Source organism: Carassius auratus, chromosome 42 (assembly GCF_003368295.1).
Source record: "Carassius auratus strain Wakin chromosome 42, ASM336829v1, whole genome shotgun sequence".
NCBI lineage: Eukaryota > Metazoa > Chordata > Actinopteri > Cypriniformes > Cyprinidae > Carassius > Carassius auratus.
Genome location: NC_039284.1, coordinates 12,041,222 through 12,151,545, shown reverse-complemented (window position 1 = coordinate 12,151,545; position 110,324 = coordinate 12,041,222). Strand labels below are relative to the sequence as shown.

General features: G+C 35.8%; 4 protein-coding genes, 1 long non-coding RNA gene and 1 pseudogene across 7 annotated transcripts; 4 read left to right on the top strand and 2 right to left on the bottom strand.

Moving 5' to 3' along the window:
- The first annotated feature begins 433 nt into the window (after positions 1 to 433).
- Positions 434 to 10,690, top strand: LOC113060669 (nesprin-3-like). 2 transcript variants are annotated; one of them, XM_026229782.1, is made up of 5 exons: positions 434 to 540; positions 886 to 1,044; positions 2,567 to 2,740; positions 3,690 to 3,731; positions 8,148 to 10,690. In XM_026229782.1, the coding sequence occupies exons 1-5, from the start codon at positions 490 to 492 to the stop codon at positions 8,337 to 8,339; spliced, it is 618 nt and encodes a 205-aa protein (XP_026085567.1). In that variant the 5' UTR covers positions 434 to 489; the 3' UTR covers positions 8,340 to 10,690. The 2 variants fall into 2 exon arrangements, with proteins under 2 accessions (XP_026085567.1, XP_026085568.1); XM_026229783.1 differs by lacking the exon at positions 3,690 to 3,731.
- Positions 10,691 to 19,122: 8,432 nt separating this feature from the next.
- LOC113060668 (calmin-like) lies at positions 19,123 to 44,705 on the top strand. Its single transcript, XM_026229780.1, has 13 exons — positions 19,123 to 19,541; positions 31,942 to 32,003; positions 33,411 to 33,506; positions 33,595 to 33,678; positions 33,775 to 33,867; positions 34,276 to 34,469; positions 34,581 to 34,774; positions 36,551 to 36,633; positions 36,720 to 38,654; positions 40,397 to 40,560; positions 40,949 to 41,027; positions 41,788 to 41,846; positions 43,390 to 44,705. The coding sequence occupies exons 1-13, from the start codon at positions 19,457 to 19,459 to the stop codon at positions 43,544 to 43,546; spliced, it is 3,285 nt and encodes a 1,094-aa protein (XP_026085565.1). The 5' UTR covers positions 19,123 to 19,456; the 3' UTR covers positions 43,547 to 44,705.
- A 3,672-nt stretch (positions 44,706 to 48,377) lies between these two features.
- LOC113060300 (ensconsin-like) lies at positions 48,378 to 54,020 on the bottom strand (annotated as a pseudogene).
- An 8,896-nt stretch (positions 54,021 to 62,916) lies between these two features.
- LOC113060667 (zinc finger protein 395-like) lies at positions 62,917 to 69,965 on the top strand. Of its 2 annotated transcripts, none has more exons than XM_026229778.1 (10): positions 62,917 to 63,258; positions 65,544 to 65,770; positions 65,887 to 66,074; positions 66,151 to 66,257; positions 67,202 to 67,395; positions 67,500 to 67,600; positions 67,696 to 67,933; positions 68,100 to 68,198; positions 68,806 to 68,924; positions 69,596 to 69,965. In XM_026229778.1, exons 2-10 carry the CDS (start codon positions 65,627 to 65,629, stop codon positions 69,705 to 69,707), a joined length of 1,302 nt encoding a protein of 433 aa, XP_026085563.1. In that variant the 5' UTR covers positions 62,917 to 63,258; positions 65,544 to 65,626; the 3' UTR covers positions 69,708 to 69,965. The 2 variants fall into 2 exon arrangements, with proteins under 2 accessions (XP_026085563.1, XP_026085564.1); XM_026229779.1 differs by lacking the exon at positions 62,917 to 63,258 and adding an exon at positions 63,263 to 63,359.
- A 1,616-nt stretch (positions 69,966 to 71,581) lies between these two features.
- Positions 71,582 to 87,650, bottom strand: LOC113060665 (prepronociceptin-like). The gene is made up of 3 exons (XM_026229777.1): positions 87,533 to 87,650; positions 79,150 to 79,302; positions 71,582 to 73,011 (listed from the first exon to the last, which is right to left on the bottom strand). The coding sequence occupies exons 2-3, from the start codon at positions 79,270 to 79,272 to the stop codon at positions 72,421 to 72,423; spliced, it is 714 nt and encodes a 237-aa protein (XP_026085562.1). The 5' UTR covers positions 79,273 to 79,302; positions 87,533 to 87,650; the 3' UTR covers positions 71,582 to 72,420.
- Positions 77,765 to 103,890, top strand: LOC113060666 (uncharacterized). The gene is made up of 3 exons (XR_003278277.1): positions 77,765 to 77,840; positions 102,801 to 102,955; positions 103,733 to 103,890. It is a non-coding gene; the product is annotated as an uncharacterized LOC113060666 (long non-coding RNA).
- Positions 103,891 to 110,324: the final 6,434 nt, after the last annotated feature.

The window sequence follows — 110,324 nt, the reverse complement described above, 5'->3', positions numbered from 1 at the left end:
ATTTGACAACCTGTTTATTTCTTTAACCATAACTTACTAGGCTTCTGAATGGACATGGTGCCAGAGGTGACCAAGATCACCAATTCCAGAGAACTGAGTTGCTGGAGAGACGGGCAGAAGGGCATCATCTGGGAATGGATTCAGACTTTGAAGTTGGATTTGCCAAAGGAGATGCAGGAACAGGCCGGCATGAGAGATCCTACCACGGAACAAAATCAACAGGTCACCTAGAGCTGGAAGAAAACATGGAAGCAAAACCAGATCGACCACCAGGAGGTTCAGAGGCCTGGAGAAGAGGATGTAATAACCAAGACCAGTCCATAGATGATCAAGTGGATGCAGTCGTATCTGGAGGTGCCCGTAATATCAACAGGAAGAGGACTGGGATGGACGAAGGTGTCTTGCTCAGGAGCGGTGGTCAGACTGGGAAATGGGAACAACACATACATAGTTCTGGATTGAAGACCTTGATATAAAAAACTGACTCTGATGCACAGAAAAGGATGCAGCAGTCACAGATCCCCGCCTGATGACACTCAGGTTAGGATGATTAAAATATGATTCTTGCTATTTTGACAGCATTATATAGGCAATGAACCTTATATCAAAATATGAAAATTAGATAGTAAATATTCCAATAATATTTAGAGGTCTCTCCTTGTCTTGACTTAGTATATATCAGGGTCTTTGATTTAAATATAAATAGCAAAAATTATCAATAGTAGGTAGCCTGTTATAAATGCAAAGTTTTAAAACATAGATGTGCAATATTCATCAGAAGACTTGAAAAAAAAAAAAAAAGCTAGGTCATCCAGCCCTACAGCCACAATTATGGCAAGCAGTAACCTGAGGCTATAATCATGTCTCTGTTCATTTCTGCTGCAGATGGGCTCTCAGGGGCCCCAACATCAGGCTGATATGGAGGCCCAGAGGAAGGAGTTTGAAGCGTGGCTTCACATGGAAAATGACAAACTCACAGGAATTCTGAACAACCAAAGATCCCTGAGCGAAAAAGAACTGAGGATAAGACAGAATACACTCAAGGTTGGTGAGGTTTGTTAGTTTTTTTTGTTTTCTTTTTTATCTGTTTTTGATTAAAGTTTCATGAGGAGTCCAAAATATCAAAAAGTGTTGGAGAGTAAAAAACAATCTTTGATAGCTTTGATATCTTATTCAACAAAGCGCAGTGTGATGTTTTACTTAGGCCGCAAAGAACACGCTGGATAATTTCAATATGTAAAGCTACATGTCTGTGGAAGTCTGATGTGTTGTGTGCCGTGGGTACATTTACATCAGTCCCATTGTGGGTTGCAGATCTGTGATGCTTTGAAAAGGCTTCTGCTCAGGTTTTACCCCAGGCTTCAAACTTCACAACTACCTGGAAGCTTTCATATCTGATAATAGTTGGACTGACAACCACTGTGTCACGATTTACTTTTTATTCATAGCTCTGATTTGGAAAAGCTGTTGAATGGCACTTTATAGGTGGTCTTCCTGTTGAATATACCCTGAACTACTTCAATCATTTGCATATTGTGCTCTGTCAGTTAATTAAATCTCCCCCTCAGCTGACAAAGTGCCCAGATGCTTCAATGCTCAACCTGACTTATGTTAGCAGGAACTGCTTCCTTCTCCATTAATAACTGTTGCTAATTCCAGACACTTTTACTTATAGACTAACTTAGAGATTGTTAGTATAATGTGCTCATTAAAATATATTGAATATTAATTCTATGTGGATTAAAATTAAAATGTTATCTGCCATTTTTCTGTAAAGAAATTGTTAAATTACTCAGCTATGTCATTAAAAACTGAGATTTGCTTATCAATCAACTGGAAAGTGAAAATATAAAGCAGCACATATGTTTTCAGGGTTAATAAAGATAAGAAATGTTTCTTAAAGGAACACTCCACTTTTTTGAAAATAGGCTCCTTTTCCGACTCCTCTAGAGTTAAACAGGTTTGTGTTTTTACCATTTTCGAATCCATTCAGCGTATCTCTGGGTCTGACGGTAGCACTTTTAGCTTAGCATCTGTGCGTCAGAAACGGAAGTGCTAAAAATCGCTAAAAATGGGCTTCACCTGTCTCAATTGAGTTCCAATGGGGTCGCTGTGTCCATTTCTTTTACTGTCTATGCTTGCAACAGCGTTACAAGTGTGCCACAAGATCAACCAATCGATCATTGAATCTGATTAGACCTTTAGCATCTCGTTCAAAAATGACCAAAGAGTTTCTATATTTTTCCTATTTAAAACTTCTTTTTTTATAAAATTAAATCAGGTCAGGTGAGGCATTAGAGTCTTCTTCAAAACATAAAAAAATCTTAATTCCAAACCCCATCCTTTTGAATGGTTCTGTATTTGCATCACAAAAACTGCAAAAACTTGTTTTGTAATATTGTGGACATTGGATTGGTCTGGAATGTTTTTTTTAGGTTTGGGTTTAAAATAACTGGATCATGATGCACAAATCTTTGACTGCTACACATACACAAACCCCTCATTGTAAATTTATCTGAAAAAAAAAAAATATATATATATATATATAATTATTATTATTTTATAGGGTTTAAATGCCGGTGTAGCCTGGGGTCAGAGTCAGTTTCGGAAGTTGATGGCCGGTCAGCAGAACACATCAGAGGAGGAGGACGTGGAGCTAGAAGAGCTGCGTTACCGCTGGATGTTATACAAGTCCAAACTTAAAGAGGCTGGTGACCTCAGAGGTCTGCTGAAACACAAGGTACAAAGAGAATATCTCTCACAACTGTTTTTGTTTTATTACTTTATTAAGCCATAATTTTGACTCCCTTCATTTTTTTTAAAATGGGGAACAAAATTATTATATTATGAATACCAGGAAAGAGCCATATATCCAGGGGTTCACATAAGTGGTCCGCAGGTCCGCATGCATGACCAAAATAAAAAATGCGTTGCATAAATATGTTCTGACAGTGCATTTGCGTACCGATATGGTTGACAGCTGACATAATACACAATTACCATTTTAGATCACAAGCTGTACTATATAAGTTTTTCTATATAATTTTCAACATGAAAGCATACATCTAGGCTATGCAATGCCATTTTCAAAGCACAATGCAAAACTGTGACATGCATCCACTGACGCTCTTTAATCAGCAAATACGGAAGCGCGTATATTTATTTGCCGATAACCTGCCAAAATAAAAGCCTGCTAATTTTAAGTTTGAATATGATGAAAACGCATTTATTTATTTATTTTTTGACGCTTTTATCCAAAGTGACTTAAAATTGGGGAATAGATAAAGTGAGGCAAACAAAGAAAGTAGTAGTAAATATTAGCATTTTATTTTTAAGTTTACTATAAAATAAATGTATTCGCATTGACTGCCTTTTATTTTTAAAAGTATTATCACACACTGTTATTTAGTTATTTACTATTATTTTTTAATTTTTAAATGAAATAAAGTGCATTAACATTATAACTATTATTAGTTCATTTTTTATAGTTAATGCAGTGTGAGGGCCAAACCAAATCTCCAGGTTCTCTAATGAGAACTAGGCTGAACAAATGATGTGCACCTCTGCATATTATCATCTACTATCATTTCCAATGCAGATTTTGATGTAGTATCATATGTCCACCAGAAGGGGGTAGCAGATTATAGCCGGATGCAACTAACTAAACCTAATGTTTCTGTTTGTTTCAGGGTCTCGGTGGGCAAGGACAGGAGTATGTCCGAGCTGAAAAGGTAGTTTTTATTCTTTGAAAGTAGACCTTGATCTTGTGAGTGGGAAATTGTTTAAAGTGGGGTTCACAATCTCTCTGATCTGACAGGGGAGAATGTTTGAAGCCTTTTTGAATAGAAAGTATTCCCTTTTCGTGTCTAGTACACAATTGAAAGCAGAGTTTATTTACTGACACCAACTGAGGCTGGTAAACTTTGTTTCTGAGATGTAACAGTGGCATGTCATTAATAATTTTCAAAGGAGCTGCTCATTTAGCAGTTTGAATCGACTGCGTACTACATATTTCTTGTTAAATATTGTTTCACTCTTAAATAATTCAAATTATGGACGCAAAATGGTTTTTGAATGCTGTTTCATGTTGACTTTAAGAGTTTGTAAGCACTCTCAAGTGAAGTAAGTAAGATGCTGTTCAGCTGGATAGTAGGAGGGCTTTGAAATAGAGGCTCATAAATAGCACTTAGAAATCCTGAATCAGAGTACTGTCTTAGCCCCAAAAACAAATGCTATTTTTTTTGGCTCTGTGGGCCACTTAAAAACATCAAGAGGTTGCTACAGTGCATTTTTCTGCGGAGCGTGTTAATCTTTCTCAGTAATTTCTCAATTTTCTCAGCATTCACACCAATTTTATCACCTCTTTCACTCCTTCACTCTCTGGCCATCTGTTCATGAACAGTCATGTCTGCTTGAGAAGAGATGCAGGTGCACTGCTGACTGCATATAAAAGCTGCTCCGAGTTTGCCTGCATTATCTACATAAGCAGATATTAGTGGATGGAGATAGAAATGTTGATTTACACATGCAGCATTGCCCTCCAGTTAACAAGGCTATTCACAAATGCTTTGGTTGAGCTAGTTCTGCAAAATATGCGGGGAAAAAAAAACTATATTTGAAATTATTTTGAATTGGACATCCAAAATTAATTAGGAGTTTTTAAAATGTGCATATATATTAGGGGTGTCACCACACACGGTTCGGCATGCGCTGGGACCGCGGTTCAACTTAAATCTGACAAAGCATCTGTAATTTGGTTTGCTATAAATAACACGTAAAGCAAACTGGCTTCAGTTAATATATATTTCTGCTGATGGATGCGCATTCTGGGTACCCAGACATTACAACAACAGCGATTAGAAAAAAAAAAAAAAGATAAGAAAAAATGTTCGGAAAGGAAATTAAGTGTACTATGGAAACCCTAAAGGGAATAAATAGGCTATGAGATGGGAGGATAAAAAAAATGATTTTCTCCACTGTATATTGTCCTATTGTATGATTATCAAGCAAGAACGATTGTTGATGTGTATCGGTAAGAACAGTCTGTCGTTCTATAGCCTACATTACTCCAGGCCTGAGCACTGCTGTAATTACTTTTCAGTATAATTATATTGTCCTGTAAAGAGGCTGACAAAAGAAGAGTGTGGAGAGATATTCTGCTTTTCATCCACCCACATTTCCTCCTCCTCACTTTCTCGTACTTCTGTTCTGTCTCTCAAACACCCAGAGAGAAAGAGTTCCCATGTTCCTAAGCTTTGATACAGTTAAATAGAAAAGGTTGTATAAAGTTCGAGCTCAGAGCAATGGCGGTTGTTGAGCAGCTGTGGGTGGACATAAACTCCCACAGTACTACAGGAGCTTGGAAAAAACATCCTTATTTTTTATGTATTCATTCATATTTTTTTTGGTATCCATTGAGTCATGGAAAAATGACTCGATCATAGTGATGTTTTTTTTTGTTTTTTTTATTATTAGTAGAACAATGCTAATAAATGAGATGGGTCTTGTGTTGCTACATTAAGTCACAAGCCAGGATCTATATTCTTGTCAAAGAGTTTTCTTTTTTGCAATGTCATGATTTGGAGGAATTATATGAGATTTGTATGGAATTTTTCTGCCCTTTTATCATCCACTAGAAGAAAAGTTTAAGCTTAGAAAATATAAACATTTAAAATTACTCTTAAAATCCCTCTCTATACTCAGAATTTGAGCTTATTGTGTGTACATATTGTTTTTGTAATAAAATTAGTGAGTCATCTACCTTGGCAACAAAGACTTTAGAAATACTAAGACGGTTCACCCGTATAACCATGAGTGGGATAAATAGCGAAGCTTAATATTGTGGAATAAATCCGGTCTTCTAAATAAAAGAGCCATTCAACCATTGGAAAAGTCATTGCATTACTGCAGGTCCGGTCGTGTCCTGAGATGAGTGCTTAGGACTGCACATGCACACTGGCTGGGACGGTCAGAAATTTACGCATTTTAGTGCTATTTGATATGGAAGCGTATGGGTAGCAATATTCAATTTGGGATGTAATATGTAAAATGGCAATGCATTTCTGTATTTACATTTACATTTTCCAATACATTTGTGCAACGTTTGGTGCAAAATGAAAATGAAAATTAAATTACATCATTTTCATTTGCCGTTTCATACACCAGTTTTAATATGTAAAATGAAAACTAATTTTAACGCTTTATAAGTTGCAAAATTAAAATGAAAATGTATTACAGAAATGATTAGATATGTCTAACATGTTCAAGAAAAAAACTGTGGCAAAATTATGATTTAAATGCTATTTTTCTTAAATGCATTAACACTCTCAGTCAAGACACTTACGATTGCATTTTCATTCAATGTCCCACAATGAATGTAGCAAAAATCAATGTGCACATTGAAAATGCATTACGAGCCGACAAGAATTATGCACGAATTATGTGCCCAGCTACATCTGATTAAAATATTATGCTACAGTGAAGCATAATATTGAACAGTGAGCAGTGGTTTCAGACATTACAGTGCTTCACTCGCACTGACTCTTATTCTGCCTGAAAGAATGAAAAGACCGAGATGAAGGTGGAGCGATTCGACCAATCAGATGAAAGCAGCGCTTCAGCGCCGCCCATAAGTACAAATGAAATATTGAAGCCATAAACCGAAATTATCAAAACGTACACAGACCAACTGTCTTGTCCATGTTCTCTCACTTGAATCCTCTTCTTGTGATTTGAGTCTCTGACCTTCTGCAAGCCCCGTCTTGTTCACGCAGTGATTGACATGGTGCGAGGGGGTGGACACGTGATCGGCTCAGCTCGTGATGTGCACATTGAATTTTGCTACATTCATTTTGGGACATTGAATGCAATCGTAAGTGTCTTGACTGTGAGTGTTAATGCATTTAAGAAAAATAGCATTTAAATGATAATTTTGCCACAGTTTTTGCTTGAACATGTTATACATATCTAATCATTTCTGTAATACTTTTTCATTTTAAATTTGCAACTTATAAAGCGTTAAAATTAGTATTCATTTTACATATTAAAACTTGTGTATGAAATGGCAAATTACAATTATGTAATTTAATTTTCATTTTCATTTTGCACCAAACGTTGCACAAATGTATTGGAAAATGTAAATATAAATACAGAAATGCATTGCTATTTTACATATTGCATTGTCATTTTGCATATTACATTCCAAATTGAATATTGCTACCCATATGCTTCCATAATTTGAGGACAAGAAACAATATTAATGGATAGTTCCTGTCAGATTTTATTGCTGATTTTAAATATGTTATTTAAATATGTATGAGTTTGGCCAGCAGTTTTTGAGATTTCCCCACTCAAGTAGATAGGAGTTGACCTTGCATGCCCAAAAATAGCTGCTTGGATGCACTCCAAATATGTCCAAGTCAAGTGACTTTTCCTGAAGAGACTTTGACAACATTAGGCACATAAACGTTTTAAAACAACATTTCAAAAATCCTTTAGAATAAGATAAACCCAGAATGCACTGCAACAAGATCATTCAAGGTTTTGATCCAAGAAAGGAAAAAAGTCTATTTTAGTGATTTTATTCATAACGGAAATGCATCTGTAGAAAAATTCTGTGTAATAAAAATAATGTTTATGTTTTTTTGTTTGTTTGTTTTGATTTGATTTTTTTGCTGTTGAATCAAGGATTCCCAGACATTTTTGGTCAGTTGAACACCTTTGAGTTTTTTCTTGAAAGATTGTCAACATACTGTAGAGATAAGTTAATATTATACTGTATATATTTGCGTGTTGATTTTGTTTCAGTTTAAAATGATTGATTTTATTAATAAGCTTTTAATCAATCACTTGTTTCAGATCCAAAACAAGCCTGATGTTATTATATTTTAGGATGTTGCATTAAGGCTAATGCATACTGACAGTGATGAGCAATGACCAAAGTAATTTAGTTTCAGTTGGATTTAGTGATTTGCTGCAGCAAAGTTGAGCAGTGACTGCAGTGAAACTAGCGTGATTTAAACTGTTGGACACTTGTAGATGAGTAGAAACCCCTACAGTGTTAGCGTGCAACAGCACAACTATTCGGTGACCTCCAGAGTGAACGATCTTGTAGAAACTCAAGGTTTTTGTTGTTGTGTGTGTTGCAGGGGAACAGTGGTCTCAGCTTCCTGTATCGTGTCTGTCGCGTGGCTCTTCCTCTCCAGCTCCTGTTGTTGGCCCTGCTGCTGCTGGCCTTCATGCTGCCCTTGATGGATGAGGGCACCGGCTGTTCAGTATCCAACAACTTCGCCCGCTCCTTCAGCATCATGCTCCGCTACGACGGACCTCCGCCCACTTAAGCATCAACAGCAGCTTTTTAAAAAAATATGACCATCTGCGCTTGTGTTGCACATCAGAAAGCATGTGTGTATGAATGTGTATGTGCGTGTGTGTGAGAGAGAGTGAAAGTGTGGGTGGCATAGACATGGGTTCATTTTCTCTACAGGCGTTTGGATAAACCAATGGCACTTTAACAAAGATCAAAACTCCCATCTAGACATAAAGACATCTACTCAGGATCCGTAGCAAGTCGCTCATGTTTTTATGTTCGTTCTGTTGTTGCTACATACTAAAGGGATGTTCTGGCATCATTTACTCACCCTCATGTTGTTCCATACATGATTGATTCACTTTATTCTGTGAAAAAAAACTATTATTTTGTTCATACAATGAAAGTCAGTGGGGTCCTGTATTGTTTTTGACTCACTGGCATTCATAATATGATTTAAAACAATACAAATATCTTATTTGAAGACATGAGGGCGAGTAAATGATGACCGCGTTTTAATTTTTGGCTGTGCTATTCCTATAAATAATTTTAATACTGTAGTTTATCTTATGTTTAAATGCATTTGTGCATGTTTGGATTCATACCACTTGTTTAAAATCTTTTTTTTGCTGTTTTTCTCAGGTCACTCAAAAACTAAACTCCGTTTGATGATAGGTATCGATTCTGATGTCAAAGATAAGACTGTCATCTGAAAGTTTCGAAATTAAGTTCAGTTTAAAATTCACAGAAGTGGAAAAGGTCAAAATCAGCACAAACATTCCTGTATTACTTCATAGCAATGGTGCTGTGCACATGCGCTCATAGAAAAGAGAGTTTTCGTTCAATGTTTTTTGGAAGTATTGATTGCAGAATCACATGAGCTTTAAGACTCAGTTTTGGCATTGGTTTGCCTCTGATTGTTGTTATAGGGTATTGTAAGTGTTTTGCAGGCATAGATTATAGAGGAAATATATCCCTGTTTGGGGGGATTGTCCTTTTTTTAACTGAATGTTGGAACTCTGTGACCTTCTTGGTCTGTTTTTGATTTCTCCTCTTTTCTTTTTCTTTTTTGCAAGCAATGTATCAGTTGGAATTTCTAAGGGCCTAAGACCATCAGGGGTTGAGTTCAGTTATTCTTTCAGGTCTGCTTCTTTAAGTTCATGGTTCGATGAAAGAAATGACTTGATTTATTTTTGTCCAGAACAATGGCTTCACTCAAAAACAGTCTGTCTTTCAGAGCTGGCAAAAAGTCAAAACACTCTTGGAACGCATCCTTGAGCTTTTTGTTTGCAGTGCTACTCATTTTATTTAGAGGCATATTGCAAGGCTTTACAGATTTGAGTAGTATTTCACATACGCACACTGGACTTAAGTACTTTTATCCTGTAGCAAAATCTCCTTTTTAAAATTTTATTTGGACCTCTCTGTATATTATCTCCTATGACACATGATGAATTATCTCATGTTAAATGGCATGCATTAATAATAGTGCATGGTCAGAAAGAGACTTCACACAAAGTATGCTGCATATTTTTTTAAGAAACCGTAACGTTGAAGCTTGGCATATCAGGTTATTACACTGCTTTATTGTTTGTATGTGAAGGAAAAATTCACCCAGAAATGAATGTTTGCTGAAAATGTACTGCCCTTCAGGCCATCCAAGATGTAGAGGTGTTTGCTTCTTTATTGGAACAGATTTGGAGAAATTTTGCATTGCGTCACTTGCTCACCAGTTGATCCTCTGCAGTGAATGGGTGCCGTCAGAATGAGAGTCCAAACAGCTGATAAAAACATCACAATAATGTAATGCACACAACTTCAGTCCATCAAGTACGTTATTTCTCTAATTCTGTTCTGATGTAGAAACCTATCTGTATCTTGTCTGGCCTGAAAGTAAGTACATTTTCAGCAAATACATATCTTTGAGTGAACTCTTTCTCTAATCACTTTTTATGTCAGTGCAAACCCTTTAATTATCTGTACTGGTTTCATCAATGATACTGTAAATGTACAAAACTCAGTTATGTGGTTCAGCTGTGTTATAAGATTGCCATATAAGATAATTAAATGTATTCTGATAAAGCCAGTTTACAGCACTGTGTGCATGGGAGAGTTTCTCATCGGAGAGCTTTGATTTGGGAAGAAAATTCTGGGAATTATTTTCAAAGACAGCTTAAAATGAAATGAAAGCATTTAGGAAGGGTTGTAAGACAATGTATTAACAAAAAAAAAGGTTTAAAAAATAGATATATTTTATTACCATATTTTGGATGAAACTCTTATAATGTATCTGTAAACCGATAAATATATATATACTGTATGATGCATATTACCAGTATTTTTGTATTTTACTCCAGGCAATAAACATGCAGTGCATTTTCAGGACTGTTTGTGTTTCTTTTGTTGCTATGGACTTGAGATTGAATAGATAAATGTGTGACTCAATATCAAGATTCCCATTCTGAACGCCAGTGATACTCTTTTTGCAGGAAATGTATCTGTTTATCTGCATTCAGCATTAACCCAAAGCTGAACTGGTCTGACAAGATGTGCAATGACAATGAAACACAAAACCTGCAGGTGTGAATAGACATCACGCAGTGGAGCACAGCTATAGGTCTTCCCTATCAATAAGACCCTCATAAGGTCGGTCTGAGGTTACTCTGCAAATTATTTGATTTACTTCGTACAGTTGGAAAGGAGAATCCATAGGAGGGTTTTTACATTTTATCAGTTCACATGTAACTATGGTTAAGGAAATGTTTATTTGCATGTATTTGTAATTTCATTGTTGCCTTAGCAACAATGTGTGTGGTACTCTGTCACTTCAGATTTGTTTTTACATTTCATTTAGGTCACCAGCTAAAGGGAAACCAGATCTAATTGAAGGATACTGCACAGCACTGTCAGAACAGCTATTTGAGTTACTATCAGACTGCACAGATATGTTTTGGTTAAATATTGGTCATAGCGGAGTGCATTTATTGACTTATTCGCTGTGTAGTCATGTGGTTGTTTGTCTTCGAGGTGTGTATGTGAACTCTTGCCTATTTGGCACAAATATATGATGGCATACATATAACTTTAATGTAAAGCCCACTCACTGAAAGCACGCTAAATTATTCAAATGCAATTCCTGTGAGTGGGAAAGAGTTGGATCTTTCCTACACGCTCACCCACGTGCGCAGCGACAGATTTCACACTGCCGTTTCCTTCCTGCTTAGATATTTCTCTGGTGTGGAAATGCCATGTGTCATATCAATGCAATCCAAATCATGTTTGTTTGCTGATGCCTAAAATATTCTGGAGGAGAGATCCAAGTCGTGGTATGATGTACATTAGACATTCAGGTGAAAGTAATGGGGTTTGAATAATACAGGGATCATTAGCATTCATGTCCTTGTAGATCTCGTAGTTACAACTTGTGAACTGGGATGTTTTTGAGAGCTACAGCTTGTACCATCGTTGCACCTGACCACCTCACATTCATTATCTGCTATGTTTAGGCATTGATAGTGTGATAGTTCTGAGTCCAAGCATGTGAATGACCTAGTAGAACGCCACGTGTTTTCATCTCAAAATCATGGCATGAATACAGCGTTTTACCCATGTTAAACATCACCTTTACACACTGACACATCAGCTCAAAAAAGTAAATTAAAAAAGTAGCCTTTATCTGCAAAACAAGAGATGACTTTGCAGGTATGAAACGTTACACCAAAGGAATTTTCACCAATGTTATTACAGTTAACTAAAACCAGTTTTATTTTAGTATCAAGATACCATTAGTTTTTATTCATATTTTGAATTAGTTTTCATTTTTATATTTCATTTTTCCTTTTTAAGTTTTAGAATGTTGTATTATATATAGATAGATATATATATAGAGAGAGAGAGAGAGAGAGAGAGATTTTATTTAATTTCATTTGAGTTATTTCAGTACTAGTTCAGTACAAGAATTGTTGCTGGAAAATAATACATTTCTTTTTTCAGTTTAAGTTTATTTCATTTAAAGTATTGAACATGTTTTTAAAATGTTTAAGGTTTAAGGTTAGAAAACTTAAAATACAGACTAAAATGAGAACTAATGTTAAATAGTTGAAATAAAATATACATTCATATACATACATATACATATACAATATAAACATTCAAAAAGTTCTAAAACAAATATAATTATTGAAATATTACAAAATAACAAAGTGCATAACAAAATGACTAAAATTGTAACTAACTGAAGAAAAAAAAAACAACTGAAAAATCTAAGCAAAATATTTTAAAAAAATTGTAATAGTGTATAATCCTAAAATACCACTGCTTTACACAAATAACAATAAACCACCAATCTAGAGTTATAATTTATTGGAGTCAGTAATTCATAATCTGGACCCACAAATATTGACCAGGTTCACTGAATAAAGAAAGATGAACTCATCAACCTTGTGTAATGTGAATGGAAATCAGCATTTTTTTGCTAATAGAATTATCTTGGCAGAAGACATTTCTGAGATGAAGCTGTAATCACACTAGCCGGATGTACTCTAGCATGTGGTGCAATCACATTTAGCTGCTTAACTTTTAACTTGAGTACAAGTTACACATTTGCTGGCTTAAGTGGGATATGACAAACACACCAAGAGTTCCTGGTTACATGAGAAACTGCTGTTGTTAATGTGCCGGACATGACCCACATTGCTAAAGACTGACGTTTTCTCATTGGCTTAATAATGTGCCAAAGTCTGGACAATTTTTAACCTTGTGTGACTTACTAAGGAATGTTTTTGACTATTAAAAAGTCAAGCAGCAATATCACTTGAGCAAACTGGATGACTTTTCGTAGCCCTGTCATTGTTAATTAATCAGTAAGCATAACAAATGGGTTAATGTCATTGTGCACCTGGTCTGTTAAAACAGCAGCTGAAGGAATCTATGTTATACACTGGCTGGCCAGAACCACTGCAGTAAATATTTAATTTCGTGGCATGTTGCCATGGCAGCAAGGTTCCCATGTCAGGGGTGCTTTCCACTGGGAAAGTCTTGTGAATGCAATATAATAAAACAAAATCTCCTAAAAAAATAATAATAATATCTATCTATCGATTACTGTTTTTTTAATATTTTTGAAAGAAGTCTTTTATGCTCACCAAGGCTGCATTTATTTGATAAAAAATACAGTAAAAAACATTAATATTTAAAAAAAGTTATTACAGTTTTAAATAACAATTTTCTGTTTTAATATATTTAAAAAATAATAATTTATTCCTGTGATGGCCAAAGCTAAATTTTCAGCCGCCGTTATTCTAGTCTCACGTGATCCTTCAGAATTATAGTATTTTAACATTTCTTATTATTATCGGTGCTGAAAACAGTTTTGCTGCTTAGCATTTTTGTGGAAACTCTACTAAATTTCCCCCAGGATTCTTTGAGGAATCAAAAGAATAGCATTTATCTGAAATGGAAATCTTTTGTTGTTTTTGATCAATTTCATGCATCCTTGTTGAATAACCGCAATATTTCCTAACTTTATTTGTATTCAATATTTTAAAGAGTATTTTAATATTATGCATGCTAACATAAGACTTGTTAACATTATCTGTGAAAAACACGATCTGTTAAATCTTTTAGCTCCTGTCACAGCTATTTAAAGCCAGTAAACATGACCAGAAGGTCATGCACCTAGAACCATATCTCAAGTCTAAAATGGTGAAGGTTTAGTAAAACAGCTGTAATAAAAATATCACCTTAATGATTTTTATTGGCTTTTATAAAATGAGAGATGAGTCTAAATTACTTTCTGTCATTACTTTTAGGTTAATATATACTAGCTAAGCACCCTGTCATAATATAAAATTCCAGTTTTGTATGTGTTATTATAACAGCTGTAAAATATTGAGTTCACTGCAGGAATTAGATATGGCCAAGCTTGTGTGCATTATTTAGACATTATTAACCAAGGGAAGAACATGTGATAACATCTACTGTATCATAAACTGTTTATTGCAGCTATTGCAGTTGAATTTTCTATGTGCCAGCAATAGTGTGTCATGAGAATCTGTGTTCTTCAGAGCAGCGCAGGATGAGCTCATCTGTGGTGACTGCAAACGGTTCAGCTGACTGACCTGATACATGGAATGACCCTATTAATTAAAGCCTGTTAAAGCCAGAGTTTAATGATGCCTTTGTTGTGGTCAGTGTTTTGAAAACCACTAAGGTAAGGTTGGAACCACAAAACCTGGTTAAATGTTCCCACTGACCTTCAGCTTCGGATCAAAAGGCAGATAGTGATGTGATGTGATGTCACAGGATCATATGCGAAGTGTTGATATAATATCATCCGAATGTCATGATGAATGGATCGAGTATTGTGTTTCATTAGTGTTCATTTGCCCACCGCTCTTATATCGCTGTAGCTTCCTCCTCTATGTTTCTCAGAGGACAGATGGTTGGCACCAGTGTGTTGGCAGCATTAGCAGGGCACTTGTTCTGTAAAGCAGGGGAAAAAATCCAATCAGTGCTACTGCAGCAACTAGTGGCATCACATCAGTGCCTAGGGTCAATGCACAAGATACACAACAGCTGTGGCCTACATCAAAATAAGGTGAGTGTCAAATATAGAGGCAGAATTTCTGCCTAAATTAAATATAGATTCAGTTGGTGAAGTTTGATATTTATCAAAATCCAAGGATCAGTGACTACCTCGAGGTTTTAGAATGATTGTTTCCAATATTGATCAATAATGAATATTTTAATTTTGCAGTATTGACTGTGGAAATCCAAAGGCTGAAACAACACACTCTCATGGTAGTTCATGGTAGTTTTGGGGCAGCTGTGGCCTAATGGTTAGAGAGTTGGATTTGTAACCTGAAGGTCGCAGGTTTGAGTCTCGGTGCTGGCAGGAGTTGTGGGTGAATGAACAGCGCTCTTGAGCAAGGCACTGAACCCTCAGTTGCTCCCTGGATGCTGGATCTATAACTGCCCACTGCTCCGGGTGTGTGTTCACTGCTCACTGTTGTGTGTGTGCGCTTGGATGGGTTAAATGCAGAGCACCAATTGGGTTACCATACTTGGCAAAATGTCACGACTTTCACTCTCATAACTGTTTTATGTTTTGGCAAATTGGTGGCTAATTCGTATAATCCTATTTCCATCATGACAACTCTTGGAAATAGTTTATAAAACATTTTATTAATGTAAATGGAGATGTACTATGTTTGGTACTGGTGGACTAGATCTGCTATGCTGCTGCTGCAGCTGTGCAAATATGACTTGCTTTTGCAAAAAAACATAAATACAGACATGCTGCTGCAAGAAGAGAGAGAGGTAGATTCCCCACGCAGATCTAGGCAGGTGGTGCTGGGGAGGTGGTGGGCTAAAGAAAATCTCTCATAGGAACTTGTAATGAATGCATGATATTATGTACTTGCATGTGTACTGGCGGTTAAAAAAAATTAATAAAAAACTCAAGATGCGATAGTTACATTCACAACTTTAAAAAAAATAAAATATTCAGGTAAGTTATAATAATAATAACATGTAATAAACATACTGACTTAAGCTAATTTGCTCAACAGTTCAGAGATGTTCCTATAATAATGCAAACGTTAATCCTAAAATTTTGACAAACAGCACATTCTCACATTCATAACTATTTAATGTTTTTGTGAATTTGTGGCTAATTCATATCATCTCATTTGTAAAATTGACTCATGATGATGGTTAGCTCAGCAGTGGAAGCTTAATTTTCTTAAAAATCATGTTTTCGTACAAATCACAACTTACAAATTCATACAAAATCGACACACACACACATTGAGAAGTTTTTTGGTTTTTAACCAGGTAAGTTGATAAAATATTGTACTACACAAGATTCTCTTTATTCACTTTAATTGCTGCTTCATCATGAGTGTAGTTAACTAGAAATAGAAAACCAACCAAAAACTAGAGAAATTTCCACTGATGTCTGCTATAGTGCTCGCTGCAGCAATTTATGTGCCTGCTCTCCACTTAATGAAGTCAAGTTTGTGTAGTTTATTCCAGTCACATATATGAATAATTAAATTAAATAAATATACAAGTGAAATTAAACAATATATTTTTTTTAATACAACCACAGTGTTATTGTAAATCAAAGGATTGCTTCATGGCCTCAGATATTATTGGTTTTATGACCTGATAAGCATCATCTCCAGTGGTACATTTAAGTTAAAACAGCAACATACAAACACTGCTACTATTAGTATAGATTATAGACATGCATTTTAGCAAATTACCTTAAACAGATCAGTAATTTTCAGTAAGCATGCACAGTCCCGGATAGTGTTGTAAATTTAACCCAACAAATCTTAATCTTGCCCATTACTCAGCATTGCATTATAAGAGTAGAATGCTAAGGACAAAGACTTGGATGAAATATTTTGTTCTAGCTTCTGTTTGTGGGCGATTTTTACTTCTCATCTTCTTCCCTATTACACAACAGACGCCTCTGCCTGGAACAGAGGGTGGGTGAACGCTGGTGCTCATCAATCTTTATAAATATTCTGCATAACTGACCCTCGCAGACATGTTTTATCATAATCACTGCAATGCAAAAACAACAGCGCTGTTACAACTCTTGTTCTCTGTCACCTCTTGTTCTCACTGCTGTGTGTGCATGTGGATGTGCAAAATGCAGAGCAAAAATTCAGAGGATGGGACACCATTTTTGGGCTATAAGTCACATCATGATGTTAGCAGCACTGCATTGCTCCTCTACAGGAAAAATCCCTGTTAATAGGATATATTATAATGACTTGCTTTGGGACCAGATATCAGGATGTTGTAGTCAGCTCACCGTACACCATATCACTACTGTATATTTTTTAAAGGAAGCACTAAAATACTAAAAACACCAAGCACTTTATTTATTGGGCACTTGCTTTTACTTTGCTCTCCTATATTACTGAACTAAAGAAATTCATTGTGAAATATCAGGCCACCATGATTATGTATAATCATAATTGTAATGGATGTTAAGTTTTGCAAATGATAATTTTGTAAACTACACAGTGATGAGCAAAACCAATCTGATATTTTTTCCAAGGACTAGGCTACTGATAAAAGTTTGAAGGCTTGGGAGAATTTAAAAAGAAAATGTTTGCTGCTCTAGTCTAGTGAAGATATATCAGTAATCTCGTGTTCACTCATGTTCCTGGGTGATTCAATTCCATCAAGTGCAAAAACAGGCGGCTCAAGATAAAACCTACAGTAGTTTAAGCTACTGTGCTGCCTCTGCACTGGTTTACTACTATTGTTTAATCAATAACCTTTACCTTTGTTTCTTATCAGGTTGACTTATGCAGTGTTTGTTGGTTTCATTAGAAAAGCTCTGCAAGAGTGGTCACAAAAATAGATTGTTGTTCATTACAGCTCACTTTAAACGATCAATGGATATGTGTTTGCAGGATGGGGGTGGGTAGGTGATTTGGATATCACATGAAGCCGATATTGCTCGGTCATTGTGTATAACGCGCAGTGAAGCCACATATGAACAACTGTGTCTTTTTCATTTACACGGCACATACAGTATGCCGCATAACACCGCATACAGACGCGATTCTTTCAAGACGTATTTCGTCAAGTGATTAAGAGCGCGAGAGACCAGTTGTTTGAAAGTCTGATTCACTCAATAGTGAACCGTTCTGACGGTTCGTTCAAATGAATCGAATCGCATGGCTGATTCACCTGTTCCCTTTGAGTCTTCACTCAAAATAGCCTCAAAAAATCATGAAGGATTTGATTCTGTGAGTCACGATATTCAATCTTAACTCTGAATAAGCGATTCTCATAATGGCTTAGGGTCTTATAATAGGCTAATAAGATATTAATATGCATCTAACATATTTTACCTGTTTTGTTTTGTTAAGTTTTAGTATGTAGGAACTTTGAATATTTATCAATAGCCTAAGTTTAGGCTTCAGTTCCTTGGGTGCTGCTTTCTAGAAGTTTCTAAAAAGAAGACATGGAGCCAGTTAATGCTTATTATCAACAATGTCATGGATTTTTTTTTTTTTTACACCGAAATTTCCCTATACACTCATACATTTTGGATTATGAATTTACTAACATATTTATGTTCATAATGTTATTTTGTAAAGAAGAACACCTAGAAAATGGAAGCCCATATACAGCTGAAAATACTTATGACATACAAATACTACTATTAGCTCCAGGGTTATTATTATGAGACAATTTCTAAATTTCAAAAAGGCATCATGAGAATTATTATGCTAACTCATAATAACAAATAATAATAATAATAATAATAATAATAATAATAATAAAGAGATGTACTCATAAATACAAAAAAAGCTTTCTGTTATTATTAGATTCACAATATTATAAAATGTTAACTCCTAATTCCCCGTTTTCTCATTCAAAGCTTAAGTCTAGTCCCAGACTAAAATGCATGTCTGGGTTTTTTTTTTTTTTTTACTAAAAAATAAAAATAAATAATAATAAATCTTGTAGCCTACTGACATATCTTAAAATATGTCAGTGCCTTTGATTAGTCTAAGATGCACTTAGATGGTTTTTCTTCTAAGGCATGTTTATAAAAAATACTTAAATTAGCCTATCTATTTGAACTATGGCCTAATCGTGACTTAATCTAAACCCTGGTCTGTGAAATCCGGCCAATAAGACTTAATATATAATGCAATAACATTTAATGATTTAACCGGCTTCCATAAATCGCAACTGAGTTTGCCAAACGATTCGATTTAAAAAGAATCAGTTCAAATCAATGATTCGTTCACGAATCAAACGAGAAAGAGACAGTCCCGTCCTCAGAGTATCGGAGGTAAGTGTGGGTGTGCAGAGAATCCTGCAAACATTAACCAGGTGGTTTTTCCTCGCACATTTCCCTCTCATTTTCCTCCTCCAAGCTGCGTTGGACATACTTTACTGTGCGTCCCGAGGAATCAAAGTAACTTTACTGGAGCAATGCGGGAGCCGAACACCAGCATCTCCTCGGATCTATAACTCTGAAACCTCCACGAACTCCACTCATGGTCACCGCCTGGCCACACATAGAGCACTTTATAAGAGAGAAATCGACCGACATCACGGGACGGGAGCTTTATAAAACGAGCGACTCTCTGTTTGATCCAGATGGCGGGACACGAATGGGATGATTGGTTTGAACGGGAGGAATTGATCGGGCAGATCAGCGACATCCGAGTGCAGAATCTGCAAGGTAAGAGTGCTGGAGTCATCGGATGGGTAAAACACGATAAATATTCATGTGCAATAACATTGGTAGAGGAAGTAACTCGAGTAGATGCAATGTCTCCATTCAGGTTTCGCTATGAAAAAATACCCGTCACACAGTGTTGCGCTTTAGTGTTCCATGATGGCAAGCCATTTTAACATGCGTTCTTTTATTTTTTTTTGCTCGTACCTCTTTTCTAAGTAACAATAATGTATGCAATAGTGACTAGCATATATATATTATGGTATTACATTTGCTTAAATAAAAATGAACGTAACTTTATAAAACTGAACGTAACTTTTTCAGAAACTATCAAAAATATGCTATTACAAAAGAAGAAAAACACAATGAAAATGAAAAAAAAAATTTACACAGTTGCACAAATGTAACAGGCTCTTCAAATATGCATTTTTCCTAATGTTTTTCAAAGATTCGTTTTCGCTGATCATGGATTCTGAATGCATTGCCACAGATTTCGCGTTTGCTTCGCAGTTCGCAGGGGGGGGGGGGGGGTTGGAGTTAACAGTGATTTACTCTGATTGGATAGTGAGCTTTTGATGGACAGTGGCGCCCATATTGGAAAGCTCTCGCGGTGCTTTATATTACTAAATATGTAAATAATATTTGACCTTCGATCGTCTCAGTCTGTTAAGATGAGCTCTTGTCCTGCAGCTTGAAGTAAGCTTGTGTTACTGAATGACAATAACTACCCGCAACAACTGTTGCACACTGTAACATGAAAAACTTGAATCAGTGTTGTTGGTTACTTCAGTAACACAAGCTTACTTCAAGCTGCCTTGAAGGACAAGAGATTTAAATCTTTGTATAAACTTCTTTACAGGGTAGAACCTGTGTATGAGCTTAAAGTAAATTTCTTTCACTTTGTCTGAAAAATAATTTTTGCGGTAGAAACCAGATTTAATCACCATGAGAGCTTTCAATATGCGCGGCGCACGCCACTGAGTGACGTCTGTACTTCCTGGTCAGAGAGCACCTGTCCATCAAAAGCTCACTATCCAATCAGAGTATATCACTGTTAACCCCGCCCCCACAAGAGGTTTGTGTCAAAACACCACACGAAAAACTGCGAACCAAAAGCGAAATCTGTGGCAATGCTTTCAGAATCCACAATAAGTATGTTTATTTTGGGTTGTTTACATAGACAGCGATTTATATTTACATTCATTTTCAATGACAGCTGGTGAGTTCCAGTAACAGAGGTCATTGCCAATTCTACAGAGTTTACATGTTTAGGTTTTTTAAGCCTCTGACCATGAGTTTTGAGCTTTTGAGGTGACTTGTTATTATTTTAATATGCCGAAACCTATTTGACTTTGAATTAAGACAGATATTAGTCAATTTATGTTCAGGCAAACAATCATCTAGTCAGTATTTGAGCATAAGCTTTAGATGCTACTGGATAATTTACTATTAATAAATAAGTTTATACAATAAGTACAAATAACATAGATACTGGTTAGTTTTAAAGAATAAAGCTTGCCGTAAGTGGACTTTTATTCAGTACTTTGTATGATTATTAACTTAAGGCTGATGATTATAACCATATAATTTTGAGAGTTTGAATAACTGTTAAAAACCAAATTTGTATGTTGTGTTATGGACACGATGCAATACCAATGAGGCACTGGAATACCAGTCTTTTTAATTTTCATAGACAACTTTTTAGTGAAGGGAAGCAAGAGTTATCTGAATATAGTCTGCATGTATTCACCTGCAAAGCAGCATCTGGCCTGCGTGTTTGACGCATAAACAAGAATAAATCATTACCCTGGAAAGAATTGATTTAATGAGCAGGAGTTTTACACACCAGTGATTGTGCATGTTCTCAGCTTTGCCATCAATTACTTTAATGTTCACTGTTAATCACTGCTCAGTGTTGGCCGCTGGCATTTCAGGGCTGTTTTATGTGTTAAGTATTGCAGGTTGCATGACTAAAAACATGTCAAGTGGGGAGAGAATGAACATTCTTTCAGACTGGATGGAAGCCCTTCTGCTCCTGTGGCCTAGTGCTGTTCATTGCAATAAGGATTAGTTTGTAATGTGGCCTGTATAGGGCTTAGTGGTAGAGAAATTACTGTAGAATATAAAAGAAGCACTGCAGAAAACAGATTCTGGAAGCAGATTACATTAACATCTTCTCTTCATTAAAAGAGCAATGCCCTCTGCATTGGACCACTGGAATTTCAGTGCATTGTTCCCACAGTCAGGCCTTTCAGTGCTTTCCAGATAATTGGGATGCAGATTAATCTCAGTGCATGTCTGCCGTAGGTTTGTTTTGAAAAGGAGGCAAAATCCATATCTGTATTAAATGTGCATGTGTGCACACACATTCACACACACACGCTCCTTACCTCATGGTATTACCTCCTCTGCATATTAGAAGTGCACAAAATATCAGTGACTTATACATTATTCAGTGGTAACTTGTGAAATGAAATTATCATCATCAATAGAGATAGTAGAGTTAGAGCTGATAATTGAAGGATATTTGCTGTTTTTGCTAGAGGATTATTTTGAGATCTGTTCATCATGATATGCAAGTGAAACAAATATTCTTCCTTTATTATACTCATTAATACCTTTATCAACAATATAGGACACTTAAAACTAAATAGATATGTATAAAAAGATGTAAATAGAACATACAAACAGATAGGCTAAATATGCTTTTATAGATTACTGTTATGATTATTGGAATTATATTTAGCAAATAATGAAACTGAAACCAAACGCTGTGCTTCTAAGAAAGCATGTGTTTGTATTTCAGGGTTTGGATTTGGTTTGTAAGTGCCATGAAGCAAAATGCTGCTGATGATGGCAGTATTCAGTGCAAGAGTCACATCTGCGAAGTGTTGAACCAAAGCCAGTGTGGGCTATGGTTGAAAAAGTGCAATAAAGTAGAGATCAGTGCGACTATACTCACCTCTCTCTGGATGAAATGGTTTTGGAGTTGTCAAACAGGACAGCTTTTCATATGAAGTGTTGAATGAGAAATTACTGAAGTTCTCCCTCCTCTCCTGCTTCACATGCACACTTGCAGAGCAGGCACTTCTTTTTTGGAAAGCGCTGTTCTATATTAGAAAGCTTTTCAAGAAGAGTTGACCGTAGGGTAGAAGTCTTTGGTATGAGTTTGCAGAGACGTCTGGAAATCAGGACTTTATCTCCCTTTCTTTTCCGTTATTTTGGTTTTCATATCTAATTTTCCTTAGGCAGCTGCAGCAGCTCTGATAACTCACTTTAGCCTCACTTTAAAGTCATCCCTTCTGTTCCCTGTTTATGAATGAAGCATGCTGAAATGATGAAATCTAAGTAGTCCATCCTTGTTGTGTGGCATGTTGATTGGTTCAATGGATAGTTCACTCAAAAAGGAAAATTCAGTCATCATTAGCTCAGTATTTGTTGTCTAAATATCTCCTTTTAGTGTCCTACAGAGGGAAGTTGTACAGGGTTGGAATGACTTGAGGGTGAGTAAATGATGACAGACTTTTCATTTTTGGAAGAACTCAACTAACCCTTCAAAACCCAGCATTCATATGTATTGTCTGATTGGAATCCAATCCATACAATACAATGCACCAGTCTCTGTTCTTTTCAAAAGTGCTTTCCCTGTTGTTTAGCTTCAAACATAGTTCCATATTTTCTTTGTGTTACTTGAGGAGTCCCCTTGAAATATCACTACCATTTCCCACAATTCTCCTTTTTTAGATTTTAGGGATTCTGTTTGTCTCTGGACATCTAGAGCCGAATCATCAGTGAAGGAGAGCCATACTGTAGGTGTACCATTATCTATATTTAGCAGTACTTTCTCCAGCACGCCTGAGCGACTCGCCTGCCTGACACAGGCTGCATGTAAGGAGGATGCAGCTGAGTGCTACAAACCTCTGCAGCTGAGAAATTATGTAAACCTTGTTAACTCTATAGTTTCCAAGACAGTTACTGGCGAATCTCAAAATGGATAACTGCGGGATTGCTTTATTCATGCTTTGCTTATGGGATGTTATAGTCTGCATCAGTTTAGGCTAGGGGTGCTCCGATCACGATCGGCCGATCGTTATGCGCATCTCGTCAGTAAAGCCGGTTTTCTAATCAGCGGTTAATTCCATCAGGTGCATGATTTCACAAAGAGCAGCTGTTACTACACAGAGCCGTTGTTAATAGAGAAGATGCGCAAATCCACGTTCATTTTCAGCGTTTTTTGGTGGATCTTCTCAGTTAACAACGGCTCTGTGTAGTAACAGCTGCTCTATGTGAAATCATGCACCTGATGGAATTAACCGCTGTTAATTAAACGATACAGTTGGTTAAAATTTAATTTAATTTTAATGAATGACGTCGTTCATCATGAAAAGCACATCCATCCTTTACTCTTAAACGTTATATTGCTGGATCATCAACGAGTTGCATAAATGCTACGGGCCTCTGTTATGGTTTGGTCAAAGAGGTTTCTCCATGGCAGATTTGCAAAACTGTCAGTTTTACATTGTTCACTGCAAATTGCTTAGGGAGAGAATCAGGCTCTAATTGCTCTTGCATAAGAGTCTCTTGGTGTCAAGTAGAGTTGGGCTTTTGTGAAAGGCTTAATTAAACTCTTTGGGCTGACAGATAATAGCCATTGTCCAACAATAACACCTCTTCTGCTGATATTCTGAGCTAAGCACTACAGGGCTAAATGCTAACATTTTGTCTTATAAACATATATGCTGTGAGAATATCAGCCAACAGGTTTTTGAATATCTTTTGTAAATTTCTTCATTCACCCACCAACATTAATATGTCTGTTTATTAATTCTGCACATCTGTGATCAGAGGTGAGCTGTTTTCTCTTGACATTGCACAGCCTGAGTAGGTACCTCATTCCCAGTCTAGGGACAGACGTACGATTCATTTGATGTTTGAAGTGTCATTTCCACTCTGAAGTCCTTAAGCCTCTGAAACAAATATAGTTGTGACAATTTAATCCCATTTTTTAAGCATGTAAATGCTTCAGTGTTCACTTCTTTCATGCTGTGAAATGCTTCATATTTCAATTCACATTAGATTTTTATGGGTGAATCTCACAAAACCATTTATTCATTTATTGTTTTACATTTAACAAATTTCTACTACAGTAAAGATATTCTAATAACAATAATGTTTTCTAATGAGAAACACTTGTTTTATGAGCATTTTAATGAAAATTTGGGAGAACAATCTGTTTTAATTAAGAATGTTACAATGCAAAAACTCTATTATTTAGACTAAGGAAAACATTGACATGCTCACAATGGCTGCTTTCAGAGGTTCAGTTAAACTGTAGCATGACTCTGTGACGTTATCCTGTGTTCTATCTTTTAAATGAACACAGTAGAGTTTTTGACCATTTAACTTGTTAATGAAAAGCCCTAAATACATTTCAAAAGACCTTCTTTCGTGTAGCCCCTCTCGTTCCATACATGGGAAATGTTCCTGTTAAAATTCACAATGTCTCCTAAATGCAAGAATGGTTGGTTTTCTGCTGGATGATATCTCACTTGCCAAACCCATTCTTTGCATATTAAGCAAATGACAGTCACATGATTCTGAGTCTCTGTGGATTTATCAGGTGAAGACAGACTGGAAGTAAAGAGTCCTGAATGATAATGAATCTGGTCACTGAAACTTAAGTGATTTTGTTAGTTACTTTATCTGAAATGCTTGCATTTGATTCTCAAAATATTGTTATAAAAAATCATTGTAACATAAGCTATTTGTCCTATGAAGTGAACTTCTGTGGATCTCAAAATGCAAACTTTGGGCAAAATAAAAATGTGTCATGTAATTTTAAGAGATATGTGGGAACATGTATGAGCTATTCATTGGGAACTGAAAATGGAGTAGAGTTTACTTTGTTAAGCAAAATGATTGCAAATAAGCTAATACTTAAAACGTAAAGCATATTTCTAAAGCCGTCTTGTTATAAATTCACTCAGCCCTTGATATAATTCAATATTATTAATTACGGTTGGAACAACTAAATGGTTTGTAAAATACGATAATGAAAATGACTGTTTCATTATTGATTAGTCAGTTTATTCATTAATGATTTCATTATGATTAATTTTGTGTTTTCACAGTGCATAGAGAACCTCCATCCTGAAGTGCTGAAAAATGCATTCCTATGGAAAAAAAAACATTTACTTAATTTTTGCCTGTTAATTTTATACATTTTGGTCACAATTCTCCACAAAATTTTAAGAAAAATAAATATGGAATTTTTGCACAAAGAATTCTTTTTTTAATTACTTTGTTGCATTATGACATTATTTTCCTGACAGTTAAGAACAAACCAATATGTGAACATAATGAACATAATGTCACAATGCAAAATTCATTAGACATTATCATTAGAGCTCGACCGATATGGTTTTTTGGGGGACCAGTGCTGATACCGATATTAGGGAGTAAAAAAAGGCTTATATCAATATATCGGCCGCTATTCTTTATGTTCAGGCTATATTATAGTACAGTATAATTAAAAGTTTGTCCAAACGTGTCCAAACTTTTGACTGGTACTTTATATAGTATACAGTATATAGCCTGCATAAACCGAATATATATACAGTACATAAACCCTTTTTTTTTGCTCAAAAAGTTATAATGATGTGACAAACATAGGCCTAAGTAGTGGAGGCAGGGTATTTAACAATTTAACAATATCCATGAACATGCAGAACATTCAAATTTAAATAGTCTTTTTGCAGTTTTATATTCACAGACATCAAAAATAAGAAAAATGTTATGAAATTCTGCGTTATACAGTAAGTTCTGTTTTATGACTGGATTCTGCGATTCCATCCACATTTTATGCATCGCGGAAATCATAAGGCCCTACTAATGTAGTAAACAAATATCATAAGCTCATTGTGAGAGTAATAGATGGGGACATTGTTGTTTATTTATTTAGCATTGAGTCTCTCCAACCAGGTGATAACATAGCATTAAATCACCATCAGACTCAAGCCACCACTTCACTGCTGTCTATTGGACTGCAGAAAGATACTAACTTTTCAATCTGCTGCATTACTGACTGTACTGACAAACTATGCTGACATCGTGTCTGCACTTCAACAGTACGCAACAAAGCAGCCATTGAAAATCATTTAAATTTCTGTCAGCGCATCATAAATAGAACAAGGCATCAGTTTACTGCCTCCAGTTTAGACAACATCACTGATTATAATGGGTTCTGTTCTACACCAGATGCAAGTGGCGCAGCGCAACAAAATGCAAAATGATTATGTTTTATTTTATTTTGTCGCACCATGTGATGTGATATGACCGATATGATAAGCATGAGTTCTGGGCCGCGGTGTGGCCGGTATAAACACCAGCATCAACTGAGTGGCTGCGATCAGCTCCGGGCGCCTTAAGGCTTTATAGTGCCACAGACGCGTGCCATGATGCACAGATCAGCTCTAGTCTCTGACGTCACTGAATCTGCTGTTAAAAATTAACCATCCATTCATCATATCAACATGCAAAACTAAGAAGTAGAAACATTGCAATGAGACGATCAAATATATGTGCGGGTGAGTGGCGGACTGATAATTTGAAGCAGTGGACTCGGGTGAAGTTTAAAGAGCCACACAGATGGGAAATCAAAAATTACCTGTATTACAGTGTATGATGTAGCTGTCCATCAGTGTAAACAATGTGCAAAGTAATTAAACCAAAATTTATAAAGTTATTGGCTTCTAAAGTAAAGAGTCGACTCTGAATCGCTGAAACGAGTCGTTATAGATTTCAAATCTTTTGCCCATCTCTATGTACGTCACTAGGAACACTTTGCATAATAATCTCCGCCTACCGTGTTGGGAGAAACGGAACTCTGACCTGCCCCACCCCCCCACACACAGACGCTCTGGTTGGTGTGAGAGCATCATGTCGAGGAGACAGTGTGTTTTTAATTGTAAAGGCAAGTTTGTTTTATTTTCACTGCCAAAGAATGAAAATCAGAAGAACCAATGGCTAAAATTCATTTTTACCCCAAAACCAGAGCAGTACAACAAATCCCTTTTGTTGTGTTCACAACATTTCACTGATGACTGCTTTTCTAATCTCGGTGAGTACAGCGGGTTTTTCAAAGCATTTGGCCATAAAAGAGGGTTCATTACCAACTTTATTTAGAACAACGAGCATCTCCGAATCACAACGCGAAGTATGATTATGAAGTTATGTGTTTGTTTTCTCCCGAGCGTCTTATCAGTATGTGTGCTGTCTGCTGCCTTTGTTTGTGCTGATCTTCATTTACAAACATTAAAATGAACTGTAACTCCGTGAATACTCAACGAAGAGACATGAGAGAGATATCTATAGAAAGCTTGACATGTCTACTTTAAAACTAAAGAAGTGCTGCCGAAAACAGATATTCTGTGATAAAGTAATCCATATGAAAACAACGCGATGTCTGTTTTTCACGTCTCCCTTCACTATATCTAATGTGACCACGCCCCCGTGCTGAACGCGCTATTCAGATTCAAACTGAAGCATGCGGCTTGAATACACCCACACAGAAGAAAAAGCAGCGAGACTGTTCAAGTTTTTCATTTTACTGTTTGCTTCGCGGTGAGAGGAATAAGACATAATTCACCCAAAACAGATGCTAATGCATAGTTTACCGTGGAGGTGTGTGCGGAACAACCAATCAAACCTGACTATGTTAGTTGACCAATCAGAACACAGTATGCTACCGAAAGGTGGGGTTTAAGGAAATTGAATCTTTTGGACAGCTTTGTGCGAACCATTTGGGGATCTCTGAGAATTGAGGTAATTTTAAAATGATATTTTGACAAAATGACAATGTTTTTTAACCTTGGATGGATTAAAACCTAATGTACAGGACTTATAAACAGTGATAGGAAACTTAGAATTTTCATCTTACTGGCTCTTTAAGTTCATCTGTGCATCTCTACACTACACTCGCCAATAGCAAACAATGGACAAACTAAAACAATTCAGGAGCATTTCATCTGCGTTATATGTTCTGTAAAAAAATCTGTGGGAAATTCACTGGTACCGATATATCGGGCGACAGGCTGATATTGGCCGATAATATCGACTGGACTATATATTGGTTGGGCTGTAATTAACATAATGCAAATAACTACTTTTTTAATTTAATTTTTTAACACTAGAAATTGCTGCTACAGTAATGATAATTGCTGAAAAATAAAGAGCAGCTTCTTTTAATATCTGATGGAATATTCAGTCAATCAAAGAAAAAATCTGCTATGGTCATACATTTGTTATATGAACAGAATCACAAACAGAACTGCTGGTCACAGCAAAACAAAATAGCTGTGCTAACAAAGATATTTTCATGAAAAGCCACAGCTTTGCTCATGTTGAACCCTCAGATAGTCAGAGTTCAGGCCCGTCTGTCACTCTTGAGTACTCAAAGCTGTCCCACACAACCAGGCAGTGGCCTTTTGTGTTTATGAGTGCTGGCTCTTTGGAGCTGGAAGGTGGCCCCCTCATTAAACAGACACGTCTGTGCAGAAAGATGGAGAGGCCTGTGTTCTTGGCTGGGGCCCCTGGCCTGAAATGCTGGATAGCTCCTTTGGCAAGAAAAAAGAAGTGAAGGCCGTCGTGTTAATGTTCTTTGTGATTTCTACAAAGGGATTGCTTTTGCAGTTTCGAAAAATTGATATTGCTTCACCGAACATCAAAGTCATTATTTAGTTTCATATCTTTTGTATGATTTTATGTAGAACACAAAAGTGTATCGCCTTCTGATATGACAGGAAGTGTTCTTGTGTTCAGAAACTGCTAGATGAGAAATCTAAGGAACATGGTACCATATTTATTTTTTTTTATTTATAAGTATCAGTGGATATTGTATATTTAATGTGTGCATGTGCATTTTTCCTAAATTTTTACATTTAGATTAACTTTACCCTCATCAAACACTTTATCTTTAAAAACACAAATTTTTAGTAAAACTTAATTTAATAATATTTTTTCATACTGTACATTGTAATGTTATCATACTTAAATTATTTTGTAGCTTTTAAACTATATATTTTTTTATGTTTTATTATTTATTAAGTAGTGCAGCAATTTAATTTAAACCATTTTGCAATTATTGATTCACGATTTGGTACATAAACACTAAAACATGTTCAGATGATGCACATGTACATATGTTGGATTAACATAGTATTGTGAAAGGACTCCATTTGTTTTTGGACTTGACAAAACATCTTAAGCACTGTAGGTGATCAAAACTGTTAGTCATGCTGGATCTGGTAATGCAAGAGCAGCCAATAGTAACCAGAATCCTTTGCAAGAATTAACTGTTTATTAGGGCCGACCAGAAAGAACCAGTTCTTGGAAGCCAGGAAATGACAAAACACTGTGTTGTTTCATTAAACATTGCATTAGGCCTGCGTATTTGAATTCGGTAGCCCCCATGTTTCTAGTGAATATAGAAGACGGTTATGAAGTCACATGGAAAACGTAGATAAACATGTAAAATAAAGAAGTGGCCAAGTCGAAACCATTTTTTTTTTTTTTTGTGACAACGTGTAATAACACCATAAATACCTCACAGTAGAGTGCTTTCTTAATAGAAATGATTTTGGCAGATAATTCATTATTCAGAACCCAAGCCAGTGTTTAGATAATGTGACCCCTATAAAATGTCTCCTTAAATTCAGCTAGTGCTAAATTGTGTCAACAAAAATTCAATGTGCACTATTGTGCTGTTGAGTTCTGTATGTATGTGGCAATATGCCTAGACTTCCTGTTAGACTTTTCGTTCATTATTCCATCATGGCATTTGGACCACAGTTATTGATTCTAGCAAATGGAGCCTCTTTATGTTTTGGCAGTGAATATTGAATGAGGAAAGCCATGTCTCCACTCTCCAGTGATATCCCCATCAGGATCTTCCTGTGTACACCTATAGAATCCAAGCTGCCACAAAGGAAGAGAAAACTTGTGAAGAAAACCATTCATCATGAGGTAGATGAGGTAGACGGTGTAATCGCTCTGCCTGACGGATCATATAATCAAGCACAGTCTCGTGGGAGTCTCCCCGACCGCCACCATCTCTCTAGACCAGATGTCTTTTATTTTGAAGAGTGTGCACAAGATACAAAGTAACATGTGTCCTTTCCTCCCAAACATAAAGTAATAGTCACCACTTAGTACCATATTTATGACAGAAAATAGGGTGACCGTATGTTCTCTTTTTCCTAGACATGTCCTGGCTAAATTGGCTAAAATATCTGGTATATAACTTTGTTTTCCTATTGACATGCTCTCTGCAGTCCTCATACATTATATGTACCGTAGATATATTTGCTTTGCTTTGACCATTCTCTGTAGATCCCACCTTGCCATGATTGGTCAATTATGCACAGTGCCTGCACACTATTGGTCAAACTACTTTTCAGTCATTATCTTCAGCAAATATGAAAACAATAGCAAAACAAACCCAAAGTTGGACATTTTGGACAAATTAGAAATCCTGGCTCAGTTAGCTGGTTTTTGAGACAACAGGCTTGTATAATAACTAAAATGAGAAGGATAAAATACAGATCAAGCATCAGTTATAGAACTAATGTGAATCATTTGCTTTTAATGTTTTTATGAAAAAAATAAAAAAAATAATGCAATATTTGTCATTAAGTGCAAGGGCCACCAATTAAGATATAACTGTATCTTAGACAGAACAGCAATAAAGAAGTTTACAAGCAAAACGTATCTGCGGTGAAAGACAAAAATATAGTTGTGTCAGTCTGGGATTTGCATAAACAGTTTATGATTTTTTACGATATAAGAAAAGTTTAAGGCATTTTCTTGATGTTGTGAGCATATTAAGTATAATTGTGTGTGAGTGTGCATATTATAATGCCTTCACTGATTTATTGTGTACTTGATATACTTGCCGGGCTAAACTGCATTGCTCCTCTAGAGCACAATTGTGGTAGTTTTTTTTACTAGCCTAATCATAGTTTTGCTTTGCACAATATGTATAATGTTTATTCTTCATGTCAGCAGTACACTTACAGCATTTGGGTTTTAATGATGTTTCTACAAGTGTCAGTGCATTATTAGTGTTATAATGCAAAGATAAGCACAAGTTGTCGTTGGCTGCTCATTAAATAAAACTGCTCAGGTTTGCCGTTTATGGGCACTGGTCATTCCACATTGACTGTAATGTTCATGTTCTGTTTGGCTTTTGTTGCAATGGCGTGCTCACAAGTGAGCAATTGTTTCAGGCTACGTGTGATTAATGACATGGAGCTGCTGTTTTAGGTGAAGCTACCTCTTGCCGTTTCATCAGTATGCATCATTTACCTCCGCTGACGTGATGCTGTGTTTTTTGTTTCTCTTCCAGTTGAGAGGGAGGTGGTGCAGAAGAGAACATTTACCAGATGGATGAATCTACATCTCGAGAAGGTCAGTAAGAATATATTTGGATCCCATGAACCTAGTAGAAGGAGTTTATAGACTTCAGATGTTCAGATTTTCCTCGTGGTGCACAGATCAAGCCTTCTTTGTGCTTGAAACATGTAGCCTACTACAAACAGGAAATGTTTACATCTGTCTCTCTGCTGAATTATTAATGAAGGAAATTGAAATTGTAATTTCTTAGCATTAATTATGCATGAGTAGAAACATTAACCTAAATTGTAGGAAGAAATATCAGGGGAGATAGTGGTTTAAATGTATTACTTTATTTATTTATTTTTTTATAAAATTGGAGCAAAATACAATTTTACTTACAAAAAGTTAATTACAACAAAATTGAGTATTAAAACGAAGGATAATAGAAAAAAACTTACATAATTGTCACAAAAACATTTTATTTATATATATTGTTCATTATAAAATAAATTTTCAATTTTGTTAAATTATACATATTAAATACTTTACATGTCCTATACATATGCATATTAAATAATATATTTTGTGTGTGTTTGTGTATATATATATATATATATATCTTTATTTTACCCTCTGAAGCTCCCTTTTACAACTTTTACTCTCAGATTTCTCCTCCTCCTTTTATTAGTTACCACACACACACATTTGAACACAACAGTAGGGTGACTTATTTAAGCCTGCTCTTTTATTTTCTCTGCCAGCCCTCCGCTGGTCTTCTTGTGATGTATACAGCTTATAGATTGTATTTCTGCCATTCTTCAGAGTCTCATAATACTGACTGAAAACACTCAGCGATGAATCCTTTGTTTTCATACACAATGTCACTCTATTCTGTGACCCCAAGTTTGGCTTTTTCTCAAAACTTCGACCCACGATTGAACAATTACACTTTGTCTGTTCTGTTTTGGTGGAAAATTTCACCCTTAACCCTCCAGTTCCACTGTTGTCCCATCATATCCTTTTTATTCTTCCGAGAAATGTTATTATTGAAGAAGAGTGGGATTTTACTCAATATATACATACACATGTTGGCTTGTTTTAAATCACAAACTCTGTAAAAAAAATAATTACCCCGAAGGAAACTTTTGCTGTATCAACTTTGTTTTAGTTTCTAAAATTTCACTTTTTTTTCTCTTAAAAATAAACCTTACTTTTGACCTAGATTAAGAATATATCTGAATATTTAATTACTATTTTAGTTCATATCAAAATATCTGACTACTGATTTTTTTACGGGAGAACAATCTGACAAGCATTTGATCTTTTGACTTTTAGGACAACAATTTTTTATATATATTATTACATGATATTTGGATTTCCCCTCTCTTTTTAGATTTATATATTTATGACAGAAATATAATCTTTCTTTTTTACAAGAAGTTTAAATACTGAACTGCATGTGTTTTTTTTGCTGTGCAGTGCAACCCACGTCTGGAGGTGCAGGATCTGTTTCGTGATATCCAGGATGGGAAGGTTCTAATGGTTCTACTTGAAGAACTCTCAGGATGCAAATTGGTGAGAATCTTTTCAGTAGATTTTCTGAGTCATATTACTTCATCTGTTCCATGAATGACTAAGAAAATGCTGACCTTTGACCTTCTAGCTGCATGGCTTTAAGCCATCCTCACATCGTATTTTTAGACTCAATAACATCGCCAAAGTATTGACATTTCTGGAAGAAAGAAACGTAAGTATGGTTTGAGGCCACACACCTTCACAAAAAGCAAATAAAACACCCTGAATGCTTTTCCTGAAAGTGTGATACATCTGTTACTGGTTGTAGGTGAAATTAGTCAGCATCGATGCAGCAGATGTCGCAGATGGGAATCCATCCATAGTTCTTGGACTTATCTGGAACATCATACTGTTTTTCCAGGTAGCGTAATCTTGTTTTCTACTCGCGTGTTTCTTTATTTCTACATTTTGATGGTTTTGCATTTGAATTAGATCACATTTAATTGGCTTTAGTGGGGTAAATAGTTTTGCAGTGAGTAGTTATACAGCACTTAAGAGTCTTTTCTAAGTGTCTGTGGGTAACAGTGATGTCTAATTGGACCAACGATTGAATATGCACTTTCTGAAAATGTTGGGAATCACAAAATATTGGATTAGGGTCCAAATGTGAACTAATCGCGTCTAGAAACAGAGCAACTCTCTTATCACTTATGTCTAGTCAGTTTTTAGGTAGGACCAAAGAGTTTACTTAGCAGGATTATAGGAAAAGCAACCACGCAGAGTAAATGCTCATCATCTTTTTTTCAGTAATGACCTGTTTGTATTACAGATCAAGGAACTCACAGGGAACATTAAGAGTCAGTTCTCATCCTCGTCCAGCCTGTCATCCATACCCACCAGCTCAGATTCAGACACTTCCCACTCCAGCTCGCCTTCAGATAAGAGAAAGTCCACCATTGCTCCAAGAGGTCATGGAAGGGTGATCAAGACCCTCCTACAATGGGTCCAGAGACGTACTAGGAAGTAAGAGATTTTAGTGACCACTGGGATTTATATTCAATTAATCTATTAGAACTGGCTAGATTTAGGAACTGTTGTTGGTTTAGAGAATCGCTTGATGCTTTGTTCTTCCAGATATGGAGTTGCTGTGCAGGACTTTGGAAAGAGCTGGACTAGTGGTCTGGCTTTCCTTGCTGTGATTAAGTCAATTGACACTAGTTTGGTGGATATGAGGAGGGCTCTGCTCCGAACGCCAAGAGAGAACATTGAGGAAGCCTTCAGAACAGCTCACTACAGTCTTGGCATCCCAAGACTCCTAGAACCTGAGGGTAAATATCAAAGTGTTGAATGATTTACAGTGGCCTCAAAACAATGAAATCACACATAAAAATTTACAGATGTGATTGGAACAAAGTAGCATCGGCAAACAAAAGATGCTAGAACTTTTCTCCAAACTAAATTAGATTTTTTTTCTTCATTTTTTATTTTTTATAATTTTTTCTAATACCTTTTAACCAGCTGATCTCAAGGTAATATTTAGTAAACATATGACTGCAGTTTATTCTTTATTCCTGTACCAGTTGGGATTGTTATGATATGTTTCTTTTTGAAAGAAGGAATTCTTTTTTTTAGGATTCTTTGATCAGTATATTTTTTGGGGATATTTTAATGAATAGAAAATTCATTAATAGCTTTATTGATCCTAAATTTAGTTCAGTTTGTGTTCTCTTTCTTTAAAATATAATTATTGTATTTTAAAATGTATCAAATAATTGTAACACATGACTAAGACAACCAATGAACCAATCACAAAGCAGAACAAAAACCATGGCTGCGTTCAGCCCCGAAAAAACAGTGCAAATCGTTTTATAAACAGAAATGGTGGTGCGTTGAACAACCTGTTCTGATGACGAGTTGCAACTAAGATGAGAAGGCCATTCTTTGTATTCTTTTTCGGAGCCTGATGAAATCAGTATAAATACTTTTTTAATAATGCAAAATCCATTTGATGTTACAGTCAGTGCCCTTGCCATCCAGATTGAAACAGAACATCCCAATCGAGAGAAGGATGGAAACTGTGGTTCCTAATTATTGTGATCCTACATTTACCTCGCATTTCAGGATGGAAAGACAAAATATTTCAGGTTAATCCATTTCCTAGACTGTGTTATGATCTATATGACCTTGTTATTTTTATTGTAAATATTAGGCTTATAAATATTACCGATCACTGTTGTTGTGCTATGTAATTGTAATATTTACCATTATATAATCAGAGGACTAAAGAAAGGTTTATTAAAGTGTCACTCCACAATAAAATAGCAAAATATATAAATATGTATAGTATTTTTATGTTACATTATTAATCGGTGTCTAGCACACATTCCTAAGGATATAATATGGACCAGAAAACATTGCAATTACTAAATGATATTTAGACAAACTTAAAGAAGTTCCAGATCTATACATGTGCTCTTATTATTTCAGATATTTTGCCTTTAATGTAATTAAACATCTGCAAACAATATATTTGCTCTTGTGTATTTATTTTTATGTTAATTACATTGTGCAAGCTGTCTCTTTAATATATGCGTGGTTTATATACATGTTGCTGCTGATTGGGCTAACTTTTTTGACACACCCACCAAACATGAGAAAACATATCTCAAACCGCATTGCACACCAGTAATATAAAATATCAATTTTTATTTTATTTTCTAAATTGCACTTCTGCTGTCCCTTGAGTTCTATAACTCTGCATTGTGTACTGCAAATATTGGCTCTTATAATAAAAAACGTATAATGGTGTTTGTTTGCTTGTTGCTTTGAATAGTGTTTGGAAAGTGTCTGCTGAATGAATACATTTAAATGTAAAATAAATAGCACTTGGTTTGATATTGATATATATTGGTTATATAATAGAAAAATATGAATATAGAAATAAAAATAATATTGAAGTGAGGCTGAAGTGTCCAAATTCTTTTGGAGCCACTGTATTATGCAACAAAATATATCTTGGCTACTTTCCATTTGCCATAGCTTTGTTTTGTTTAGCTATTGAAATGCATTTGCACAGTTGAATTAAAAATGATGTGGTTTTTCAGATGTGATGCTGAATCCTCCTGATGAACAGTCCATAATGATCTATGTGTCACAGTTTTTGGAGCACTTTCCTGGATTCGAAGAGGTAGGAATGTTTCAGTGAATTACATCATCACATCAATATACCGTAAGTCTTGTACATCTTAACTTAATGTGCTTTGTTTTCTCCAGGATGACACGTCAGATATTCTGGAGCGAAACAAAGCCAGCGCTCGAATGAACGAACCTCCTGTTCGGAATGGAGTACAGAGGAAACGGGAGTCTTATATGGTCAAAAAAGACGTGGTTCAGCCGCCACCCAAGATCTTCATCTCTTCAATGTCTGAAGATCGTGAGCCGATCACTTCCCCAGTTTTTTCACACAGCCCTGAGGACAGACCTTGGACGAGTGATGAGTCATCGGTCGGATCAAGTCCCAGTCCTGCAAATGACAAGCCACTCTTGGACTTGAACGCAGACGCGTCCACCACTGGCTTTACACAACCGTCGTTCTCGGATTCCTCTGTCAACTCGCCAGACTCGTGGAGTGAGATACTTAGCGAGACTACTAACCCCCACTGGATCAATGAGGATCCAATAAACGAGAGCAGTACTGCTGGTACTGTTGAAGTGACCTCAGATTTAGGTTCACCATTTTCACCAGAGAGCACACCGGAGAATCATTTGGACCGTGAGCTTTTCATAGATGAGGGCAACTATTCCCTGAGCTCCATGGATAGTTTACATGCCAAATCCACTGTGCAATCTGAAGAGGACAATGCTTACAAATACATCTTAGATCTGAAAGAAGAACAATCTGCTAATAATTTGCCCAGTGACGGCATGAGGAATAAATCAGATGCAGAATGTTTAGAACGAACCGAAACCAATTCTTTGGAACACCACGAACAAGTCAAGCCATCCTCTGATGATTCTTCGTGTTTGGAAAGTGACTCAGGATACTTTCAGGATAATAAGGAAGCCATGCCAGCTCAACCTGAGGATGAGAGTCTTCTCACTTCCACTGGTGATGAAGAAGTGAGTAGAGTTCAGGAATCCGAACCTTTTCAGGACAATGTTGAGTCTTTCAATAAAGAAGCCATGCAGAGGGACACTGTCGAATTGACGGATGGACCTGAGGAGAAGCCTTTCATATTTGAGGATGACAATGAATGTCCAGTTCTACAGTACGAGAGGGTTTCTATATCAGGAAGTGAGGAGGATATTTTACTGTGCGCTGATCTGGCTGAAGAACCAACAGAGGAACCAAGCAAAAACCTTCTTAATAGTAATTCTGAAACCAACGAGAACAGTGACCTCCATGATACGGAACAAGAAGATGTCATGGAAAGTGAGGTGAGGGACGTGGCATTTGAGGAGCCAGAAGAACCTATGTTGAATTGGAGCCAAAAAGAAGTTGATGTTCCTAATGAAGATCCAGTGTGTTATATGTGTGGAGTGCCAGTGGTGAAAAGCTCGGCTGAATCAAGCGAACAGGGTGACGAGAGTCCGTCCCATTTAAACTCAATTGAGAAGGACTGTAATTCAGACTCAAGACATTTCAGTGAATCAGAAGCAGGTGTAATCTTTGAGGACAATCCAATGGAAAAGAACAATGAATTAACCGGAACTGTAAGTGATCTCAAGAATGAGTCAAGAGAGTTGGACGACTCAAGGAGGATAGAGTTTTCTCACAATACAACTGTTGAAAGCCAGGCTCAGATTTCAGACAATACAGTGCCTGGAGGGGCCAAGGATAACAGACCCGAATCAGTAGTGGACTCCCACTCTAGTGTTCTGTATTCAGTCACTGAGGCCTTTGTGGAGCCTCTTTCTGAAGCCAACAGCCATGATGGAGAAAACAACTCTAGACCGTCCCAAAGCCAGCACAGACAGCATCCAGAAGTGTCCAGTGCTGAAATACCAAATGAAGAGGAAAGCACCTTTGAGGACTCAAAGATTACTATTAGGGTCCGTGGTTACCCTGAAAGAGGTCCCGCAGAGCTACGTCTGTCCCTCAGCATGACTCCGCTTCAGCCAGCACCTCCCAAGCGCTCACTTACTGAATCAGATACGGACACCGAAGACGCTTCAGAAGACCATAGCAAGGGATTCAAGTCGAGAAAGGTTATTTTTCATTCTCACTTTCCTTTGGCCTAGAAAACAAGGCACAGTTTAATGCACAGACTGACCTACAAACAAAAGCAGTGGTATCTATATAATATGAGCTCTTTCACAGGGTCACAAACTCCTTTTCCAAATGTAGTTCACTTGAGCACATTACTCCGAGTGATCTCCTGCTTTAATGATCCGTTACAGTTGCTATCGAGTCCTTTGAGTATAGACCAAATATTCAGAGCCAAAAGAACTAATACTGTATTCATTCTCCTATCTAGCATCCTTTTGATTCCCAATTAAAGACTGATAGTTGAGACGAACTATGAAAGACAAGACAAGTTCCTTCACATAACTTGAAGGTTAACATAAAATTGGGTTCAGTTCCAGTGCTTTGTGTGGCTTTTTTGGAGCCACACATGCTCTTACTGTACATATTGAGCGGTGGTGCTCATATCGGTAGTGTTGGATTAAAGGGTTAGTTCACCCAAAAATTATGTCATTAATAACTCACCCTCATGTCGTTCCAAACCCGTAAGACCTCCGTTCATCTTCAGAACACAGTTTAAGTCCGAGAGCTCTCTGTCCCTCCATTGAAAATGTATGTACGGTATACTGTCCATGTCCAGAAAGGTGATAAAACATCTTCAAAGTGGTCCATGTGACATCAGAGGGTCAGTTAGAATTTCTTGAAGCATCGAAAATACATTTTGGTCCAAAAATAACAAAAATTACGACTTTATTCAACATTGTCTTGTCTTCCGGGTCTGCTGTGAGCGCGTTCATGACGCTGCTTATGTATGATGCTGCTGACGTGTTTTCTGGTGCACCCAATAACAAAGATAACATGTCAGCAGCGTCATGTATCAGCATGTACATCAGCGTCACTGCAGTGTTATGAACGCGCTCACAACAGACCCGGAAGAGAAGACAATGGTGAAGGTGGGATAATGAGGGTTTCATTAATGACATACTGTAAGTTTTATTTTTGAGTAAACTAACCCTTTAAGTCTGGTTCAGGGAATTTCTCTATTCTCTCTCCTTTTTCTCCATCTTACCTTTTTTAATAAATGTGGAGAGAAAAGCCAAAATAAAAAACAATAGTGGTTGAAATTCTGATATATATTGAATATAAATGGTATATATTTTTCATAGTTCATATAAACTATCACTCTGTCTATACTATACTAACTTTAAAAAGGGATTGGCAAGTTTTTTGTTTGTTTTTGCTTTATTTTTATTTAATCAAAAACACTGTAAAATAATGTTTTGTGGTGAAATATTATTACACTTTAAAATAACTCTGTTCTAATTAAATTTATTCTAAAATCTAGTTTATTCCTGTGATGGAAAAACTGAATCTTTAGCACCCATTAATTCAGTCTTCAGTGTCACATGATCATTCAGAAATCATTTTATATGCTTATTTGGTGTAAATGAAACGGCTATGGAAACCGTGATACATGTTTCAGGATTTTTTTTTTTTTTGATGAATAGAAAGTTCAAAAGAAAACATGTATTTGAATTTATAGAAATCGGTGACATTATAAATGTCTTACTGTCACTTTTGATCCAATTAAGCAAAATTGCTTAGTAAAATATAAATAATTTTGCCTTTTAGTAATTCAAGTTCTTGAAGTCATCACAGTTGATGAATTACAAAAGTGTATTTTCAATATCTTGGGCTTGTATTTTGGATATTGAACTTAAGTCTTGCATTATAGATTCACTATATTCTACATGTGTCCATCTAGGAGAGAACGGGATCCGTGCACATCCAGGAGCAAAACCCATTTGACAGGCACCCAGGAGAATGGGGCGCAGTGGAGCCTGATTCACCAGCTGAGCATTGTGAGCTCATAAAGACAGATGACGACCTGACCAGCGCTGGTGCCAGAGAAAACAGTGGGGCTCTGAGGTACGGCTCTATTAATAGCACGTGCCACAGCGGAGTATTATGTTTTCTGAAGGACGTGACTTCATAAGCCTCTTAGATCCATTGCAAATTGCCTTAAATGTACTTAATGTCTAGTTTGAAAACTTTGGTGGTTGGTGAACAAGTCATATCCATTCTAGATGAATGATGCAAACGTTTTTTATCTTACAGCATGGTGTGATAATGTAAAAATGTGTTTTCCCTTAGAGCTGATTGCAGTCATGAAATGTACTTTTTTTGGCCTAGATTATATCTGTCATGAATAAATTAGCTTAATTGTAACTTAGCTCCATGTATGGTTTCTTAAATATCAGTGAGGCATATGAAATGTGTTTCATCAGCCATAACAAATTTGTCATTCTCTTAAAAGGGAAGGAGCTGTGACGGATGCATACCAACCTTTGACTACTATACACTTGAGAAAGGTCATTGACATCACCGAATCAAAGGTCTGTTAATGCAAGAGGTATTGTTAGTGACAATAAAAAGCATAGACTTTAAAAGATTCAAGCTGTATCTAGGGACGAGAATATTATAGTGACTCGTGGATGGGCTCTTTTGACTTTTGCCAGTAAATAAGGCCCAGAAAACCCTAGAAACCACATTGCAATTTGCTAAACAATAGTCAGAACACCTTAGCAACCACGTAGGAACAAACTGGCAACCAAAAATCTTATGAATTATTATCATCAGAGTCATCTCTATTCCCGGGGTTTGTGACATTGTTCCTGTTTGTGCCCTCAAATCTTACAGCCTTGTTAATGATATAGAAGTATTCTTTTTATTTTTTTTGAAAGAAAGTCATATTTTTATTCAGCCAGGATACCTTTAATTGAATAAAAGAGACAATAAAATATTTATAATGTTACAGAAATAATATGTTTGTAACATTTTGCTGTCATAGTCATAGTTTCCACAAAAATATTAACTGTTTTCAACATAATAATACGAAGAAATGTTTCTGTAATATAAAAAATATAAAACAGTTATTTTAAATTGTAATAATATTTCACAATTTTACTGTATTTTTGATTACATAAATGCAGCCCTGGTGCACATAAGAGACTTCTTTCAAAAACATTTGAATAAATCTCACTGATTTCAAACTGTTAAACGATGGTGTATATAACTATCTCAGCTTGCAGTGTAAGTGTCCAGATGTACATTTACATGTTCTTTGATTTCAGTCTGTTGTTTTCTTTTTACTAGGGACAAAATGGGAAGGCCTTAGACGGCAGCAAAGAGCACAGTACCATCATAAATAAAAGGTAACTAAAACTACATGTTCGTACTGAAGATTGGTTTAAATAAACCTAATCTTTTACTAAGTTATGAAACAAAATGTTGTAATGCAATACAAACTCTTGAATCCATGATTCAGCCTGTGGTGTGGTATTATTGTTATTATCTTATCTTACAGAAACAGTCAATCCCATTTTCCACCCTAACCTCATGCAGTGCAGCAGTTGTAGTTTTAAATGACTCGGTGCACTTGAGGGCATTAAAACTTGCTTTGGCAAACACTTCTATCCCTGTTTTATTAGACCTTGTTTTTGTGTTTGAATTGTTCAGACTGGGTGTCATCTTTGTACCTGTAATCCTCAAATGTAAGATGCTTTGTGTTGTCAATGGCAGACTTGCAGTGATGTACTATAATTGAGTAAACCATTTACAGCAACAGTAATTTAAGAAAGACGGAAGCACAATGTGATAAACACTCTGAAATTGTTTTTGCACAGAAATGCACAGTAATTTTACATGACGTTTACTTGACTTGAAAAGTTTCATTTTGACAAGTCACATGACAAGCACCTCTCCCAATGCTGACATTTTTTATTGGAATCACAGTGCAAGATGATTCATCAATATTTTGGTTTGTTTTCTTGGAAGAGAAAGACTGTACAATTGAAATGTGTATATCAGCTGAAGATTAATTTAGTCAACTTTTAGCAGGGCACTAGCATATAAATTAGGTTCAAATCTAATAGACACAGACTAAATGCCAAAAAACTCAATTTTGATTTTATAGGGCATTTAAAGGAATAGTTCACCCAGAAATGAAAATATGCTGAAAATGTACTCACCCTCAGGCCAGAGATTTAGATGAGTTTGTTTCTTCACCAGAACAGATTTGGAGAAATTTAGCATTACATAATTTGCACACAGTGGATCTTCTGCAGTGAATGGGTGCCGTCAGAATGAGAGTCCAAACAGCTGAAAAACATCACAATAATCCACAAGTAACCCTAATGACTCCAGTCCATCATTAAATGTCTGAAGTAAAAAGCTGCGTGTTTGTAAGATCTTGCATTAAGATGTTTTAACTTTCAAATTTTGTTTCCAGCCAACATGTGTCAATAATCCATAATAATGCTTCCTCCAAAGTCATACATTTGTTTAGAACTGTTTTTTCTTTTCTTTTTCTTTTTCGCTTGTGCATATTTCTATCTTGATTCAGACTTTTTCCCTGCAGAAAGTAATATTATAGATAAAGGACTTGTATTTTAGTCTGAAACTGGAGTCGTGTGGATTATTGTGATGTTTTTATCAACTGTTTATCTCTAATTCTGACGGCACCCATTCACTGCGCTTGTGAACAAGTGATGTAATGCTACATTTATTCTGATGGAGAAACAAACTTGTCTACATTTTGGATAACTGGTAAATGGATTTTGGCAAATGTTAAACAAGTTTACATTTTTGTGTGAACTAAAGGCTTATTTAAAGCACAAGGGGGAAATTCTAATCTGATAGCTGTAAAAATAAATTTGACTTGAATAATACTTTGTGCACTCTTTCATTTCATTACAGCTCGGAGAGCAAGATTGCTGCAAGCTCTGAAAGCACAACCTTGTATGACCTTGTCTACATCCTTTTGGCTGCTTGGCTATTTGTGTACTGCCTTCTTGTGCTGCCTCAGATTGACTCAAGAACGCTTCCTAAACTCCTCTTCAACATAGATGAGTGACTGCAATATTAACACACAAGACAATGAATTCTCACACCTACAACTCTGATCACGTCCTTCTAGTTAAGGAATAATTCACCTGAAAATTAAGGTACAGACATTCTGATAAAGATTTCATTTATGTTCAGTGGAACATACATGAGGGTGAGTAAATGATGACAGAATGAATTTTCTTCGTTTGAGTATTTTTGAGTGAACTATTAACATGAACCAGGAATAAATAAAAAAGTTTGAAAAATTGGCCATGTTGATCAGCTTAGGTGCCTTTCTATTTCCTTTCACACATGCACACAAAGAAAAAGTGTTTTTTCTCTTTTAGATGGAGGGTTTTTGTTTTCGGTCAACTTTTAACTGGGTAATATTTGGATGCATTAGGTGCACATGCAGCACAATTACATAACAGATATACCAGATTATTTATAATGCTTCTGAAGAACATGCTTTTTGGCCTTCTATTTTGTTTGTGCATACACTATATGAAGAAAAAGTATCTGTCAGACTGTGCAGCTGTTTGTTTAATGTAAGAGAAGGTATTTGGTATGCTTTAAGCTATTATGCTATGAGATTTTGAATGTATTTTTTTTAAGTGATCACATTAGATATACCCCTTTATTTTTTGCGTTATATAGTAAAAATGAAGGCTTTTCAGCACAGCATGCTTTGATTATATTCCAATTACATTTTTGATAAAATAAGGTCAGGGTATTATGGTATTAAGAAATATCATATAGGGCTCTCTTAGTTAAGGGACACTTTAACATAGTATCAACAGCACTTTTTTTAACTCAAGAAAAGAACTGCCAAAGATTCAGTTAAAGATACTGAAACCTATCCCCAACACAGTGAACAAATTATGAATTAGCCTATTATTTTAGTAATAAATCCTGCACTTACAGTATATTTTATGCAAACTACAAAATGCAAGAGCACACAAAAATCTATCACATTTATTGGTCATTTTACACATTTATAAATACAATATATTGACTGAATTTGTCATATTTTGGACGCTGAAGGTTTTAGTGGTGGTTTTTAGGTCTTTGGGCTGGTATAAATCCTAAAACTGAAGGATTTAATCTGAACCTGTGAGGCCTGTAATATGTTGTAAAAAAAAAAAATAAAATCTTATATTTTCTTAAATTGTAAGCTGATATTTACAGTAAAGAGCACAGACTGGCTGCATGATCATAGCAAATAAAAGTGAACTCTGGACAAAACCAGAATGTTACTGCATCCTGATTTATTTCTAAGCAAAATATGTCCAATATTGCAAACAAGCCAAACTTTCTGCATGAGAATGTGTATGGAAAGTAACTTGTGTCTTTAACATTTTTAAAAGTCACTAAGTGTATCCATGTCCTGCTTTTGTAATGAAAATTGTTACATTTTCATGTTTAAATGCACTGGAGTGCAATAAATGATATATCATTTGGTTGCCATAACTGTTAATTGTGTGTTTTAGCATGTCCTAATTTTATACATTTATTATTTTTATTGCTTAAAGGCAAGAATAAAATTTAGATTTTAATATTTACTTTATGTTCAGTGTCTATGACTATTCATAAACAGAGCTGGGTAGATTACTTTGCAAATTATAATCTGTTACTGATTCAAAATTACAAGACAAAAAAAGTATTTTAGCAATGTAATTAGTAATGTTACATTATACATTTTAGTAATGTGATGATAATATGATCTGACTTCTTTTAGATTACTTTTAACCTAACTCATCACTTTGATTTAAAGACAATCTTGTGCCATAATGATTTTAATATAATGTAAATGTAAATATATGAAGAGTTAGTTGTTATTAACAACATGAAGTGCATTAAATATTATTTTACACAAGGTTTCCCAAAGGGGGGTTTATTAAAATAAATAAATAAAATAAAAATAAAAACTTACTGAGAAAATGTTATATTTATTTGTTTAGCTGCATGTCATGTGAGCATAACCAATGTCATTGAACTAATTAAGATGTAAATGCGATACTTAATAAATGTATTATTTATTTTTAAAATCTCAGGTGTATTTCAAGGAAATATTTTAGGTGAAAGAGGATGAGATGACAAAAAAAGTTTGTGAATTTGTGAATTTTAATGTGTTTGAAAGACAATGTTGCAACAATGTTGAAACAATTTTCAAACCTTAAATTTAGTCTAGTCACAGGGAATACTGGAAATGTTTATTGCCTTGTAGCGCCACCTGCTGGTCGACTCGAACATCTACGTTTGTTTATATCTGTCCACGTCGTTTAATCAGGCTGTCGACACGCCTCAGTTTAATATACCTGGATATATAAACACATAAAACTTCTTTCAGAGAGATTTATTTGAGATACTTCATGTTCATCATCTTAAACCAATATGAGGTGACATATACGGCTCACAGTTGGTCGACTCACAGAGAGTCAATCAGCAGCTGTGGACAGGTGACGCAATTAGCCCAAATTTACTTGTGAACTCCACTGTAGTCTTCAAACAGCGATGCATTTGTGTCATCTGATGCGGCTTTGCTGGGATGATTCAACCAAATGTTGTCCAAACTCCCTTTAATCCCACAAAATCTGGTAAATGCTGCAAAAATTCAATCCACCGAGATTCAGTGTCTGTTTATGGATGCATGTGGCACTTTCCAGGAATAGGGACCAATTCGTTGTCCCATTTATTTATTTATTTATTTGAGAATTAGAGGCACAAATCCAATCTTTTTGGACGATTAGATAAACTAGATAAATTATTATCTAACGTGAAGTTAAATTGGGCATTTTGGCCTGTCTGAGACTCGGATGTTTTCATAGAACCATTAACATTGTACAACAACGTCACATTTTTGCCATAATTCGTTGAATTCATATTCAGTTAACTAGTAAAAGATCTGAATATTATTATACTGAACCACATTCCCTCTCAGGATTCTTCTCACCTGAGGTTTGTCACCATTTACTAAACATGTAACAACGTTTTCTGGGTACAAGTACATTCAGTTCTCTCTCAATTTCCTCAGCGGGACATGTGATGGTTATTCCTGTTTAATAGTGTTTTTGTACAATGTGAAAATACTCAAAAAAAAAAAAAAAGGTTACATAAACTCCAACAACCAGCAGTTTTTTTTAAAGCCTATTTACTTACACCAATAAAAAAGGACTACAACTGTTTACATCTTTATTACACCAAATCTGCAGAAGCCTCTTGTGGGTGGGTGTTTTTATTTGGAACAGATTAATAGCAGCAGTGCAAAACCAGCTACAGAAACTGTGGACATTAATATGCTCACCTCTCTGGTGTAATACTGGGATACAAAATCACTGGTCAGCAATAATGACACACTCAAAATGACCTCTGTATACTAGTGTATCATCATGAGTCAAAACAGCGGCATTGCAAAGAGAGATTCTTAATTACATGAATGATTTCTAGATATCTGGTTAAAAACAAATACACAGATATTACCATTCAAAGGTTTGGGGTTTGTATGATTTATTTTTATGATGCTCACCAAGGTTGCATCTATCTGATTGAAATAATAACAATAAAAACATTGTGAAATTACAATGTGTTTATATATATATATATATATATATATATATATATATATATATATATATATATATATATATATATATCCTGTGATGCAAAGCTGAATTTTCAGCATCATTATACCAGTCTTCAGTGTCACATGATGCTTTAGAAATAATTATGATTTGGTGTTAAAAAAAATGTATTATTATCAGTGCTGAAATTATAGCTGCTCATATTTGTTGGGGACTATTATACATTTCTTTTTTTTAGGATCCTTTCATTCAAAAGAACATCATTTATTTAATTTTTTTTTTTTTTTTTTAAACAATCTTTAAGGGTTAGTTTACCCAAAAATGAAAATGATGTCATTAATGACTCACCCTCATGTTGTTCTAAACCAAGATCTCCATTTATCTTCAGAACATAGTTTAAGATATTTTAGATTTCCCTCCATTGAAGCTGTGTGTACAGTGTACTGTCCATGTCCAGAAAGGTAAGAAAAACCTCTTCAAAGTGGTCCATGTGACATCAGAGGGTCAGTTAGAATTGGTTGAAGCATCGAAAATAAATTTTGGTCCAAAAAGAACAAAAATTACGACTTTATTCAGCATTGTCTTCTCTTCCGGGTCTGTTGTGAGTGCGTTCATGGCACACATATCTTAAACTGTTTTCTAAAGATGAACGGAGGTCTTACAGGTTTGGAACGACATGAGGGTAAGTCATTAATGACATAATTTTCATTCTTGGGTGAACTAACCCTTTAAGTCTCTGCTGTCACCTTTGATCATTTTAATGCATTCTTGCTGAACAAAAGGTATTAATAATTTTAAAATCATACTTACCCAAACTTTTAAACAGTAGTGAACAGTATGGATTCATTTAGATGAATTGCCATTTACATTTGTATATTTATAGAAAAGACTGATAAATCCATAAGACCATTAGATCTATGCTCAGACATTCAAGGAGAAACCATAACACCAAAACATACTGGCGGAAATATTAAATATTATGAAATGTAAAGCTTAAAAATGAAAAATTCAAGTTTTATTTGGTGGATAGTCTTCCTTTAAGTCATTAAGAATTATTCAAGTATTATAATTATTTTAATTGTTGTTGTTGTTATTATTATAATTATTATTATTATTACTGTATTATGTGAATCTTACCACATATACAAAGTTATGTTTACTGAGTGATGCATGATGTCACTTTAGCAAATGAAGCAGTAATTTAGGTATTTTAATTAGGGAACTGTAATCTGTATAAAGAAGTGTGACTTATTCAACTACAGGTTTATTAAAGTGCAGGGAAAACAAGTGCATATGTTGTTTTTGTGTTTTTCAGAAACACAAACTTGATGTTCAGTTGCTCTGACGGTCTTGGCATCATATGACAGGTCCGTGGGTTAAATAACCTCTAAAGCATGAGGGAAACATTAACATGTTGTATACCAACTGTATGGCAACTTTTAAATATGAATTTACTTAAATCAGATGTATTTATAATATTAAAAACAGGTGGCATGCATTGAATAGTGTATATATAAAATGAATGTTTTTTTTATCAAAAGGTTTTTACTTGATATCATTACATTGTATTTAAATAACTTGTATAAAACAAATTTAATCTAATCCTTGAATCATCAAATTTAAGCTCGAGTTGTGTAATGTTAAATAAATATATTAGTTTGTTTGATTTAAATGCAGATTTACATTAAGTCAGATGAATGCATTCACATACCGGTTTGCTGATGGGCTTGTATCTCATCCAGGCCAGAAAGAATGTGGAAGGACTGTCTCTCCTTGAAGGCCACAGTGGGAAGGATATCCTCCTCATCCCTCAGCTCCAGCTTTGGCATTTTTCCTGGATCTGGTAGCCTGATCACAGGCTTCACATTCTCACAAGGCAAGTTGTCCTTCACTGATGCAGCTTTCTAAAGGGGACAGAAATTGAGCAGGGCCTCTAGATGGGGCATAAACAAAGCTCCTGCCAGTGATGGTCTTACCTTGTCATCAGAATCTGTCTTTCTTGTTCTTTTCATGATTTCTTCCAGGCGCTGATTTGGGAAAAACTTAAAGCACAATGTACATTAGGGTTGGTAAGTTTTTCAGTGTTTTTGAAAGAAGCTGCTTATGCTCACCAGGGCTGCATAGATTATGGAGCATTTTAGGATTTTTTTTTATTATTTCCAATAATCCATTTAAAATATGATTTTAGCTTTAAGAGAAAAAATAATTGGTCTGAAGACGTATAAGATGGTAATGTCAATGAGAGGAGCACAGTAATCGCTATATTTAAAGCCTAATGTGTTTTTTTTTTTTTTTTTTGGGACCAGATTCACTTACAATATTGACTGTTTTCAAACATGTTTCCTTCAGTTCACCATTGGTCAGACAAATTCAAACCAGTGCTGGTTGCGATGGTCAATGTATTCACCTTTCGGGTACACTATAAGTAAACAATTTGGAAATGGTTTTTATATATTAAACTAGGTTTGGAAGAGTGATTTTAAACATTCATAAGCTTTTAATACCCGCTGTTGAAGCCTGTTTTCCTCTTTCTGTCTGCGAGCGTTCTGCTCTTGAGCCTTCAATCGCTCTTCTTCCTCTCTCTTCCTCTTCTTCTCCTCCAGTCTCAGGGCCTGGGATTCCTCTCTGGCTCGTTCTTCCCCTCTTCGACAGGCCAGCTCCTCTCTGTTCTTTCTGCAAACATGAGCCACACAAGCTCAGTTAGGTGCTTAATGCACTTTATTAAGAATTTATATCTGCCATCATGAAGTTCAAACTGTTTTTTAGATATGTAGTTTTAACTTTAGCATATTTAACTGTCCAGTTACTTCAGCAAACAACAACTTTGAATTGCGGCCTTTTCATTTTATAAATACAATTTAACATTTATAATCAAAATCAGTTGTGAAATACTAAGACACAAAAGAGCAAGATTCACTGATAGTGGAAAGGTAAGAATAATAATTAAAATAAAACCTCTCCTTCTCTTGCTTCAGTCTGTTCCTCTTCCTCCTCTCTCTGGAGTCAGGCTTGTCTCCTTTTCTCCGTCAGCAGGCGAGTGGCCCCTTCAGCGTCTGTAGTCCAAGCAGGAGGTCTGACTTGAGCCCCATCACCAATCTGACTTGGTCCTAAAAGTGAAAGAGTAGAGAGAGAGGAATTTTATATGTATTAATTAATGTATAAAATGTATATATTCAGTTTAGAACCTTTTTGCTACTAAGTTATTGTACTATGGAACAAACATATAAATTGCATATTGCACATTCATAGTTTTGTTGACTTGCAATTTATTTGTTTGTTCCATAGTACACTAAACTGAATTATTAATATTATAAAAATGTGTGAATTATTGCAAAATGTGTCTGAGCAAGTCTTTGATTTACCATTAGGAATGGGATTCAGAGGCCCATTAGTAGCTGGATTCGTCTGGAGTTGGTTATCTTGCAGACACTGAGCAGGTGTTTCTGCAGATTCTAGATCCTCCTCTTCTGGCAGTGGAGGCAAACTGTCTTGTTTAAATGTGACTTGTCTGAAATGTGATCTGTTCTGCAGCCTTGGAAATGGGTGAATAAAGCAAGAACGGGTCATAATGTCAAAGTATAAATTTGAGAGTTTGAGGAAAGTTTGATTTCACTCATTCCTTTAAAGAAAGTAAAAAAGCTGTACTACATAATTTTAGCGCCTCTGTCGCCCTCTGTGGTTGGAACGTAAAATTGCAAGTTACTTCTGGAGTTCTTTAGTCAATTATGTTTTTCAAGAACGAATAACACAAACCTGAAAATTACTACCATATAGTGCAGCTTTGATATTGTGTCTAATAGACAGCAGTGATATAAAATGGAATGACTTGCTGAAGTCTAAGAGATTGTTCTGTAGAAATATATAACATGTACCATGATGTTGGAAGTTGTGTCCTGTTTGGGCTTGATTTCATGGATTGTTGCTTGTAGTTGTGGCTTTTTCAAGTCCTGTCCCTCAAAATCACCTTTTGCCACCTGAAATATTTTTTGTAAAAACCACATGCAGTATGTCATGCAGCGAAGAATTGTTTAATTTTATATTTAACCAAATAGCTTAAAAATGATTGTCGTCTCTAACCAGCTCTCTGTTGGTGGTTCTGCGGATGGTGAAATTTGGACTTGAGCTTGCAAGCCTGTTTGGCACTTTCCCACAATGCACCTGGGGCTTTCGTGTGGTGCTGGAGTTCGTGGTATGACATGAGCCTGAACGACGACAAATATGAACAACTGAAGACGTATGTTTGTTTTTTTTATGGGTGAATGAGTACAAAGAAATGGGTTTTATGAGCATGAGAAGTAGGAAAATTCAGAAAGGGAGGTCAGAAAGGGAGTTGGGAAAATAGATGCAAGGCTAGAAGAGTGTTTTAGCACCAGTTATTGCTTTTTGAATCGTGCATTTAAATATTCACCATTATTGATTTTATTCTTGGTGACCCTTCGTGAACAGTGACCAGTTTTCTGTTTGGTCTTCTGAGTTTTCTCCATCGTCTTCTGCACCACAGACTCGTTACGCTCCTAGAACACCGGATGAGAACACACCCATCATCCCATGCTCCATATGTTTCTAATCATGGTTGCAAAATCTTCACAGGGTTTTTTTTTCTTTTTTTCATCGTCATTGCTTCTGTCAGTGCTAAAGTGTTTATGAAACCCACACAAACAGATGGTGTACACTACCAGTCAAAAATCTGAACACATTTGACTAAATTTCTTTCTCATGATCTTGAAAACTTCTAAAGAGTTTATGCTTTTTATATATATGTGTATGATTTTTTTTCTACAATGTCCAAACTCTTCACTGGAAGCATGTGTATGCTATACAAACAAAATCTCTCCCACCAAGCATCAGTCACTATTTATCTCATGCATAAACTCACTCTTTCTTCTTTGAGCCTCTGTTTGTGTTTCTCCTTGACCGCCGTCCACTTTTCCTCTCTTTGTCGCCGCTCATCTGACTTCTTCCGTCACTCCTCAAGATGTTTCTCGTAGAACTGCTTGGCCCTCTCTTCCTTTGCCAGCCAGCCGTGCTCACGCAGCACTACAGTCCAGGTACACCAAGAAAAACTTAATAAAGCTTTCCGTTTGTTCTTCAATTGGTAATAATGTTATATGTTCAGAGTAAGAAAAATACCCAGCTGTTTTTGACGCGCCTCTCTCCGTTCATGGGCCAATCGCAGTATCTCATCCACTTTTAGCACATTTGACTCTACATTTATAAAATTGAAATTTGTCATGCAGCACATAATATAATAAACTTTTTTGGAATGAATGAGACAAATGAGCAACTGGGAAGATTCAGCTTTAAAGACAATCGTTGTTGACATTGTGTCTATGGCAGCAGTATATCAGGCACTAAAGGTTTGAGATAGGAAAATGCAAATTGAATTGATGGATAAATATTAGCTATTTAAGACCTGTGTTGTTTCCATTTCGTTTGTTGATAATCTGTGCTGATGTAATGTTCAGTGGAGCACATGCTTTTCTTTTTTGCTCCAGGGCTGTGGGTTTCACATCAGATCTGGAATCTGAAAAATAAAAATAAAAGAGGCTGTTTACTTAGTGCTCAGAAATAGAAAAAAGATAATGAACACCAAACATGAAAGTCTTCTAGTGTTTTGGTCTTTAAACACTCTGCTGAAATTTAGCAAACTCTTCAACCCAGTTTGAAAAGCAGACAGGTAGATTACAAGGTACAAGGTGTGATGATTTACAGCATTATGACAATGAGGAATGCATAGCATAGAGGAAGCCTTCATGATTGAGCTCTTTGTCTTTACAAATTCTTGAAATAAATATGCAAGGATGTTACTTCAGCCCTTTGAGTGACACATTGGTTTCATTGTTATTCAGGCAAGTAAGAATCCCATTGACTCACTTAAGGGCCAAAAGGCAGATAGAGGTGTACATGAGGCCTGTCTCATGCCAGTTATGACTTTGTCCTCTGAATCAAGACAGCAAAAGGCTTGTAGATCATTACAAAGGCAACATTTGTTTTACTCTTTCTGTGTAGAACAACAAATTCAGCGCCTGACTGAGAGTATGCAGCGATGGTGAACTTCACACTCCAGATCACCACAACAATGATATCGAGGGGTGAAGTGTGGAGCATGACTGATGCAGAACATATCAGAGCTGCAGAATTTGCTAGCATATAATAGTCACTTGGTCTAAGAAAATTAAAGCAGAAGAACTTGACTTCGGGGGCGTTGTGTAACAGACATCTATCATGTGATGAGAGACCCTTATAAACCCCTTACGCACAGCTAGCATCATCACACACAAGCATAACCCGTTCTTAATGTCACTGAGCTTACCATGAAGAAGTGTATTGTTATTTAGTATATGTACTCAGATGGGTCTAACAGCTTATGCCACATAAGAGGATCTATATATGTTTGTTTCCAGAATTTTAAGATGCACATGCACTGTCAAAGTTGTTTATTTTGAGCTCTGAATTAGCAGATGGGGTTAATGAATGTCATATTTATCGTCTGCATCTCACCAACCTCTCTGCTTCCTCGCAGTGTCGCACATATTCATCCGTCCTTTCTCCAAAAATGCAGTGAGACCCAGCTCTGCTGTCCTTGCCGTCTTCCTCCACGCACGTTCCTGCTCTGTCAGGCTTAGATGAGCTGACATCTTACAGTGAGTGTGTGTGTGTGTCTTAATACATATAGAGCATCTGTGTTCCCTCTGCACAAGTCTTCCACTCCAGCCAACGGCTTATTAGTGCATCTCTAACAGGGAATAGACTGGTTGAGAGCGCGAGACCGAGTGTGAAACAGAAATTCATCCTGAGGGAGATTGTGTGAACAGCTGATTTGCTGCTGTCTGGGCTGCGTCTAGCACACGTGCACAGCAGGCAAACTCCATAAGCTTCTGTAAGTACAGAGTGTGCATGTGCCATGCTCTCACAAAAGATGCCCACCCATCTGGAGTCAGCTGTGGTTACTGGAGGTGCTTTTCCCCCTAACAATCATCGGAGCCCTTTGCATTGCATTGGCCGGTCACATTGACCACATACAAGCAGCTGCAGCAAGGATGAAATATTCACACTATAACAAAAGAGACCTAGTTGGATGCAAGTGCTTTTTTTTTTCTAAGTGGTTATCTGGCTGACTGTGATATGCAAAATTGTGGGAGGCATGACACTGCATGCTGGTGTGCAGAGAAAACTTGCTTTCATCTTGTGGATCGATTAGTGAGATGTAACATAAAATATACGGCCAATCACAGATCAGATTTAAGGTTCTAGTACCAAATCTTTTCACATCCCATAATGCTTCTGATCGGCTTGAGGATCTGCTTTAGACAGAGAGATTACGTTATGCCTTCACTATCAGTAAAAACTGTGGATTTTTATGTAATAGTCCACAAGTATTACATTGCATTAGTCTTCATTTAGTAAATCTTTTCTATCTAAAACAACTTGCAGTACATGTTTAGGGACAATCACCCTGGAGCAATGGGTTGGGTAAACTCATAAATCACCCTTTCAGCACGCAGTTTTGAACCACACCATTCATGCATAAAGAGATCGAGACTGCAGACTACATTTTCACTCTCTGCCCCATATACATTTATTTATTTTTTTGTACAAACTTTGTTTAACTAGAAAAAGGCTATTGAAAATTCCTACCATTATTGCATATGAACAGATGTGCAGTTCATTGAACATAAATTGATTGGTAATGGGGTGGGGCATGTTGTCACAATGGGAATTGACTATAGGTGTTTCCACAAACTATTCAGCAAAAATATTTAAAATATCAAGATTTTTTGTTGTTGTTATTTTAGTATTCCTTATATACTATAGTATGTATTCATATTTTGAGTTGGCTTTCAAAAAATTTGAATTTTTATGTATGAGCAACGTGTGTGTGTGTGTGTGTGTGTTTGTGTATTGTTTAGTAATTTACAATTTATATTAATATTACAGTAAATATTATTGTAATTTTAGTACTTCAGCTTAAACTTTTATATTAGCACTGGATATAAAACCAAATGTCAAAATATATTTTATATAAAAGTATGTAATTATTACATTAAAATGTTGTAATTCTTTTAAAATTAAATTATTAATCAGTTTTTATATTATACAGGTAAGTTCCACAATTACAGTTTTTTTTTGTGTGTGTGTGTGGAATAGGACTTTGGAATAATGAGATATATAATGTAGTTTTATCTATATCCTAACATTACACCATTATCAAATGCAAATTACATTTATCTGGAAATGAGTGTCAAAGGCAAGAAAATTATTTAAAAATGTTCCCAGTATGCCTTTAATTTGTGTAAATGCAAATTTTCTATTAGTTACACTAAAAACTCTTCTGAATGAGGAGCAGCTAAATGGAATAGTAAGTCCCTACATTACAGTAATGTTCTGTACTTATCAGATTTAATTTCTGATTAATAAACAAACATTTTTTGGGTATTTATGATAGAACGTCATTCATGAAGTGTTTTGATTCTGAAAGTGGATATCAGTAGGCTACGTACATCTGAAAGTGGGTCAGAGGGAGGAATGTGCATCAGGAGTCAATGAGTGATTAGCAGTCTATCTGATGTGAAAACGACTGAAAGAATGTGGAAATGTGGCTTGTCAAAGCTCATTTTTCCCTTACTGTCAGGAAGGTAAAGTCAGTGTTACGCTGACAGGAGCTGGCTGAAGGATGTCTGTTGTCTGCACTGATATGTAGGATACAAGAGTAGAGGAGGACTGCATCTGAAGGCTTCAAACAAGAGTTCACTGACAGAAGGAGCTCACTGAATTATCTGTATAGGTAATTTATCCTTTTTTCCCCGCTATATTTTTGCTCATATTTTGCACCTGTTATGCTCTATTAAAATGAATCCTGACTAGGTCATTGTCACTATGGAGATTTATCTTATTATATAGTTAATTATTTAGTTTCTGTCTCTTTAAGAAAGTTTCTTTGGTCTTACATTCTTCTTCAATGAGCGTAATAATCGAACAGCGAAACTGGGGGAGGTGTGGTGTTTAATTTTTTTGGCTTTTTTTTTTTTTTTGGCTTTTTTTTTTTTTTTACTGTTTGTAAATGACTAAGAGCAGGTGCATCTCTAAGTTTTGGTCAGGAACCTGTTCCATGTGTTATTTTGGTTTTGGGGTGAGGTTTACCTACCGTACCTGTAGTTCTGTTGTATTTATAATTATATGTTAAAGACATGTCATTACAGTATAACCACCAAGAAAGAGGGTTTACCATTATCATTAAAAAAACGATCCCAGCTAAAGTTTTATATGGATAGTAAATAAGCAATATTAAACTCTTAGAATGTGCCTTCTATGTTTTATGTAACAGTTTACCCAAAAATTTAAATTCTCTCATCATTGACAGTATTGACCTTCTTTTTGTTCCAAACCTGTATCATTTACATTCTTTTGTGGAACAAAACATTTTGGTTCTGGTTATTCAAGGCAGTGCACTTATTACATGACTACGAAAACTTGGAGCTTCAAAAAGGAAATGAAAACATCATGAGATCATAAAAATAGTCCATACCACTCTTGCGCTATATTCCAAGTCTTCTGAAGCCATAAGTTAGATTTTCGTGAGAAATGGACTGAAATTTACATGGTTTTTCAATAAAAGTATTCCTCCCTAGTGAGCTGTTAACCACTACAAATCTAGTAATTTATTTAACTCCAGATCCGGCTCAGTCAGATCCAGTTTAAGACTACTTTTTTTTTTTCTGTACTGGACCAACCAATTCATTCAAAAGGTCTGACTCGAATGATTCATTTGCATGTCAGGCATCATGCTTGAGCAAAGCCTTCTTATGGCCTGAGAAGACTTAGTTTTATGCTACTTTTTTTTTTTTTTTTTTTGGTGTTTTGTTGCTTTAAAACCGCTTAATTGCAGTTTTGGAAAACTTTTGGTAATACCAGTGGAAACATCTCTGGTAACCAATGTGCTTCATGAGCTTTAGAATTTTATAAGTTTGTGGCCAACTTTTGTGACAGGATTCTGAATCTATTTTTAAATAGATCCCTTCTTTTATGGGTAAAGCACTAGCAATCAGGCACAATAAAAAAAGTATGATATCCACTCCTTAAAATGTATACATTATGATAAAGACTTGTATGTATGTATGTATGTATGTATGTATGTATACAAAGTGTATAATTAAAATAATTGCCAATGTAATGAGTAGAGGATCCATTTTTACAAGCTGTAATCAAGTATTGTAGATGTGCATCATATTAATGTAGTTAATTTTCTACTTAAGAATTTCACATTTTAGTGTTACTCGCCACTTTTGCCATTCTTTATGAAAATTTCAGGTTCTAAGTGAAATATTTTCTAAACCATTTTTTTTTTTGTTCCAGTGTATATGTACATGAAATAATGTGTTCAATATCTGATCTGTTTTCCTGTAGGTATCACAATCATGGCACCGATCAGCACTGATCTGGTAGGATGGGCGGTCACAGAGCAACCAGAGGCTGCATTTCTCTCCATAGCCATCCTCTTAATCGTTAGCATCGCACTCCTCGTTCTCTGTGCAAGCTGTAAAAAGTGAGTGGTTTCTGAGTGACTTTTAAAAGATTTTGATGGAAGTTAGTTACAAAAAAGTATGCCTCAAAAGATGAAGTCAGGCGAAAAGGGCAACTATACATGTCCTATAGGTACAGTATGTAGCAGCAAATCACCCACTCTGTTGCTGTAAGCCACATTCCTAGACATCAGGTCTTTCTACTGTGGAAAATTGTAAGGAATGAGGCAGGAATGTGGCTCTGTCACAAAACACGAGAGCAGCGTCTTACTCATACTAGATCATGCTTAACATAAGAATACATGAAAGAGAGCCCAAGCAAATAGGCGGTATATTGTGAGACTGTACTCTATGAAGTCTATGCATACTGTCTGCATACTGATGATATATGTGACCCTGGACCTCAGAACCAGTCATAAGGGTACATTTTTCGATTTCGAAAATAATATTTGAAGATAATATTTGCCCAAGAAGCAACTATTTGAAAATTTTGCATTCTAAACTATTAGAAAAAATTGCCTTTAAAGTTGTCCAAATTAAATTCTTAGCAATGGATATTACTAATAAGTTGACACATTAACAGTATTTATAAAATATCTTCAGGATCAGGTTTTTGGCATAAAAGAGAAATACATTTTGACCCATACAATGTATTTTTGGCTATTGCTACAAATATTCCCCAGAGATTTAAAGGGTTCATATGATGTTGCTAAAAAGAAAATTTTGTGTAATTGGTGTAATGAAATGTTTCTGCGGTTTAAGGTTCAGAAAACACATTTTCCACAAGGTACATTATTATTTCTTCTCTCTGTCCTGCCTTTCTGAAATGCATCAATTTCTACAAAGCTCATCGTTCTGAAAAGCGAGGCGTACTCTGATTGGCCAGCTATCCAGTGTGTTGTGATGATTGGCCGAATACCTCAAATGTGTGACTGAAATGTTACGCCCCTTAACACACTGTTATGCTGTGTTCCGGAGTTCTAATAATAAATAATGCTACCTATCAGATTATGCTACCAACACTGTATTTGTCCTACTGTAAGGAAAGGGTTGGGCTGGGGTAGGTTAGCGGTTCTCAATTCCAGTCCTCGCACCCCCCACCCCCCCACCGTCCCCCACCCCCCCCCCCCCCCGCTCTGCACATTTTCCAGTTCAAGGTGAAAGTATATGTTCCATTCAAAGTGCATTGAATTGTGCGAGATGTAAATTCAAATAATATTTGTTCATCAAGGTATATATGATGTCACACGTGTGTGTGTGTGTTTGTTTGTGTGAAAAAAACGTGCTTACAGTTTGTGAATCAGAACAGCCAGCATTGTAGTCCTTAAAAAATATGCAAAACTGTTCTGGAACAATGTTGTTAATACAACTTGACCACGGATTTCTAGTTGTGTTCTAGTTATGACCAATTAAAAAAAATTATGTTTAAAAAAGCTTACTATTAATCCAATATAATTTTTATATTTTTTATTTTCATATTAATATTCATTTATTTGGCGATGTACCCTCAGCGGTGCTTTTAATCTCGGCCATCAGAGGGCAGTCAAGAACTTTGGTGCATGTGGGATAAACGTTAGGCTTTACACTTTATTGCACTGGCAGAAATTCTTGTTTAGTGTCATAAATTGGGTTCGTAGAAAAACTGCAGTGAAGTTACTTTTGTGTTTTATACAAAAGACTTAACCCATTCAGTGCAAAAAAATCACCAGTAGCATGACAACACTACATACTGATTTATTGCTTTGCAGAGAATCATTTGAGTTAGACCGAAGCAGCGCACCCGAGCAGAAAGCATCCACACTTGTGAACGTGGTGAGTGTCATACTTTGTGAAACCTAAATGGAAATGCATGCATGTAAAATACATACGTTTTTTATTGTAAAATAAATTCACAATATTATGGTTTCAATACTTGCAATATTTCTATAAAATATTATATAAATGTGATGTATATCTTGTACTCAAGTGTAATTCTTAATTGAACAGGCGAGAATGGACAATTCAAGTGGTGAAAGACAAAACCCTGCTGCTAATGACATTACAAATGATGAAATGGGTAAACAGAGTTGTGAATGAATTTCTTTTGAATCTGAATAGCTGTGTATCTCTTAGCAATACTATCAACCTCAGTCAGCAGATTTGAGCACTTTAATCTGGTCTCTGTTGGTTTAGAGGCTGTGAATGGTGACGCTGTGTACAGACCCTGGAGAAGTCACACTCTCACTCGTGGTATGTCTCTCCAGGACAAAAAACATGATTGAGAGTAATTCAAACCCAGTGAAAATGCTTCACATTTCACCACACATGAGAAATATACATGATGGTCTTATGTATGACTATATATTTGCTTTTTTGCAGATTCAAGTCCACCAACTCAAGAAAACGGCGGGGCCGGAACAACGAACTGAGGGTTAGGTAATGCTTCAAGCTATCTGAGAAAATGTAAGCACTATGGATGACCCTGTTCTACGTTTATAATACTCTTTGAGTGAAATTTCACTTCATAATACAAACATTTGTATATATATATATATATATATATATATATATATATATATATATATAAAAAAGTACCCTCTTAATATATTTTTTCCCCCACTCAGATGACAAACCGCATCACCTCTGACCTCAAATGGTGGAAACTAGTCTGCAGAGAATGCCACCGTATTTATTATGCAACCTGAAATGCTCATACTAAGCAAAAGCCCTCATTACTTGAGGGGATTTTATCAGAGATAAAAGGTTTTTGTATCCTTCTGGGGCTGGTCTGAAGTCCTGCTTTGTGGCATTTACTCCCATAAGTGCCCATCAAACTCCATTTGAAGAAGAAGCGGAAGTGTCCGCATCACTGGCAGAGAGACCTAAAGAAATTAAGATTTTTCCTTTATTTTTCTAATAAAGTCCATTATTGTGAAATTATTCTGCATTCACATTTATAGTAGTGGCGATATATTAGATTTATCTCTCAGATTGACTGGTCTGTGTATGTTTTACTTTTTGCATATAATCAGGTGGTGAATATTTTTAAGGTTTTGAACAAATGTATGAATTCCAATGTGCGTGAATAAATTGGATTTACAAAAAAATCTTATAAAATGTAATTAAAGTAACAGACTCTTTATCAACAGAACCACCCTGTTCTGTTGAGATTTACTTTCTTTTATTTAGAAAAATATATGCTTACCTTTTTTTAACTGTTATGAAGGCATTTAGAAGCTGAGATTCTTAATCATTAAAATAAGATAATGCAATTTTTATTTTTAAAGAAATAAGCGGTTAAACAACTGTACATGATATTTGATGTACTGAACTGATGAACTGTATATGATGTACACTTAATTAGTAGTGTAAACATGCAAGAAACCATTTAAAGAAAAAAATGACTCATATGCTTTTTGTAAAAGTTTTGTGACCGTAAACAGGGGGGAAAATAAACATTTTGCTTTTTTTAGTTGAACGTTTTGTAGAAAGTGTAGAGAATTTTTCAAAATATGCAATGCACATGGTTGTCAACTGTTTTTTTTTTTTTTTTTTTTTTGTAATTTCAAACATCCTTTTTTTCATTAATATATTAAATAGACACTATACTGAACTCAAAACTAGATCTCAATAAAAATACTATGTAATACATCAGATATTAGATTACATAAAATGAAGCATTCACCACAGGGGCATTTACCACAGAATTATATATTTTGACAATGTGTTGTTGCATTTATTAATGTTTTATATCTGGGGTCTGTTTCACCGAACATTACTAAGGATGTTTTGATTTATGAGCAGGTGAACACTGTTTTGAACCTGTTCTTACAATATTAGGAAAAACCTCATAAACCTGATACTTCAATGCAACGCCTATGTTTTACCATATATTACTTTCATTTGCATGCCTTATCTAATAAATTCTTAATGTAAATTAATGTTTTTGCTTATGCACAATGACAAATACACTATTAAAAACATAAAAATCAAGCTGCGCAAAAAGACTGCACCATGGATTTATCCTAAGCTTATCAACACATTATTATTAGATTATCAACACATTATTTCTATTAGATCACACGTAATGTTAGCTGCCCAAACATGTCGAAACCCTGCAGGTGACAAAATCCTTTAAAACTTTCTATTAAAATAACTTTAAACGTATTTCTTTGACATAATTTCTGTAAGTAACGCTTAATACTCACGTTCGATGGTGAGTAAATAAATAACAATAATAAAACCGCTGTCATGTTTAAAGACCCTCTTCACGTGACGCCTGCTCTTGCAGTCTTTGGGAAACGCACGCGGATCTGTGGCCGACGTGCAGCACGCGGGTTCAGTATGTTCCAGTACGTGTACGTGCTCTCGCTCACGTACGCACTTCATTGGCCTCAACTGGTGCACGAGCTCAGCGCGTGGGGAGATACGTCACAGCGATCGACCAATGGGCGTGCGGCGGCTTTGCCAAGGACTGGGAAAACTCGTATTATGTAACCCTTTCATACCCTCTCCCTTCAGAAAACAGCTACTGAAGAAGAAAGAATATATATATATATAAATGAAAGAAAGAAAGAAAACTGCTACTGAACTCAATATTCTCTATTGTACGTGTAAATACAACATGCTGTTTGGTAACCATATAGATTAACATTTTATTAACCCTCTCAAAATAAACCATTGCAATTACTTGACTTGCACATCAGATCCCCACAAGAGTTATTCAAAAACGTGAAGTCTTTGCATTGAAATCACTCTGCATATGTTGTATATTTTGTAACAGGAAATATATTTATAGCATATTCTTTACTGAAAACAAGTCAAAGATGACCCAAAGGGTTAATCCTATAAAGTAAATCCATACAATGCAACATCAGCCAGCCACGAGTTACAAGGAACACGAAGCACACACACATACACAGAGACAAATACTGCACCGTGCAGATTTATGATCATTAAATAGGTGCAATTTTAATGCACACTTAATGTTATGCAAAAATAAATATGTTTTAAATTATGATATGCACAGTAAGCAACAATGCAGCCGTTTGCACGTTGTTTCTCTGCATTCCTCTGAAAACGCATTTTACAGGAGTAACGTTAATGCAAAGCCAGAAAGATTTAATTAAAGAGCTGCAGGAGTACGTGAAATACAGTGCCCTGTGTGTGTCCATTGTGTTTCTTGACCCTTCTTCAACTTCTGAGTAAACAAGTTGGAATTGTAGGGCGTGTGTCTTGGAAAGCGGTGTTCAGCCAATGAGCGTCGACATCTCTACCACATGGTCAGGTTGTTTACTACAAGAGCAGAAGCCCGCTAGAAGGCGCCGAGTGAAAAACCCGGCATCGGATTACACTGGAACGACACATCTCTGTGAAGACGGAAGCAATGCGGATTAAAACCGAATCAGACAGAAGCTCGACGCATCCATGGCGTGTAAAGTGAACACTGTAGATTAGAACAGACTGCTTTAATAGTAGTGTTCTTACGCGCGTGGTGCTTTGTCAAACAAGGACAGTTATGCGTGATTGTGTAAATCCAGGCCAGGGTTTTGAATACATGAACACAAGCCGTTTTCTGGGCTCTGAAAAAGGACATTTTCAAGTTGCGGCCGGTCAGAGCGAGCCTTGTGGGAAAGGGGGTGTGTTGAAATTGGCAAAAGGTAGGTTTATTGAAAGTTTTAACCTCTGTTTCAATGCATTCGCGTCTTTTCGTTGCTCTGTATGCTTCTCAGTAAAGACTTGCATTGCTTCTGCCATTAAGGTTAGTATACCGTAACTTCATATGAAAAGGCTTTTGCATGTTTGATAACTTGGTTTGTTCATGCGATGTAGTAACTTCGATTTAAAATCCTTTAGGATGAAGATTGTTTTAGTGTTTCTGTAGGCTACTAATATCAACACAACTGTGCACTTTTGCATTTTTTTGCGTTTCTAAACAGAATGAAAAGAGTCAGTTGGTTTATTAACTCTGGTTTAGAAATCTGCAGGAACTGTCTCTAACTGTTCCTCATTGGAAGAGATTAACTGTCAAGTTGCTATATTATGGTCAGCATTCAGTGTTTTGAATGAATGAATATTAGATGGTTAATGTGCTCCGGCTGCGGGTTCTAGTCGCTTCGCTTCTGCAACGCGGCTGTGAGCATCCGTTTCAGTATTGATGTGTGATCCTGAACAAACGCTTCTTTTGAGTTCGATATCTTCAGTGAATTGAATGAACGGGTTCACAAATCCGGTCTGAAACAGAATGGGTTTTCAAACATGTCACTAGCGAATTGTTGTTTTAATGGTCAAACAACATGCATGTTACAAATAAAACGTTTATGATTGTATATAAGTTTATACGAGATCATGGTTTAATAAATAATGTTTTATGCTAAAACGTATCGGCTCTGATAATGTTCATTGTAGGCTTTTTCTACAAGTTATTAGTTCTGACTTTGTTTTTATAAGCTGAATCTTGACTGCAAAAAAAAGGGATACATTTTAATCACCGTTAGCACCACTGTTAGTATAAAACAGCGCTACGTGCCTGCAATGTCGTCTCTTCGGAATGTTTTAGAAACATGTAATATGCCTAGCCGGTGTGCCAAGAAGCACGCTATGACGTAATTACGTTATGACGTAATAGAATAGCCGGGTCGTTTTTTTTGGCGTGGCTTTCTATCACTAGTATATTCCGAAACCATTATCTCATATTCTTCAACTTTTATAATCATCCAGATATCATTAGTTTTAAACCGATTTAGGAAAGGCAAACGGATTTTGTTGCAGGCTGGATGTAGATAAAAGGCGTTTGCATTTAAAAAAAAAAAAAAAAAAAAAAAAAAAAAATATATATATATATAACACTTAACTATAACACTTTTGTTTAAATTATTATTATTTTAACATTCAAGGAAAAACTTGTTCTTATTAGACTCAAGCATTTTAATATTATCATCTTGGGCAATATCAAGTCTTTTAAAATGTTTTGCACAGTATTTTCTGCTGTGTTGTTATAGATTTGTCTAATACCAGTTATACACAATACCAATACATTTCCTTCAGAAATATGCTGGTTTGGTGCTCAGGAAATATGTTTTATTATCAGGTGTTGAAAATACAGCTGTTTGATATTTCTGCTGAAACTGACATTTATCAGGATTCATTGGTGAATAGACCGTTCAAAGGAACATCATTTATTTGAAACAAATCTAAAGTGGCTTAATAAAGGTCTTTACTGTCACTTTTCAGCATCTAGCTCTTACCCCCCCTGGTTTACAGGACATTTACATTTTGGATTTGGCACATGTTCTTATTTACCTCTGATAATCTGTTTGCAATGAATGACTTTATACATAATACAAATAAAATTGCAAGAAGTAATTTCTTTTTCATGCTGTTAAATGTGTAGTATTTGCCAATCAAAGGAAATTCCACTTCAATCAGTTACAGTTACTCTGAATCACCTTTTACTGGAAGAGAGGAAACTTAATACCTGACAGCAGCTGGTAATAATGGGCGATTCCTTTGTGCCCTAAATTCTTGAGTGAACATTCTCAAGTGACAGGGCCTAGCATGACCATAGCAGTTTTATGAACTACGTCAGTTTAAAGCAGTTTTCCCTGGAGTTCATTCTGTGCTGACAGTGACTCATAGTCGGTGTGCACAGTTGCACGTCAACTTTAGATTTTGCATCATTCGTTCTGTGATGTCTTAATAGTTTGACATTTAGTTGTCGGATGTTTCACAGAAATATGGTTGGTTACTCATGCTGATTTCACTGATCAGATTCAACAGGTGACAGCAATGTTGAGACCAATACTAATATTTTTTTAATTTTTTATAAAACCACCAAATGAGACGTACAGAAAATTGCTATCACCAAAACATCAGGCTCTCTTTCTAACAATAAAATGTGCTGAGTGCTCAGAACCGTAATCATTTGTTTGTTTCCTCTTCTCAGCTTCCTGTTCGTCGTTTGAATAGCGCTGCTGCATCTCCATCAGGAGTTCTTCAAAGCAGTCAAGAAGGTGCTAGGCACAGAAAATGTTGCCGAAGACTAGGCTTGGGAAACGGTCCCCACTGGGCACCCTGGTGTGTGGTTCCTCAGCTGAGGGCCTGACAGAAACGGGACCCCTTGGATGCCTGGATAGTGGGCCTCACAGAAGCAAGCTTTACCCGGGACAGAAGGTAAGCTTTATTCATGTAGATTTAATCAAAATATGAATGGTATGCTCAGGTGCGGTACACAAGGTCAACAATGCTATGCTCAGCCATTTTATGGTGTTTTACCCAATACATTTCAGGTGTATGTGCACTGTGGAGGACAAGAATGTGGAGGTGTGGTCGAACAGCATAACCACGTGGACAATGAGGTGTCTATCTTCCTGCCGCAGCTCAACCAGCACGTTCATCGCAAGCTGGAAGACGTGTGGACGAGCCCCACGTCCAGTCATACCACCTCAGTCTCCTCCTCCATTGATGTGCCAAGAAGGTACGTCATGTTATAATTTTCAGAATGACCTTTTGAGTATGAAACACTCCTTTATAACTCTACTTCAACACTGCAGGAGTACAGACACAGTGGACATGGATGAGATTATGGCTGCAATGGTGCTTACAAGTCTGTCGTGCAGTCCAGTCATCCAGCACTCCGCTCCGGTGAAGGCCACTCAAGGTAAGGAGAAGATTACTTTTGATGTCTGATTTTTTTGGTAAAGTCACAAGCAACAATGCACTGCACAAATCTGGCATGAACCAGCTGAGATTAGTCAACGCTTGCTGAGATAGGTGTTAGTCACCGAGAAGAAATCCCTAACAACTGCATGATCAGTTTTCATTGGTAAAGCGAAATCCTTAAGGAGCTAGAACAGGATTGCATGTCATTGTGATTTTTAATCACTCCTGAAGGATCCTATCCAGAGTAAATAAGATGCTACTTCCTTAAATATTAATATATAAATTTAATAAATTAGATTTTTACTTTTGAAAAAAGTCTTTGTTGCTTACAAGCTGCATTTATTTGATCAAAAATACAGTGAAAACTAACATTGTGAAATATTGAAAAAATTTAAAGTAACTGTTTTCTATTTTAATATGTTTTCAAATGTAATTTATTTCTGTGATGGCAAAGCTGAATTTTCAGCAGCCATTACTCCCGTCTTCAGTGTCACATGATCCTTCAGAAATCAGTCTTTAAAAGCATTGTTGAAAATGGTTGTGCAATATTTTAGTAGAAATACCTTTTTTTTTTTTTTTATGATTCTGAATGAATGGACAATTTAAAAAGAACAGCATATGTTTGAAACGGATATAGTTTGTAAAATTATAAATGTCTTTACTGTTTCTGTTGATATATTTAAGGCATCAGTGCTCAAAAAAAGTTTTAATTTCTTTATAAAAATCTTTGATCCCCAAACAATAGTGTGTATATATACATTATCATTTGTTATTTCATCTGCATTGTATAAATTATTTATATAATTATTCTATTATAAAGATTCTATATTTAATCATACATTTAGTTTTACAGTTAACATGCTGGACACGTGTCCACTGGAATATATTTTTGATTAAGCTAATCTGAGGTCTAATCAAGGTCTGTTATTGTTTTTGTGTTAGCTTCGTGTCGGATGGAAAATGGTGGTGGCGAACTGTATGATGGTGGATATTGGAGCTGCGACCATGGAAACGGAAGCCCCGCCCCATCCCCACCCATCACAGAGATGGACAAGAGCGCCCCTCTCATTGATGAAGGCCTGGATATGGAACTGGACCAAATGTTGTTTAATGAGCCAACGCCAAGGAAACGCAAGGTACATTGTAAAACCTTAAGAAAGTAATAAAACCTAATATATTAGGTGTTGGTTGTTTATGCAGCGTGTAGCTCATCTTTTTCATGTTGCTTTCCACTTTTTAGAACTCCGTTAAAGTTGCATATCGGTGCTTGTGGCCAAACTGTGGAAAAATACTGACCACAGTAGTGGGCATCAAACGTCACATCCGAAATTCTCATCTTGGGTGAGCATCACGAGCACCATACATTCAAACCAATGAATGCGGCAATCTGGGATTTTTTTTTATTGTAATCACATGGTGCATTATGTTTCCTGCAGACATAGTGATGAGCACTCCCAAAGGGAAGAAGATTTCTACTACACTGAAGTCTATCAGGACCTGGAACAGACCACTCCCTCTGGTGGCCACGTGCCTTCCTGCACTTCTCCATCCAGTCCCAGCCGGCACACGCCTCCCTGTTCCTCTCCCACCACCCCAGAGATGCACCAGCCCAGCCCACTCAGCCAGTCCGCCCCGGGCAGCTTCTGGCAGGTCCATTCTGAGCACTCTTACCAGGTGAGATGCTTGACATTGTTGTGGCGTAATAAACAAAATGTTTCTCTTGAGGGTGTGTAGCACATCAAAGATCATATCAGTGTCACATGTCACTTTTTGCATGTAAATAAAGGTTATGGACATGAATGAACACAAATGGCTTAATATGTTGATGTTGATTCCTCAGGCTCCTCCACCCATTCAGGTTGTGACTCCGAGCAAACCAGTATCTGTTCCTGTGTCTTGTCATTGGACTCCATCTCTCACAGTTCACCAGAGCAAACAGGTGAGCATTTCTTTTATGAACTGATTCCATTATCATCTTCAAGGCCGGAGAAATTTCAGCACAGATGTCTTCTAAGAGGCCTTTTCACTGTGAATATTTATAGGTTATGAATTGGCTGTGCAGCATTTACTATAAAGCTTTCAGAACATACAAAGCACCATGCGGTCTCAAAGACATTTTTTTTACTGAAAATGGGAGTAACATCATGCACATGTTTTTGTGTCCTTTGTTCCGCCCACAAGAAATGTGGATGATATTCCAGTGCCATCTAGTGGAGTTGAGGACACTGTGTTCTCTTATGCTTGTTGATAGGTCAAAAATATTGTGGTTTGTGTATTTTGATCTAGCTTTTCAGTTTTAAACATCTTACATGCTGATTTATATCTCCTGAAATATTGTATCATGTAATGGCCTTAATGCATGAAAATTAACAGAAAAATTATATTACAAGAATATCTTATTGTAAATCTTTTAACAGTTCAAAGTTTTGCTGCACTGATGCATTATTTGTACTGTAGAGTATTGTTTGCAGCTGTAAGATAAACTGCAGTGCGTCATTCTGTGACTAAGGGTGGTCTCTCTCTCTCTCTCTCTCTCTCTTCCTCAGGGGTCACCATTCCGCCGTCGTTCAGTGAGTGTTGGTGAACAGTGGCTCCAGAATAACAACGCCACCTTCAAGCCACTTCCTGCCAGTGTTTCACCTCCAAGAAACCATTGCACTTCAAGGTGGGATGTGATTGGTTTGTTTTGTTTTTGATTTAAAAAAAGAAGAAAAAAAAAAACGCTTGAAATCAGAAAAAGATTGGCAGAGAAAAAGAAAAGTGCTTAATAACATAATAAATACAAAACCATAAAATACAGAACTTACATTCTGATGGATTAATTCTAGTCCAGTTTGCCAGTTTGGCTGGGATTGTTTTACACTGGTTGTTGGAGAAAAACATGGACATTCTAGATTCAGTATGAAATAAAACCACAAACTAGTCCCTGCAAATGCTGAAAATACCTTACGTTCCCATGAGAAACAATTACCGTCCGAATAGGGCGAATGTTGAAACCGTTGTGCTGCTTAATAATTCTGTGGAAACTGTATTACATTTGTTTTCAGGATTCTTTAATGACTAGAAAGTTTAAAAGAACAGTGTTTATTTTTGAAACCGAAATCTTTTGTAATAATCTTAAATCTTTACTGTCAATTTTGTTGAAAAACTGAATAATGTATCATTGCTGAATAAAAATATCAATGTCTTAAAAAAAAACGTATTTAGCCCAAACTTATGAACTGTAGTATAAATTACACAGTTCACCCTTAAAATGTTGCAAATAGCTTTTCATATGATTTTGTTGTGTTTAGCTGAAATGGTAAATTTAACTCTGATTTTATTTCATACTAACAGGAGGATTCGGGGCGAAGCCAAGAAATGCCGGAAGGTGTACGGCATTGAACACAGAGACCAGTGGTGCACCGCCTGCCGCTGGAAAAAGGCATGTCAGAGATTTCTCGACTGAAAAAAACACTTACCTTATAGAGACTTGAGAGGGGATGAACCTGGAACTATATGGTTGGAAGAAACCAAAAGAGCACCTTTTGTGACTTAAGACTTTTGAGACTTGAACTTTCATCACAATTGCGTGTTTTTGAAATGTGCTGAGGAACCATGTTGGTGCTGCAGTCTTCCTGCATCTTATATCAAGAACTGATGAAGTCGAACCTTTCTTTTACAAGCAGTATGCAGCCATATACAACAGCAGACATATACTTTTTGTTTAATGTGGTTTATACATTGTCGTCATCAGACACATATGGAAATTTTACTTGTCATTCCAACTTAATGGCTAATATAAGACCGGAGAGAAGTTTTTACTACAGGCTATTGCTTTCGGGGCAAAATTGGCAGCTTATGCTTAATTGTAGATAAGCAAGAAAGCAGAGTAAATGTATTAATAGCATATAACATTTATGTTTATGTATGCCATGTTTACCTGCTGAGAAGCAGCTTTTTCTTTGATTTCAAACTTTTGAAAAAGAAATGGGAAGAAATAAGGGTTTTTTATTACGATTTTGATATCTGTGATGTGTTAAATCCTGTTGTGTCATTATCAGTGTATTTCTGTGTCACAGGGTATACTTCTGTGGAATGATATGATTCACTTTTCTGTCACATTGATACTAATGAATTATCTGTGCAACCATGCATGATGATATGCAATTATTCATTTACTTTTGTGCTTCTCGCCCCAGCCTGCTCACTCGCTGTTTGTCTGTTTGCCAAAGAATCTCAGCAAGATAATAAATCATATACATCTCTGCATAATAATGTGAAATGAATCTGATGACCATTTATGTGTAACCAATTGTTTGATTAGTTTATATTCCTAATACTGGGTCCAAATATTTTCTTACTTTGTAAAACACTTATGCACATTATCTTTTTTTGTTTTTTTTGATCTGTTGCTCAATATATTTTGCAAAGCATGATGCTTTGACATCATAAAACTGAATGTACCTGAATATCTCCATAAGTCTTTATGAACTTCCGACAGTCAGTGTCATAGCTTCTTTAAGGATATCCTAGTCTGTAAAGTCTGAGAGACATTCAATTAACCACATAGATAGAGAATAATCTATTTGTACATTTTTGTAAAGTACTTCCCAAGTATTTCCTTTTCTGAAGTCATAAACTGAGATCTGTTTAAGATACAATTTATCATTTCTTTTCATGAAACTTATGTTGCCCCCTGTCTTTTATAAATAAACATTTGTTTAAACAAGTACAACCGACGGTATTGCATTTTAATATTTGTACTTTTGAGGATGAATAGGCAGATCACTTTCAATATGCAATAATTTTAACCCTTGGGAAATATTGCATTTTTTAAGTTTAAAAATCCAAATGAATGATGAACAAAATACTTCAGGACACACAATCATTTGCTGCATGACAAGCCACAGAAAATAGTAAACTATTTTATTGATATAGTTCAGTTACTATGTACAGTTCATTTGGTGAACATGAGTTTTATCATTAGAATAAAGAGAGAAGCATGATTTAGCAATGTTTGCATAAATACATCATTGCATCTGCACAAATACAAATCAATATTATCAGTTAAAAAATAATCAAATGAATGCTTTGGGTTTCCCACTCTTAGATGAGGATGCAAACTCAGTGTGCATGTGCAGGACATAATTTGTTATGTTTGTATAGGCATTTTACAGTGATGAGTTTTTGCTGGAATGGTTTATGTGAAATCTGGCTTTATTTATTTTTTCGGGAGAGACCGTAAACACAGATTAGCTTTCCTTAATCCCCTTAAAGGAATAGTTCACCCCAAAACGAAATGTATAGCAATTACTTATTCTCATATGATTATGATCCTATTTTATTTTGTTTCTTCCTTAAAACACAAAAGGAGATGTTAAGCAGATTGTTAAAGCTGCTCTTTTCCCCTACACAATCTCATGGCAATGCATATGTTTTGGTCAATTGGTGGCTTATTCATATGAATTTGTACAATCTGTTTACGCCCCAGTGATGGTTATGCTATGCTAAGGGGTGAAACTTAATGCTTTATTTTTTCCAACAAAAAGAAATGCTTTGTAAAATTTCATATGAAATTGCAACTTTGTAAAACAGTTACTTTTTTAAAAACTTTTTAAGAGTTAAATGTTTTTAAAAGTTACCAAACTTTAATTTTAGTCTGTTTCTCTTGCTTTCTTTAGACTTTAATTCTGATTTGCGTTCCATTTAGATCTCTAAATGACATGAGGGTGAGTGAGCATGGCAATTACTTAATTTTTGGAGAACTATTCCTTTAATAATTCTATTTGGTCTAGTAATGACCTCTCCATATGAAGTCCACCTCAATTTCAAGGATTTTCATGGAGATTTAATTATTATTGACCAATAGGTGGCAGTGTCGTAGAGGAGATGAATTTGGAACAAATAACGTTTTCAAATGATGTATAATAAAACTACAGGGGCCTTCATATGCAATACCAGTCAAATCAAATCATAAGAGTTTTCATCAAATTTCAAGCTAATATCACTTAATGTAAGCTTTGTTTGACACAGATTAGATGCTTCATTGAGTAAATGCACATGAAACCCTGTGGCACTATGAGAGCTTTTTGTGTTTGAGGAGAACGGTGCATGGTATCTTTCGAATGAGCATGACAAAAGGTTTGCTTGGTAAGTTTATTCACTTCAAAGGTCAAAACTTATTCATTCTGTTGAGTGACATCAGAAGACATACTATTAAACTCACTAGCTCGAGTACTCATGCCCAAATACTGCTTGAGGAACTCGCTAAAGCGCTTCTGGCTGTTCCACTTGCGGGCAGATTGGCGGACGCCTATGAAACCCCCATATCTTTTTTGCAAAGGCCTTCCAGGATCCATGAACTTTCTGTAGCCATACTTGTTTTTGAGGAAGCCTCCGAAGCGTTTTATCAGGTGGACGGCAGCCTCTTCCTCCTTGCCTTCCATCTCGCTATCTCTATCTCGCTCTTCCTCAGATTCTTGTGCTGACTGTACTTGCAGGAACTTGTATTTTTTACTGAGCTGCATATCTTGGTCCTGATCATCCATTCCCAAGGCCTGTGTTATGTGGTTGAACCTCTGGAGGGTTTCAGAATACTGCCCATCATCCTGGTCCACAGGCAGAGAGGTGTCTGCTTCCTCATCTTCTCTTTTCAGCATGCCATTGGCAACCGATAACAAGGCTATTGGTTTCGGCTCCACAATGGTCCTGCGACACATCTCCCAGGTGTCGCCTGGAGAAAGTTTACCATGACACTCCACCAGACACACCTGAAAGAAGACCCGCACAAACACACACGTTACACGGTCAACATTATCATGCCTTATTACAGTCACACTGTATTATATTACAATAAGAGAGTGTGTAAATGTTTTGTAACTTTATCTTCAGCACAATCATTTATATGTCATCTGGTCCTAGCTGCTTACAAGTGTTCATATAGTTTTAGCTGGTTTACCAAAGTGCCCCAAACCCCTCTAAAACCAGTTAAAAAGGCTGAGGAGTCTTTTAAAAAAAATACAAAATCTTGCATATAAATAATTTTTAACACCTCCCCTGTCTGCAGCCACTTCTGTTATTCTTTAAAAACTATTTTAAGAGCTATTAAAGATCGATAAAATATTAAACCACGCCCCTTTTGTCTCTAATAATTGTAAAATGTGATGTATTAAGTAAAACCTTAGTTTTATTTGACTTGGCCTAGCGTCTTGTCAATGACACGACTTTTTGAAGTGACTCGTTTGGCAGGTTACAAGTGAATCATTGAATCACCAACTGAACCGAGTCGTTCAAAACACTCGATCTGATTCGATCTGTGAGGAAACCAGGGGCGATTCTAGGATTTTTTCAACTGGGGGGCACAAGAGGGGCCACGATTAATACAGAGGGGCCAATCTTGTGTTGTTTGAACTGTATATCCAAATCATTTCAAGAGTTCAGTAACCTTTAAAATCAGTAATAAACAGTGATACCCTATTATATTTTAATAGCAGTTATTCACTGCTCTAAATAAAAAAAAAAATCAAATACAATTTGTATTAACTTTTCACTTTACAAAAGTGAAAGAAAAACTGTAATAAATAAAATAATCCAATGTATGAATAGTGTACAACTCACAAATAATAATAATATAATTTATTTATAATAGCCTTATATAATATCTATATATATAATAGCCTTATTTATATAAATGCAGAATAACATTAATAATTCATAGAAATAAATACACAATTAATTAATTAATATAACTAATATAAATTTAATATAATTTCATAATGTTTTTGTTTATTATCCACATCCCATTCAATTTGCATAGCAGCAGTTGCAGTAAATTTGCATTGATGAATAAACAAAATCTACTTATGTCAAGGCTAATTAATCTTGAGCATATTGATTTAAAAATATCATATATCCATACTTTGTTAGAAAGCTACTTGTTCAAAAAGGTAGCTTTAATTTAACATGTAAAATATGTGGATCCTATAAAACAGTTTAGAATAGCTTAATTAGTCCAGTGTTGTTTTAGTATTAGTTATTTATTTTGCTATTTAATCATGCATTAAATAATTATGTATGATTTTTTTGAGAATGTTTCTGGGTGTCATCAAATGACGTTTTGTCAATAACTTCTGTGAAGGGAGGGAGAGAGAGCTTTGCAGGGGCAGACAGCAATCGCGGAGCACCATGGTGATTTAGAACGCCAACTGAATTTATTAGGAATCTACAGACGCAAATAGACTAAAGGTGTAGAAAAATAAAGACCTATATGTGTATTTTGGACTTTTTTTTTTTTCACCACAAGTCTGAAAGAAGACATTTTACTGAAGACAAACAGGCCAAAATCTCAAAATTGACCAGTAAAAAAACCGATGTTTTTGCATGTGTCCAGAGGTGGGTAGAGTACCCAAAAACTTTACTCAAGTAAAAGTAAAAGTAATTCTAGAAATATTTACTCAAGTAAAAGTAAAAGTACTAGTCTTGAATAGTTACTTGAGTAAGAGTAAAAGAGTATCGGATAAAAAAATCTACTCAAGTAGTTAGTTACTAGTTACTTTAGGTCATATATACGGAGCCTATTTTTATTTAGATATATAGATAAATGTATGTAATGTATGTGTGCGTGTGTAAATGTATATATTTCATCAGCCTTTACTCCAATTTATTATAAAACCCTGTCTGTTTACTTAAGTAACAGATATAGGTTTCATGCCATAACATATTTTTAATACGACTGACTTTAACTTTCAATGTTAAATTCACATTTAATATAATGTGATATAAATATTGCTACTAATCTTTCATTGTTCAGAAAGAGAGCAAATAACATTTACATTATTAAAGATAATTTTCACTGACAGTCTAGATTGCAATCACTCTCAGAAACTCCCATTAAAATCACTGAAACTGTTAACACTGTGAAATCAATATCTTAATTATAGATTCGTACACACATCTGCACTTTGTTGTTTCTGACGAGAGGATTCGCCAGAAAGAGGTATTCAGTCAGTGAGCGAGTGAAGGAAGCACCGGCATTTCAGCGATGACTCATCGGAACACCTCTGATTGGCCATTGCATTCAAAAGAATCGTGTGTGATTGGTTATAATGCGCAGCGCTGTAAAAACACGTCTATCTCTGGCTCAGCGCCAGCAAGCGATCACAGATCTGAATTTAGCAGCTGATGATATGACTTGCTGAACGTACTCGCACCGGTGTGATTGTATTAAAATTAATAAAATCTTAATCGGCTATTTTTTGTCTTTTGGAAGCTGCATTCAACTTGACTCCCCTCTGTTATAAGCCACACACGTACAACAAACTACTGTCATAGTGGTATCGTGTACTGTAATCGAATGTAGCCCAAGTTATTACCTGTTAAACAGTAGACAGCACACACGTTCATCTAATAAGGATCTCCATCGCAAGCAAATAATAGCCTTTGCAGATTTGCTTTCAATTCAGTGCAGTTCCATAGCCACGTTTTCAACGCTGCTGATGATAAACGTTACAACTAGAGGTGGGCAGATCGATACTAATATCGATAATATCGATACCAACGTTGGTATCGGTATTGATCGATACCAACGGGAAAATATCGATACTTAAGTTTCAGTTTCTCTCGTTTTGCGACCTGGCCGTGTTTGTCAATATGCTGCTGCTGTCACAGAGCAGAGCAAGCTCTCAAGAGTGCTGCTCGTGCTCGACACTGCTCTCCGCCCCTCTCCTGTGTTGTACCGTCACGTGACTCACCACTAGCGCTACCACCAGCAGTCAGGCGCGCGCACCGCTCAGCCGCGCATTTCTAACAGCAGTCAGTCAGAGGCGGAGAGAAAGAGGAGCGTTGTATGGCTGTATTTTCAGGCCGATCTACCCTTTTTGTGTTAGCTGTGAAAGGGATACTAGTTTCTATATTTAAACTTCACCTAGATGTGCACCAGACTTAATTATTTGTATTATTTTATCAATAGCTGATTCTCCAAGAGCAGTGGATATTACAAGGCGCAATCAGAAATGATTGTGAAGGACCTGCAGCCTCTTTCCATAGTGGAAGATGTCGGCTTCAGGAATTTTGTATAAGGAGAATTTTTTTTACATTTTGAAGTAAAACTTTGTGACTTTAAGAAAAAAATCCTGAAAAGAAGTGCACTAAAGAGGAGAAACATTTTTTTATTAACATGCTACTTGAAAAGAGAATTTGTTTTTACATTTTTTATATTTGTGACATAATCATTTTGTAACTTTGTTTATTTAAATAAATCAGAAGTAACCAAAAGTTGTTTCTGAACAAAAGCTTTTGTAGTACTGATTAATAACCCAAAATGCAAATCACTAAAACAAATTAAAAGTCATGAAAATTCATTTAGATTTAGGTTGAAGACGCATCCACCTTAATTATTAAAAAGTATCGGTATTGGTATCGGTATCGGCGATACTGGCCCTGTATTTACTTGGTATCGGATCGATACCAAATCTAGCGGTATCGCACACCTCTAGTTACAACTCTGAGTGAACCGCTTCAGAGCTCAGCGCGTTGCTTCAGGGAACTAAACGACTCCTTCAAACTGATTCATGAACCAATTCACTTGTTTGCCAATTGGTTTGATCAAGCCTTTGAACAGAATTGACTCAAAAGAATGAATCATTCGCGAATGGGCATCGCTCATTGCCCAGAGAAAAATAGACGGCGCGTTTGGAATAAACTGAAGCATTTATAACATTTATTGCATTAAGATAAAGTAACGAGAGGTGCGTCGCTCACAGTAACGAAGTAAAAGTACAGATTTTTCCCAAAAAATTTACTCAAGTAAGAGTATAAAGTACCCATTTTTAAATATACTCCGAAAAGTATTAGTTACCCCGAAAAATTACTCAAGTAAATGTAACGAAGTAAATGTTACTACCCACCTCTGCATGTGTCTCACCCATATAGACTTTTAAAAAAAAAGTCTTAAGTGTGGAGCGTTAGATAAACATTACACGATTTGTTTCGTCACCTCACTTGAGTGAAAAAAGTCGCTAATCGACTGCATGATTCAATAATGACTTTATTAGAATTGCTATTATAGTTTTTTTAAAACCATTGCTTTAAATTGCGTTGTTGCCTTTATCGGCTCGTTCGGCCGAAATCGTAACGCAGTAAACCCCTTTTAAATTCAGCATCAGAGGAGCATAGTAAATATAATGATTAGCATCTTGGTCTGCTCTAGGAGATAACATCGTCATCGAACCTGGTCTGTCTAACACCGAAAGACGTTAACGTTAGTACCAAACACTTCTTGCACTGCAACAACTCGCTAATCGAAAAACATCAGCTATTTAAAATAGGTGCTTTTTTTTTTTGGAAAACAGCAGCTCGCTATTCTTAGTCCTCGTTGAGAAGCATCGCGACTCAATCATGAGTTATTTACTAAACTGAAAGATTATAATTTGAATTTGTGAGTGACAGACAAGTAGAAATGTGGGGGCACACTGGGGGGCCAATCAGTTTTCAGGAGGGGCCAGTGCCCCCATGGCCCCTCCCCTGAGGAAACACATCTCATTTGGGCTCGTTATAATTTTCTTTGTAGGAGGAAAAACAGACAACTGTAACTGGAAATGTGGTATGTACTGTAAAATGTAAAGTACCCAAAATATAATCTTGTTTTTAACGGTCCATTAATCTGTATGAAAGCAACTCGCAATAGTTGTTTGATCTGATCTGGAGATCGGAGGAGCGTATATTTGGAACAACAGCTCTCTTGCTCGTGGATATTGCCTAATTAGACCGTTTTATCGATAAGTGTACTGGACCAAAGACTTTTTATTTGTTTTCCGTTTCAAAAGTGTTTCTGAAAATATAATTTCATGAGAAATTAAGTAACGTTGCATCTAGAAACTAAAGTCACGTTAGGACAGGAGCGCGAGCTGTTCCTCGGAATCCAATGTAACGTTAATCAATTAACCCTTAAAATTATCAGTTTCGTTTCAAGGGAGTTGGTAGTTATCAGAAGGGTTATAGCCTATCTGCTCATTCATGCTGTAAAAACGATAAGAACACCTCAGGGTGAGCCTGCGCCATGGAGGGCTATTCAGGCCCATCAGACTTGCAGAATGATGTTATTGTGTTTCTACTTAATTACAGAACAAGATAACTGAATCACCCCGGCTGTTTTGAGTCAAGGGGCCATTTTTAACCAAATTAGCACTTCTGCCCCCTCAAATGCGTGTTATTGACATGAATCAGAGAGCATGTCCTCCTCCTCGGAGCTATAATAAGCCGCAGAGCACAACCACATTCCACTGTTATTATGATCGTTATGATTATGGCAACTAATGGCGAGTCACTGCGAAATTCGATTCAGTTGAGGCCATGGGTCTTGGACATCACAGAAAATGAAATAAGATTAAAGAAGCTGTAGAAGATCTGTGCAGAGTAACATATAAGTCTAAATTTAATAGAGACATAATAACTAAACATATACATAACACAAACTAAACAAACTAAAAAACTAATAAATAAATATGAATAAATACTTTATATATTAGAAATAATATTCTGGTTTCTATGGTGTGGATATCTTCTTTATTGTAAGATTATGGGGTGTTTTCATTCTGTTTTATCATCTTCCAGACACAATTAGAGGATCAACTTTGTATGTTTCTCTGTTGAAAGAATAAACTTTAATAAATTATATAATTATTGATGTATATAAGAACGTACTAAAGATATAAAACCTATGTGGCTGACATAACCAGTATGTTTAGTTTGAGAATTTAATCAAATGGTTTGAGTTCATAGTAAATCTCTGATTGTTGGCACAATCTGTGATGTTGGGATCTCTTTTGAAATACTTGTGAGAGATTATTATTTATTATAGTTTACTTTTTCATCTTGGGATACAGGAAGTGATGTACACTGAAGGGAATTACCAAATTATTGAAGGCATATTCAACAGGCAGTTTTTGGCTGCAGAAGAGGCAGTCTTTCTTGCAGTCACCCCATGCTGGGTTACACAGTCCAAGCAACAATATCGTCCACAGTGGAGTCTTCATCACGCAGTGTTTTAACAGCTGAAGTGCAGTCTGTAGAGAGGATAGAGACAGAGATGATGGTGTGAGAGAGAAAATAGGTTACGATTCCTGGAAGAAAATCTCACCACAACCATATGTGTGTATGTTAGTTCAGTTTATTAAAGGGATATGCCACCCAATAATATAATTCTGTCATCATTTAATCACCCTCATGTCGTTTCAAACCTGTATGAGTTTCTTTTTAACGTTGAACATAAAAAAAAAGATATTTTGAAGATTGCTGGTAAACACACAGTTGGTGGTTGCCATTACTTCCATAGTATTCAGAATATCTTCTTTTATGTCCAGCATAAGATAAAAACTCATACAGGTTTGGAACCACATGAGGCTGAGTGAATGATGACAGCATTGTAATTTTAGGGTGAATATCCCTTTAATAGGCTTTCTGGAAAATTTCTGATTGGTCAAGTGCATCATTTGCCATCTTTGTTACTCAGATCTAATCAATTCAAAAATAACCAACTGAGAACTTAAAATAGTTAAATATGTAGTGAAAGGTTGATAGCAGATTATACAATTTATTCTAAATGATATTTTATTGGTGCAGTGTTTAGTTGGTTGCTTTGCGACGTGTTTTCTACATTGTAATGGGCTGTTTTTCTTTGCAGAAACTGTAAAGTAATCAAAGATATATTAATTTAATAAAATCATTTCAACGCCGTTCAATATTTAATGACCTGTTATTTGTTTATTTTGGCAAGGAGCTGTGTAATGTACAGCCAGAATGTCATTAGTGCAAAATAAACTCCTTCAGGGTGCGATTATTTTGTGATAATGACTGTATGAATGTCCCTCACATAATCTAAATTAGATTTAGTCAAAAATCCTGCCTGTCTGTGTGACGTTAACTAATCATATTTAATGGTACTTTTTGGATGTATCCGAGACCAACTTAGCATTTTTCCTATTACTTTATTATCAGAACTCATCATCTGTAGTAATTGAAGCTAGAATTAGTGCTTGTGGCGTAATGGGAGCAGAATGGAGAAGAGGAGGAGGATTTGAGCCGCTGTGATGCATGCTGGTTAAGCAGTCTTAGTCACCACATTAGTTCAAACAATAGAAAGGACTATAAAGCGCTTCAGTCCTTTTTATGCCAAAGCTTTAAGAATAATAACCTTATCCTGCAGCTGCCTTGTCAAGCAAATAAAGCACCGGTGAATGTACGTTTCAGCACTGACGGCTGGCCGGTGACATGCTGCCCATTGTTTAGTTGCTTCAAAAGCAACTTCAAGATAAATCAATTTCACCTGCATTACACTTGTACTAACAGGAACAAAAGCAAAGGTGTAAGTCACGGAGAATCAATAGGCACCCCTTGAGTGAGTCTTATTGAATTTAGTCATTGTAAGAGTAACAGACAAGGAAAGAAACATTATTATAAGTGTGAGTGAATTACACAACTTTATGCAGTGAGAACAAACTGGATATTGATTTTTGTTGCTCCTTTTAGTTAATTTTTGTATTTATTTTTTCTCAGGAACTACAAGATGACGCAATAAATGGATTCAGGCTAGGCCGCTGCATTTTTTTAGAGGGGATATTTCAAGTGGGGATTGTTTGCTACAACTATAGTTTTTCCTTTTCAGCAGCAATCTCTCACAGTAATCTCTCATTGACTAGAAGGAAATCTGTGCACTTTGAGAAACGGTGCTTTCTGTATCATAAGAAAGCTTTTCTGTTTTGAAAAGGAATGACTTAGTATTTACAGAATTTTAGTGCTTCATAATCTGTTCTACAGTAGCAGAACATTTAGTGATTTTTGACTTTGTTTAATGTCAGTACACTTAACAGTACATTGCATCTAAAGTGGCATTTTTACCACAATAAGAATTATTTACACAAACAGTTTAATGCTGCACGGATGTGGCAATACATGCATTTACATAGAAATGACCATTATTAATAAATATATGAAATTTATGTTTTGAATATGAAATAATTGTAACATATGATGAATACGTATTTACCTCAATTTTAATTTTTTTTACACTTTATTTCTTGTAATTTTTACTTAATGTGTCATAATCGCATTCTATTTCAGTTCAAACTTTATATCTCCATTACTTAATCTCACAGTGTTATTATAATTGTGCTTCAGTTTCTTGTAATTGTGATTTTTTGTAATTGCAACTATGTGGCATGTAGGACTTAATATCTCTCAGTAATATTTTACATCTCACAATTGCTACTTTGTGTCTAGTAACTGCAAATTGGTTTTTCATATTTGCAACTTTATGCTCTGCTGTTGCATTTATTTACATTTACAGAAAACAAGCAGCATCAGACGCTAGGGGCTCAGTTGGATCATAGCCGCATATTGTAAAGGGGTCATGAACTCGAGGTCCACTGATAATGTTATCAAGATTTTTTAACATCAAAAAACGTCATGATTTAGGAGTAATAGGCTACTTTCTGTCCTGTTTTGACCCCCTCATCAGAACGCTCTGTTTGAATAGGTGTGGCGGGTGTAGACTCGGAAGTAAACGCCCACTGCTATGAAACGGTTGAGCATGTTTGACAGCCTACATCCTTTATAGTTGGACGCTTCTGTGATTTAGGTTCGAACGATTTAAAATAAAAGACATAAAAGCAATAGTACCATGAAATAAAAACAGGTAAGACTTCGTATTCAATATAGTCTGCGACTGCGTAGCATTGTTTTTTTTTTTTTTTTTTTTAATCTTTCTGAAAATCCTGCTTCGAATTGTACCTCGTTTGTAAACGAATCCACGGTTAAATTAAGTGATCAAAGGACTACATTCTTACTGAATTTCATCCACTCTTTTCTAATGTTGGGATCAGAAGGAAAGCAATGACCATGTTTTTCCACAACTTGGCACTGCAAAGCACCTTGTTGTCTTCGGAGTATCTTTATCATTTGATTTCTGCATAGACCTACTTTTTCCTGTCTTATTAATTACCCATGTGAGTAAATCGTTGGGCGGTAGTTATGTGCGGGTCATCTCATAACCTGTGGGTCGGGCTGGGTTGGGTAAAGAAATTGTCACTTTATATGCGGGGCGGGTCATGAAAAACTAAATAAAAAAAGTACATGTATGTTCCGTGCAATTCCCTATAGCCTATATGAAATATTTGGAGTAACTATTTTTTATGGCTGCACTGTTAATCGCATGTGATTGTCATGCGTGTCTCATCAGTATACAGAACCGTAGTTCGCTGACAAGCTACGCAATACAGCGTCATAATGGCAGATGAATCACATTCGGTTATGAATGCGATATTGCGTAGTTTGTCAGCAAACTACAACTCTGTTTATTTAGTGCCACTCCATTTAAAAGCAGGTGATGGATACTTAGTACTAATCACAGAACTTTACTTTACTGACGAGACACGCATGACAATCACATGCAATTAATCATGCAAGCCTACTGTTTTCATATTTTATTAGGTTCTTCGATAAGGTTACAATACGAAGGCTAACGTAGCAATGTAACTTGCGTGATGTCCCCGATGCGCTGGTTGTATCGTAACCAGCGGAACCCATGGGTTATCCATGGCTCAGTTGGGGCGGATAAAGAAATGTTATTTTATATAGTACAATGACCATTTATATGTCAAAAGAACAAGGGTTTTTGATTTCTCAGTTCATGACCTCTTTAATAGGCTTTAGGCAGTTTTGCGTTTTAATGCAGAATCTAACAGAGACACACAGTCTCCTCTGAGTAGCATTAACTCATCGGTGTAAAAACACAGCTTAAGTGTTAATTTAACTCTTACACTTAAAGGTGTCCTGTTTTCATATTTGAATCCACCCTCCACTGTCAGTTTCTTTTCCACTTTCTGGTCATATAAAAGGAGATAAGAGAAATGGTTTCTAATGAGTACAATGAAGCACTTGTGTCATTTGTCATTAATATCATGACACAAAACGACAGACGTTGTCCAGTAAACAAAGCAAGTGGAAATAATTCCAAGTTCTGCTTCATTTCCTTTCTCCATCACCAGTCGCTATACTGTCATAGAGATATTGTCCATCATTTCAAATGTGTAATCTCTTGAGATTTTGATTATTTGCCAAACACGGTCGGCTAAAAACACTCAATGGCTCAATTAAACTCCAGAGGTAAATGGGGCTGGTTTTGCACAGCTCATTTCTCAATCAAACCCAACATAATCAAAGTTTGATACCAGAGGGGTTCTCAGTGGCAGAGAACAGCAGCTCACTGCTGTGTCTAATTAGACCACGATTGTGCAACTGCAGATGGAAAGCTTTGAGAAATTGCTGTAAAAACTAGTTATTTCTGATACATAGTAATATGACACTGACACCATAAACTAGAGAAATATTGAAATATGATCATAATGTGCTGCACAATAATTTGAATTACGTTGGAGACTATATGATGCTAACTGCTGTACCTAGTTTTGATTAATGATGTCAATTTCCTTCAAGCATGACACACTAGATCAATTTGGAGAGAAAATAAATCAATGACCATTATTACCAGTCCACTACTAACCCCTTGAGCCTTAGGATCCAATTGATGAGTAAAAGTGTCATTATTGTTGGCTGGAAGTATAGTGAATATATCAATGAAATGTAATGTAATGTAACAACATCTCTGAGGAACATTTATTGCTCATATGGTGCTCTTAGATAGCTCAGGAGATCATTTGTGTTTCTCCTTAAATTCCTGATAAGAAAAACAAATGATGTATAATAATATACATTGAGAAGTAGAACTACAAAAAAGAAGGTAGATGACAGTGCAGATGTAATTTGGTTTTAGAAGAATTTGATGAGAAATATTTGCGTTTATATATCGTCATCTCTAATGTTTGATTGCTTTTGAGATCTTTTCTGGGGGGTGGAGAATAGACTGTGTGCACTTTGTTCACCTGTATGTCTCAGTAGGTTTGCTGCAGCCCATGAAGGTCAAATTAGGTTGGACATTCACCTACAAACTCACTATAAGATAAACGCAACCACAAATTGAATGGAAAATTGCCCCAATGACCACAACTGTATCTTTGATGATAAATGAACGATGGCTGGAATAATCAATGGGATGGAAGGATTCACCACACTTAAACATAGCTGTCAGGGCTTTGCATTGACGCCCATGACATAAGGATAGATTATCTAATCAGAAAGCTTAAGGTTGTTTTCATGCTTGTGATGTAAAAGTAATTGTTTCATCTGCCATATTGAATGCAGTTGTTAAACTGACGTTAAGGGCTGAGAAACTTCTTGATGAAATATCCATCTTCAAACAAGGCTTTTTCAGGATAGAAGCATACACATAAAATTTTATTTTGTATCATTTTATTCTGAAAATATTGACTTATTTTCGGATTTTTGTTCATGACTTTTTGCACCTTTAATAAGGATGTGAAAACTTCACAAATTAGTATAGAAAAATTTTGATTGTACCTTTTTTTTTAAGGTTTTCCTTGGCCAAATTAGAAGTAATAATTCTCCCACATGTTCAGGTGAGAACTAGGGGTGTCTCTGAAATCAGTGAGGGTGCTCTATTCTGAATGTACATCTATTTGAACAAATTTTTTGATAATAATTATAAAGCTGTCATTCATTTCAGCTTATTACGATCTCACAAAGTTCCGTTATAATCAATGAAGCTGCACAATGAATCTCTTATTTCCATCAGGTTATACTTTGACATACAAGACCCACCCACTTTTTAAGACCAGTGATATTGGACCCATTTACTTTTAAAATCTCTAATTCAGTGCATATGTCTGTTCACTTTTCAGAGAACCATCAATCAAATCCATTCCACTTGAGGAATGCCCTAATAAATTAAACTCCATTCCACATTTTAGCTACAGCCTTGACTTCCAGGAAGCTGCTTCCTCAAATCCATTGCACTTGGCTCATTTAGAGTCCATATAAATTAAACTCCATTCCGTGTTCTCACTACTCGCACCTGCAGCACTCCCGCGACACAGCAAGGTAGACAAAGCATCTTAGTATACTTGTATACATATCTGCTGTTCAGATGGGTCTGGCTGTGTGCTCACATACTGTCACTAAATAAGCTGCTATTTAAGTAAATGTTCATTATTTGTCCACCTGCTGTTTTTGAAGGCATCATGTATTCTTTAATGCTGATTTGAATTACATCTGTGTCTGTGTCACACATAGCAACGTTTCTGCTGCTTGTCACTGTTTATTAACTACTTGGCGGAGGAAAGATTTTTAGTTCAAAATAACTTAATAGACTTTTGTTGCTGTTCATTTTTGGGAAACCTTACCAGGTATGTGGTAACTATTTTAGGCTATAAAAGCAATTGTTAAATAAAAAGGCACCAGAATACAGGAAATGGCATCTACTCTTGTAAAATTTTTCTAGGGGAGGACCCACTTTTTTTTATGCATCTGATGCCCATAGAGGGCATTAGAGGGCGCTTATATCATCTTTATATAGTTGCTAAAAAAGCTAGAAATTAAAATTAGCATTTTATATACATTAAAAACAAGCTTTAAAATTTTTTTTTAGCAAATACAAATTTTGAATAATGAAAATTAGTTTGTGTCTGCTTATTCTATTCATCTGTGTTTGAACGATTAAAGAGGAACATCTTTTTTTGCATGAGTTAAAAAACTAAAAATGAACAGAATCAAAAGTAAACGACCACCTTGGTATGTATTAGCTCACTTAATCTTTTATTATAAAGTTAATTATTTTGTATATATTTATATTTGCAGTTATTGTCATTATACTGATATCTTTTGCTTTTATGCTTATTAATATTCGTTTTGTGCATCAGGATATTTAAAGCAATGCAAGGACAGCTAATCAGGAGTCAATTTCACAGTGTCTAAAACTGAGCAATGATTTTTGGATGAGGCGATACATATGCCTCAGGGCCTTCTGAGGAATAATCTGACTAATATTAGATTCTGCAAATATCCTAGCTGCACCTCCCCTGAATGAGTTTTGTACCATATTTGTGAAAAAAATGTATATTAATCACCATGTCAAATTGTCTTTTCATAAGTTTTTAAAAGAGGAACTGAGCCAGTTGCCATGATTAGGCTATTGCATAATCACCTAAATGTAATTACACAACATACAAAATTAAGAATTTGCATAGAAGGAACCAATAGCACTTACATTTTCTTTTTGTTTTAAGTCAGCCAGGTATCTTTCTTTTTTTCTTTTTTTTTTTAAATAAATTTTAGTATCACTTTTTTATATATGATCATAGCCACAGTTCTTCATATCAGCTAAAACCGAGCTTTTAGTCACACTCTGTGGATTACAAGAAGTATGAAATTATCTAGCACAGTGCAACATCAGAAAGTCACATTCTGAATGAACCAAGGCAGAATTGCTCCACAATATTTAGGGCTAATTCATTAGGATCTCATGTGAAATCAACAAACAATTATCTGTCGCTCCTTAGTTTTGAAACTTGAGCAGTGAGCAATAAATCCAAACTTACTCTAGTAGATAAGACATTTAAAGACAATGGCCAAAGATAGTAGGAAATTGCATGGTAATGGTCCATGAATGGAGCAGGTGCCAGGAATTTTGTGCACCGAAAGTCAGCTCCTTCACAATACTGCCAATATTTCTCTCAGTTGAATTAAACACCCCAGAGTACAGTAAATTTCCCCCTAAAATTAAATGTGGTGTATAGTAACCTGGATTATGCCTTGTAAAGAAATGCATTGATTTCACTATGTATCAATCGATGACTAAATTGTGAGAGCAAAGTGAAAAATACGTCCATGTCATTCACATAAATAGGTTTCAGAAGAAAACCATAAATCATAATTTTCATACATCATTTAATGTTTTATGTCAGTTAATTATGTGAAGAAACGTCAAATTTCTTGCATGTGGTCAACTGTGAATGTATTCGTATTGTAGATACAAGTGGAAAAAATAGTTATTTAGCTTGAGATATTCTGCAAACACTTGCAATAAACTACAGATCTAATGAAAATTTATTTAGAAAATGAAAATATTCTCAATTACACACCATGTCGTTCAAAACTTGTATGACTTTCTTTCAAAAGAAGAAATGACACAGAAGAAAGTATTTAATTTACAGGTATGGAAGGACATGAGGGTGAGCAAATGAGTGAAATATCCCTTTAAGTTTAATGAAAAAAGAAATTGTATTGCATGCTCTAAATTAAAAATAATCAGCAAACAGATTCATGCAAGGAAGCTTGAGTAAACAGATGTGAATCTAAAGTGTTTCTTGCCATTTGTCAGCTTACCTGAGCTGTGTGTGGTTCAGGCACCTGTCCTGAGCAGATCTGCTGAAACTGAAGACGGTTCTTTTCTCCTATCTCCTGCTTCTGTTTGTTTCCTAAGAGGATGCTGTTGCTCGGTCGTCTTATAGAGACACACCCCTCCCTGTGGTCCAACCCCTAACCCCCTGTTTTACAAGTGTGTGTGCGTGTGTGTGTGTGTGAGAGAAGAGCGAGAGAGAAGTCTGTCTTACGTATTGGGATGGGTGGACGTCAAGACTTCTCTATACGTCAGGGATTGCAGTCTCTGAGAACAAACTAGAAAACTAAAAATACAAGCAAACATTTTCCCAGAATACTTGCACACTCATTCACAGTGTGTCCTCTGTCCATTCATCGTCTGATGAAGTGATGCTCAATGCTCAAGACAATAATGATGCTTTGAGAGCTGTGTGCAAAAGCCTGACCAATTAAGCTTCAATATGTGCCATTTTCAATATCTCATTTGTAGTCTAGAAGTTAAAATTAATATTGATCAAGCAATTAAAACTCTAAATTATAAATTTAAAGGTAAACAATGGGAATTAGGGAGGTTAAACGAAACATTTTAAAAGATGGACGCAGTGAAAGAGAATGTTTTATTGCTCATAGGTTGGTCTTTTAAACATTTTCAAAGTTGGAAATAAAGATTATTGGAGTATTTACAAGAAAAATACTATTTCAATCTTTTTATGTCAAAATTTCACATTTAATTAAATGTTACTTGCCGTTTCTTTTGTATTTATTTGTCAAATTTACTAGGCATTGAGTGAAAATTGATACACCACCTTTTTTTATTTTTTTTATTTATTTTTGCTAGTCGCTTCATAAAAGTTAGTTGCTTTCATCTGAATACATTTGATTTTAATCCCGAGTTCATATTCTCGGTGGATCTGAACACAGTTTTAGACGTTATGAAACTAATAGTGATAAGATAATCATAACTAATGTGATAATATGAATCTTATTTTGCAGGAGAAAATTAAAGCATGTGTAAAACTCCATTTGTTCACAATGTAATTATATTTCTGTATAGGTGAAACAATTGAGATTTTAAAGAAATCTTATTTGTGAGCTTTCTTTGGGAAAGTCTCCTGAAGTTATGAGTTTCTTTGTGATTTATGAGTTTGTTTGAAACTAGAAGTTTTATCTAATGTTTTTATAGATATGGAAGTAAAATAATGACATCTACAGTATTTGAAACAAAAAAGCATGTTGAACTGCACTAACTGAAAATAATGCATTGCATTAACAGTGCTTGCTTTTTATGCCTTGTATTTTCAGGGCTTGCATTTTTAGGGGCTGAAATTTAACAAAGTTGTTTATTTAAGCTCTCAATATTTTGCACACATTTTCATAATTAAAAAAAAATCGATAATTCATATTCACCTTCTAGAGTTCACTTCCGAAACATTCTGTCAGTTTAAAAATATGATGTATAATATTCGACAGGCAATTTTCAGTCCATTTTATTTCACTTTACAAATTCGCTTCCACTAATTCAGTGGTTAAAATTTGGCAGAAAATTCAGCATTGCACATCTGGGAACTGCAGGGATAGCAGTGGAGTACCAATGCATGATCTGCATCTGCTGTAAGTCGCTCACCAGCAGGTGGCGCAAGCGGGTGTTGATGAAGAACAAAGCAACAGGTAGAGCAAGTCATTAATTCACAAAAACTGATCTGCAGAAATGGAGTAAGCGGTAAATTGAATGTTCAGTCACTAAAAATGCAAAGCATTATTTTTTCAGCTAGTGGAATTCAACATGCTTTTTTTTGTTTCAAAGACATTTGTCATTATTTTACTTTCATATACAGAATAATAATAATAATAAAAAAAAAATTTAAAAACACTGTCACAGAATTGATTGACCAAAAGTGAAATACAATATAAAGAATCCGCAGTTATAAAAATCAAATCAGTGTTTTTAAATTCTTTCTATTTTCCCATCATATTTATTTTACTATTAATTTTATATTTATTCTAATTTTATTATTCCCTTAACGTTTGCATAATCAAGAAACCAGTAGTTTTGAATGTTCTGAGAATGTTCAGAAATAGTGTCTTCACAACTTAATGTGAATATTAGCAAAACATTCTTAGAACATATTTTTGTTAGCTGGGACTATACTTAACAACATTCCCTGAACAAGTTCTGAAAAATCAATCTTTTAAGACATCTCAGTTATAGCGTACTGCCAGTCACCAGTCAGGTGAGAAATTCAGAGCGCTCAGGGTCAGAACATGTGTTTTTTTTCACTAAATAGTCTATAGATAAATGTGCCTGACAGATAGCGAAAGCTCTTTTGCATAGTCTTACAATGAATGGCAGTTTTAAAATAAAACTATTTCATGGTGATGAAGCAAAATCCAAAATACAATGTAAGGACTCAAAAGCATTGAGATTGCTTTTCTAGCAGTGAGTCGCTTGTGAATTGAAACCCAGTCTTGTCTGGCAAGTCCAAAACAACCAAATCAGAACAGGCCAGCACTCTGTCTACAGGTGAAGGGACCAGAAAATTGGCCCTCCCAGCTGTGGGCTCCACAGTTGCTTAAGCCAGATCTTATAAAGTGACTTAAAACAGTCATGTGTTTGTCCTTGGGCGGGTATATAGAAAACCTCTGATTATGGTGATGGTAAAAACAGACTCTTGCTGAGATGACCATCTCGTGAGTCGTGATACTAACAAGGTCTTCTGGCCCAAATGATGTATCATTGTAGCTCTCAGCTGGATGGCATGGAGGAAGAGATCTGATAAGTGTGTTACAGGATGAGTTGTGTTCGCTCATATAGCTGCAGCGTGTCACCATGCTGAGGAAATGGGGCTAGAGAAGAAACTCCTGCTGAGAGAGCAGAAAACATTTTGCGAGATATTCTAGGGATCAGCTCTAGGGTGAGTCTGGCATGGGCAGAATTGTTGCTTTGTATCTGCACTGGTTGCTGATTATTGTGTTATGGACTCGGGGCATGATGCATAGAAGATAAAATATGCATATTACAGAAGTCCCACGCAATTCAGTGAAAAACAAAGGAAATACTTCAAAAAGAGCTCCTCATTAGAATATCCATCTTGATTAAACATTTTCAAAGTGTTTTCTTCAGTGATCTGATAATTAGTATCATCACTTGGCACCTTCTATGAATTAGTGCTAGAAAAATAATGAATTTTCAGTGAAAGGTGTTTAAGCAGGAGTAACTCAGCAGGAGTAACTTTAAGAAAATGTTTTTTGTCAACTTAAAGATGTCAAATTGTTACATTTAAATACATTACTTTAACATTCAAACTGGCAAGGTGTTTTTGTCTGTTAAATTGCAAGAAGACGTGAAAGAGAAACTCAGTTCGGGGCGAGTGCTGAATGGAGTACTTTTTGTGCTTTTGTGTGCTTTTTGCATCTTCTAATGCTTTTAAATCGATTGAATGTTTAAATTGGCAAAGCTTTAAAAACACATGCAAATAATAAACTTTTGTGAGAACACAGCAGTGACCCTAACCCTATTGGGGCAGTGACATCTTCTACTGCCCTGAGGATCAGACAGTCCTTATTATCGAGCCATGCATGTAAAAATAAATAAATAATAATAAATAAAAAAAACAAAAAAACAAATTTTTTATTTATTGGTGGAAATAAAGTTGTAATGCAGTTTCTGGTAATAGTGTGGTAATTCAGTTTTTGTTAATTCAAATAAATAAATTGAATAGGAAGATTGTGGTAAGATGACATTTTTTGACATGATTTTGTTTGTTTGATCCAGGCACAGACCCAAATTACCATTTTTAATGTGGACATTTAATGTGTTTAAGACTAGTTATTTTTCGTGCTAGGTTAATTTAATTTTCTAGATAGTACTAATTGTCTAGATACTAGTATCATCAATATCTAATAGTCTCAAGACAAAAAGCATTTGGGATGTGTGCCTCTAGTGCTTTAAATAAGTAATGAGACACCAAAATTTAACATATTAATGGAAAGTATCACAACATAACATATTCCTTTGTTGATGATGGCAGCGTGCTTTGTTAGATCTGCCAATTTCATAATGATATTACATTGTGTATTAGTCTTTTCACTGATTCAACTCTAAGAATGTCAGAACTATGTGATTTCAGAAAGCCTCCCAAAGGTCCTTGTACAGCTGTATTTCCTTCCTGGCATCATCAGCTTGATTGTCAAGTAAACATTACCGAGTTGTGTCAACCAAAATCAGAGTCATTGATAAGAATGCATCACAACAATGAATGCAATCAATCAAGGGCCCAAGAAATCCCCAGTATCATTAAAAACATGAGAGAGAACAGAGATGTATCATGTGCAATCAGTTTGATTAATAGAGCTGCACCGCACTGCTAGAATCCCACGGGATTGGTCCTATATGACGTTAACATATTACTTTTTCTTTTATTATATTTTTCTACCTCTGAGAAGAGGTAAAGATCCACTAAACTTTTTTTTTATGGGGCTGCAAAACAAATAAGATAAGAAAAGATAAACCAGAACCTACCAACTCAAAATGATAAGCACTGTTCAGATTAGCTCTTTAAAATACCTGAGACTGTTTCAGCGAGTGGGATTTAAATGACATATTTTCTTTATGAATACCAAACAATGGAAATTTAGGGTTTGCCAGATTTATACGCCTTTGCAGTAATTTATTCCTTTGAGTTTTTTTTTGTTGTTAATTCGTAGAAAATCACTGTAACTGCAGATAGCATACTTTAGCTATAATAGATGCAAATGAATCATCTTCAGCATAATTTTTCTGAAAATGGTACATTTTATCAACTTTAGTGTTCATCAACGGTTCAGCTGGTAGAAAATGGTGCTAGCAACATCACTGTTTGTATAAAAGCATCTTCTACAAAGTAAATAACTGAAACATTTTGCAAATGCAAATCCCACAACATTTTCTGTATATTATGCACACGTTTCATATTTAGATTGTTATTTGTTGAAACGGACAAGTTTGTCTTTGAAGCAGGCATGTACTGGAACTATTATTAAGTTCAAGACAGCTCCAATTTGCCCTTGTCACTTAACATAGCCATAGTACAGCATCATATCAGCTTCTATCGCCAAGGGCGAACTGCAGAAGAGTAAAAAGATTTTGGAGTAGTTGTCAATCACAGAATACGAGCGTCACATTGAAACTTAATTGAAAATCTCATGATATTTATGTAGGGTGCCATTGCCAAAGGGCATTTGCAGCATCTTAAAGAAGCCAACAAATTAAAAACAGTTCCTCAATTAAGGAAAATAGTACCTGTTATGCCCTCCACAGCTCAGGCTTACTTTTGCTATTTAACAAGTTGTTAAAAGCATGTTTTCCAACATGAGAGTAAATAGCTGGACTGCACTGTGCATGGTTAAACATTAAATCCTCTTTCTCATGGTCATATTAAGTCCATACATATGGGTTTCTGGACACTCGGACCAAATCAACTGTTGTACATTTACACAGGAAAGTACCATGTTGATGGTTAATGACCATGCTTAGTGCTTTAGAAACTGAGAGATTGTGAAAGCTTGAGATCAGGGCAACAGCATGTGCACTAAAGCCAGCTCCAGACGGAAAGCTAACATTGGTTGACTTACACTTTGCACTAAACAGGCTGCCACCACCAGCAGGCATTAGATCGCTACTCACTGTGATTCACCACAGCAAACTTCATCTGAATACATTACCAGCTGATTATTTCATCACTGCTCAATAAACAGATGGGGTTATACAGTATATTTGGACTCTACATGCCCATATACTGACTCATCAGACTGACTCATAAATTGTATTGTACATAACTTTCAATACGTAAATGTTTTAAAGGGGTCAAATAATGCAATTTCAATTTTTCCTTTCTCTTTGGAGTGTTACAAGCTCTTGGTGCATAAAGATTTGTATAGTTGCAAAGACTAAAGTCTCTAACCCAAAGAGATATTCTGTATCAGAGTTAAGACTCTGCCATGCCCCCCTAAAGCGGCTCGTTTAAACAAGCCCCCACGTCTATGTCACTATGTGGAAATATTTGCGTAATAATGCAAAAATGTACGCACAAAGAAAGAAGGTGTGGTTTCAGTAACACAGAGTTGAAGCAGACATGTCAGGAAGATGCTGTATCTAGACTAAAGCAAAAACACTTTATTTGGCCTTCTGAAAGTAGATGCATTTAGGAATCTTTAAGATTACTTAAAACAGAACACTAAACACATTTTATGGCTACCAATTCGTGAACCTAAGAGAGAGTGTAATTCTGACAGAGAGAAGAGAGAGTGAGAATGCGCAGCTGGGTGTGAAAGCAAAAAAAAAAGAGTGTTGAAACTGTTTTAGATACTGTATCTAAAAATCTATATTTTTGAAAACACTAGTTTCTATAGGGCATTATTTTTAGGGTGGTTGCTTTAAAATTCCTTGTGGTTGTTAGGTGGTTTCTGTGTGGTTTCTCACACAAAATAACCCTCTTCTGAGTCTCATATTTTGGTCTTTAGATCTCTCTCAAGTTCCTTCCTCAGTGTAAGTCTGTGGGATTTGTCAAAACACACCTCTCCACAATAAGCTGCATGAGTCGAGGCTGCAAACAATGCAAGCTGAATTATAAAAGAAAGTTTAATACTTGGGGTTAGGGGTTTTGTGAAAGTATTGATGCTTGCTTTGGTACATACTGTTAAATAAATGGGAATTTGTCTCATTGATTGGTCAGGTATTGATTAAATTGCAGAAAATGACATGATCTGTTACTTATAATGAAATTGTGTACTGATGTTGTCAAACAAAAGATTTATGAAATTACCTTTCGGCAGTAAGGTACTCGTATAATTAATCACACAACGTCACAGCAGACTGTTGTCAACAGATGATACATCATGGAAGGCAGCCATACTCATTGCCGAACAAAGTCTCCTTGAAAATGAATCATGATTGTTTAACAATACCACACACTTATTTAGTCAGAGAGCGTTTCTGCCAAATAAACGTGACTCTGCCTGTATGATGTTCAGTGTTGTCCTGTAGGAGCCAAAACACGTGAGGAGAACTTGAGCTTTGGTTAGATGTTTTTAAGACCATTTATGATCTTTTATGTATTTTCTGCATAAAGTTGTCGTTGAATTTTTTTTTATTTTATTTTAGTGTTTAATGTATTTAAAAAATTTGATTTGTTTAAATATTTACATAGCTTTAGATCTTAATATTTAGCAATTATTTTTTTTTAAATGCTTCTTGTAGATTCTGCAATTGTTGTGTAAACTTTGTAGATGGTGTAAATTAATGCATTCATTTGACGGTCAAACCATGAAAAATCCCTTTCATTATTTCAGTCATTTTGCCGCTAATTAAATAGTCATTAGGAGTTGCAGCTCATTTATGATTACCCTGAGGAGGAATGACAGAGGGACTTTGCTGGCTCCACGCTATATTTAAAGAAAAAAATAATAATTAAGCCAGTTATTTTCTTTTTTTCCAGTTTAGTACACAGTGAAGCAAACTAATTTATATATACACACAAATATAATCATTGCTTGAGTTCATTTAATGATTTTGATTTACATTTAATAATGCTGTGACTATAAGAAAACACTTTGCCAAGCTCTGTGATGCTGAATTATAACAGTAAACGAGCAATTATATTTTTTATGTGTGTTTCCCCATAATCCAGTGTGAAAGGATGCGGAAACACTGAGGTTTGGAACATTGCGAAGATAAGTAGCTTATCTCTCTTTCTGCAGGTGTTTGAGAATGAAATCCAATCAGGGAATTTCAGAAGGAATTCATTGACTCTTGAACTCCAGTATATTTGAGAAAAAATCATTCTGGATCCTCTAATATGGCAAACAACACTTCAGTGTGATCAAAGATGAGAATATAATTAATGGTATATAATATAATATAATTGGGTTATAATAGAATCTGAAAATTCTATGATAGAATTGGAAAAGAAAAGAGGTTTTTTTGTGAATTGAATAGTATATACATAATCAATACTCTGCAGTGTACATTTTACTCTACCTACAATTTATCTTAATAAATTATAAGATTACCTTATCTCATGGCATGTTTTATTCAACAAGTGGTAGTTATCATCAAACAGCCCCCCAAATAAAAAAAATAAAATAAAAAAATGAAAACAAACAAACATTAACTCCTGGTAGTCCAAGCAGTGAATCAAGAAAATTATTCAAAAATCAGATTGATATTAATTTCAGTTCATTTATCATATGGATTTAGAAAGGTCTAATCAAGCATATTTCATTATGGGGTAGACTATATGTACTGACCGGGGGTATTCTGGTATTCTCACTAAATCTTTTAATTAAATTTTTTTATTTTTTACATAGTAATATGTTATATATCATATTTTATGGTATTTTTTTGTAAATATCATATTTCATCATAGTAGTCATTGTATCATTATAGTAGATGTTTTACCAGTGACTAATTTTTTTATTATTATTATTATTAAAAAAGCAGAACCCTTTAAAGCATGAAATTGATTGTTTTTCCCTCTCTGCTTCTTTGTTTTTTATGGCATGTCAAAATGTTTTCCTGCAGCTCCAAAGTGATTGATCACATGGCTTTTACAGCTCAGTTGATTGGCTTAAAAAGGCCAGTATCAATAAACAAGCACCCATGAACATACATAACATTAATAGCAGAAATGGTAAAAGCAGTGTGCTGTTCAATATGATATTAATATTTGCTCTTTCATAATGTCCTTGTCTGTTATAAAGAAAACTCAGTAGCTTCGGCGTTCAACATACCCGTCATTTTAACCCTAATCCTTAAAGAACAGAAGTACAGGATGTATATAAACTGTGTGTATTAGTTTTATTATTAGAATAAATCATAAGTATGTAATGAATGACATCAGCATTCTTTTGAGCCACAGAGATTGGCAAAGCAGTGTGTAATATGAAAATCCCAGAAGAGTTTGTTTTTTATTTGTGAAGGACCAGGAACTGTGTGTGTGTGTGTGTGTGTGTGTGTGTGTGTGTTAGTGTGTGTGTGTGTTTATGTTGGTAGGCCAGCTGTGAAATTTTCCCTGTACATTCTTGATAAGTCCACTTTAAGACGCCTGTCTTTCTCATTTAAGTTGATACAAGGAAATCCTCCGCATTGGATATGAGGTCCTTGGGAGTTATCTGGCCGGAAAGCTGAGAGCAATTTGGGTGTAATTTCTAAAACGGCAATCTCTGTAAGTGCAATGGAGCGAGGAATTACGGAAGCATAGCTTGTCCATATGCATGGTGCGTGGACGTTAAAAATGATTAAATAATTAACTGCTCCGAGACGATTCTTCAAAAAGAACCAATGAACATTAGAGTCCTCAAATTGGACAATAGCAATGATAAGAATGTTGGTAATTGCGTTTAGAGAACGTTGTATACGAGTCGTGGCTTGTCGTAATGAAATTGTGTCATTCGGACAGTGTCGCTATTTAAAAAAGTATTTTTGTGGAACTGAAGCTAACCTTTTGAACAGGAAGCTTTACCAGGGTCGGACCTCAGATCAGAACCAACATCGCAGTTCGATAACGTAGCTAAAAAGACACACTGTTGCCACATCTGGCGGGGACACTCTGAGGTGTTCAGAGGAAAGAGGCAGTGTTTCATTTTCAGTTGAACCATGGTGGTGCAAAGAAAAGGGCAACCCTCTCAGCAGAAACCGCACTACAGATGCCATTCATTTAAGAGCTGCTCAAGTGTGTCATCTCATTCCAATAAAAAAGCCCAAAGGTTACTGTCCCAGCCCCCTCCTGTCTCTCTAACACACTCCCCATCTTTCACAACCACCCTCCGTCCATTAAGTTAATGGACCCATCGTGATGTAGAACACATTTCCAGCTCTCCAGTGTTGACAGATATTCTGGGTGACGATGGAAGTGTTTGATTGTGCATCTAAAGTGTACAACTCGATACTTTCGCACTCACAGACCCCTTTCAGTGCTCTACTTCTCCTAAAGTAAAGTCCTTAACAAGATAAACCAGTAAAGAATAATGGAGGAAATCACAGCAGGCTAAGATAGGGATTCCCTCCTTAAAGAGAAAAAAGCCTTTTTGAACACGACTTCTTAATCAATTCGTTCCACCACTGATACAGTATCTTAAAAGGAAAAGCCTTTCCAGATTGTCCTAATTATATACTGTAATATATATTTACTGTATGTATGTGTATATATGTATGTGTATATACACACACACACACACACACACACACACACACACACACACTGAACAAAATCATGCAACCCTTTTTTTTTTGCCTTAATTGTTCATGAAATGAGCTCAAAGATATAAGACTTTTTGTGGAATGTTGGTCCACTCCTCTTCAATGGCTGTGCGAAATTATTGGATATTGGCAGAAACTGGAACACACTGTCGTATACACCGATCCAGGGCATCCTAAACATGCTCAAAGGGTGACATGTCTGGTGAGTATGCTGGCCGTTCAAGAACTGGGATGTTTTCAGCTTCCAAGAATTGTGTACATATCCTTGCAACATGGGGCGGTGCATTATCATGCTGCAACATGAGCTGATGGTTGTGGATGAATGGCACAACAATGGTCCTCAGGATCTCGTCATGGTATCTTTGTGCATTCAAAATACCATCAATAATATTCTCATGTGTTTGTTGTCCATAACATATGTCTGCCCATGCCATAACCCCACTGCCACCACGACACCATACACGCTGTCTGCCATCTGCCCTGTACAGTGAAAACCAGGATTCATACGTGAAGAGAACACCTCTCCAAAGTGCCAGACGCCATTGAATGTGAGCATTTGTCCACTGAAGTCAGTTAAGATGATGAACTGCAGTCAGGTCGAGACCCCGATGAGGATGATGAGCATGCAGATGAGCTTCCCTGGGACGGTTTCTAACAGTTTGTGCAAAAATTCCTTGATTGTGCAAACCGATTTTTGCAGCATCTGTCCGGGTAGCTGATCTCGGAGGTGAAGATGCTGGATGTGAAGGTCCTGGGCTGGTGTGGTTACACATGGTCTGCGGTTGTGAGGCTGGTTGGATGTATCAACAAATGGTAGAGAAATGAACATTTAATTCATGGGCAACAAGCTCTGGTGGACATTCCTGCAGTCAGCATGCCAATTGCCTACTCCCTCAAAACTTGTCATCTGTGGCATTGTCTCTCTGTGATAAAACTGTGTTTTTTTGGAGTGGCCTTTTATTTTGGCCAACCTAAGGCACACCTGTGCACCAAAAGTGTTGTGTTTTATAAACTTGTTCTCTGTGTGTGTGTATGTATGTATGTATGTATATATATATATTTACACACACACACATACTCGCTTAAAATGAAGATATTCCCTACTAACAACACCGCCGCGTAAGAGACAGAGAAAATCAGTGGTTCATGTGGGAATTAATTCAAATGAGAGGAAAAGCTTCATTAGACTCAGGCATAATTGATAATTACCCTGTGTATGCGTAAATACATCTTGCGGGCCAGTGTGTCTATAATTTATCTGCCTTTCCATAATGCATCCCAGAGGAACTTTAAAAAAAAAAAGAAATAAATGATTTCAAAGAGATCATAAAAACCAAATATTAACCATATCTAATACTTAACCCCGAAAAGCATATGTGTGTCAAGCTGACCTGATTATTTTTAGTAATATTTTAATATTCTTAAATATTTATTTATTTATTTGATATTTCACATATTATTCACAATTCTTGTAAGCCTCATTGATGTCATTTGTTGATAAAATGTTTAGAATAATTTTTTCATTTTGTAACATTTGGTTTCCATATTTTTTGACAGTTTAAATTATTTTTATTTATTTTACAAATGTTACTTGTATAAAGGTTAATGTATTTACTACAGCACTTTGTCCTAAATTGTTTAAATGTCTTTTTATATATAATTTTTCTGTAAAAAAAAATTGTTACATCTGAAAAAAAAAGTCAGTCATGCTGTTTTGGAATGGCATGAGGTTTGCAATCGTAAAATTTTCATCTTTGGGTGAACTGTCCCTTTAAGACATTCTATATTTGAATGGCTCTGCAAAACGTTGGCTTGTAACCCTGAGAGATGAATACACATTGATACTTCATCACCATTATCTTCTCAATGTTTGCTGCAGAAGTATTGAATAGATATTGAAGACTATCTTGGTTTTATTGCAAATCATATTTCAGGTGTATAATCATTTAGGGCTTTTATCTTCAGGAGCTGTCGTCATATTGTTTGTGACATGTGGTGCCACGAAGGCAGTAATGGAAGCATAATTGGATATTGAAAACAGAGAAATAATGAGATGAGAAATAACAATGGGAAATGAACCCCTGCATGCATCTGGCCTATAAACAGCTTGAAAAAAAATGGCCTTTGGATCCTGAAAGGTTTTGGGTAGAGGAGACAATCTAGGTGTGAAATTATGAAATATGATCTAGATTCTAGACTATAAAGACGAGTGTTACTTTGACTTTACAGTTGAAACATGCTATGCAAGTATGTGCAGCTGCAATGATCAGAGAAGCCTGTGATATCTTTTGTGATGAAACTGAACAAAAAGCTTTGTTTTAACTTGTTCCTCTTGACTGAATCCTCCATTGATATGTACCGGGGGTCTTTCTCTCGCTGAGGCAATCATCAGCTCGCTGAACTGAACGGATGCACCAGTTCTCTTTCCGTCCTGGCCGGGAGACACGGACGTCTTAGGATGACAGTGCTCTGTGGATGCTTGTCCTGACTACTCTGACGTGTTGATAGGCTTTCTAAAGATAGAAGGCACCCCCATGATAAATGCTCCCAATCGACTGAACTCTGCAGCTAACGGACCTTAAAGCTTTTTTATCCATTTTACTGTTCTACTGCTGCACTGCAGAGGCTAAAAGACGAGGGCTGTGAGGTGAATAAGTCCAACGAACAAATAAGCACTCTGTGATGCGCGAGAGAACAAATGGGTTTCAGATAATCAACTGAAGCTGAAATCAACATCAGTTTCTGCAAGAAACAAGCACCTTGACTAAAGGAGTGGTGATGAAGACTATTGATTAATTAAATAACAAGTGAATTAAACAAGTGCATTAAAGGAATAGTTCACCCACGCAGCCAAACATGAGTTTCTTCATTAAAACAAGAAATTTAGCATTATCACTTGCTCGCCAATGGATCCTCTGCACTGAATGGGTGCCGTCAGAATGAAAGTCCAAACAGCTAATAAAGTCATCCAAGAAGAAACATATCCATTGTTAACTTGTTTTTAAACTGTTGATTCTGACCAAAATGTGAGTCCGTAATCAGTAATAAAAGTCAGTACTCTCACATCATTGACGTATTAGCATATTTTTCTCCTAATTAAAATTTTTCACTGGAGAAAGCAGTATTATAGATAAAGGACTCCATATTTTGACCAGAAGCAATGATCTGAAGTTAACACATCTTAATGATGCATTAGTTTATTACAAAAATGCAGCTTTTCACTTCAGAAAATGTAAAATGATGGACTGAAGTCACGTGGATTACTGTAGATTGTTGTGATATTTTTATCAGCTGTTTAAACTCTTGTTCTGATGGCACCCATTCACTGCAGAGGGTCTACTGGTGAGCAATTGATACAGAGCCAAATTTCTCCAAATCTGTTCCAATAAAGAAACAAACTCCTTTAGAAGGATGGCCCATGGGTGTGTACAATTTCAGCAGCTTTAGATTAAGAACTATTCCTTTAATGAACTTTTCTCCTTTTTAGAAATTCCACATATCAGGAAATGCCATTGAAGAAACAGTTCACCCAAAAATGGAAAATACTGTCTCTCGTGTCATTCTAAAAACTATTAATCCTGTCATGTCTTTAAATGAAACAAAAATGCAGAAAAAAGTTTTTCAGTACAGATGAGTCATATTGAACACATACTAATAATAAAACATACAAGCAATCCATACAGAAAAAAAAAAAGAAAAAAGTGTGCACTATTTGAGGGAAGCAAATAATTGTTCACATATATTTCAACTGAGTTTAAGTGAATCAATCATGCATTTCTGTTTCTGCTTACTATGTCTGCACAAGGAATTCCTCTCAGAAACTTGCAAAACATGTAATGAGACTATTCAGATCAAATTCATGTGAGTGGCTGACCTCCGAGAGGCAGTCTATTAACTGGCTTACTAAACACGGTAATGATGGACAGCTGGCGAGGGTCAGGGTGCTGCCTCCAAATTTAGAGAGTGCAAATAGAAAGCAATTTAAAAATAACATGCTTATCAGTGTTTTTTTTATTTTATTCTTCTGGTCCAAAAATTGGACAATTTAAACAAAATTATATAAAAAGAAATGACAAAAGGATCTTCTTCTGATTAAAAGTATGCAAATACAAAGGCACTATAGTGATAAGGGGCAATAATATGGCAAAATATTATATATAAAAAAATAGCTTAGTGTCAAACAGTGTTTAGACAAGTGCTGTGATAGTGTTAATTGCTACTTAGTGTTTAGGTGAAGAAATAAATCAAATGGGTTGTTGCTCCTACTTACTAGGAAGTAAGTATTTGATCAGGCATTCAGATGTTCAAAGCAAAGATATCAAACTCCGATATCAACTTTTTTTTTTTTTTTGTAAGTGGATAGGATTATATTTAACTGTTGTGAACCAAAGTGTCTTCCCGGGAGTTGTAAAAGCAAGGACCTGTCTGCGTGTGGTGGAGTAGACTGTCATTGAGGTGCTGGAGAGGGACGGGAGCTAATTGGGGTCAAAAACATTTCTGCTGGTGACACAGATGGCAGCTGTCTTGGGCCTGTGAGACTCAAACATCATAGCGATTGTGGCCTTGAATTATACTTCTCTAAAAGATTCTACCTCAAGGACTAGCATTTTTTAAATGTCTTTCTGAATTACATTTATAAATATTTGATTTGGTATAGCTTTCCCAACAAAACAAAGAGCATCCATCAGTCAAAAAAGGGGCTCCACCTTGCAAATATATACATAATATTTCTATCCCTTAACCTTGAACCTAACCCTCACCCAAACTTTTCTGAATTTTTTGATCTTCATTAGGATATTATTTAGCATGTTTATAATTTTTTTTCCTTATGGGGACTGGTTTCTACAATGTAGGTGATTTTAAGTTTAACAATCTTTCTTGGGACATAAAGTCTCCACAATGTTGGGAACTTTTGTTGGATTTAATTCATTTCTAGTGACAGTAGTAAACGCACACAGGTGCATATCTCTCTCCTGAAAAAGTATTTTCTTAGATCCTCACCCATAAATGTTTTTTTTATTTTTTTTATTTAACCTTCAGGTGTGCATACATCTGAATCCCAAAATAAATTTTACAAGTGGTCTCTGTGGGACAGTCAAGGTTCAGTCACAGGCTCATAGACGTCACTAAACAGATCCTGCTGTGCTGCTCTCACTGTGGATGACTGCCAAGTGCCGTGGAGTTTGAACACTAATGTGAGTTTCCTTTTATTTCACACTCATATAAACATTTAGAAATACAGCCTTACATTACTTGCTCACCATGAATACTCTGCAGTGAATGGGTGCCGTCAGAATGAGAGTTTGAACATCTGATAAAATCATCACATTAATCCACACAGCTCCAGTTCATCAGTTAATGTCTTGGTGAAAGAGAAAAGCTGTGTGTTTGTAAGAAACAAATTCATCGTTAAGGAATTATACATTTCTGGCCAAAATATCAGCCCATAACCCATAATACTTCATCCAGAAAAAAAGTATATCCCCTTTTTCTGACAATGCTTGATCTTGATCATATTACTCCGTTGATTCAGACGTGAAAACATCTTCACTGATTAAGCAAGATTATGGATAGAAGACTGATATTTTGGCTGGAAGCAGTGGTTTTGAAGTTAAAAACATCTTGATGGATTGGTTTATTACAAATAATCAGCTTTTTGTGATGTATTTTCAGATGTTTGAAATCGGCACCCATTTACTTTAGAGGATCCATTGGTGAGCAAGTGATGTAATGCTAAATTACTTCAAATCTTTTCTAATGAAGAAACAACCATCTACATTTATGCATTTAGCAGACACTTTTATCCAAAGTGACTTGCAGTGCATTCAAGCTCTACATTTTTTACCAGTATGTGTGTTTCCTGGGATTTGAACCCACAACCTTTTGCACTGCAAATGCAATGCTCTACCACTGAGCCACAGGAACGCATCTAGACCTTGTATTATTTTATTGTTACCATTCTTTCTCTCCAGTGGGCCAGCAGGAGCCGAAAGATGCAGACTGATCCAAAGGTCCCAGTCCCTCACTGTGACGTACATGATGGGAGTCAAATCAATGAGATGAGGCTGAATCAATGAGATGTCAGTGTTGTCTTATCATTGCCTTTTGAAGCTTAATGATGATCTCGCAGCTGCAGGTAGAGGACATTCTGGGTTTTCTGGCTATTTTTCTGTCAATCATCACTCACAGAATATTTTAATATGTTTTAGTTGAATTAAACAGTGTCTGGTGTTCCTTTCTGACTTTTTAAAGATAAATGCAATAGGTTTTAAACAACTTTTGTTAACTATCATTCACATGCCTCTCACACTCTTTGGCTTCCTCACTGCTACAAGTGAGATTGATGGGGTGTACAAACTGGCAAACGCTTAATGGGATTTCTTTATCACTGCAGTGATTCACAAAAAAATGCAGTTTGAGGTCTGAACTCGGCTGATGGAGTGAGCTGCTCTGTTGCTTCATGCACATTTTCCCTTTTAAAAGTAAGACTTTTAATAGTAACTATAGATTTTTCTAACATTACTTTTTTGACCACATGGTAGACACAGAAATCCACTTATTGGGTATTTTTCACTGATTTTTCAACCTTAAATATTTAGAATGTTTGCAAAAAAAAAAAAAAAAATTTTATAAATAAATGCCAAACGGTATGGTACTGATAGAATTAAATCAGTTATCAGTTTCAAATAAAATGAATTCCAAACTTACTGTATAGGTTTGAACATTAATGGGAATAGTGGATTTATTATAACAATTCTAGTAAATCTAGTAAATTTATATGACAACTAGCTGTTGTCGGTAAGTTTGATAGTAAACCAACTCTTATAATAAGGTAAATATCAAATCACACCGTAACCTCTCCATCACCTCTTTTAATATCTCCAGAATAGGAAAAGGACCCAGAGGGCTACTCTCTGATTTTAGTAGAGCTTACATCACCCACAATCTAATTTGAGTCATTTTGCGTATATGGTAAAGCCCCAGATGAGGTTCTTTGTCATAGGCAGTGACCCCTCCCCATAAACATGCTCAATTCATTTGAGTTGACAGAGTCCTGCATAATGTGAAACAATATATTGCCACAGGACACATTAGGAAAGACCGTAAAAACACAGCAATACACCTGCACCACTGAGAGCTCCATATGTACGGCATCACTAATGCAGTGGTTATCTTCTAAAAAAACAAACAAACCTCAGTTGCTATTCAATAATGGAATACTGATGGATGATGATGAGATCAACACACTAAGTCTAAGGATGCAAAGAATTGAATTGCATTTGTAAAACTGCAAATTCATGAAAGGCAAATGGGTCAACCAAAGAAATGTCTGGGCTACATTTCACTGCAAAATCAATCAATCAATAAATAATTATTTTATTGAATTATTTTTTTTCTTCAACATTATGTTCAACTGTCCTTGCTGTAAAATGAAATATCATTTGTATTTATTTATTTATTTTGAATTTGTGATATGATCCAGGCATTTCTTCATGTTTTCTGTGAGATTCACCCAATTAATCATGACTCAACTATTCATCTATATATTCACGTCTAGAATGTGTTTACACTTGGCAGGTTTGGTTTGATTAAAACAAACTGCTGTTCATTGGAATAAGTTTGAACACAGCCATCCTTGATGTGCACCAAACAAGTTAACCGAGAACCCATGAAAAGGTTCATCTCGGTCCTCTTCCAAACTCAGGTGCTGTGACTTTGTATCTTTGGTTACAATATTAAAAACGACTAACTGGATCATTTACTTTTTGGTCCAGACCAAGAGAACTGAACTACAAGTGTAAAACAGACTTAAAAATAGAGTACGTAAATATGTATATATACACACATGCATATAATTTTCACTATTAAGTTGCTTATTAGCAGACATATTACAAGCATATTGGTTGTTTATTAGCATATTCATGCATTATTTAGCATTAGCATATTTTAGATCTTTTACAACTACCCTCATAACTATTAATAAGAAACAAATTTGGAATTTATTGAGGCACAAGTTAAGTTAATAGTCAGTTAATAGTGAGAATTGGTCCCCAAATTAAAGTGTGACATACACACACACATCTTAGTGAACTCCCTGACATTGACGTGTCTTTTGTTTTTTAATTTGACCAGACAAAATAAAGGGGAGATGACAAAGCTGAGAAATGAAACCCAACATCGTGCTGAGTGAAAGAAGAAGGTTGCTCACCTCCGATTTTCCAAAAACCAATTTCCAATCTACTTATTCTGCTCTCGCACAGTATGAGTCATCTAACACACGGAGCAGCGCAGCTCCAACTGTATTCTCTATGGGGCAGGAAACATCATTTAATTTCAGCATTTTTGCTGAAAAACTGCTGATGTATATTTCTACCTCTTTACCTCTGCTTTCACCTTCTCAGGTTCATGATTCATGCTTGGTTTTTGCATTTTAAAAAAGGTACAAAGTCAATTATATTTAGCCCAAACAGTCACATTAACAGTCATTAAAGTGTGAAAAGTAATTAAACACTAATTTGAGAGCATTTGCAGTGAGTGCTCTTGTTGTCAGATGTTCTGCTTTAGATCATCTCCTCACTGTATTGTTGTGGACAGGACCGTTCATAGTCAGCACCTCTCTAAGCTTAGGAACAGTTAATTGATTAGCCATGCCACCTACTCCCTCTGAGCCCTCTCTCTAAAGATAAGTGTCGTCTCTGAAATCGAACCCTCTGCCTGGCATGCTTCCGTCTGATTAGCTGCCGGAACAATTATCTTAATCGTGTCATCTTAACAAACCCCCGCGATAAGCCGGCTTGGGGCCAGTAATCCAGAAGACCTTCGCCTACACGGCAAACTGTCCCTTATCTCTCTTCATAATAAAGATGAATTAAGTTGAGGAAAAGACAACATAAAGTTCCCATTGCGGGTGTTTACGCGTGTTTGTTAGTGACAGTTGATAGTTTATCAAATTAAGAAATTAGGAATCAAATCATCACGAGTGAGCAGCATTTAATGTGTGGAAAAACAATGTTAGAAAAAAACTAGTTAAGTAGTGATGAATGCATAGCTAGCTTGCAGTGCACAAAATAGCCAACCCTCAATTCTCTATTCTAGTCTCTGTGTGTAACTGTTCAGAAGTTTAGGGTCAGTAACATCTTATGCTCAGGAAGACTGCATTTATTTGAAAAAAAAAACTAAAACTAAACTGTAATATTTTGAAATATTATTACAATTTAAGATATCTGTTTACTATTTTAATATATTTTAAACATAATTTATTCCTGTGATGCTAAAGCTGAATTTTCAGCATCATTACAGTCTTCAGTGTCACATGATCTACAGAAATCATTCAGTTTTTTAAATACAATTTATTTGAAATAGAAATGTTTCGCAACATTATATCTTTGTTTACTTTCAGTTTTTACTTGTTTACTGTTTTTTAAATACATTTAATGCTTCTTTGCTTCTTTGCATTCTTGTTTTAGTAATTTAGTTTTTTCCCACTTTTATAAATTTTTAACTTTCGTTTTAGTCATTTTATTACATTAACAGTTTTTTTTTTTATTCAGGTAATGTTTTTTGTAGATTTTACTTTCAGTTAACCAAAATAATCATGGTCTGAATGCTAAAGAAAAGCAATAGCACAGCTATCCTTAACAAAGCCACATAATTTGAGGTTTCAAATAAGAAAGAGTTTCTATAGCCACAGAAAACCCATACCAATGTTCAATACTTAGGCCTGAAGCACAAAAAAAGTATCAGAAAGCAAGTGTTTCTAGCAGCGTAAGCTCAATTTCAGAGTTTTGCAACATGGCTGAAAGGGCTAAATTGTTTTCTGTGGAGAGCTACAGTTAGAGAAGAACCTTGCTAAATAAGTTAATCGAGAATAGTTAGCACATCTGATTTAATGACACAAAGGGTTTGAAGGTTATTGTAACTCTATTTAGTTTGTTACCACCACATGTAGTATGTTTCTGACCTTACGATTGGGTTTGCCTAATCTTATACAACAAACAAATATTTACCCATAATAATCCAATGGAAAGGAGCTCATTAATATTGGTCTGAAGTAAATGTGAATCTTCAGGTCTGAAGTAGGTGAAAGCATAACAGTGGGGTGGAGGCGGCCCGCGTGGTGGGATTCAAAGCAGATGCCCTTTCCCCTGGAAGGCCCCTCCTCTCATAGCCACACAGATCACAGGAGTTCCCTCTCAGGCCCCGTCAGACCCCTCACGCTCTAACATTTACACTAAATTACCAAGCTTCAAAGTGCACTGTATGTACCCAGACTGAAATGATTAAGTCATAGATCCTGAAAAACAACAACACAAGGATTCAATTTCACTGTGGAATTTTGCTTACATTGTGATTAATGGATGTGATTTGTTCGGTAAGCTGATCTAAATCTAATTTAGACTTTAATAGGGGTCTTTTTCAATAATTGCACAATTGCGGCAACTCCAAATAAATGATACAATCAGCAAATGTCATATTGTATTTACATTTCTGCCCTTATTACCATAGACAGCTATATTAATTTTGTTGGGTTTTCTCCATATTGTGATTCCTTGTTCTTGAGCAGACATGTTTTCAATGCAACGCTGATGCATGAATGTCTACATAAAACTTTTTTTTTTTTTTTTCTGAAGAACAAATTAAACTTTCACTAAAGTACAGGCACTCTCTCATCTGCAATTACTGTACCTAATTTCAACCTTTATGTATAGGGTGGACCATGACATTTCAGCAACAGACGACTTACTCATGTAAGTGCAGTGGGTGTATTACAAGAACCAGTGACTCAGCTTCAAGCAAACTTAAGTTACAAGTCTTAATCAAATTTTTTTTGGCCCTTTTTGACAGTATAATAATTATGCTTGCTTTTCAGGTGAAATATAAGATACTTTTATTATAAGTGAATCATAATTGTAAAAATCCAAGCAAATTTATTACGTTTATCATCCCTTACTTTGGTTACATGAAAGTACATTTGGGTGGCTTTATTTGAGAGTTCAGCATCCTCTAGTGGGACATAACAGTATTACGTAACCAAGAGGGACAACACATCATCATCTTAAACAGGCTACATATAACTCACGTTTTACATTATCGAGAAGCCTCCTCTTTTGGCATCTGACATACAAATACTCCCTCTTTATAAAATCTCTTTGCAAAAAAAATTATAACCAGTAAATGCAAAAGACTGATTGGACGGTCCAATTTAAACAGCACTGAAAAAAACTAAACGTGTAACACGTGACAGAGCCAGAATACAAACTATTATAGTGCATTTATTATTATTATTATTATTATTATTTGGAGTAACGCCCGCTTTTATATTGTGTTTTTTAAGTTCTCTGTAACAACTATTACTCTTTATCTTGCAATTATTAATAAGCATTGATGGTTATACTTTGGTCGTAAAATATTGTAAACTGAAAGCTCAAATAAAGCATAAAGAGAGAGAGAAAATACAACTGACTGATGAAAAACAGTAAAGTTATATACGGCATTTCTATTTATTTGGTATGTGAGGGTCAGTGTTAAATACGACCAGCAGATGTCGCACAGCATGAACAAACTAAACCGTTAAACTTTAAATTCACAGAATGTAAACTGCTGCATTTATTTGTACTACCAGTAAAAGTAGACATCTTATGTTGGTCGTATTTAACCTTCTTAAATCAACCTTCTCCTTTTTTTTTTTTTTTTTTAATCTGGGCTTATGTGAGCATTCGGAACATCCAGCTTTATATGGATAGGACATAAAAACTTCTGTAAACGATGAAAAAGGTGGACTAAAATGGGAAAACTACCGAAATATATCTGACCTCACCACAGTGGCACGAACTTCCAAACACAATCAGCTCTTCGTCATCGGAGGCTGAAAGGCTTTTCCAGGAGATCAGCTGATCGTAAATTAATAGTTTCAGTTCTGACTTGAGAAATATACATAATCATTTAAAAAGGATAAAAGTTTGATTACTACTCCTATAATAATAATACTTAATTGTTATTAATATATGACTGGTGGTTTTTGGTCATTAGTAATAATAATACATTGGTGAATGTATGATTTACATTAATAATAGTTTTATTTGTGTTGTATGTTTAAGGACTTTTACTTTGAAATTTAAACTTCCGCTGGGCGTCAATGGATCGCAGTTTAACATCACCGGATTCACGCTGTTCAGTCCTGAAATAAAGCGGCTAAACATCCACGCCGGAGTCCTTAAATCAGTCCAACATTCATTTTCCTGGATTCGCAAATTCTGTCGAAGACGTGTGTCTTGTCTCCGTCGTATTGGATATCAATCCTGAAGATTTGCCGAACTGGGTGGGAATGTAGAGCAGCACCGTTGTTTTAATCAGCTCGTGAAGTTGGACCCTGTCTGAAAAGAAATCAAAATTCAACAGACACGCCTCAGATGCTGTTTGCGATCAGATTTCGGAAATAACTGCCACAGTAGGATTTTATGTTTGTTTGTTTGTTCTCAGTCGTTGACATTTACCTTTATGGTCTTTCTGTCTAAAACCGGTTTCTTTGCCATTCTGTGCATGTTAATGCGCTACATTGACAGA

What these genes read in the sequence shown, in the direction of transcription:
- LOC113060668 (XM_026229780.1), top strand. Translation starts at nt 19,457, where the DNA reads ATGGCGGGACACGAATGGGATGATTGGTTTGAACGGGAGGAATTGATC. An exon ending in AGGGATTCAAGTCGAGAAAG is followed by an intron (nt 38,655 to 40,396) that starts GTTATTTTTCAT and finishes GTGTCCATCTAG; the next exon opens with GAGAGAACGGGATCCGTGCA. An exon ending in AGTACCATCATAAATAAAAG is followed by an intron (nt 41,847 to 43,389) that starts GTAACTAAAACT and finishes ATTTCATTACAG; the next exon opens with CTCGGAGAGCAAGATTGCTG.
- LOC113060667 (XM_026229778.1), top strand. Translation starts at nt 65,627, where the DNA reads ATGTTGCCGAAGACTAGGCTTGGGAAACGGTCCCCACTGGGCACCCTG. An exon ending in AGCTTTACCCGGGACAGAAG is followed by an intron (nt 65,771 to 65,886) that starts GTAAGCTTTATT and finishes AATACATTTCAG; the next exon opens with GTGTATGTGCACTGTGGAGG. An exon ending in TCCATTGATGTGCCAAGAAG is followed by an intron (nt 66,075 to 66,150) that starts GTACGTCATGTT and finishes TCAACACTGCAG; the next exon opens with GAGTACAGACACAGTGGACA.
- LOC113060669 (XM_026229782.1), top strand. Translation starts at nt 490, where the DNA reads ATGCACAGAAAAGGATGCAGCAGTCACAGATCCCCGCCTGATGACACT. An exon ending in CCCCGCCTGATGACACTCAG is followed by an intron (nt 541 to 885) that starts GTTAGGATGATT and finishes TTTCTGCTGCAG; the next exon opens with ATGGGCTCTCAGGGGCCCCA. An exon ending in GAGGTCTGCTGAAACACAAG is followed by an intron (nt 2,741 to 3,689) that starts GTACAAAGAGAA and finishes TGTTTGTTTCAG; the next exon opens with GGTCTCGGTGGGCAAGGACA.
- LOC113060665 (XM_026229777.1), bottom strand. Translation starts at nt 79,272, where the DNA reads ATGAAGACTCCACTGTGGACGATATTGTTGCTTGGACTGTGTAACCCA. An exon ending in AATATGCCTTCAATAATTTG is followed by an intron (nt 73,012 to 79,149) that starts GTAATTCCCTTC and finishes GTCTTCTTTCAG; the next exon opens with GTGTGTCTGGTGGAGTGTCA.